The 141,662-nt window shown below is 36.4% G+C and overlaps 6 protein-coding genes and 26 non-coding genes across 34 annotated transcripts; 4 read left to right on the top strand and 28 right to left on the bottom strand.

Moving 5' to 3' along the window:
- Positions 1-11,866: 11,866 nt before the first annotated feature.
- LOC149083727 (leucine carboxyl methyltransferase 1) lies at positions 11,867-27,699 on the bottom strand. The gene has a single exon (XM_089234199.1). The coding sequence runs from the start codon at positions 27,393-27,395 to the stop codon at positions 26,460-26,462; it is 936 nt and encodes a 311-aa protein (XP_089090325.1). The 5' UTR covers positions 27,396-27,699; the 3' UTR covers positions 11,867-26,459.
- Positions 27,700-37,438: 9,739 nt separating this feature from the next.
- On the bottom strand, positions 37,439-37,520 carry TRNAS-CGA (transfer RNA serine (anticodon CGA)). Its single transcript has one exon. It is a non-coding gene; the product is annotated as a tRNA-Ser (tRNA).
- Positions 37,521-37,589: 69 nt separating this feature from the next.
- Positions 37,590-37,671, bottom strand: TRNAS-UGA (transfer RNA serine (anticodon UGA)). Its single transcript has one exon. It is a non-coding gene; the product is annotated as a tRNA-Ser (tRNA).
- Positions 37,672-37,736: 65 nt separating this feature from the next.
- TRNAS-UGA (transfer RNA serine (anticodon UGA)) lies at positions 37,737-37,818 on the bottom strand. Its single transcript has one exon. It is a non-coding gene; the product is annotated as a tRNA-Ser (tRNA).
- A 65-nt stretch (positions 37,819-37,883) lies between these two features.
- On the bottom strand, positions 37,884-37,965 carry TRNAS-UGA (transfer RNA serine (anticodon UGA)). Its single transcript has one exon. It is a non-coding gene; the product is annotated as a tRNA-Ser (tRNA).
- A 65-nt stretch (positions 37,966-38,030) lies between these two features.
- Positions 38,031-38,112, bottom strand: TRNAS-UGA (transfer RNA serine (anticodon UGA)). The gene has a single exon. It is a non-coding gene; the product is annotated as a tRNA-Ser (tRNA).
- Positions 38,113-38,177: 65 nt separating this feature from the next.
- On the bottom strand, positions 38,178-38,259 carry TRNAS-UGA (transfer RNA serine (anticodon UGA)). Its single transcript has one exon. It is a non-coding gene; the product is annotated as a tRNA-Ser (tRNA).
- A 65-nt stretch (positions 38,260-38,324) lies between these two features.
- TRNAS-UGA (transfer RNA serine (anticodon UGA)) lies at positions 38,325-38,406 on the bottom strand. The gene has a single exon. It is a non-coding gene; the product is annotated as a tRNA-Ser (tRNA).
- A 65-nt stretch (positions 38,407-38,471) lies between these two features.
- On the bottom strand, positions 38,472-38,553 carry TRNAS-CGA (transfer RNA serine (anticodon CGA)). The gene has a single exon. It is a non-coding gene; the product is annotated as a tRNA-Ser (tRNA).
- Positions 38,554-38,618: 65 nt separating this feature from the next.
- TRNAS-UGA (transfer RNA serine (anticodon UGA)) lies at positions 38,619-38,700 on the bottom strand. The gene has a single exon. It is a non-coding gene; the product is annotated as a tRNA-Ser (tRNA).
- A 65-nt stretch (positions 38,701-38,765) lies between these two features.
- TRNAL-UAA (transfer RNA leucine (anticodon UAA)) lies at positions 38,766-38,847 on the bottom strand. Its single transcript has one exon. It is a non-coding gene; the product is annotated as a tRNA-Leu (tRNA).
- Positions 38,848-38,912: 65 nt separating this feature from the next.
- Positions 38,913-38,994, bottom strand: TRNAS-CGA (transfer RNA serine (anticodon CGA)). The gene has a single exon. It is a non-coding gene; the product is annotated as a tRNA-Ser (tRNA).
- A 65-nt stretch (positions 38,995-39,059) lies between these two features.
- Positions 39,060-39,141, bottom strand: TRNAS-UGA (transfer RNA serine (anticodon UGA)). The gene has a single exon. It is a non-coding gene; the product is annotated as a tRNA-Ser (tRNA).
- Positions 39,142-39,206: 65 nt separating this feature from the next.
- TRNAS-UGA (transfer RNA serine (anticodon UGA)) lies at positions 39,207-39,288 on the bottom strand. Its single transcript has one exon. It is a non-coding gene; the product is annotated as a tRNA-Ser (tRNA).
- Positions 39,289-39,353: 65 nt separating this feature from the next.
- On the bottom strand, positions 39,354-39,435 carry TRNAS-CGA (transfer RNA serine (anticodon CGA)). Its single transcript has one exon. It is a non-coding gene; the product is annotated as a tRNA-Ser (tRNA).
- A 65-nt stretch (positions 39,436-39,500) lies between these two features.
- TRNAS-CGA (transfer RNA serine (anticodon CGA)) lies at positions 39,501-39,582 on the bottom strand. Its single transcript has one exon. It is a non-coding gene; the product is annotated as a tRNA-Ser (tRNA).
- A 69-nt stretch (positions 39,583-39,651) lies between these two features.
- Positions 39,652-39,733, bottom strand: TRNAS-CGA (transfer RNA serine (anticodon CGA)). The gene has a single exon. It is a non-coding gene; the product is annotated as a tRNA-Ser (tRNA).
- Positions 39,734-39,798: 65 nt separating this feature from the next.
- TRNAS-CGA (transfer RNA serine (anticodon CGA)) lies at positions 39,799-39,880 on the bottom strand. Its single transcript has one exon. It is a non-coding gene; the product is annotated as a tRNA-Ser (tRNA).
- Positions 39,881-39,944: 64 nt separating this feature from the next.
- TRNAS-UGA (transfer RNA serine (anticodon UGA)) lies at positions 39,945-40,026 on the bottom strand. The gene has a single exon. It is a non-coding gene; the product is annotated as a tRNA-Ser (tRNA).
- Positions 40,027-40,091: 65 nt separating this feature from the next.
- On the bottom strand, positions 40,092-40,173 carry TRNAS-UGA (transfer RNA serine (anticodon UGA)). Its single transcript has one exon. It is a non-coding gene; the product is annotated as a tRNA-Ser (tRNA).
- A 65-nt stretch (positions 40,174-40,238) lies between these two features.
- Positions 40,239-40,320, bottom strand: TRNAS-UGA (transfer RNA serine (anticodon UGA)). The gene has a single exon. It is a non-coding gene; the product is annotated as a tRNA-Ser (tRNA).
- A 65-nt stretch (positions 40,321-40,385) lies between these two features.
- TRNAS-CGA (transfer RNA serine (anticodon CGA)) lies at positions 40,386-40,467 on the bottom strand. The gene has a single exon. It is a non-coding gene; the product is annotated as a tRNA-Ser (tRNA).
- A 65-nt stretch (positions 40,468-40,532) lies between these two features.
- On the bottom strand, positions 40,533-40,614 carry TRNAS-UGA (transfer RNA serine (anticodon UGA)). Its single transcript has one exon. It is a non-coding gene; the product is annotated as a tRNA-Ser (tRNA).
- A 65-nt stretch (positions 40,615-40,679) lies between these two features.
- TRNAL-UAA (transfer RNA leucine (anticodon UAA)) lies at positions 40,680-40,761 on the bottom strand. Its single transcript has one exon. It is a non-coding gene; the product is annotated as a tRNA-Leu (tRNA).
- A 65-nt stretch (positions 40,762-40,826) lies between these two features.
- TRNAS-CGA (transfer RNA serine (anticodon CGA)) lies at positions 40,827-40,908 on the bottom strand. The gene has a single exon. It is a non-coding gene; the product is annotated as a tRNA-Ser (tRNA).
- Positions 40,909-40,973: 65 nt separating this feature from the next.
- TRNAS-UGA (transfer RNA serine (anticodon UGA)) lies at positions 40,974-41,055 on the bottom strand. The gene has a single exon. It is a non-coding gene; the product is annotated as a tRNA-Ser (tRNA).
- A 65-nt stretch (positions 41,056-41,120) lies between these two features.
- On the bottom strand, positions 41,121-41,202 carry TRNAS-UGA (transfer RNA serine (anticodon UGA)). The gene has a single exon. It is a non-coding gene; the product is annotated as a tRNA-Ser (tRNA).
- Positions 41,203-52,221: 11,019 nt separating this feature from the next.
- On the top strand, positions 52,222-58,449 carry Polr1H (RNA polymerase I subunit RpI12). The gene is made up of 4 exons (XM_089234198.1): positions 52,222-52,498; positions 54,320-54,423; positions 56,479-56,588; positions 58,316-58,449. The coding sequence occupies exons 1-4, from the start codon at positions 52,372-52,374 to the stop codon at positions 58,338-58,340; spliced, it is 366 nt and encodes a 121-aa protein (XP_089090324.1). The 5' UTR covers positions 52,222-52,371; the 3' UTR covers positions 58,341-58,449.
- Positions 58,439-60,774, top strand: LOC149083699 (protein regulator of cytokinesis 1-like). The gene has a single exon (XM_089234197.1). The coding sequence runs from the start codon at positions 58,439-58,441 to the stop codon at positions 60,416-60,418; it is 1,980 nt and encodes a 659-aa protein (XP_089090323.1). The 3' UTR covers positions 60,419-60,774.
- Positions 60,775-70,462: 9,688 nt separating this feature from the next.
- On the bottom strand, positions 70,463-89,782 carry Phyhd1 (Phytanoyl-CoA dioxygenase domain containing 1). Of its 2 annotated transcripts, none has more exons than XM_089234195.1 (11): positions 89,659-89,782; positions 85,682-85,822; positions 85,415-85,490; positions 81,621-81,668; positions 80,930-80,985; positions 80,298-80,360; positions 79,322-79,343; positions 77,575-77,700; positions 74,414-74,527; positions 72,607-72,730; positions 70,463-71,237 (listed from the first exon to the last, which is right to left on the bottom strand). In XM_089234195.1, the coding sequence occupies exons 1-11, from the start codon at positions 89,683-89,685 to the stop codon at positions 71,183-71,185; spliced, it is 852 nt and encodes a 283-aa protein (XP_089090321.1). In that variant the 5' UTR covers positions 89,686-89,782; the 3' UTR covers positions 70,463-71,182. The 2 variants fall into 2 exon arrangements, with proteins under 2 accessions (XP_089090321.1, XP_089090322.1); XM_089234196.1 differs by having other exon boundaries at positions 85,693-85,822.
- A 471-nt stretch (positions 89,783-90,253) lies between these two features.
- Positions 90,254-108,626, top strand: LOC149083697 (folylpolyglutamate synthase, mitochondrial-like). 2 transcript variants are annotated; one of them, XM_089234194.1, is made up of 12 exons: positions 90,254-90,635; positions 92,002-92,133; positions 93,568-93,686; positions 94,313-94,427; positions 96,825-96,899; positions 99,910-99,971; positions 101,330-101,510; positions 102,705-102,852; positions 103,284-103,379; positions 103,770-103,920; positions 104,039-104,181; positions 106,835-108,626. In XM_089234194.1, exons 1-12 carry the CDS (start codon positions 90,522-90,524, stop codon positions 107,239-107,241), a joined length of 1,743 nt encoding a protein of 580 aa, XP_089090320.1. In that variant the 5' UTR covers positions 90,254-90,521; the 3' UTR covers positions 107,242-108,626. The 2 variants fall into 2 exon arrangements, with proteins under 2 accessions (XP_089090320.1, XP_089090319.1); XM_089234193.1 differs by having other exon boundaries at positions 104,039-104,187; positions 106,835-107,377.
- A 4,596-nt stretch (positions 108,627-113,222) lies between these two features.
- LOC149083696 (histone-lysine N-methyltransferase SMYD3-like) lies at positions 113,223-131,955 on the top strand. The gene is made up of 12 exons (XM_089234191.1): positions 113,223-113,938; positions 115,698-115,761; positions 118,749-118,859; positions 119,669-119,738; positions 120,696-120,823; positions 122,904-122,971; positions 124,520-124,628; positions 125,195-125,305; positions 127,364-127,469; positions 129,247-129,424; positions 131,024-131,132; positions 131,780-131,955. The coding sequence occupies exons 1-12, from the start codon at positions 113,835-113,837 to the stop codon at positions 131,888-131,890; spliced, it is 1,269 nt and encodes a 422-aa protein (XP_089090317.1). The 5' UTR covers positions 113,223-113,834; the 3' UTR covers positions 131,891-131,955.
- Positions 131,956-141,662: the final 9,707 nt, after the last annotated feature.

Raw genomic sequence — 141,662 nt, 5'->3', positions numbered from 1 at the left:
AATGGGGATTTTTTGGCAGTACCTGTCATGGATGACACTAGCTGCCCTCATGTCAGCCCACGGGGGGCTTATCTATGCTATTATGCCTTATCTATGCTATTTTGAATGCCTATATAACGAACAACGGTTCCAGCAAAGTACGCCACAATAACGAATTTTTGACCGGTTTTCAAACACAAAATCGTCACGAATTCCTTTGTAATATCTCATCTAAATCTTCTTATCTGTAAATTTACCTTCATGCAACTGATAACACCTCCTTTCTTTCTTTGGAAGACATTTCAGGGCTGTTTTGGGTACCGTAAAGGGGCGTATACACTAGCGTGCGGATCATGCAATGAAAGCATTCGCAATTGGTTGTTCAGTAATTTGTACGGTGTTGCGAACGGTTCTTGAGCTGTTTTCAACTGGACCCACGTGGAATCGGTTTTTTCAACGAACACAAAGGAAGTTTGTGTACCCACGAGCGGATTAGAACAACACCCCCTATAAATAAGATCTACAGGGGGATTAGAACCGCTGCAGGGAGTTGTGCGTTGCAAGATCGGAGCGCTAGTGTATACTCGCCTTTAAATCCTATTTTGCAGCTTTTTTTCTGTTAAATCTAGTTTTTGTACAAAGGTTTTTAACAGCTGGCTAATGCCAAGATATATTTTGCAAAGAGGGAAAATTCATCTGTCCCCCCCCCCCCCCTGCGGGAATCGTACCCATGTCCTTTCACTTCCTGGGTGAACTAAGTAAGGCACTTGGGCAGTTACATACTATAGCCACTGGAATATGGCTATCAAGATAAGAATTATCACAAGTCGCCTTAGGCAGTACTATCTATCAGAGGCGCCGACATGAAAAAATGGTGAATATACGGATAGGGGGGAGGGGAATACACGCCCCTTCATCATCGGACGACAGCAATTTCTTCTCGCGATGGGCCAGGGGCCATTCAAGTATTACGTAAGTGGATTTTCAGCCATTTTTGACCCCCTCCCCCCCCCACCTTGTCAGCTAAAGTCAGCAAAACACTGACCCCCCCCCCCGCCCCTTGTCAGCAAAATTTCATCAGCAGCTTAGAATATTTCATATCTTCAAAAAAGGATGGTTGATGACGTAAGCAACTTTCAAACCTCCCTTGTCATCAAAAGTCAACAAACCCGAAACCCCCTCCCCCCCTCGATGTTGATGTAATACTTGAATGACCCCTTAACAGTATGATGAATTTACCTCTTCAGCAATGTAGAACGCAAAAAAAACCCATCAATGTTCGCTAAAAATACACGGAAATGAACGCCGATGAATTTTCGAGTATTTTTAGCAAACGTATAATTGTATTATCGATCATATCTCTCTCAAAGGATTATTTTAATCCTATTTTTTGCGTTTAATTAGTGTGGTTCCGTCTGAATTTTTTCTTTTAATGTTTGAGCTGTGAAAGTGTTGAAATTCATTGCAGTCTAACGAGATTTCAGATATAGGTTCATAAAATAATGGTAAATATCCAATGAGATTCATTCAGAATTATATGTAGAAGAAAAGAATCAATTGAAATGTCTGCCCCCCGCCCGATGCTTGCCAGTTTTAATCAAGAAAGAAGTTAGACACCTGCGTTTGTGTGTGTGAAATAATGTAAAATTACATTTTCTTAAAATATGGACCTATATATAATATCGCAGTAACACTGGCGATTTGAAAAATAAATGACAGTTAGCAGGGGCGTCGGAAATGTTTCGAACCTGTGGGTGCTCGTTTTGAGTTCCATGTAGGAAATTTCGATTTCTGAATCAATTCTGTGGGTGCTCGGACCTGTTTTACAAACTTCCGTGGGTGCTCGAGAACCCACAGCACCCCCCTCCAACGCCACTGACAGTTAGCCGGAGCTCGACTTAGACACGAAGAGGTCCTGGGCAAGGAGAGAATTAGGGCCTCTCTGACTTGAGTCCAAATATTTTGGTTATCCAGTGAATTATACCGCCGCTGTGATCGAGTGGTCATAGTGACGGACTCGCATCGCGAGGATCCGGGTTCGAACCCCACCATCACCACAGTGGTGGTCGGCTGAAGGTGGTTTCCTGTGGTTCTCAACTTCGAGGCGCAAGTGGGAGCTGATCTTCCCATTAAAAAGTCTCGCCGCAGAGAGTTCAATCATTGTACTTCACTCAGAGTTAGAAAAACTGGTGGCAGATGACAGCACCACACATAACAAACATTACACAGAAACAAACTTCACTACACGTACACGCACGTTTAAACATGTACCAATTCGTTAGAGGTTCCGCAAAGGAATATGGACGAGGTGCATGTGTGGTTTAGTAGTAGTGAATAATGCCGGGATAATGTTTTGTATATGAAATTATCTAAATAAAATATCAGATGTCTTTCTTTTTATTATTCGTTCATTATCGTGCTTGTGAAAGTTCACACCCGAAATAACATGACAGAAAATACGAGATGATGTAACAAGAAAATACCTGCTTTCGAATTCGCTTCAGAATTTACTTGGATAACACACTAAAAACACCAGCGAATGTCTCACGAGCGGCTTGACCGGTAATTTCAAAAACAAATTTATTTTAGCGGTTAAATTTTGAATTTTTTCACAAACTTTATTGTTGAACGTTTTGAGTTCAAATCATTTATTAGTGTTATTGCTAATCAAAATGAATAATTATGTATCACATTTTATTGAATGAGCAATTTTGCTTATATGAGCAAAGTAGGCCGTAGGCAGAATGGTCACGTGAAAGACATACTTGATTCTGACCACGACTTCTGACTTGAAGTGACGTATTTTTTTCGATGTGCTTAAAATTTGTTAATAATCCCAAGTGGGATTCCCCGGTCAACGTTGATAGTGGTTGTATTCATCCTTTGAAGACGGCACCCATAGCGTATCGAAATGCTTTGAGAATTCATGGCGTTTTCCTCCTTATTTGCCCCTTTACCGTTGGTTCTTTTTTGATTTAGGAGGGAAAGGATTATACAGTTCTAAATTGTAAACGTATTTAATTGCACACGTACAAGATTGGTAAAAATCCAATCGACAATCCGAAGACGAAACTAGAATAATTTTATGGCAGGTATTCTAGTGTTTATAAAATAAAAACAACTGAATAGCTGGGTCTCATGTCCCATCTCTGATCACTTGTAAGGGGGAAAAGTGATAAAGCAGCAGATTGCCTGGTAAATTTTGTTGCCGACCCATGCTTCAGAGAGTGTGAACACGTTGCTTACTTAGTGCGTTATAACAGCACTAATTCTAATTGGATAGCCGTGTGCGCATATCTCTAAGACGGTCACTATAAAATCGAAACCGCCGAGTAGTTTGCATCAATTCCAATAAAAAAAAATATATATTTGTATATACAGTCGAATCCCGTTATAACGAAATCCAAGAGACTGGAGGAATCACTTCGTTATAACGAAATCCAAGAGACTGGAGGAATCACTTCGTTATAACGAAATTTCGTTATAAAGAAATTCTAGGTTACCTAGCATTGTTCCTATGTAAACTTATCTGGGGGATTAGAAAAGTGTTCGTTAAAACGAGATTTTCGCTATAATGGTTTTCGTTAAAACGAGATTGGACTGTATATTTCTAATTAGGCCGGTTACGAGTGGCTTTGTTCGAACTTGAGTAATGAGGATTGGCTGAATTTTATCATTAGTGAAGGTTTATGTATTCACCGGAACTCATTTCATCAACACCTCATTTTATGCTGCATGTCAAAGTAGAGCACTAACTCCAACATGCGATGGTGGGAATAATTTTGCATAAAATAAAGTTTCCGGATACGCGATTTCATAGGAGTACGTAACACATGTTAAATCTAGTTGAAATTGTTTCAGGAATATGTAAGGTGCAGTTGACAATAGGGGGGGGGGCGTGGAGGGAGATTAAAATAATATATTTACTTTTTTACATAACGTGATCATCACGTATTCCCAAGAGATCCTTACAATCTGTAATGAAATAATCTGTACTCTGAATGAAAAACAATTTTCAATACTTTTTTTTTTCAATCTGCAACAATAACAATTATCACATTTACAAGAATAATTGACAGAAATGGCATTAAAAGAGGGCCTGGAGTTCAAATTTGAAGATGGCTATTAATTTTTCTGGCTGCAAAAGCAAATACAGTGGAACCTCCCATAACGTACACTCCCCGTTTTTAGCGGACACCTCCAGTCACACCAAACGCTTTTTGAATTACGTCAACGGGACTCCGGATATGCGACTGATTATTTTACTATCCATTAACGGACACTATTCGTTAGCGGAGAAAATTTTTGGTCCCGTGAGTCTGTGCCGTCTTAACGCATATGGGCTCACCCACGGGGCATCAAGGAAAGGGGGAGCTCAGTAAAACGAGAAGTAGTTGAATTTTTTGAGAATTTTCCAGGTAGGGCCTCAGAAAAATCACTTGGCCCAGAGGCCCATCATGCTCTTAAGACGACCCTACCGTGAGTGTCCGTTATTGAAAGGTTCTAATGTAGCTCAAAATTTTTCATGTGCGAGACGTTTCAATGCAGTCACAAATCTAATATTAATAGATATTTCTTGCGTGATGTGAATATTACTTAGACCACAATCAATGCAATTTTATATGCATATGTTTATAATTTTATAATTCACAAATTTAATTTTTTTATGTTTTGTAATGAAGTTCACTGTAATTTTTTTATTGTAATTATTTTCGAATTTTTAACTCTTTTTATACTACCCTGTTGCAGGAAAACAATGATGCAAAAAAAATCGAAAATTCCTCACTGCATCCTTCAACTTTTTACGTGGGTTTTTAACATCCCTTCCGGGGGGGGGGGGCGATGAGAAATTTTGTTTTTGAAAAGGGCGCGAGATATTCTGAATAAGTTTGGGAAACACTGATCTAGATCATAGTTTAACAAACTTTTTGTCCATCCACCCACTTCTTAAAATTTTTTCCAAAAACATAGGATCCTATACTAAATCCAAAACCTCTATCGCCCCCTTGGACCCTGGGGGCAATGGAAGGGATTGCCCACTTCGGGAAACACTGATCTAGATCGTGTCTCGAGTTAGATTCAGACGTTGCGTTGGCTGTGATGGTTCTATCGTGTGCTATAAGCACCGGATCCTAGGGACTGAGGACATTTGAGCCCCTCACCCCAATAATTTCTGAAAAAACAATGCATTGCACTCTCCCTGTCCTGCGTACGCGTTTGAATCCCGTATATACGGGACGACCAGCAACTTTCAGTTCTCCCCCCTCCCCCTCCTAATGGTTTCTTCATGTCGACGTCTCTGTCGTATGCAAATTAATTTTGAGAATGCCCACGTGCAAGACGCTACTCATCACTTCAAAAATTATGGCCGTACAGTTGGCTGAAAGCCAAAAATTGAAAAAAGAAAGTGAAGCATCGAAAAAAAGATAAAAAAAATATTTGAGATTATTTGACATTCGTTATTCTTTCCTTAAATGGTTCGATAAAATGAGACGAAAAACTTTTCCGGTGTTTGTGCTCTTACCAAAAGAAAAGGCGTAATATTTTGCCAGAGCCGTCTTAAAAGTATCATGGACCCACGGCCAATTCATTTTTCTGAGACCCTACCAAACAAATTCTCGAAAATTTCAACCAGATCTCATTTTTGCGAGGCTTCTCTTCGCTTGAGGCCCCCGTGGGCCCGTGCTTTAAGACACTGTACTTTGCATGCTTATTTGGCAAAAATGATTTAGTAAATGAAAAACTTTCGAAGTCCACAAAAATGGCAAGAAAATAAAAAGGCATTGATTGATGCATATTTTTGTTGATAAAACGTAAGATTTTGATTAAATTGTTAACTTTCATTAAAATATATTATTTTAATCTGTTCGTTTTTTAAGAATGATCAGGCTACTGAAAAATGCGTATTGTGCGGGTATAATGTTTTATTTTGCTTAAACGCACTATTTTTCAAGCCGGTACGGATGTAACGAAGTTCGCATATAATGGATCGGAAGAAACGGCGAAACTACAGTCGAATCCCGTTTTAACGAATGCCGACGTAGGGAAAATCCCGTTTTAACGAACACTTTTCTAATCCCCCCAGATAAGTTTGCATAGGTAGAATGAAAAAAAACCTGGAATTCCTTCATAACGAAATTTCGTTATGACGAAGGGATTTCTCTGGTCTCTTGGAGTTCGTTATAACGGGATTCGACTGTATAACGAAGTCGCGGGCCCGACTGTAATTTTTCTTTTCTTCGCGATTTATCCAAGACGTTCATTGCTAACATTAAACTGGATTTGTTTTTTTTTCTCCTCAGATAATACAATCTTTTCGCTTTTGTATTACTTGGGAATGCACGTAGGCCTACAGCATTTACTTTTTTTGACGCTCCTGGTTTTTTCTTCTTTTCTATTGTCTTTTTTAATGCTTTTGCGCTGTTTCTTTTCATTCCCGATTCGTTTCTGTGCAAATTAAGACAATTGACATCTCACGCAATTTTCTATTTTTTTTTTTTACTTTCTATTATCAATATTTATTTCTCCTTCATCAACCTTTTCTCGCGATTTTGTGTGGATTTTTGCAATTTAATGGGGGGTTTTTTTTTGGTTTTTGACTTTGCATTGTAAGTCTATACATACCATTCATAACCATTACAACTGTCATATTTGAGTGATGTAAGAATTTATATGAAGCAATACTTTAACCCTTTATATCCGACATCAGAAAAGTAGAATAAGAAGAAAATTATAATAAATTAAACGTATAAATGTAATAATAATAATAAATATTTATCATGTAAATTATTTGGTCGATCATTTCAGTCCCAATTACAGACAAAAAAAAACAACGTTCATAAACAATTAATTAATTTAAAACAAATTATTTAACCTGGTACTTTGAAGTACCGTCAGGATATAAAGGGTTAAATCACAGGATATAAAATATTGTGAAAAAATGCTGAGTATTGTAGTTTTCTTTCAAGTTTTTTTTTTTTATCTGAGGTGGATCAACCCCCCCCCCCCATAAATAAGATTACCTCAAGTGACCACGGAAAGATAGCCTTCGAGGTGCACTGCTCGTAAAATCTGTCAATCAAATCCGAGGTTCAATTGCAGGGAGAGCAAAGCCGCTTGAAAGATGCCTCTTAATGCAGCTTTGAGGGAGATAGACTTCCCTCTTATCAGATGGGTGAGTTGCACGGGAGAGGCTAGATAAGATTAACCGGATCTTATCTCATTATATTATTGATAGAAGTATGTACTAGACCAGTGGCTCTTAACCAGGGGTGTCCCCGGGAAAGCATTTTTGGGGGGGTGCGAGAGGCAGAATAAAAGTGTAACATGATGGCTGATTATGTTCCTGAGAATTGAAGTGATACAGAATATTGAATTTTTCATTTCAAAAATGCGAATTATACCCTATCGCTCTCAGAAATGTGCGGAGCGAAATATGAATGTCCCCAATATTTATATACAGTTTGTAATTTTTGACAAGGATTTAGAACCCACACTTATGCGCAGATGCGGATGAGGTCAGTTGAGGCTCCGGGAGCAGAAGAAAATACTGTATTAGACCCCCCCCATAAAGTTAGAAAAAGTGTTAAATTTAAGCTTTGCGGGGGGGGGGGGGGCCCTTCAGAAGTCGGGGTCCAATGTGCGGTCACCCGGTGCAACCACCGTTAAATACGCCTCTATTTATATGCAGTTTTGATACGATTTTCAAAGTTTCTTTTTCCGTTAGCAGAATCAGATCCATTTTTTTTTTTTAACGTGTAATGAATGATAGTAATTTGATAAAAATTTATTTTATTGAAATGCGAGTCTAAATGGAGTTTCAAAACTCCTTAGAACTATTTCCGTGTTTAGCTCAGTTGGAACCATTTCCAAAGCTAGGAAAGACAGCTCGTGTGTACCAGTCTCTACGCCTTTGCGAAATGGGGTTTTCATCACTTTCGCTTGTGAAAACAGTAACCACAAACAACTTGAATGTAGGAGATGATATGCAGATAGCCTTTTCGAAGAAAGAATCTCAGTTTAAAAACTTCATTTATTATTTAAAAGAAACAAGTTGATCACTAAAAGTCGACACGTAGAGCAATTTTCATTTTGCTGCGTTGATACCAGTGTGCATTTTTTCAATAAATTAATTTTGAAATATTTAGAGGATTAATATTTAAGTTTGAAAATTTTAAAATAATTAATTATTGGATAATTAATTTAGTTACACAAATATCTACATTTTCACGCCAGTGAGTATATACCCGCCGCTGTGGTGGTCGAGTGGTCATAATGACAGACTCGCATCGCGAGGATCCGGGTTCGAACCCCACCGTCGCCATAGTGGTGGTCGGCTGAAGTTGGTTTCCTGTGGTTCCCAACTTCGAGGCGCAAATGCGAGCCGATCTCCCCATTAAAATGTCTCGCCACAGAGAGCAACAGGCCTACAACGATTAATTATTCAATCATTACACTTCACTCGTATTTAGAAAAACTGGTGGCAGATGGCAGCACTACACATAACAAGCATTACACAGAAACAAACTTTACGTCAGGTTTCACTACACGTACACACACATTCCCGCATGTACCAATTCGTTAGAGATTCCGCAGAGGAATATGGACGAGGTACATGTGTGGTTTAGTAGTGAGTATATGCCCAGTACAATTCAGGCATAAATAAGAAGTTATCCATGTCAGAATTATCTAGCAGTGCAATTCGGTAGCCACGCCTTAGGGCCCTTTCACACGGAGCGGATGCGGGTCCGGAAGAAGTTTTAACAATTGGAATATACTGCGCCTTTCAGACGAGCCGAAAAATCTCCGCACCTAGGAAATGTTCATGGGGGTCCGGACGTCGTCCGCATGTGTCAAAACCTAAGGCCCCTTTCACACGGAGCGGATGCGGGTCCGCATACCCTTTCAAACGAGCACTGAAGATGCGGACGAATCGCCCGCATCTTTAGTTCGAAATTCGTGCATAAAAACTGTTTTTTCGCAATTTTTGTAATTATTTGTCTCCTTCACCCCTGATTCAGTGCCCATAGGCAGCCTAGAGGCATTCTTTGGTGGTTTTTATCATTGAGCCTAAAGATGCCTCCATTCCGATCCTCACAAGTAGTCGATGGGAGAAAATATCTTAAAATATTTTCAAAACATTTTGAAAAAAAATCTGTCTTTTCGGAAAAATATGAAAGAAAATTCCAAAAACACATCCAATGTTCGAAAAATCCAATCCAAAAACATCCAAAACATTCGATGTTCCAAAAAAAAAAAAAAAAAATTCAGCAAATATCAAAGAATTTGCAAGTATAAAAAAAGGGGAGGGGTTGGGACTTTCAAAATGTCTGTGCTTAGAAATATTCACATCACAATTCTGTCTCAGGCCGGGATTACACTATAAAAGTTTTGTAAAAGCTCTTTGATAAAACGTGAAAAATCCAACCATTAAGATCACCGGTTGCATTTGCTTGAATGCAAACGATGCGCCTATTGGTTGAATTTTTCAACTTTTATAAAAGATCTTTTACAAAACCTTATAGTATAATCCCGGCCTCAAGTATGGATTACACTATAAAAATTTTATAATAATTCTTTTAAAAGAGCAACTAATATATTTATCGGTTGCACTTGCAATTTATTAGTTGCTTTTTTCAAGTTTTATAAAATAACTTTCATAAACCTTTTAGAGTGAAATCCCATCCTTAGATTAGTCACTTCTGAAATATAAAATTTCATTTTTTTAAGTTTATAGACTAAATATTGAGTAAAATATACTTGTAGGTATTCGGGGGGAACCACCAAAAATATTCAAGCGCTAGGGTCTTCAAACGTCTTAATCCGGCCCTGAGTGAACACCGTACGTGGATAACATTGTTTAATAAAAGTATTTTTTTTAAGTTTAAAAAAATTAACAGATTAAAAATTAAAAAAAATAACAAATATTTAATAATTATATTAATAATATATAATAATTATATAATATATTTAATAATTATATAATATATAATATATTTAATAATTATATTAATGAGCAGGGACCATCATATGGTGTTTTTAAGGGGTATTTATGGCAAATAATAAAAAAAATTCCGTGAAAAATCACCTTCAAAAAGTAGCCAAAGATGCGGACGAATTCGCTCCGCATCCGCATCGTCTGAATAGCTCCGAATAAACCTATTGTCAAAACTTCTATGTGCGGATGCGGAGCCCGCACTTAGGGCCCTTTCACACTTTGAAGACCCTAGCGCTTGAATATTTTTGGTGGTTCCCCCCGAATACCTACAAGTATATTTTACTCAATATTTAGTCTATAAACTTAAAAAAATGAAATTTTATATTTCAGAAGTGACTAATCTAAGGATGGGATTTCACTCTAAAAGGTTTATGAAAGTTATTTTATAAAACTTGAAAAAAGCAACTAATAAATTGTAAGTGAAATTTTCATTTTTAAAAAAATATTTTTTGCATCAAAAAAATAAACTTTTGACTGTCTGGGAGAGGGGGGAGGGCATAAGAGGGATCATGCCCCTCCTTACGTCTCTGATCGATATATGCATTAGGAGGTAGGGCAGACGAAATTTTGTTGACAAGGGTGGGGGGGGGGGGTAGAAAATGGTTAAAAATCTGCTGACATAATACTTGAACGGCCCCCCAAGGAACTAAAACTATATCAGCAAAGACTGTTGAGGACAATATAATATGTGTAATGCAGGCACAGGTGGCGTATTTACGGGGGCGTAGCGGACCATAGCCCAGTGATTCACAGAGCAAGGGACCAGGTTAATGAGTGACCTGGAGAGTTTGAATGCATGTGAGTGACCAAAAGAATAAAAAGGGTATCCAGTCTGCGGCGATCACAAGAGTGACCTATAGCATGCGCAAGCGAGTGATTAAAAGAGTAACCTAGAGAACAAGGAACTAAGTCTGTGAGTGACCAAAAAGTGATCCATAGAGTTTGCTAGCACGTGAGTGATCCGAAAAAAACTAAGACAGCTATGTCAGTGAACGACCTAGAGAGTTTGAAAGCACGTGAGTGACCAAAAGAAAGGCCTAGAGACAGGAAATCAGGTCTGTGGGCAACCAAAAAGTTTTCTAGAGCATTTGCAAGCAAGTGAATGACAATAAAAGAGTGACCAAGGAAATGTGCAAGCATTTAAGTGACTTGAGACTGAAGCTAAGTGGCCCCTATATAGCCCAGGGCAGCAAATTTGAGAAATGAGTGGTTCAGAAAATTGGACTATGATGGGGGGGGGGGCAAAATGTGTGTGTGTGTGGCCCATAGGATTAATAACGACAAAACCATAAATTCACTTTTGATTGTAGATTGCAATGATCTAATATTTACAAATGGAAGAACATTGTAATAAGAACTACAGATGTTTTCGGGGAGCTTAGCACAGAGAAATCATAGTTTTGCCATTGAGTAAAGTAAAATAGCTGATTTGCCAACAGAGTGACTTTCATTGTTACAGCTATAAATTAGAACTTGATTTTATCAAAAAACATGACGAAATAAATACAGTATTATTTAATGAAAGTATTGTTCATGAATCAATTAAAACTTGGAATATGCTATTCGATTCTGAATGCATGTTAAGAAAAGCACGTTTTCCAGAGCATGAGAAGTGTCATTTTTTGTTAGTACATCCAATGAAATATTCAATATTGGTGTATATAAGTCACACTAGTTTTACACCATGCACTGGCAAATATAGGAATTCCTTACCCACTAAAGATATTCGAAAGACTAAATATTCTATAAATTGCTGTGTGTGTTAAAATGTACATGGGTAGGAGAATCTATTACTATGTAAAAGAGGGAGTTACATAGTCATATGGTTAATAGACGAACAAAAATAAATTAACGAAATGAATATATCAAACACATCAATAAGCAGAGAAAAACATTGAGAGGCATTTATTCAATGGTAGCCCTTTAGCACTTTTACTCACATTAAGATCTTGGCGTTGACCGCTGCGTAACACAGCAACCATATTTAATTAACACTCTACATCTACTTTTTTTTAACACATAATTTTTTTTTGTTGTAAATAGATCTGCATAGTTAACACCACTTTTTTTGGATTCAATTGAAATTCCATCGCAAATATCTTTAGGGCTGTTACAGCGAGAATAATTTCAAGATATCTACTGTAATGGATAGAAGATAGAAACGCACATATATTAAACCAGAAAAATCAAAAGAAAAACAATGTGCACATGTTAGTACAAAGAAATCGGTACAATTTACGAGTTAGGGGTACACTTCTCATAATTCAAAGAAAAAACTGTTAATGCAACACAAAAAAAAAACCCTTGTAAAACAATCCTGTGAAAACGACTGGATCAAGTATTGTTAAGGTATCAAAGCAGATTCATAAACACTGCAATATTTAAATATGAACATTTTATATAGCAATATATCAATTCAGATTTCTCTTTTTGAATGGAAAATAATTACATTGAATGAAAACCGAATTTTTTAACACCAGTATCCACTTGTGTGACTATGTAAGAGATATTTTCATGGGGAAAAATGTTTTTTGGACATCATGACCACATACCGGATCCTGCTGATATGAATTAAGTCTGATACAAATACCGCGTGATTCATAACTCGTGGGCAAAACATTAAAGAGTGTGTGCTGGACGTATAAAGTAAAACATCTATGGATAGAAATACATCTAAACAGTTTTCAAAATACAATGCATAATCGCAACCAGGGCCGTCTTAAGAGCTTCATGGGCCCCCGGACCAATTGATTTTTCTGAGGCCTTTCCTAGAAAATTTTCGAAAATTTCAATTAGTTCCCATTTTTGTGAGGCCCCCGGGTGTGCCCATGCGTTAAGACGGCGCTGGTCGCAACAGAAGCAGTGAATCACTAGATGGCGCTGTCATTGAACCCCCATTGAAGGGATGACTGGTTTCATTAACCAGGGTCAAGACACATATGCATTTCATGTATTGTGCAGTGGATGGGAATATCCTGGAAGAGCCTCAAAGACTGGACCTGGAGTATTTTCTAATAAGACGAGTGCACAGGATCAAAAAAATCTTTGTGACTGAACCAGTATCTGTGCAAAAAAGAGGCTTTTTGTGGCATCATCATACTCCTGGCATGCCTCCTCCTCTTCCCTATCCAGCATGGGCTGACAAGGAAACCTGTTTCGCACACAAACCAGTAGAATCACTAGTTCAAAAGATTTTTGAACTAGTATGTATCTTGTCTGATAATACTCCCGGTGCAGTCTTTAAGCTACCAGAGCATTCCAATCTGAGAAAAATAAAATGCATTTCCCCTTCATCCTATTTTCTGAAACTAGTCATCCCTTCTACACTCAATGATGAAAATTGCTTGTTCAGATGTGTTCTATTACTCCTTAAAACTTTGCTTATGAGTTCCAAAACACTCTGTTTAAAAATAACAATAGAGTAAAAGTCTCCTGACTTTTCAAAAAATATAAGCAAATATTATATATTGGGGGGGGGGGGGAGAACAGAAATTGCATGAATTTAAAAAACAATAACAATGTACAGCCAATCTGGCGCCTAAAAACAAAAAATTATGCAATCAATAAACAGAGAGCGGGATGATTTTTTTTCTCAATGCAAATATATCAAGGAAAGAGACCTTTTTCTGGACGTCATGCCGAGGTGAATTCAAAAAGAAAATCCTTTTGGTCTCAATTGCGAAAAGGACGTGTTCAATTCCTGGAGGATACAAGAAAAAAAAAAAAAACAAAGTTCAACTCAGCATAATGTCCATAAAAAAGTCTATCCTTAAAATTGAATGAATGTAAATCTTGCTCATCACCTGGGTTTCATGTTCATTTATGGCCATCACAAAGACATATCGGATGAAATAGTTTAACATTTGACACTCTTGTTGAATACAAAAACTTTTGAAAACAGCTACAGTCATTTTTCAATTGGCTTTACAGTAAAGAAAAAACTTATCGAAATTGCTGTAGCTTTAAAGGTAATATAAAAAGATGTAAGTATAAAAAATAAACTGACAAGGATCAGCATAATAAAAGAATGGTAAGTGAACTATGTGTATCATCAAATACAGTGCCCACTGCTAATAAAATCAGTCACTTTATAAAATGAAATCAATACTAGTCACATTATAAAAATTCTGTTTGATAAAACCAACGTCCAGCTTTAGAAAAATCAAAACTTTTTTCTTTATGAATTTTATCTACAGTCGGCCCTTGGTATTTGCAGTCGCTTTCCCAGTTTTCTGGAAAAAACTGTTGCGGGGATAATTCTCATATTGGAACAAAATATGAGTTGTACATGTTACAAACAAAAGTTTAAAAAATCCCTCCAATTGGTTTTTTCTTTTGGTGTTTTTGAAAATGTTTATACACAAGACGATTGTTTTTAGGTTCTTAAAGTGAAAAACTTGCAAGAAAAATTCGAAATATCGACAAAGGTTGGCTACATTGCTGCGATTTTTGAATCTACCACACAGTCAAATATATCCACAAATAAGAATTTTAAATTCGATCAGCCGTTGCTGCAGCTACACCTTCTATTTAGCCTTGGACATACATTTCTCTCATGTAGAAAGTTCTGTTTTTCTGTGTGCGCGATAAAAAAGGTATGCAAGTTATGTAATGCATAATTTACATATTATAATTGTCATTATTGAATCTGCAAATTTGTGAGCATGGAAGCAAGGAATAAGTGACATCTCCAAATATTTTTTATGAAAAATAGAAAAACTCGACTATGAAAAAACTTTTCTGGATTGTTAATGAAGGGTATACTGATGTAGGCATAGAAAAAATTAGAGAATTAATTTACAACAATTCAGAAATCCACATAGGAGGGGTTAATCAAGCTGACTGTTTCTGAAACCTAAGTGATACCCCATGGAAATGATCAAGATTGAGAATTACTGTAGACAGCAAGATTATTATTAGCAACATAGTAAAGGGTTCTGTAAGTTTAAATCGGCAATGGATTGTTTTGTTTAAATAGACCCATCTATGGTATATTATTCATGTATAGAAAAGTTGGTAGAGGAAGCCTTGCTACCACACCGTAACAAATTACCACAAATTTAGAAGAAATGGCTAACAGACATTATGTTGTTCATTCAGAAAACATCACTTAGAATCACTGGACTCCCCACTTCTACTTCTTCCACATAAAGCTGATACAAACGAGATGTATAAGAAGCAAAATTTAACGGTTTGGGTTATTCATGGACTTTCCGCATTTGTGGTCATCTCCAGAATTTAACCTCAGAGAATACCGAGGGACAACTGTATTGAGAAACTGAGTGGAACTTGAAAGGAAATTATAATTTGTGAATTAGTCTAATTTTTAGCATCTGGAATTGATTTACATATATTTTAAAATTTCAGCAAAAGAAAAAAAAAGAATGAGGGATCGCAAAAAGTTATATTAAAAAAAAAGTATTTCTACTTGCAACCCAAGTACAACCTTAGTCGACTACCACCACGACCAATTTACTGCAAATGTTGAAGAAAAAAATCAAAAAAGGTAACCGATAAGATAGAGATTTTTCAAAAATGTTGAATGATACTAAGAAACTAATGAGAGACTATGCCAAAAACAGATTAAGCATCCAAGTTATCAAGAAAATGTAAGGCATAATTTTCTCAAGAAAATTTTTATAAAAACCGAATGTAGTAGTTTAATTAATTAATAATAAACTATTTATTAATAAACGTCTAATTTCATTATAGGTTTCAATATAGGTTTTTAATTCACCAGTTATAAAAATCAGCCGACTACTAAAACCCAAAACTCAGGATAAAAGTGATTTTAATAAGCGGTGGGCACTGTATGTTTCGTGAACGATTTCAATTGAAAAGTATTCTTGCAAAGGAAAGAATCCTAATTCGATCTGGGGAAATAATATTTGCAGGAATGTATGTGTATTTCACTATCAAGAATTTTTTTTCGGATTCGCAGCTAAACTTCTTTACAAGTGCCAATTGCTATGAATAAGAGAGCCATGTTGTCATAAATATTTTAAAAACTGGTATTGGTGAAAAAAAAAAACACTTGGCACATAAAACAATTAGGCTGGTGACTTACACAGAAGTAGCATGAAAGACTCTCCCTTGTAGTGTGTGTTAATGCAAGCGGGATCTCAAAATTAATTCACTGCTATTTTATATCTTTCCAAAAAAAGCAAATGAAGCTTTGAATACAAGTAAAGCGTATCTAATCAGGACCGAAACTGGGGGAGGGGGGGGTCTGGTGCCCCACATGCTGGACCAGAGGGAGCGCAAATACCACCATTTAATCACTTCTTCAACATTAATAGAGGGCGCCAAAATGCTTGCTCACCACAGCTGACCAAGAATCCAGTAGGGTGCTGTTTCTGATTACAGAACAAATTATGCTCATATAAACTGAAGTTTTGCTATGCAAGTAAATGTATTTAAATCAAACAAGGCCAAACCTTTCTCAAAATCGACTTCTTTTTTGGAGAATATCCGTAGTACTTTAAATACCATCAGCGAATATTATGAATTAAATAGTCAGAGAATCAAGCAGCTTTTTTCATCAATGACAAGTTTCCATAAATATGATCATAAAGATACATAAAAATATGTATTAAGCAGCTAAACTCATACATCATAATTTATGTTTATACATATTTCAGTTCTGTTATAATATATATATATATTTACTTATTTACACGATAAAAATATGCGAAATTCTTTCAATTTATATGAGAAATGTGAAAATAAGTACATTCTGATATGTGTGTTGCATTTTTTTTCAAACTTTCGACTATTCTATGCATTTTACACTGTGCAAATATCCTACTGAATTACATAGGTTATAATCAGTATACCAGCTGCTAAAACAATGTCCTTCTATTAAACAGTGATTTCAAAACAGTAGGTGCAGCAAGGGGATGAATGTCACAAGATATTTTCAGGGTAGAATCATATTCAAAATTAATTAGGATTCCCAACCAATGATGTGGCCTTTTTAAAGATATCCATAGGTGTGAAGTCTTTTAAAATTCCAATCTCACTACAAAGGGTGAGGAAAAACATACTAAGTTTTGAACCTGCTCCTCTAAATCATTCGCTATGAAACCATGTTGATCTGATTGAGTTTGGGGCTCGCTTTTCAACTTGTGCAAAAAATATCTTCCAGTGGTTGAAAAATAAATTGAATTACAAATAACGAATTCAATACATTGAAATAAGGGGAAAATAATTCATAATGAATGAAAATCTTTAATCCACAAGCTCCTAAGGGCTTGTTGTCTACCCACAGTATAAGACTCCACCACTGCATTCAACCCTTTAAGCAGTTTTTAAAATTTTCCTGATCCGCATTTTATAACTGCCATATAGTAAAAATCCCAAAAATTTCTAGAAATTTCCACCGATTTTCAAGAATATTTTTTCCCTCATCTTATAAGCTGATAAATGCTTTTCCTTCCCTCCCCAACACAATATAATAATAATAAAACAAGGAAAGGAAAAACTATAGTTTTTCTGTTATTTTTGCTGTAAGCATAATTGTATACAACCTAGAAGGAAAAGGAAAAAACACATCCTTTCTTCTCTTCTGTCATCAGACTCCGCCAACTGGCAGTTGATTGACAGGATGGGACAGGGGGAGAAGATGTTATCAGGAGAAGAAACTTACAACGGTACCTGGGATCGCCGATACGAGAGAGTTTTAAGAACCCGAGATATTTCAGGGTTGCCGATACAAGAAAGTTTTAAGAACCTGAGACACCTCTGGATTGTTGCTGTAAAGGTTAACAACCAGCAAGAGTGAATAGAGCTCAGTGGCTATCTTACATACTAAATGAGAGAGTGAAAAAAAGCAAAAAGGCAGAGCTGTCGATGAAAGAATGCAGCTGGCCACTGCTTAGGATCCCTGGCGTTCATGAAGAACCCTATGATAACATTAAATAGCAATTAACATTGATTATGGCCAGATTCCCCATGATGGGCCTTAAAGCTGTTTGGAGTATACAGATGTTCAGATTAGCTATGTTCTAGAATATCAAAATCATAAAATAAACATTGTCCTATTAGCACGACACCATTACTCATAAGTGTTACTTGTTGAGAGATACAAATGTTGAAAATAATGACATGATCTTCAGCTTGTAAAGGGTTACATTATTTCAATTTTTCTTCTTTTTCATGGTTTTTTTTTTAAAAATTAACTAAGATAATAAATATCACAAATTTTATGTAATCAAAAAACACGGCCAAGAAGAATACATAGCACATCACTATGACATTAACATCATCTACACTGAAACAAAAGTAATTGTACCAAAGTCAGATATAATCTAGTTGAAATGGACATTGATTTTGCTACCAACTATTACATACACAAAAACAATTAAATTTCTCAATTGGATTACGAATGACAATGTAAAGACATCCTGAGTTATGACACTCATATTGCATCTAGACATTAATTCAAACATAAAAGATGGATATGATCAAACACCTTACACATTGCAAATAGCACACACACACACACATATACACTTAGAAGGTTGGAACAAACTCTTTCATAACCAAATGATTTCGTATTCAAATCCGAAAGATTTATGACCATCCCTGTACATATAGATTCTGCATGCTGCATCTTGAATACGGGAATGCAAAAGTTTGTAGATTCAAAAAATCTAAATACTTTACACATTTCTTTCAAAAGTTTTTGAAAATGTACTTTTTTAATGAATGCATTTGCCTCCTTCCCCTGAATTTGATTTTTGAAATCACCACACATAGACAAAGAAGCTGGTTTTTATATACTGTGTAGGCAAACTATTCAAATCTCAATAAGGGGTTTTCACAAGTTCCCAGATTAATTTGCCTCCGGATGCAAATGGGTAAATTTTTTGTAGATTAGAATTCATTTCCCACGAATACAACCAAAGCAAAAGCAGAGATACGACTTGAAAGTCTGGGGAGGGCATGATGATGTTAGTTCGTGTAAGCACATATGCATTAGATCTGTTGACTACACCTTAGACACGGAGAAGGGGGGGGGGAATTGCTGATTAAATGATTACATTGTAATTAAAAAATTGTATAATTCCTCAGTAATCAGATAAATATCAATGAATTACCATTTTATCAATCATTTAATACAGGCTGAAGGTAGCTTTGTATAGTCCTATAAGCACGAGATGAGACTGGGTTACGTCAAATGATTGTATTCTTTTCCTTTAGGTACAGTGATTGCACATTGAAAATCATTCATCTGACCTCTCAAATTTAGTTTCTCCTTCTTGAAAAGAGTCCTCCAATGTGACATGACATGAGTCTCATCTTGTAGGATTATATATAATAGATCAGCGTTGGACAAATCAAAGGAAAAGCTTAAAATTTGATTGTTAAATCAAAGCCTAATGACAACGTAATTTTTTTAAAAAATTTCATGACACTACATCTTTCAACATGCAAAGGGGTTATCAAGTCACAGAAGAGTAAAAACAAAACATTAGATTATTTAAGACAAATTTTCTTGAGGAAAAAACCAGAAACACACTGTTGTTAAAAAATTTGGCTGGTGCCTAAACTTTTTTTTTTTTTGTCAGGCTCTGTCCAAGTGTCCAAAATCTATTCCTCTATATCAGTGGTTCGTAATTGTGGGGGGGGGGGGGGTGGTCCATGGGCCCCATTGGGACCTTGGAGAGGTTTTAGGGAGGTCAATGAGCTCGGATAAGATTACAATTAATTTATTGTTTTAACATTATGTGCTGAATATTATTTCGTGAAAGGGTCCATGGCCAGCATCTTACCAGCACTGAGGGCTTTTGTCTTATTGACACAAAGGGTCCATGGAACGTAAACAGTGGAGAACCTGTGCTCTATATGTTTTCATGTCAATGTGATAACCTCTTTTTAAAATGCAAAATGAAAACATACCCTACCAAAAGCGGATTTAACGGCAGGCACACTGGGCGCACGCCCAGGGCCTCAACTTCTAAAGGGCCCCATGAAACAAAAACTTCACACTTTTTTCTAATTTAAGGGGCCCAATATTTTCTTTTGCACCCGGGGCCTCGACCAACTTTAATCCACCACTGACCCTACATATAACCTTTAAAACTTTACTGGAATTGAATTTAACAAAATGTTCATTCACATAAATTTACAAAACCGTCACAAACACATCCATACAATCAAAATCAAACATTTTTCGGGATGAAGTAAATCATTATCGAATACAAGACAGTTATATCAAAACTGTGACGACAACAAATGGTTTGAAAAAAATACACAGAAAATTAATTTCAGACTTCCACAAAGATAATAATTGGTTTCTACCGAGTTTAAGCTTGGATTTTGATTTTTTTAAATAATTGAAACACTTGCACTTTTCATCATTTCCAAGGATTTTTCACCTGTAAGAAGTTTATCTACATCAATAAAGATTTGGCACTGTCTTTTTCAATGAATTTCACAATTCATCGGAAAGAAGTATAAAATAGGTTTTAGAGTTTACAATTTGATCTTGCGGTTCAGAATTCTAAAATCTACTCTCTAGAAATTTGTGTTTGAAAGCATTGGTGAAAAACTAATCAAACTTAAATTAGCTAAAAAAAAAAAAATGTGTAGAATTGTTACAACTATGCAAAAAGCCACACGTGCAAGTATTTTCACACAAAAACTTTTCTCCATAAAAATATCAGCGTTGATAATACAAGTAGAAAAATCCATTTACATTTACACCGGGTTAATTACAGTGAATCAAATCTAATCCTGATATTATGAAACTTTTGAAAGTATTTTATGTACATAATTTTTACAAGGTGGAGAAAAGAATGATGTTCATGTGGTTTCGTTAATGTTTCTTGTCTCACGTCATCATTTCTTTTCATGCCAATCTTTCTGTTCATGAAGTTATACATGTACATGATACGATTGATCTGAAGTTTAGACGCTTAGCAATTGTTAGTAGCTGAAGTCTGAGCAAATTTGCAAAGTGACTGGAAACATCCAGTGTCCAGACTTGTAGTGACACATAGTCAAACCTGTATTTAAGGGACATCTCTATTCAACCCTTCAACTGACACAGCAATCACTAAACCCACTTCAAAATATCATATCTTTTTTTAAATACAAATTGGGGTTTTTTTTATTTTTCAGCATGCACACTAAGGGGGTATAATGAAAAGCGTCCAATTAAAAAACCAACTTTACAAAATATCTCAGCTTGTCAATGTTAAAATAAGAGGCGAGATATCCAGTCAATGTTGCTTAACTCTTTACGTGCCATTAACACAAGATATATCGCCAAGATAAAGGTTCCTTATTTTATCATGGACAAGGCCAGATATTTTGTATTGCTAATTTTCCAATGGAACACTTTTCCCTACACCCCTAACTTTACACCTGCTAAAAATTGGACGAAAGCCTACTTAATTAAAAATGACATAGCATTTTATAGAGGGTTTAGTGATTCCTGCTGTGCCCCTTAAAGAGTTAAAGTGGAAAGAGGCAGATGTCCTGATCCTGGTCCCTTTGAATAAGAACTCATTAACCTCTGAATACAGGACATTAAGGGAATTAATGTCTCTTAATTGATTAAGAGACAAAAAGTTTGTTCGCATGGATGTCCCTTATTGAGAGGTTTCACTATATACTTGGCTGAAAAAAGATTTGAAGTAGTCAGTCCTCATCTATAACAGATCTAACGGTGACTAGAGAGCATTAAATGAAATTTGATTTTGCAGAATATTGATACAGTCGACGCTCGTTATAACAACCATGTGTCATAGCAATCATTCTGTTACACCACCATAGCAGTAAAACAAAAGTCCCAAATGTTTTCATACAACTAGGCTAATGAATATTTTGGTCAATTTGCGGGAGGGAGGGAATTTAATAGAAATGCCATGAGCTATTAAAAGGCTGACTATTTTCTCCAAGAGTCAAAACATTTTGGTCAAACAGAATTGCCATGGGAAGAAATGAATGACTTCCATGGAAAGTGCTGGTGTATCAGGGTGAATCACAAATTCAATGACAGGATATATAAGGATTCTGTTAAATTAATTTTCCGATACTTCAGCCGTGACTATCAAAAACTGACGGTATATAGAGGGTTTTATTGTATCAGTAATCAATACAAATCACTTCAAAAATATTCTTGGGATATTAAAGACAATGAGAGAGAGCATTAAGTGGAAAAAACATTGAATGAAATAAATATTGTACAAAAAAAAAAGCTGAAATTAGAGTTTAACAGAAAGAGAAATTATTATGCATGCATCACCTTCCAAACACATCTCACTTGTTCATATCTCTATGGTAAATTGCGTGTGCATGAAATCATTAAAAAAAAGCGGACGCATCATCGAGTTCGTTATGCATTTCTTTTGAGATGTGTACTTTGAATTTTAGAATATTTTCCAGTTTTGTTAAGAGTTTTAAAAACAAAAGGAAATTCTTGTCGGTCCAAAATCTAACACATCATTGTCAGAAAAAAAATTTCCCATCCACCAATCACATAGGATTGGAAATTTGATTGCTCTCAGAGGCGACATCATCATTCTCATTTATTATTGTGTAAATGACATTAAATCAATAAGTACTCATTTCTATTGCTCTAGGGATAGAAACAAATGCATCAAATTCGCTATCTGTTTTCGTGATATTATCAGTATCCGCCGTCATTCAAGATTTTTTGTTTTTGATTGCCCTAAATACATTTCGTTCCATAGCTTTCCATTTAATTTTTTTTTTTGGGGAGAAAATTTAAGAACTGAAAGGCATAAAACGAAATAAAACTCGATCATTCATTATCTACTCCTTATTTATTATTTTAAAAGTTCAATATGGTAGTGACAGGAAAATTTGAGAAATCTACCCGCTAACTTGTTGCTATTTTATGGAATATATAAAAAAAAAATCAACTAAAAATCTGCACAATATCTATCAAGCTACAACTACTGCTTTAAAAAAAGCTTTCTGCAACTTAATATCTCTCCAGCACTAAACCTCATTGTATTCCCTGGCATTGGTTAGACTTGGATGTGAGCAGTTTTTCTTTTTTTCCAAATTGATAACCTTTCTACATTTAGTAATTGACTTGATATTTTAAAAGAAAAATGCAGCTATTATTTTCTACACTTTCAGCATGATGCAAATAACTATTCTAAGTCTTGAGTAAAATATATGCGTACCTAAACAGACACGTTTTCATTCACAATATTAACAATTTCTCTTGATTTTCTTTTTTTTGAGAGAAAAAATTACACATTTACAAAACCTGAACATAGGAAAAGAACATGTTCATGGCACATACTATAAATTTCACATTTTCAAACACTTATTACACATATTTATGATTGAAATGCAAAAGTTTACGCAGTTCCTAGATTTTGCAAACAATTTAAAGAATTCTTGAAAAAAGCTAACTATATTTCAAATAATGATACAAATTTAGAGATATGAACCCATAGAATTCAATAATATCAAAATAAAATGAGACAAATTGACGACAAATACTAAAAGAAAAAAGAAATTTGAAAGAGAAAAGTATAGATATGAAAAATTACTATAAAATACACAATGTTTAGATTGAAGTAGACTAGGGCTGCAATCACATGGACCTCAATTAACTGAAATAATTTCGCGACGTATAAAAAGCTCTGCAAAGTATAATATTGGTTACAGATTGTGCAGTAAGACCTGTATGTGCTGTGGAGGTAGGAAGTGATGTCTGTCTGTGCTTGGCAAATCATAAATAAAATTTGACTCTAGTGAAAAATTTTAGGAACCAAGCATACAAAGTTTGTTCAAAAAGTATCCGACCATAATTTTGTGTGTGCAAACCAATGAAGCTAGGGAGGCATGGTTTGGTGCATGTACATAGACAATCCTAGTGCGCATGCTTAAATTTTTACCTACCTGCAGAAGCAGCCAGTCGACGGTAGACAGCTAATGAGGAAGCACGAGTACTGTCGCATTTTCGTTTTTGACCAAACAGCAAGAAAAGTGTGAAGCTTGTGGTGATTCCCGAGTGGAAATAATCCACAAGATTCAACAGGCCTTTGAAGATAAAGGAAATTGGTACCACACAGATAAAGGAGTGATACAATTACTTCAAAGATGGAGATTGAAGCACGTCCTGGACGTCATTATTGAGGAAGTGAGGACTCTGATGATGCAGGATCCTCGAATCACGATCAGAGAATTTGTAGACGAGGAGAGCATTAGCATTGGAGCACATGCAATAGGATTGCCTACACATGTGCACCAAACCATGCTTCCCTAGCTTCATTGGTTCAAGAATGAAAAATTGTGGTCAAATAGTTTTTGAACAAACCTCGTATGTGTTCAGGGAAAAATTATCAACAATCATTTTTTTCCCTCAACTTTCTCTAGATCTAAGGGATTACTTTTTCATGTTGGTTGACACTAAAATTAAAATTTGTGCCGATTTATACTCAAATTTAATAATCAAACTTGTTTGATTTGGTAGTTTCTAACTGCCATTGTAAGCTGAGATTGGTCAAGCCCTGGTGTACGTTACTTTCGACAATATATTATTTAAAGTACGTACAGTACTTTAGTAGTCTGTACTTCAGTACATATAGTAATCTTTGAAAAGCTGCTAATTATGAACAGTATGAACATATGGATGGGTAAAAATATAGTGATGTACGTCAATAATTCCTATTTTCAGAAAATTAAGGTTGTACTAGAATTATTCTCATAGATTCCTATGTTAAAAATTTCATGATTTCACAATTTTGAGGTGAACTACTTAAGCTGACTTACACCATTGTGACTCTAACCTGTCCATATATACCATTTTTCCTTTCTGCACCCCCTTCAATAATGTTTTTTATGTTAGAAAATTCATTTTTCTGTAATTAGTTACATTATTTATCCACTGATTAAACAATAAGTAAAAGAATTCATTGGCTATGGCCAATATTTAATTTTGGCTTCATTTTATTTTTGAAAAAATTCAAAAATGAAACTAAAATAATGTACTATTTTTTTAAATGTTTTTTGAGATTTGGAAAAAGAGCTATCAAATATTTCTTCACTTACTAATTCCAGCAGCAATTGCAAAACTGCTAATAACATGAGGTACCAATGTAAACAAACCATGAAGCAGTGTTTCGGCAAATATTTTTTTTTTTAATGTTTTTTGAGATTTGGAAAAAGAGCTATCAAATATTTCTTCACTTACTAATTCCAGCAGCAATTGCAAAACTGCTAATAACATGAGGTACCAATGTAAACAAACCATGAAGCAGTGTTTCGGCAAATATTTTTTTTTACACCAAAATGGAAAACATGGAAAATAGAAAGATCACTACACGAAATAGAAACTTTTTTTTTTAAAGCAAAAAAATTTGTGACACATTTTTGTGAGTGAAAGTTAGAAGATGATACATCAAAATGTTGGTACAATTTATATATATATATATATTTTAATGAATTATTCAGCATGTTGTAATTTTTTTTCCATCTCACACCCCCAAAAATACTCTTCCGCACCCCTGGTTAGGAACCACTAATATATACATTATTTTTAAAAAAATGAAACTTGAAATAACTTTGTACATTTGATCTTTGCATTGCATTGCAAGTTATATCACCGATTATTATAAAAACAATGAGTCCTTACCAAGTACATGTGGGATGTGCGAATTAAATTTTCAAAGGTCCTCCTTAAAATTTTAGGTATTTGATGCGTTATACTGCATCGGTAATTGTACTGTGCACTGTACAGTAATGTAATTGAAATTATGTTTATACAAGTATTCTTCCAAGTGTTTTTCCTTAAATGTAAAATGTAATACAGTTCTCCACCCCCCCCCCCTTTTATTAGATACTCAAAGCCCAAATTAGCTTGGATAATTGCAGCCCTACTCTACATCATACACAAGCTGCCCATATATATATATCATAAATATACAAAATTTTTGTAAATACGCAAACAGATGCTACATTAACTTCAAATTAAGTATTAGCTTTGACTCTATGTATACAACATTAAGATATATAAAAGTTCCCAAATAATATCACAAAGATCTTTTTTTAAGATTTCATAGTAGTTACATTTTAACAGTATACATGCTGATCCTGGTAACAATGTATTTGTAAACTGACCGCAGATCAGAATAAGTTTTCTCGAGCAAATTTCAACTCAGTACAAACGAAATATCAAAACAAAACCATTCACACCGCTTATGTGAGTGTCCGACAAATAAAATTTCAATCCAGTGAAAAATATGCTACTCTAAATGCATAGCGATTAGCTTTTCAGTAGAAACTTTCCAACAAAAAATATATCAAACGGCAAACACATGATTTACAGCAATAAATTACCATAATTTTTTTTTCATGATATAAAAAGAAAAGAAATTGTTTTAGTAGAGTGTAATATAACGATAAATCTTCCTAAAACACACTATAAATATTTCACAAAATCCAGGAACCACATAAATTTAGACATCAATATCTTGTAGCAGGATCAGCTTCAATTAAAGCCAATGTCTTCGAAACTACCTTCACCTTTGAAAGCTACAGATATGCAATAATGTTGCAAGAGTTGCTGAAGCAGTTCTTGCTCATCCAAGAACTCGAGCTTCTCGATGCGGTCGACGTCTCGCTGTGGGAGGTGCTGGTAGACCTCGTTCATGTCCCACGACTTAGCACCCTCCCATCCCGCGGCCAGGAAGCGCTGCCTCTGCGTCTCCAGATCCGCGCACGCTGCGACGCCGGCGAGGTTACACCCTCTCTTCATAAGGTTCTCGATCATTACTTTCCCGAACGTGTCGCCCATGTTGACTTGTTCATAGTTAATGAAGAACGCCTTGTCGAACTTCTCTGCGACCCATTTGAGAAACGCAGAAGTGTGGACCTCCTCGTTATACACTAGCACGCACTCGCACATGAAGATCGTGGGTTGGGAGGGATCCAGCAAGCCGCTGAGGAGCTTGCCGTTCAGTTCGTGGAGGTTCCGCAGGTCGCAACCGACTAGATGGTACACCCCTGCGTGCAGCTCGCAGCTGGAGAACTGCACGTCGTCGTCCTCCGTCGCGACCATCGTGAGGAGGCTCTTCTTGCTGCGAATGATGAAGCACTTCTTCGAAGTGACCGGCGGTAAGTCCACCTCCACGAACTTCTTCACGGTCACGCCTTCGTTCTTCAGTCTCCAGAACAAAGTGTCGAAGCCTGCACCAACGTTCACGATTTGGCAGTTGTAATTCGTTATCCTCAGAAACTGGTGCAACAGCATCTTCATGCCCATGACGCGGGAATAGTAACCCCGGCTTATCTCGGGCGCCTTGCGATCGGAGGCCTTTATGAAATTCTCTATGAACGGGTCCACCCAGTACCCAGCGTGCACCGCGTACCGCTTGCACAACGCGGCCTCGTCGTTCGTGGCTATGATAGCATCGTCTTCGCACATTTTCGATTATTTCCCCCGATTCCGTCCTTCCTAGATTTCGGAATCGATCATTTTCAAGTAACGCCACTTGAATCTTGCCAGATACCGAAACCACAGGGTGATAATAGAAACTCGGAATCAACACCGTCAAAATGAATAATCGATTAAAAGCCTCGGTGATTAATCGAAAAAAACAAACACAGACACTTGAGATATATACTGATTCTGTTTCTTTTCCCCTCCTTTTACAACCACCAATATAAAATTGCCATATTGAAAAACATTTGCATCTCTTTGCAACAACCCAAAACACGCACAGGACCACTGCATCAGTTGTAGACTTGCCAGATCCAGTCAAGGACACCCACGCAATGCGGACAATTTACAATTTCTCAAATTTAAATGAATAAATAAATTATTAATTTAGAAAAAAAAAGAAAACATAATTTAAAATATTGATTTTGATCAGAAAAGATTTCACTTTTAAGCAATATAAATTAAAGTTACAATCTTTTAGAAAACAGGTGATTATCGACACTGTGACCACATTGTGTCGAAAAAAAATACGGGACTTCACTGATTGTCGCTATGGTGACCATATTTCCTCGACAGAAATACAGGAAATTGGGATTCCAAATACGGGACATCGCTAATTATCGCCGAAACCGAACCAAGACACCAAATATTGTTGAAATAACGGAAAAATCAAAATGGCGAGAAATGCAGCATTACTGCTAATTGCAGTGGATTAAAATGAATTCCACGAAAAAAAAAACCGTTCACCAAGACAAATGTGGGAGATTAATATTCTCATTTATTGTTGTAATTATCATAATATAATTTATAAGCTGAAAAATAATTTCTTATAATAATCTTTCACTTCAATAAAGAATAAAAATTCAAGTAGGCTTCGTGCAAAATACGGTAAAAACCGGGACACTTCTGCCAAAAAGTCGGAACGGCCAGAAAAACAGAAAATACCGGGACTGTCCAGGGAAATACGGGACGTATGGTCACCCTAATTGTCGTCGGCAAAGCTCCCAAGTTGTTGCGAAAATTGTTTTACACAATAAAAAGTGAAATATAATAAGTGAAAGCGATAACAATTACACACAAATGTCTTGACCAAGTCTAATAAATACAGTTAAAGATATTTACTGCATCATCTCCACTTACGTCATGAGTGTATGTATGAAACAATGCTCAAAACTATATACAGAGTGATTAAGAAGAGATGGGGAAAAACTTTAAGAGGTGATAGTACGCACCAATACAAACAATTGCCATCAAAAGAATGCATGGTATAACATGAAACGCAAACGCGCCAGCGCGTTTCGAAATGGCCGCTTCTGGCAGTTGTAACGTACGGGATAATGGCGCACTTCAGTAATACTGAAAAAGCAGACATGCATTTCAGTATGAAAATACTTAGCGTATTTCCCCAGGTTACATTTACATATGCATAGCGTTCTTTTTCTTCCGATAAATTTCAACAGGAATAGCGCTTTAACGTTTGCGGAGCAGCCGTTTCGAAACAGCCTGGCATGCATGGTGAAACATGAAACGCAAACGCACTAGCGCGTTTGCGTTTCATGCAGGGCCGGATTAACCATTAAGCAAAATAAGCACGTGCTTAGGGCATCAGTATAAAAGGGGCACCACAATAACGATCATCCGATAGAAGATCCTAAAATTTTAAGAACACTTGATTGTATAATTGAAGATCATTATCACACAAAGGATGGCACAAAACAATGAGAAACTAATAATATTGCAAACTAGACTTCACATTATTTTGTTGAGCTTTTAGCTTTTCACAATTTTCATAAAGTACGTCCAGGGCTGTCTTAACATTATCATGCGCCCACATACAAAGTGATTTTTCTGAGAGAGGCACTACTACCCAGCTGAAAATTCCTACCTTCCTATTTGCATATTTACTCTTAAAAATCGGAACCAGATTTAATTTGTCGCTTGACATCCCGGAGAAGTGCCCAAATGGGCCAATGCAGTGAATCAAGTTCTACAGAATAAAGACATGATTGTTGTGGGTCATTAGTGGATCAACTGTGTAGTTTGATCTATAGAAGTAACAGAAATGCTACCAGATGTAAACTACAAACTTGAGAATGTATCTAAAAGAAAAAATATACAATATAACGGTGATTCATCAGAAATAAGATACCTATTGGCAGGGCCGCAACTGGATACTTGCTTGGTTAGCCGGGGTAACCACTCATTTAGGCACTCCCACCCCCGTAATGCTGAAGGATAGCTTGAATGGTGAAATTTGCACCCCCTTTTGTGATGCGCCCGGGGCACCAGACCCGCCTGCTACCACCTCTACTTGTGGCCCTGGCTATTGGTAATATTATGGCCATTCTAATATTCAATGGCTTCTCCTTAGAGTGTTGTTACAGGCTTTATCTCATCAACCGTTCGTTATAGTGGTATGGTTCTAGTTTCAAAAATTCTCAAAATGCGACCAGAATTCACCCTGTACGAGTTTTGAGGATGAAAACACAGTGTACACAACATAAAAAAAATGTAAATTTTTATACGGTCCCCCGTCTTGTAACTTCCAATTAGACAATCTTTCTCTTCTGAGCCCAACAAACAAATTACATGTTTTTAACTGCATTATTCCCTGTGAATTATTTAAATTAAAAAATCGGAGATAGGTCCGAGCTTATGAGAATTTCGCGGCCCAATGCAAAAAAATTTGCGGCCCCCTCTAAAAATTGTTTATATAGTTGCTCCCCTCAAATATACGTTGCAATTCGATAACTTTGATAATTTTTCGAATTTTTTACTGTTGTTTTTATTTAATTAATGTAAATTAATAGAAGCAAAGGAATCAAGTACTGGAATTCCATGAACCCCCACGAGGGTGGGGCTGACAGGCAGGATCGTCGTAATAGCATCATGGGCCCCCGAGTCAAGGGATTTTTTGGAGGCCCTACCTGAAAAATTCAACTACGCCTCGTTTTTCTGAGGCACCTCTTATCTTGAGGCCCTTCGCGCACTGCCCGGGGTGGGGGCATGGGCAGATGTACGGGTGCGGGGCGGGAGCATCCCCCCCCCCCCAATGTCAAAGTGGAATCGATTGATCAAATGGATATAGGCCCTATGTATATATGAAATGATATCATCATCAACGTGCCCCCCAGATTTCCAAGTCTATATCTTGGGTGGGGGGCATGTGTTAAGACGGCACTGCCTAAGGTTCGCACCAGGCGTCCTCCTTTTTCAGTTTTGAATCTGGTAAGCCTATCCGATGACTACATAACCCGTATTTTCACTTATTTGTTTGATCATCCATATTGTCCGAATTTTTTTGTGGAAAGAAATAATTATTTTTTCTACATAAAAAAATCGATTGTTGCAAATGTACGAATTTTGTTAAAGAAATTTTCGTCTCATAAAAAAATTTTATGTTAAAAAAATAAACTCTCTCTCTCTTTTCATCATTACATGAGTTGCCTGAAATTTCGAGATTAGATGGCAGCACCAACAGTATATAAATCAAGTCTCCATCGAGCTTATATTATTGGAGAGCGGAGCTAAAGCCGGGTTTTGCTAGGAGCAGGTTTTCTGTGCCGCGTTTAACGTTAAAGCCGGGTTTTCCTACGAGCATGTTACCTGCACCGTGTGCAGCGTGAAAACGCTGATTGGTTAAAAAACGTGAATTTCAGGTTTTTAACCAATCAGCGATTTCACGCTGCACGCACCGTAGAAAACCTTTTCCTAGGAAAACCCGGCTTAACCGCCCAGCGCGACACGTCGTCCACTCACCAATAAGAAAAACAGCATGACTATTTTCCTACAACAGAGCGCAATACGCCTCACGACAGCGCTTTACGTCGGGCGTGATTGGCCGACTGCTTGCTTCTGGAGGAGTCAAATGCGTCGTGCGCCGCGGTTTTGCCGATATTCTCTTCACTCTCTTGCGTGTTTTCTTTCCCTTCCCTTCAAACCATAACATGCAGACGACAGAGTAGCTGACGCCAAGGCCATATACTATACATAATATAGCCGCCCTGATCTGATGCGCCATGCTAGGAAACACAAACGCGTAGCGTAATCATGTAACGCGTTTCTGCCGGCGCGAAATGGTCTAATTCGGTTCACGCGGCGCAAGAAACCTATTCCTAGGAAAACCCGGCTTAACGAGAAAGAGCGGCAGCCCCGACTGGAGAGAGTATGACGACAGCGGTCGCCGCCTTGGCAGTGCTGAGAACAGTGTCCCCCAACATATTTCAAATACAAATACAACGCCACAATAGGCAAAATGCCCATCGAGGTGGCTGAGAAAAGGCTGGAAAAGGTGGCTTTCGTCGGAACATCACGTGCAATTGATCACGTGACTCGGTGAAAACAAACACAATCCCCCGTTATTTTCTTATGGCATCCATAGTAATTTAAAACAAAAAAATGAAAGAAATAATTTCAGCATCGATGAGATAATTCCAGAATTAATGAAAGAGATAATTCCAGAATTAATGAAAGAGATAATTCCAGAATTAATGAAAAAGAGATGATTCCAAAATTAATGAGAGACAATTCCAAAATTAATGAGAGACAATTCCAAAATTAATGAGAGACAATTCCAAAATTAATGAGACAATTCCAGAATGGAAAATTTCAGAATCAATGAAGGAAAAGTCAAGAATTAATGAAGGAAAATTCAAGAATTGATGAAAGAAAATTCAAGAATTGAAAGAAAATTCCAGAATTAATGAAGGGAAATCCAGAATTGATGAACGAAAATTCCAGAATTAATGAAGGGAAATCCAGAATTGATGAAAGAAAATTCCAGAATTAATGGAGGAAAATTCCAGAATTAATGGAGGAAAATTCCAGAATTAATGGAGGAAAATTCCAGAATTAATGGAGGAAAATTCCAGAATTAATGAATTAAAATCCAGAATTGATGAAGGGAAATTCCAGAATTAATGAAGGAAAATCCAGAATTGATGGAGGAAAATTCCAGAATTAATGAATGAAAATTCCAGAATTAATGAAGGAAAATTTCAGAATTAATGAAGGAAAATCCAGAATTGATGAAGGAAAATTCAAGAATTGATGAAAGAAATGATTCCAGTATTAATGAAAAATAAATAATTTAATCTTTTTTCACCTTTAGATGAGTTCTCTTTTTTTTAATCTTTAAAACCCAATATTTTTAAAGACCGAACTGTACATTTCTATGGGCAAATTGCGAAGCGGGAACTTCGTTTTCACCGGGTCACGTGATTTCCTGGCATTTGATGTCGTTTGCCGTCGCGTCAGCTGGATGCTCCCTCCAGTTATAAGCTCAATGCAAGCCTCAGAATCTCTGTCGTCTGCTTCTCTCCAGGTTACTTGTTTTTAACGTCTCCTTGTGTCCTGAAAAAATGACTGAACTGGAAGTTCAAACTGCCAGTTCTGTTTGTGAGCTTAGCTTGTAGGGAACCGAACAAACCGTCTGTCGTCTGCTCCTTGAGAGGTTCTTTGTTTTGGACGTCTCCTTATGCTCGTATAAAATAACCGAACTTTCAGTTTAAATTTCCAGTTCAGTTTGTCGACTTTGTTTATAAGGAACTGAGCGGAATAAAGAATATAGCTTTTTTAATTGAAACTTCTTCATAACCTCATGAATCACTTTTAAATTTGAGATTAGATGGCAGCACCTACTATGACGTGGCGTGTGGAAATCACTGAGCTGAGATGTATCAAAAATTGTATTTTTTCTTGGGGCAGTAGTTTTGACGCCCTCCCCCTTTCTGTTTTCGTTTGCTCCCCATCTCTGCCCATGCGCCGAGGTAACATTTTATTTATTTTATTTTTTAATCTATTCATCTGGATTCGAGACTATATTATGTATGCATATTTCTTGCGTTTAAACCTTATGCATTTGTTTCTGTTTTGTGTGCGTATCTCCAATAATCTAATTACTAATATTTGTACTTGCCATTCACTGGTGTATTGATAGGTACGACTGTGCAAATCATTAAAGGTTCAGTTCAGATGTCAGGACCAGCTTATATCCTCTAGAGCAGTGTTTCTTAACATTTTTTTGCCCGTGGCCCCCTTTGAACCATATTTTTTTCTTCGTGGCTCCCCTGTCTTACCTAGAGTTTTCGACCCTCATCTAGAAGCAAGATTCTTTATACGTATTGAATTGATTTTTTCAGTGAATTTATACTGAACGGAAATTTTGCAAATAAGATTGGTCTCCAGACCACTGGCCTAGAATTTATTGAGCTCCCCACTAATCAGAGTTCTATTCAGGACCGTCTGAACATCAAGGGTGCCTCCTTAGGCAAAGTGATGCTATGGTAGTCACATAATTAGCTGGAAATAAACAGCGCGCATATTTCCTACGTATTTTCAAAATTTATTGTACTATACAAAATATAAGGTGGGGTCATTTACGGACATGAGACCCCCTGGCATGACCCCTCACAAGAGTGGGACTGACAGAGCTGCACCCCGGAGCCTGATATGGTTTTCATCATTTTTGTTTTTCACACTATAAATTTAATATAGAGGAGGGGGGGTCTGTGAAAAATCTAGCCGAGGGCCTGCGAAAAACCCCATCCTAGGGAACCTGCTGCAAAATGTAGGCGGTGAGGCCCGGGGGGGGGTCTATGCCCAAAGACTGCCCTGGTTTTATGGGTGGCTTTGTTGGATTCTATAAATAAGTTTATTGTCACTAAAAAAAAAATATAAAAGCTTTATTTGTACCCACCTTAATTTTTCTTCTCAACTCTCTACAGACCTCCAAACCACCTGTCATAGCACCTTTCTCTATTTTCTTCCGTGGCCCCCTTCGAAGTATCCCAGTACCACTAGGGGGGGCCATATGGCCCCCGGTTGAGAACCACTGCTCTAGAGTAGGGGTCTTCGAAACAGCTTGAGACTGTGATGGGCAAAGCATATCAACTGCAGACTGAAGGCATTCTTTAACGAATTCTCCATCAACAAAGGGCTTCCCACGTTTCGCAATTTTTTCTGCTATTATTTAACTAACACGAACACAGTTTTCAGACTGTTCATTTCTTCCGAAGAATAATGACTGTTGGCAGTTCAGCTTCGATTTCAGTTCATTGACTTTTTCACTTCAAAAAAATGCCCCTCCAATCCAGAATACTTCGCACTATGCTTGGTATCGTAATGTCTCTTAATAATGTATTCTTCATCATGGCTACGCTCTCATTGCAAATGAGACAAACTGCTTTAGCCTTGTGTTCGACGAAAAAAATAAAGGGATGATCACTTTTCTTGGAAAAATCCCTTTTTCCTCAACTTTCCTTTTTTTTTGCTATCACGCCATCGTGCACTCATTTAAAGACTAAAAGGCTTCTGATCAAAGGTTTCAAAGACAAAAAACACAAGTAAACTAACTGTACCAATATTGTACAAATCCTTCTTCCAACCAATCAAGATGCATAAATTCATCTGCTCCTTTCCCAACCATGCACCCGAGAAATACGATACCACGGAAGTTCCGTTCATTTCTGCTTTCTCCAACTCATGGAGAATGGGATGTACTTGAAGTTATTTATGGTGATGTGTATGGTGTGGTTTCTTTTGCGTTAAAGGCCTTATTAAAAAGCTAAATACTGTACACTGATCAGCCTGTCCTTGTTATAAGTCTATATGAAGCTGGGTGACTTTTTTTTTTTCGTCGAAATCTTCGTTTTACCCTATTTTTGAATGATATTGCGTCAATCGATCGAAATGCCACGGGTTGAAGACCCCCTACTCTAGAAGGACCAGAGCGGGGGGTCACGGTTGGTCTGGTGGTGGGAGAATCGAATTGTGTTAGTTCGTTGGATCGTTCCGTATTTTACGGGACAAGAAAATTTTCCAATATTATTCGGTCCTTACCTATCGCCCCCACCCCTGGATCCGTTCCTGAGCAAAGGCAGACATCTTTAGCCGGGTAAGGAGCTGAGACAGACATCTTAAACTGCGAAATGAGTGGAGGAAGAAATATTCAGCTCCGAATGGAGCGGAGGTACAGGCATATTCAGCTGCGAATAAAGCCAAGGCAGAGATCTTCAGCGGCGAATGCAGCCTAGGCAGAGATCTTCAGCTGCGAATGGAACGAAGGCAGGTATTTTCAGCTGCGAATAAAGCTGTGGCAGACATCTTCAGCTTCGAATGGAGTGAAGGCAGGCGAATCCAGGACGATGTGTCGGAGAAGCGACTTACTGTGTAGGTGCATTGGATCATCCGTATTTCACGGGACAGACAAATTTCTCCCATATTATTCGGCTCTTGGGAGGGGCGATCGTCCCGTCTGGATCCGAACGTGGGCACTGCTCTAAGAGGAGTGAGATATCAAGATGATGGCGGCATGGTCCCCACATCCTAGAGCGGGGACTCTAGGCCGGGATCTTTTGCAGGGATCCCCGGTCAGACTTTTCACGGGCCCCTTCTGTAGTTAATTTATAGTGTGTAAAAGTAAAAATGATGAGAAAGACTTTGAGCTAGAAAAAGGTAAGAGAAAGCTTTTAGATAAATAAAGTGAGTTCTCAGAAATATCCAGATCATATATTCAATCTTCGACACAGTCACGGATCCACAGCGAGGAGTCAGGAGGGGTGGCTAATTGTAAAGATTGTAGTAATTGTGTGAGATTGTAGTAATTGTGTGAGATTGTAGTAATTGTGTGAGATTGTAGTAATTGTGTGAGATTGTAGTAATTGTGTGAGATTGTAGTAATTGTGTGAGATTGTAGTAATTGTGTGAGATTGTAGTAATTGTGTGAGATTGTAGTAATTGTGTGAGATTGTAGTAATTGTGTGAGATTGTAGTAATTGTGTGAGATTGTAGTAATTGTGTGAGATTGTAGTAATTGTGTGAGATTGTAGGATTGTCCTGTATTTTACGGGACAGGCCAAGTTTTACCATATTATACGCATTTTGCGAGGGTGATTACTCCCTACCCTACTTCTGGATCCACTGCTCGTCTTAGATTAGTTACTTCTGAAATACGAAGTTTCATTCAATTTTTTTTGCATTGATAGATTCAACATTGTGTAAAATATACGTATGGGGGGGGGGGGGGCACCAAAATCATTTAAGTGCTTAGGGCCTTCAAACATCTTAATCCGGCCCTGGTTTCATGTTAGACCATGAATTCTTTGATGGCAATTGTTTGTATTGTTGTGTACTATCACCTCTTAAACTTTTTCTCATCTTTTCTGAATCAGCCTGTATTTAGAAGAACAAATACTAAGAAATGTCTTTCATTTTGAAATTTAAGAACTATATACAGGGCGTCCATAATTAAAAGACCTTATTTTAAAGTAGCCTATAGGCGAAACCAGTCATTGGAAAATTGTTAACTTTTGTGGAGGGCTTCATAAAGTGATGGGAAACTGTTTCGGGGGGAAGAACATTCTTAACACACACTGCAATGTGTGAAGATTGTGTCTGCAAGGCAGTGACGTGCTTGCAGAGCCGGAACAATTTCGTTTTGTAACAGCAATGTATATCGCTTCCTGGTGTGGTGATCGAACATGTCACTGGACCTCAGGGTCGGATTAATCATTCAGCAAAATAAGCACGTGCTTACAGTGGCGGATTAAAGTCGGTCGAGGCCCCGGGCGCAAAAGAAAATAATGGGCCCTTAAGTTAAAAAAAAGTGGGAAGTTTGGGAGCCCCGGCGCGCGCCCGCCGTTCAATCCGCCACTGTAACGGCATAGTATAATTTCACGCAGTTGGCGCAGGAGAGATTCGAACATCATAACAATATAATCCTTCTTAAACTCATTGACGCCAAAGTATAATTTTACGCAGAATTCGAACCTACGTGGGAAATTCAAATGTATTTCCAAGTCCATCGGGGCTTAACTACTCGACCGCGATCTCACAGCGATAAAATTTCTCTTTCCCCTCATTAACGGAAGAGTATAATCGCACGTTGCCGAGAGGGTTCGAACCAACGTGGGAAATTCCCAATGGATTTCAAGTCCATCGCCTTAACCACTCGACCACGACTGCTGCGAATTCAAGCCTCATAGCAATAGAATTTTTCTTAAATGTATTAAAGGCAAAGTAAAATTTCACGCAGTCGGCAGAATTCGAACCTACGCGGGAAATTCCCAACGGATTTCGAGTCCATCGCCTTAACCACTCGGCCACCACTGCTGCGAATTCAAGCCTCATAGCAATACAATTTTTCTTAAATGTACATATTAAAGGCGAAGTATAATTTCACGCAGTCGGCAGGATTCGAACCTACGCGGGAAATTCCCAATGGATTTCAAGTCCACCGCCTTAACCACTCGGCCACGACTGCTGCGAACTCAATCCTCATAGCAATAGAATTTTTCTTCAATGTATTAAAGGCAAAGTAAAATTTCACGCTGTCGGCAGGATTCGAACCTACGCGGGAAATTCCCAATGGATTTCAAGTCCATCGCCTTAACCACTCGGCCACGACTGCTGCGAATTCAATCCTCATAGCAATAGAATTTTTCTTCAATGTATTAAAGGCAAAGTAAAATTTCACGCAGTCGGCAGGATTCGAACCTACGCGGGAAATTCCCAATGGATTTCAAGTCCATCGCCTTAACCACTCGGCCACGACTGCTGCGAATTCAATCCTCATAGCAATAGAATTTTTCTTCAATGTATTAAAGGCAAAGTAAAATTTCACGCAGTCGGCAGGATTCGACCCTACGCGGGAAATTCCCAATGGATTTCAAGTCCATCGCCTTAACCACTCGGCCACGACTGCTGCGAACTCAATCCTCATAGCAATAGAATTTTTCTTCAATGTATTAAAGGCAAAGTAAAATTTCACGCAGTCGGCAGGATTCGAACCTACGCGGGAAATTCCCAATGGATTTCAAGTCCATCGCCTTAACCACTCGGCCACGACTGCTGCGAACGCAATCCTCATAGCAATAGAATTTTTCTTCAATGTATTAAAGGCAAAGTAAAATTTCACGCAGTCGGCAGGATTCGAACCTACGCGGGAAATTCCCAATGGATTTCAAGTCCATCGCCTTAACCACTCGGCCACGACTGCTGCGAACTCAATCCTCATAGCAATAGAATTTTTCTTCAATGTATTAAAGGCAAAGTAAAATTTCACGCAGTCGGCAGGATTCGAATCTACGTGGGAAATTCCCAATGGATTTCGAGTCCATCGCCTTAACCACTCGGCCACGACTGCTGCAAACTCAATCCTCATAGCAATACAATTTTTCTTAAATGTATTAAAGGCAAAGTAAAATTTCACGCTGTCGGCAGGATTCGAACCTACGCGGGAAATTCCCAATGGATTTCAAGTCCATCGCCTTAACCACTCGGCCACGACTGCTGCGAATTCAATCTTCATAGCAATAGAATTTTTCTTCAATGTATTAAAGGCAAAGTAAAATTTCACGCAGTCGGCAGGATTCGAACCTACGCGGGAAATTCCCAGTGGATTTTAAGTCCATCGCCTTAACCACTCTTCCACGACTGCTGCGAATTCAATCCTCATAGCAATAGAATTTTTCTTCAATGTATTAAAGGCAAAGTAAAATTTCACGCAGTCGGCAGGATTCGAACCTACGCGGGAAATTCCCAATGGATTTCGAGTCCATCGCCTTAACCACTCGGCCACGACTGCTGCGAATTCAATCCTCATAGCAATAGAATTTTTCTTCAATGTATTAAAGGCAAAGTAAAATTTCACGCAGTCGGCAGGATTCGAACCTACGCGGGAAATTCCCAATGGATTTCAAGTCCATCGCCTTAACCACTCGGCCACGACTGCTGCGAACTCAATCCTCATAGCAATAGAATTTTTCTTCAATGTATTAAAGGCAAAGTAAAATCTCACGCAGTCGGCAGGATTCGACCCTACGCGGGAAATTCCCAATGGATTTCAAGTCCATCGCCTTAACCACTCGGCCACGACTGCTGCGAACTCAATCCTCATAGCAATAGAATTTTTCTTCAATGTATTAAAGGCAAAGTAAAATTTCACGCAGTCGGCAGGATTCGAACCAACGCGGGAAATTTACAATGGATTTCGGGACCATCGCCTTAACCACTCGGCCACGACTGCTGCGAATTCAAGCCTCATAGCAATAGAATTTTTCTTAAATGTATTAAAGGCAAAGTAAAATTTCACGCAGTCGGCAGGATTCGAATCTACGTGGGAAATTCCCAATGGATTTCGAGTCCATCGCCTTAACCACTCGGCCACGACTGCTGCAAATTCAATCCTCATAGCAATACAATTTTTCTTAAATGTACATATTAAAGGCGAAGTATAATTTCACGCAGTGGGCAGGATTCGAACCTACGCGGGAAATTCCCAATGGATTTCGAGTCCATCGCCTTAACCACTCGGCCACGACTGCTGCGAATTCAAGCCTCATAGCAATAGAATTTTTCTTAAATGTATTAAAGGCAAAGTAAAATTTCACGCAGTCGGCAGAATTCGAACCTACGCGGTATATTCCCAATGGATTTCGAGTCCATCGCCTTAACCACTCGGCCACGACTGCTGCGAATTCAAGCCTCATAGCAATAGAATTTTTCTTAAATAATTAAAGGCGAAATATAATTTCACGCAGTCGGCAGGATTCGAACCTACGCGGGAAATTCCCAATGGATTTCAAGTCCATCGCCTTAACCACTCGGCCACGACTCCTGCGAATTCAATCCTCATAGCAATAGAATTTTTCTTCAATGTATTAAAGGCAAAGTAAAATTTCACGCAGTCGGCAGGATTCGAACCTACGCGGGAAATTCCCAATGGATTTCAAGTCCATCGCCTTAACCACTCGGCCACGACTGCTGCGAACGCAATCCTCATAGCAATAGAATTTTTCTTCAATGTATTAAAGGCAAAGTAAAATTTCACGCAGTCGGCAGGATTCGAACCTACGCGGGAAATTCCCAATGGATTTCAAGTCCATCGCCTTAACCACTCGGCCACGACTGCTGCGAACTCAATCCTCATAGCAATAGAATTTTTCTTCAATGTATTAAAGGCAAAGTAAAATTTCACGCAGTCGGCAGGATTCGAATCTACGTGGGAAATTCCCAATGGATTTCGAGTCCATCGCCTTAACCACTCGGCCACGACTGCTGCAAACTCAATCCTCATAGCAATACAATTTTTCTTAAATGTATTAAAGGCAAAGTAAAATTTCACGCTGTCGGCAGGATTCGAACCTACGCGGGAAATTCCCAATGGATTTCAAGTCCATCGCCTTAACCACTCGGCCACGACTGCTGCGAATTCAATCTTCATAGCAATAGAATTTTTCTTCAATGTATTAAAGGCAAAGTAAAATTTCACGCAGTCGGCAGGATTCGAACCTACGCGGGAAATTCCCAGTGGATTTTAAGTCCATCGCCTTAACCACTCTTCCACGACTGCTGCGAATTCAATCCTCATAGCAATAGAATTTTTCTTCAATGTATTAAAGGCAAAGTAAAATTTCACGCAGTCGGCAGGATTCGAACCTACGCGGGAAATTCCCAATGGATTTCGAGTCCATCGCCTTAACCACTCGGCCACGACTGCTGCGAATTCAATCCTCATAGCAATAGAATTTTTCTTCAATGTATTAAAGGCAAAGTAAAATTTCACGCAGTCGGCAGGATTCGAACCTACGCGGGAAATTCCCAATGGATTTCAAGTCCATCGCCTTAACCACTCGGCCACGACTGCTGCGAATTCAATCCTCATAGCAATAGAATTTTTCTTCAATGTATTAAAGGCAAAGTAAAATTTCACGCAGTCGGCAGGATTCGAACCTACGCGGGAAATTCCCAATGGATTTCAAGTCCATCGCCTTAACCACTCGGCCACCACTGCTGCGAATTCAAGCCTCATAGCAATAGAATTTTTCTTAAATGTATTAACGGCACTGGCGGATTAAAGTCGGTCGAGGCCCCGGGCGCAAAAGAAAATAATGGGCCCTTAAGTTGGAAAGAAGTGGGAAATTTTGGATATTCGAGGCCCCCCCTTTAGAAGTCAGGGCGCTCGGTGCGCCCGCCGTAAAATCCGCCACTGCGTGCTTAAGGCACCAAGAGAAAAGGGGCACCATTAAACTGTCGGCTTTTTTTTATCGTTTCTGTTGCTTAATGTCACAGTATATAAAGTTAAATCCAAGGATATTCACTCAAAATACAAAAATGGAAACACCAAACAGCTATTTAAAGGCAAACACAGCCCACTCAGTAGTTCGAGCGGTGACATAGAAAGGGCATTTAAATCGAAGCTGTGTCTGGTTAGCGATCTAATTAGTTACGCAAAGTGTTAGATAATGCAAAAAATTTTCAAGTGGTAAAATGATTTAAATTTATGATACAATATTTGACGTTTGAAATTAGTTCAGAATTAAAGAAAGACATCGGAATTTAAAAAAAAAAAAATTCCTTATGCAAAATGAAAGCAAATGAACAAATTTTACAAGCAGAAAAAAAATAATTAGTTTTGTCGATATTTTTTACTGTTATCAGTTAATACTGTTTTTACTGTTATGCATAGAAACTTATACGGTAGAGGACTAACCCAAGCCACCAAATTTAGAAGAAAAGACGTGGTCCAGGACCTGGCGCTTGGCCACAGAAGACGACAAAGGGCTCACTAGAGCTACAAAGCCATGGACGTAAATTTTGTGCAATAGGAATTTTTCATCATAATTTTTTAAAATCTGCTATGTACTTTTTGTTTCTTTTTTTTATATTATGTTTTATATCCATGTATTATCCATATATGCATAATAAAGCACCCGACACCGCCCAGCCCCAGTTATGTATTTACGAGGGGGGGGGGGGCTAAAAGCGGGTTATAGCCCAGGGCCGCAAATTCGGAGAGCCGGCAAATTTTGAGAAATTTTTTTTTTTAGTTCGTGTTTCGTAAACGTATGGAAGTGCCATGTGCCATTTCTATCGTAAACAAGATGTAATTATTAGAGCATATCGTTTATTTTTATTTGTTTGTGTTTTCTCCACACAGACTGCTGTTGAAGTAAAAAAGTACTGTATATGATTATATCTAACCTTCGTGTTTACAGTGATATTCGCCACCTTCCCAAATAGTATTGTCGCAAGTAGTGGTGGGCAGGGCCGTCTTAAGAGTATCATGGGCCCCCGGGCCAGTTGATTTTTCAGAGGCCCAAACAAACAAATTCTCGAAATTTCAACCAGATCTCATTTTTGTGAGGCCCCTCTTCGCTTGAAGCCCCCGGGCCGTGCCCGGGTGGGCCCATGCCTTAAGACGGCACTAGCGGTGGGTGGGTGAGTAGGTGTCCAGCGAAGCAAACAGCACTAATTTCAGATTAGACTACTGAAGGTGTTGGAAAAAAAAGACATAGTTCAGCCGACATCCCCTAAGAAGGGGGGGGGGTTTATCTTCATTGGGGGCTGGAGGGTGTTGGTGCAGTGGTCTGGAATGAAAAAAGAAAGGAGTGCTCTTTCAACATCCCTAGATTTTCTGAATACCAGGGGCAAAAAATACCCTCTTTTTCAGTCCTAAAAAATGTCTTCCTGCAGAAGGAATAGACAGGAAAATAAGAATCTTCTGCAAGAAAGATTCTTTTATTGGCGCCGGTCGGAGCTTTGGCGAAAGTCTTTGGGACATGTTTGGGAAACCAGGCAAGGTGTGAACACCAATAAAACAGTGTTAAGTAGCTATAAATCGAATGGATGAATTAGATTACAATACGATTTTTTTAAACTAGTTTGGGAACCGAAATGGGAAGAAGCTGGTCAGTCCAGAACAACATCCGTTTGCAGTCACTAATTAGAATATAAAGAAATCATGGTACAGAATGGTAGGCGGGGTCACGTGATTCCGTTTACTGGTCCTATAAGGATAAGGGGCAGCTCTGCTGTCGTTTAAAGTTTTCCTTAAAACAAATAAGGGGGGGGGGGACGAATGTGGAACGTAGCAGAACAAACATTTTTATGAATTGCACACAGTATTACAAAACACTACATTCGGTTTGTAAAAGAGAGAAGAATATTTCTTGTATTTTAGTTTCACTTTTTAGGTGCAAAGCCATATGAAATTGACTCACATCCTGGTCTTAATACGGTTAAATCGTGTTTTGTCTGCAATCTTTATATTGATCTTTTACTTGCTTTTCAGATGTGCAACAAACACAACAGGTGAATACTTTACATTTTACATTTGCAGCTCAAAATATTTCTGTATATCGGAGATAAAACCATGCGCCAAAAGGGAAATTTTATGAGAGCCGTTTGAAGTGTATTTAAAGTGGATATATCACTGTTATTTATTGAAACAGGATTTCATGTTCTATACATACAGAGTGTGGACCGACAAACTCAGAGGGTTGTTAGCAGACATCAAGAACAAAAACTGCAACGTAACATGGTATCGCAAACCACGTTGAGAGGGTAAAAATCGCGAAAAACGCATGCAGGCTCTGGTGCAATTGCAGCTGAACTCAGCTGTCGATGCATAGTTACACCCTGTATACATATATATACTGTTACTCTCGGGCCTAAAGCCCCCCCCCCCCAGCACGCACTGTAGGGCCATAGCAGCCGGCCTAAAGCCCCCCCCCCCCCAGAACAACACTTAGCCGGGTACCCGAAATGCTGTTGAAAGGATTCTGTCTGCAATGAAGTACAAAATGATTCAGAGGCGTGGAATATCCATAATATACAGGGTGATTCAGAAAAGATAAAAGGTGGGAAAGACTTTAAGAAGCGGTAGTACATACAAAAACAAACAATTTTCATCAGAGAATGCATGGTCTAACATGTAACGACGGCCGCTCCGCAAATGTTAAAACGGCATTTCTGTTGAAGTTTATCGGGAGCAAAATAACACCATGCATACAAATGTAACCTGGGGAAGAAGAAGAAGAAACCTTATGCAAACCTGCCGTCACAGTGAATAAAAGACGCGGACGCCAGCCCTGTGGAGTTATTCCAGCGTGCAACCGTTCTAACAGTTATGACGTACGGGATGATGGAGTACTTTAGTATGCAGGGTACGAATTTGGAAACCACCTGTGGGAAAAACGCTCACCGTACATTCGCGCTGCCTCTGTGGTATTTCCGTTTGCAGCTCCGTAAATGAAATGCATGTCTGCTTTTTCAGTACTACTAAAGTGCGCAATTATCCCGTACGTTGCAACTGTTAGAGCGGTTGCATGCTGGAATAATTCACGGGGCTGGCGTGCACGCCTTTTATTCACTGTGACGCAGTTTGCATATGGTTTGCTCTCAAAGTTACATTTGCACGCATGGTGTTCCCCCCCCCCCCAATAAATTTCAACAGGAATGCCGTTTTGACGTTAGCGGAGCGGCCGTTTAAAAACACGCTAGCACGTTTGCGTTTCATGTTAGGCCATGCATTCGTTGATGACAATTGTTTGCATTGGTGTGTACAATCACCTGTTTTCTGATGGGAAGTTTTTCCCATCTTTTCTGAATCACCTTGTGTGGGGCACTATAGCTGTTATCCGCGGCTTCGCTCGTGTCTACAGTATAAAGTAAAACTATTGACAGAATTTCATGTTTATACCTTCAGTGGTTTCGGCTTGACGATGATGAATCAGTCAGTCAGGACATATACGTAATTTTATATAAAGTACATTAGAGCTATATTTTATAATCTATCTTATCTTCTATATATATAAAATTGATTTTCTGTGTGTCTGTGTGTCTGTGTGTGTGTATGTTCTCTATACAAATCTACAATTTTAGATCGATCGTCGCCAAATTTTGCATATATACCAAATGGGACCCGACTTGAACGATAGGCTACTTTAAAATTTCGTCAGCCTAGGGCAAATGCCCCAAACGGGCAAAAAACTGTCCGGCAACAATGGTTTTTGGGCCTCAACAATCACTTTCCGAACGTTTACTTTGGTTACCGTGGTTCCCTAGCAATGCGTTTCAGACGTGTATATGGCTTTACAACGGTTTGTCACTTCTTTAATCCTGTTAGTATATGCATAATAGTTTATGCCTTTATAATGGATTGCCACATTTTCAATATACTCTCAGTAATGAGGCTTTTTGAATAGACGTCATAATCATCATCAGCATCGCTTTGAGAGTCAGGAAAAGGGTGATCCTCATAGAAATCAGTGCTAAAATTGTCGATTTTACTGTAGAAATGCGGAAATTAGTGGGATTTTCCGCCCCATCAATAATTTTAAAAATTGTATTGAATTTTCGATTTTTGAAATATTCAGTTCGCTTAGAGATATACGAAGACCAGGAGATTAAATATGAAGTAATTAGCCAAACCTATACTTTTTAGTTGGATATTCGAGCAATATCATTGATTTCATTTATATCTTCTAAAGTATGAAAATTAATGTCTCCATATTGTCTCTTTTGATATTTATTTGCATAAATTCATGTGGGTTAGGATATTTTAAAATTAGTTATCAGCCCGTGAAAAGTGCATCGAAAAAATTCCACAGCTTTAACTAAGGATTTTTGGAAGCTGGAACAGACAGATGGATAACTTGAAGTTCGGGGGGGGGGATCGAAATACCTAGCGCCCCTTAAAAATAGAAAAATATATATTCATTTCTACGTTTCTGTGTAAATCTATATTTGTTTATTTCATGAATCGCGCAGGTCACCATATTGGTTAACTTGGACACGGTTTGTATGTCCCTCAAAAAAAAAAGAGAGGGAGATATCACGTGATCCAAAAAAGCCTCATTCAAGAAAACCCGGGCAACGCCGGGTATTATAGCTAGTATATATATAAAATTGATTTTCTGTGTGTATGTTCTCTATACAAATCTACAATTTTAGATCGATCGTCGCCAAATTTAGCATATATACCAAATGGGACCCGACTTGAACGATAGGCTACTTTAAAATTTCGTCAGCCCAGGGCAAATGCCCCAAATGGGCAAAAAACTGTCCGGCAACAATGGTTTTTGGGTCTCAACAATCACTTTCCGAACGTTTACTTTGGTTACCGTGGTTCCCTAGCAATGCGTTTCAGACGTGCATATGCCTTTACAACGGTTTGTCACTTCTTTAATCCTGTTAGTATATGTATAATAGTTTATGCCTTTATAATGGTTTGCCACATTTTCAATATACTCTCAGTAATGAGGCTTTTTGAATAGACGTCATAATCATCATCAGCATCGCTTTGAGAGTCAGGAAAAGGGTGATCCTCATAGAAATCAGTGCTAAAATTGTCGATTTTACTGTAGAAATGCGGAAATTAGTGGGATTTTCCGCCCCATCAATAATTTTAAAAATTGTATTGAATTTTCGATTTTTGAAATATTCAGTTCGCTTAGAGATATACGAAGACCAGGAGATTAAATATGAAGTAATTAGCCAAACCTATACTTTTTAGTTGGATATTCGAGCAATATCATTGATTTCATTTATATCTTCTAAAGTATGAAAATTAATGTCTCCATATTGTCTCTTTTGATATTTATTTGCATAAATTCATGTGGGTTAGGATATTTTAAAATTAGTTATCAGCCCGTGAAAAGTGCATCGAAAAAATTCCACAGCTTTAACTAAGGATTTTTGGAAGCTGGAACAGACAGATGGATAACTTGAAGTTCGGGGGGGGGGGGATCGAAATACCTAGCGCCCCTTAAAAATAGAAAAATATATATTCATTTCTACGTTTCTGTGTAAATCTATATTTGTTTATTTCATGAATCGCGCAGGTCACCATATTGGTTAACTTGGACACGGTTTGTATGTCCCTCAAAAAAAAAAGAGAGGGAGATATCACGTGATCCAAAAAAGCCTCATTCAAGAAAACCCGGGCAACGCCGGGTATTATAGCTAGTATATATATAAAATTGATTTTCTGTGTGTATGTTCTCTATACAAATCTACAATTTTAGATCGATCGTCGCCAAATTTAGCATATATACCAAATGGGACCCGACTTGAACGATAGGCTACTTTAAAATTTCGTCAGCCCAGGGCAAATGCCCCAAATGGGCAAAAAACTGTCCGGCAACAATGGTTTTTGGGTCTCAACAATCACTTTCCGAACGTTTACTTTGGTTACCGTGGTTCCCTAGCAATGCGTTTCAGACGTGCATATGCCTTTACAACGGTTTGTCACTTCTTTAATCCTGTTAGTATATGTATAATAGTTTATGCCTTTATAATGGTTTGCCACATTTTCAATATACTCTCAGTAATGAGGCTTTTTGAATAGACGTCATAATCATCATCAGCATCGCTTTGAGAGTCAGGAAAAGGGTGATCCTCATAGAAATCAGTGCTAAAATTGTCGATTTTACTGTAGAAATGCGGAAATTAGTGGGATTTTCCGCCCCATCAATAATTTTAAAAATTGTATTGAATTCTCGATTTTTGAAATATTCAGTTCGCTTAGAGATAGATATACGAAACCCAGGAGATTAAATATGAAGTAATTAGCCAAACCTATACTTTTGAGTTGGATATTCGAGCAATATCATTGATTTCATTTATATCTTCTAAAGTATGAAAATTAATGTCTCCATATTGTCTCTTTTGATATTTATTTGCATAAATTCATGTGGGTTAGGATATTTTAAAATTAGTTATCAGCCCGTGAAAAGTGCATCGAAAAAATTCCACAGCTTTAACTAAGGATTTTTGGAAGCTGGAACAGACAGATGGATAACTTGAAGTTCGGGGGGGGGGGATCGAAATACCTAGCGCCCCTTAAAAATAGAAAAATATATATTCATTTCTACGTTTCTGTGTAAATCTATATTTGTTTATTTCATGAATCGCGCAGGTCACCATATTGGTTAACTTGGACACGGTTTGTATGTCCCTCAAAAAAAAAAGAGAGGGAGATATCACGTGATCCAAAAAAGCCTCATTCAAGAAAACCCGGGCAACGCCGGGTATTATAGCTAGTATATATATAAAATTGATTTTCTGTGTGTATGTTCTCTATACAAATCTACAATTTTAGATCGATCGTCGCCAAATTTAGCATATATACCAAATGGGACCCGACTTGAACGATAGGCTACTTTAAAATTTCGTCAGCCCAGGGCAAATGCCCCAAATGGGCAAAAAACTGTCCGGCAACAATGGTTTTTGGGTCTCAACAATCACTTTCCGAACGTTTACTTTGGTTACCGTGGTTCCCTAGCAATGCGTTTCAGACGTGCATATGCCTTTACAACGGTTTGTCACTTCTTTAATCCTGTTAGTATATGTATAATAGTTTATGCCTTTATAATGGTTTGCCACATTTTCAATATACTCTCAGTAATGAGGCTTTTTGAATAGACGTCATAATCATCATCAGCATCGCTTTGAGAGTCAGGAAAAGGGTGATCCTCATAGAAATCAGTGCTAAAATTGTCGATTTTACTGTAGAAATGCGGAAATTAGTGGGATTTTCCGCCCCATCAATAATTTTAAAAATTGTATTGAATTTTCGATTTTTGAAATATTCAGTTCGCTTAGAGATAGATATACGAAACCCAGGAGATTAAATATGAAGTAATTAGCCAAACCTATACTTTTGAGTTGGATATTCGAGCAATATCATTGATTTCATTTATATCTTCTCAAGTATGAAAATTAATGTCTCCGTATTGTCTCTTTTGATATTTATTTGCATAAATTCATATAGTTTAGGATGTTTTTAAAATTAGTTTTGGGCCCCGTAAAGTGCATCGAAAAAATTCCACAGCTTTAATTAAGCATTTTTGGAAGCTGAAACAGGCAGAAATAGATAACTTGAAGTTCAGGGGGAGGGAATTGAAGTAACCTTACACCCATAAAAAAAAGGGGGGGGGACTATTAATTTCTACGTTTCTTTAAATTTAGATTTATTTCTTTCATGAGTCGCGCAGGACGCCGCCATATTGGTTAACTTAGACACGGTTTGCATGTCCCTCAAAGAAAGAGGGAGATATCGCATGATCCAAAAAGGCTCATTGAAGAAAACCCGGGCAGCGCCGGGTATTGTAGCTAGTTTTATATATTAATCATATAGAGAGGTTAAAATATTTCTCTAACTTTAAATTGCATTGCAAAAAATCGTAAAAATTGTAAAGTAAGAGCTTCTTTATGATATGGTCTAACTTTGTGCAACATTACTTGACATTTAAAGCCTATTTGCGGAATTCGAAAGAGAAAGAATTTCGAAAAATTCTCATAGACAATCATAGGGAAGCGCAATGTTTGTGTGCCGAATATAAAAAGCGATAAATGTCAGGAAAAGGCTCCCAGGAGTCCTTTGATTTTTGGCAATTGAATGTTATAATTAAAATTATTCGTTTAATTAAATGTTAATATTAGTCAATATTAAAACTGTTATGATTAAAATGCTATGATTTAATTTTTTTTGTAGTGAAATCACATAAATTTCCAAAATTTTCATCACAATTTATAATCTTGGTATGGGCCTCCCAAAGCCCCTCGCTGCGAGAAACGGCAATTCCGACAGAAAGCGTGAAGTGCGGCTTATACGGCGAAAATTAAAATTTTGAAATTCATTTGATCGCAGTTTAGTATTTCGGTATGTGCTCCAACGCCTCTCGCTGCGAGAAATGCAAATATCGACAGAAAGCTCGAGAAGTGCTGCTTATACAATGAGACTAAAATTTTTAATTTGACTGTGTCGGGATTATGACCCAGATGGGATCCGGAAATTTCGCCGCCGACATTTCGCCCCTGGTACGTTTCGCCCGCGAAAATTTCGCACCTGACATTTCATCTGCCCTGAACGTATGAGTGACTGACAATATAAGAGGATGAGTGACCGTATGAGTGGGAAATCGACTGCAGGAGTATGTTAGTGACCGCACAAATGACTAAGTGAGTAACAGGATCAGTGAATACGTGAGCGACTGTATCTGTGAGTATGCAATTGACTGTATGAGTAAGTGACCGTATCTATGAGTGTGCAGTTGACTATATGAGTGTCCAAGTGAGTGATTGACCGTATGAGTGACCAGATGAGTGACCGAGTGAATACTTTTATGGGTTTCCAAGTGAGTGACCGAGTGAATACTTTTATGGGTTTCCAAGTGAGTGACCGAGTGAATGCTTTTATGGGTTTCCAAGTGAGTGACACACTGTGTGAGTGACCGATTGATTCACTGTATGAGTGACCGAGTGATTGACAATATGAGTGATCAAGTGAGTGATTGAGCGACCGACCGTATGGGTGGCCAAGCGAGTGATCGTATGAGTGACCGCATGAGTGTCTAAGTGAGTAACCACACGATTAACTTAGTGAGTGACCGAATGAATGACCAAATTAAGTGACCGTTTGAGTATGTGAATGTGAGCGAATGTATGGTTGAGTGAATGACTATGTGTATGACCAAGTGAGTGACTATGTGAATGACCAAGTGAGTGACTATGTGAATGACCAAGTGAGTGACTATGTGAATGACCAAGTGAGTGACTATGTGAATGACCAAGTGAGTGACTATGTGAATGACCAAGTGAGTGACAGAATGATCAACCAAGTGAGTGACAGAATGATTAACCAAGTGAGTTGCTTTGCTGCGAAATTTTTCAACATAAGCTGAAGTATAACAGTCCTGAAGAGAAACGTTGAAATCCCCCAAGGTACCTTCCCCACCACCACGCTTCCTACGTACGCCAATGCATTTGTGACAGCAACAGACATTATATGCTTTGCTCAAATTTTTGCTATTTACTCACTCACCTAACATTTACACAAGGGGCGAAATGTCGGGTGTGAAATAAAATATCAGGGACTGAATGCCCAACTCACGTAGTCGCTCACTTGATGACTCATATGAACACTTACTTGGTCACTCACTTTGTTACTCCTGCGGTAATTCCTGCTCTCACTCATATGCTCAGGGCAGGTGAAATGCAGTGGGTAAATGTCCAATCATTCATGCAGTCACTCATACCATCATTGATATGCTCACTCATACGGTCATTCACACCATCACTCATATGGTCAGGGCAGGCAAAATGTCACGGGTAAATGTCCAACTCACTTGATCACTCATATGGTCACTTACTTGGTCTCATACCATCATTCATATGCTCACTCATACAATCATTCATACGGTCAGGGCAGGTGAAATGCGAGGGAGTAAATTTCTCATTCACTTGATCACTCATAGGGTCACTCACACGGTCAAGGCAGGTTAAATGTCAGGGAGTAAATGGCCAACTTTCTTGATCATTCAAATGGTCACTCACTTGGTCACTCGTACCATCATTCATATGATCACTCACTTGGTCACTCGTACCATCATTCATATGATCACTCACTTGGTCCCTCGTACCATCATTCATATGATCACTCACTTGGTCACTCGTACCATCATTCATATGATCACTCATACGGTTGTCAGGGCAGGCAAAATGTCAGGGGATTAATTTCCAATTCACTTGATCACTGATAGGGTTACTCATTTGGTCACTCACTGGGTCACTCATATGGTCAGGGCAGAGGAAATGTCCGAGGCGAAATGTCAGGGGCAAAATTTGCGGGCGCCAAATGTAACGGGGACGAAATGCGCCGGGGCGAGATGTCGGGGAAGAAATTTCGGAGGTGAAATGTCGGGGGGGAAAATTTTCCGTAAACCGACCGAGAACCATCAGTAGGGTTTCGAGTGAAATTGGCTGAAAAATTAGCGGAAAAGATTTGGATGTCCCGTAAGACTCGGGTCATATGGCCAGGACTGATTCTGATAACTTTGATTTGTTGGTCAAATTCAATGATCATAAAAAAATATATCTTTTGTAAATAATTTCAGTAAAACTGAAAGATCGTAAGGAAAAAATTTCTTAAAGCAATTTTCGATTTCTTTATAAAAATTTTTTCTTTTTAAAAATTGATTTTTTTGTTGAAGGGATCTGGCAACACTCTTTCAAAAGGAGTTTCTTTGCAACGGAATGTTTGATTTGATAGCGGTAAGCGGGGAGTTGTTTCCGTACCTCGTGTGTGTTTTTTGTTAACATCTTACTTTTTTTTTTCAAACGAAATTCCCCGATTAAAATCGATTAATGATTAGTTTTTTAGTTAAAGTTTTGATTAATGTCATCGAAAAGTGCATTTGACGGCGAGACGGACTTTTGTAGCGAATGCGGCGCTATTTTACCGTTGCCCGGGAGAGCTGATTCCGTTACGTGCCGAGTTTGCGGATTCTCCATCGACGTGAGAAGTAATTATAAGAACTTATATTATTTTTATATTTATATAATAAATTAAGATAAGTATTTGAAACTAATTATAATAAATTACTCCGATTTGAATCACTTGAGAGACGTTCAAAAATGCTCGTATACAAATTTTTCAAAAAACGGGCGAGGGCAATGTTGTTGCTATGTTAAACGTAAATTAAATACACATTCGTTGCGGGGAGGATTTTTTTGAATTACGTTAGTTTCCAATGAGATGTTCCAGCTTAAATGATGGATACAACAATTGTTGAGCAAAGTGGCGATGAAGTGTCATCTCATTGGGCGGTCCTCATTTAATGCTCAAGTTTGTAAGTACAATCTCTGTCGAGTAAAGTAGCCCAGCAAGTGTCAATTACACGTGGCTAGTTAAATTGTTTTATTACCCGTATACTCAAGTGTATAATTTTTTCTTTTAGTTTTACTGTAGTGTTTCTCTTTTGTTGTGAGCCTAATTATGTCTATGAGAAGGCTAAAAACCAACGAGTAGAATGGAAATTGATCAAATTTTCTCTAGTATAGTGAGCGGCAAGTTTTCTAGACTGCTATACACCACACATGCTTCATGGATCAGGGGCCAAATGCAGCCTTTGATTCATCTGACTTGACCTCCCCCACCTCAAACCTGATTTTATTAAAATGAGCTAAGAGGTAAATAGCCAGAGCACTTATGTGACCCATGACACGTTTGCAGATGACTTACGGTGACTCAAGTCACAGTTCCGGATCACTCGGTGACCATACCACCTATTCAGATCAATTAAGTGGCTCATAGCACAATCCTAGATCACTCGTGTGACTCCTAGAGACTTGTGTCATATTTATAGATCTCTTGAATGATTTGTCGCACACTTTTCCAGAGCACTTGGTCGCTTGCAGGGCATTTACTGATCACCCAAGTGACCCGTGATACAATTTAGAATAACTTGAGCAATCTTCGGTATAGTTCCAGACCACTAAATTGGCCCACTGTTCAGTTTTAGATTGTTCAAGAATCTTGCGGCACATTTACATGTCACGTAGGCGTAAGGGATATCAGTGCTGGGATGCTTAAGGACCCACGGAAATTCTTCGAATGAGTCTGAAAATATCCCCCTTCCTGACTTAATTCAGAAATCAAAATTTCTTGCATGGAACCCAAGACGAGCACCCACAGGTTTGAAACACTTCTGACACCCTTGCGTAAGTGACCTGCAGCCATTGCAGTTCCAGGTCACTTTATTAAGCGGCCTAAGTTTTCTAATAAACTAAGTGGCCCTCACTCTCCCAAAGGTTGAGCACCCTTACTATACAAAGAAACTTTAGCTCTAGTGAGAAAAAAAACTTGGTTAAGTAGCTAGTCTCCCCAGCATTTTGGCTTTTAACTCTTAACTGTCGTTGTGGAGCCACTTCGTGATCCAGCAAATATTAATGCATTTAATAAATCAACAGTGTTTTCATAAAAGCGATGGGCTTTTACATAATTTCATTGATTAAGTCACTAAGTTTTACACTTTCATTTAATTATTTTCTCAATATATGAAATAAGTGGAGGGATACATTACTTTTGTAGCATCGTGTTGTGCCAGTCAGTCATTTTTGTTTCCTTATGTGAATTGAGGTGCTTTTCTATCAACATTAACGCTTACTGTCAAAAGTTATAACTGGATCTTAACTTGATGAGGTCCTATGGGCAGTGTGCAGATGGATCCATGTGTGTTAAGACAGCACTAACAGGAATGGTAGAGTAAAATTGGCAAATATCTTGAATTTTTGCAGATTTTTAATTAGAATTGTCATATGAAAAACCTTTTTTTTTTTTTTAGGATTTCATGGTATAACAACTCGTTCGTGCATTGTATTTAATGATCGAGAAGAAGTTCTGAGGAGAAAAAATAAGAAGCAAGAAGCTGCTCCAGCAGGACCATTGGTTAGTGTCTGCATTTTATTCAAGCTGTCATTAATCATTTAAGTTTCTTTTTTCTGCCATATTGTGTTCAAAAATAAGCACATTTTTGGAAAACAATTTTGTTCATATCGATCATCATCAATGGTACATCAGCCCTAGGTGTGGTTCGCCCCCATGTTGAGCGTCTCTGTTTTGGGCTTTGTTCTTTAGTTGGTTATAGCTAGTACATTCTGTGTTATTTAGTAGCATTGAGATCCAGGTAATCCTGGGCCTTGCCCCTTCTATCCTGCCTTCCATAAATCTCGTAGCAATCCGCTGTGACTGAGAACATGTCCCAACTAGTGTAGGCATCTGTATTCAATCCTTTACAGGATTTGGTGACTCTCCAACCTGTGTTAGTACTTGTGAATTTAACCTTTTCAGTGTTCAGCTTATGTGCTCCAGCACCACATTTCCAGTGCTTCCAATTGTTTTGCGTCTCTCTTGTTTATGATCCATGATTTTAATTTTAAAATCAGCAGTCAAAACAGTTACATTGAATTGACAAAACTATTGAATTTATTAATTCAAAATTAATGATAATTTTCAATTACAGCGAAAAAATTAGTTTTACTATTTCCAAAGAACTTACTGAACTGGAAAGTGTCAGAAATAATATTCTGTTATATACATGAGCCTCTCACTTCATTCATTTTTGAAAAATTGTAAAAAAAATAATATGCGCAACACGTGATGCACTGAATAAGTGCAAACAAAGCTTCTTTCTCACATAAACGAAGATCAGTAAAACCTGACTTGAAACTGGTGTATGCTTGTTGTGCAATCCAATCTTTGCTGGACTACTAGAGTCATCTATTAGAAACACTGCAAACTAAAAGGGTTAGAATGGTGGACAAACCAGTGGATTGGCGTGGGAAAATAAGCTGCCCAAGCAGCGTCCCTTTTCGCAGCACCCGAACAGTGTTCGGGCAAAACTGTTAAGTGGTTAAGTTCTGAAACAGTAATGTGCGGATATCATGTGTAATAACCAGTGCTGGGTGCCAACAATAGAAAATTTTTTCCATTTACATAACTTAGTTTGCTTCATAACTAAATGGATATTTTTTATTCAACCAAAAGGTTCCCAGCAGGGCTGACAGGGCGAATAATTGACATAATAAATTTACTATAGAGAGGCTCCCAGCAGGCCCCTGTTACAGGTTGTGGAAGGGCGAGCCCCCATGACAATTGATTCATTTTTAATGATTTCTATTTGGGGGTAAAGGGTCATGATGCATTTGCTAGGGTGGTGTATTAGTGAGCAAAAAGTATTCACCCCCTCCCAGACAAAATAAAAGTGATCATGTTAATTTTTATATAGGTGCAATAATTATTTTCAAAGTATATGGCAAGCTCGCGTGCATAAACAAAGCCTAGGACTTAATCAAATCTGCTGTACATCGAATAAATGTCTAGTGTCACATGTCTCTAAAAAATCAGGCAAGTAGCATGACGTTGCTAGAAGTCCTCTGCACACTGAATAGACGTCCAGCTCTGAATACATATCCTCTGCCAAAGAAAAAACTTAAGTTGATGGTTAACACAATGCTCAGTCCTTGAACCTACACAGACATAATATGCAATTAAAAACTAATTTGTGATCGACTAAATATCACCGTATTTGTCTCTTTAGACTAGTGTCTCGCTGTAAAAGGGGAAATGAATCTTTCTACAGGTGTTATATTCAGTAAGAGTCTGCTATAAAAAAGTATGACTTATAATGAGAATTTCTCTAACCAGCGATTTGTAAGTGAATGTTGAAGAGCTAATTTTGAAGTGGAAATTAGCTCTGAGTGGCGTGAATGAATCCTGCTTAAAACTTCGTTAGTAATTATGCAATGGGAAGAAATGTATAAATAGCATGTGTGCCAGTTCTTAGTTTCACGTGAGACAGCTTTCTGCTAGTCATATTTTTCTTCATATTGTGTTTAACTTACACTTTATGAACATGTGTGAATTTACAGCGATCATCTTCGGAGAATAATTGACGAATAGTGAGAGAACACTATTGATGAAGGTTTATTATTTTTTTTATAGGTCGATCGCAAATGTCCGAAGTGTGGGAATGAGCAAATGACCTACGCTACCTTACAGACTAGATCTGCGGATGAAGGACAGACAGTTTTTTACACTTGTCCTCAATGCCAGTAAGTATAATTCACTGTTAATGTTCTTTAGTTTATTGAAACTCAAATATTGGAAGTAAATGTAGCCTTTCGTGTCATAGAAACAATCTTACAACCACCTTGAACTTTCTAATAAAAAAAAACAGCAGATAGAAAGAATAGTTGTGTTTGTTAAAAATTTATAATTTTGCAACTACAGTTTTAGTTTGACCCTAATATAATGAATTTAAATTTGTTGAATTTTACAAAGTTTCTGTGCGTATACCATGAAAATTCCTACATATAGTCGAATCCCATTTTAAGGAATACTTTTATAGTGAAAGTCTTGTTTTAGCGAACACTTTTCTAATCCCAATAAGTTTACATAAGAACAATGCTAAAAGCCGAATTCCTTTATAACAATATTTCTTTATAAGGAAGTAATTTCTTCGGTCTCTTGGAGTTCATTATGATGGGATTCGACTGTTTTACACTTATAATTGTAACTCCTTCGTAACAATACATTTTTCTCTGTCCCTTGAGTATTGTTATACATTATATGCACACCAAAACAATGTTTTACATTGCTTTACATGCTTCTGCAACAAACCCTCGGGTGACGAAATGTTCTGCAGAAAAAATTCCTGTATAATAGTGTTTTCTACATTTCTCTTAAAATTCTTCCAGATTGTTCTGCGATGTACATCGCAAATTTTGGCATATTCTGCTTTGGGGTATGAGTTTTATTATCTTTGTGTCAATCTCAACCCTGTTAAGACAATTTTCCTTGATTATTTCTTTTAACAAATAAAAATTTAGGTTTTATGATTTGTTAAATCAGGGTTTGACTATACAATCGGCCTTCAGTATTTGCAAATATATATTTGCGGTCTCCGTCCCAGTTTTCCGCGGAAACACTAGTCATGGTGCTAATTCTTGTAATTGTATCATCGGAACAAAATATAAATTGCAAATGTTGAATGTTTTAAAAATCCCTCCCCTGAAGTTTTTGTTTGTAAGTTCTCATGCTTTTTAAATCCACATTACTTTCATCTGCTTGTTTGGATATTATGTAAACATTTATTACTATACACATTACTCAATGGTGATTGTGTAGACATTCAAAGAAGATGCAAATGCAAGAAACGCCTTAAAATCATGGATGAATTTCACTGATGCTATTAGCATCATTGTTAGAACTGTATAAACTATAAAAAGGGGAACTTCTACAGAGCCAGCCAAAAAGGTTATATGAAAGATATTATTACGTTAGCGGAGCAGGTGAATTGAGAAGGTTCAGTGAAGTGGATATAGAAGGAAATTTGAACAGCAATTCGGAAATAGATGGGGGGGGGGGTGGTTAATCGAACTGATTGTTCCTGATACCAAAGTGATATGGCATGATGATCATGTTCAGATACAATAAAAGATATTTGGCCCCTTCATTTTTTCTATGTGTGATTACTGAATCAATATAGAGCAATAGAGAGCAATACAGAATTTATGGGATTTGTCATTGTGTTCAACATGGAAAGGGCCGGGTTCAACAGTTTTAAAAAAAAAATTCAAAAATATTTTGGACAGTTTTTGTTTTCCATGGGAGGGGGTAAATTTTCTTTGCTCTTAAAAATTTTGACGAGCATCAAAAAGTTTTTTTGAAACATCTGTCAAACTTTGATTAGGTAGTGATATACATGATTGATGTGTTTGCATGCTTAGATTTTTTTTCTCTTGATCAAATTTGTAAAATTCTTGTTCCTCTTTTCCAGGTATCAAGAGAATGAGAATTCGTAACTTCATCTAACCAGTAGATTTATTATTGCTCAAGAGAAAAATATACTTGTTCACTTTATACCAAGTCTTTTGAGTGTTGTTTCGTTGAACTTTCCATCATGAGTTCCGATCATATTGAAAAGATATATGATCGTAAAGTGATTGAGGAGAAGATGAAAACGTCTTTCAGCTCTTCTTTGGATAGACTTGAGTTTTTCTGGAAAGCATTTGGCATTAGCACAGAGAAGACGGAAGAACGTGCTAATTTAGTGTTAGGTCACCTGACAGCCTTATTAAATGAATGCGAGAAGGAAGAAGAGAATCTTTACGAGAGTCTCAAATTGAGGATATCTGGGTATCTCGGAGAACTGAGGAAGATAGCTGCGGAGCTTGACGTCACACCGGTAGAACCAGATGAAAACCTGTCTTTGCTGGAAAAAGAAAAGCTACTCAGAACCCAGCTGGATGAATTGGAGCAGGACAAATACAACAGGATGAAAGATTACAAACAGCTCCTGAAGCGGGAGGGAAGACTTTGTGAGATGCTCGGGATGCCTAGGAGTGTTCAGCCGGCAACAGCTGTGCCGAAGAAACAAGATTTGACTGAACTGGAGCAGCATATTCATATGTTGACAGATGAGCGGGAGAGACGTTATCAGAAGTATTGCTCTGCTAGACGAGAGCTCACCACCATAATGGAGGTTACAGAATTCCAACCTGAGACATCCTTCGAGCGAGATGTGATCTGTTTTGATGACGAGGAGACTTTTGTCTTGTCCAAAGAAAATCTCGAGCAGATGACCCAGTTGGTGAAGAAATTCCAGCAAAAGATGGTCGAAATGAAACGCGAGAAAGATCATCTCTTAGATAAACTACAATCTCTTTGGAACCGATTGAACATCGATGAAACAGAGAGAAAGACTTTCCTGTCTAGTAACAGCACGCTCAGGCAAACTGTGCTGTCAGCGATGAAGCAAGAAATAGAGCGTTGCGAGGAGATAAAACGCGAGAATATCGGCCACTACATCGGTAAGCTGAGGGCAGAATTGATGGATTTATGGGGAAAATGTTACATCAACGACGTAGAGCGAGGGCATTTTGTAGCTTTCCACGATGATAACTTCACAGAGGAGCTTCTAGAGCTACATGAAGCCGAAGTTGATAGGATGAAAAAATATCACGAGGAAACTAAAACTATTTTCGAGAAGATTCAAAAAAGGCAAAAACTGTGGGATCTGATGCTCATGTTTGAACAAAAAGCTCGAGATCCTAACAGGTTCACCAATAGAGGTGGTAATCTATTGCAAGAGGAGCGGGAGAGACGTAAATTGTTGAAAGATCTCCCAAAACTAGAAGAAGAAATACTTCAAGCGATTGAAGAATATGAGGAGCGGAACGACAAGATATTTTTGATCAAAGGCGTGAATTTTGCTGAATTCATCAAAAGTCAGTGGGAAGATCATCTGAAGGAGAAAGAAAAAGAAAAGCAAGAGAGGCGACAAAGAACGATGCAGCAAGAATGCGTTACACCAGGGTCGAAGAGACCACCAGGTTTCGGCACTCCGGCTACTGCACCTAGCAAGTTGATGCGAACCAATACCGGTTTGTCTGTTCTCAGAAACACCAACATCAGCAGAGCAAGAACACCAACTATGTTCACTCCCATGAATCTTCGCAAAAGGAATAATGAGAACACTGTACAACAGCGAAGGTCTGCTCGTATGCGGCAAGTCAAAATGAGCTCGACTCCTATGAAAGGTGTCCTCGTCGAAAGGAACGCTGTGTGCGACAGCGCTAACAACACAACGTCATATTCCCAGTTTGCAACAGAGCTCAACAAGCAAGACAGGAGTCGTTGCCGGAGCTCAGTCTTGGCGGCCAGGAAGAAGGTTATTTGCACTAAAGCTAATCGAAGTGGTTCATCATACAGGAAGTCATCCAGCAGGTCGTCTAGAAAGTCTTCGAGCATACACAGCAGTTCTTCGAAATCTAAAACGCCCAAGTCTAAATCCTCTAACAAGTCATTGAGAGGCATTTCCAGAACGCCGACAAAGATTACCCCTGCCAGAGGGAAATTAGGATTGCCTTTTCTCTTGTAGAAAAATTAGTGATAACCCCCCGTTTTATATCTGGAAACTTTTTTCCTTTGGTGCAGGGGTAGATTATTTTAGATACCTTGTAACGGCAACTGGGATTTTTGGTTTTATTTTTGCTTGTACTATGGATTCCTGTTTCGATCCTGTTATTTTTTTGCCCCTACATTTTTTTTTTGCATAGAGTATATTACTTTCTTCCCCCTTTTCGTTTTTCATAGAAGACAAGGTTATGAATTTGATCTCCTTGTATATGAAGTATATAACCTATAGTGTACTTAATACTTTTTTCCTTAAGCTATTGATTTTTGATTGCCAGACGTGTGACCTCTGATTTAATAAAGGAAATAGTTTTCTTAGAAGCTGTGCGTCTGTAATTGCTGTACGAAATATTTATTTTGTGGTTGTTATATTTGTTGAGCTTACAAGGGTGGTTTTAAAAATAGTTTTGCCGATATGCAAGTCAAAAATTGATTAATGTGAATGGAAATTCGAGATAGAGGTTTTAGAGTTAAAGACACTTGAGAAGAGAAACGAGAGAACCTAGCTTTGTGTGTGTGTGTGATGGTTTATATCACAGCAATAAAATGGGGGGGGGGTGGGGGAAATTGAATACCAAAACTCATATTTATGAATTTCAAAGTGATTGGCACAGTAAAAAAAAAACTAATGCATGTGGCATTGAAATTGTACCTGTAGCATGATAAACATCAGCACACAGGATGCAGACAAAGAATCTCATCAAAGGGTTGGTGTGCGAACCCCTCAGAGGACGACTTCCTGTGCCAATAATGAAATAACTGAATGCTTATTAAAAATGTTAATCAAGAATGTATTTCCACATGTATCACCTGTTTTTTTTTACCAAATCTCTAATTCAGCATTAATGAATGAACATACAAGTGAACGATTAATTCAGAGACAAGAAATATGAACACTAAAACTTCATGTAGCATGAAAGGTTGTTGAGCCTGGATTAATTTGTAACGTGCTTTTTTATTCATGAGGGCTCCCTTTTTTTAAAGTATATGCCTGGTGGTAACTCGGTGTACAACCAAAGGGTCATCCAGCATCAATTAAATGAAAAGCATTCTATCGACAAGGATGTTTCTTGCACCGTTGATGTATTTAATGTGATCAAGGGTCTGTCTTGAAAAGGATCATTAATTTTATGAAAAATAAGAGTAATCTATCAAATGAAATTCCAAAATTATATGATTTCATTAATTTTTATTTTGCAAAAAGTCTGTTTCTTAGAGCCCAAATTTTTGCTGGATAGACACCTGGTGATGTGTTTCCAACTTGCATGATGTTGTGCTCGATAATTTAGTTTTATTCTTTCACACATTTAATGACTTTTGGTAAAAAAAAAACGAGCAAACTCAAAATTTTAATCCTAAAAGTCTAAAGCCCAACGATATTTATGATAGTACAACATGTAGTTATTTTGAATCAGCAATTGGGGCATAGAAGTCAATGCTTTATACAGGGTGGGCAAAAATTCTGTAGGAACTTTAAAAATAAAGAAATGGTTATAATCATTAGGTCACAGGAATTTTTTTGACAGGAAAAAAAAAAACAGCCGATAGGTTGCACTGGTAAGAATGACTTTGGTGGAAACATGCAAATGAGACTGTTATAAGAACTTGCACTTCTAAACCGTGTATCTGGACCTGCTGCACTCTGCCATAGATTTGTGACTTGCCTGCAATGTCATCCCTGTAGTGGTGGTCATGTGTAACACATACTGCTGTAATAAACAAAATTTGGAGGCATTCTGTTTTTTATTTGTGTATTTTTTCTTTGACTTGTATACATCAGTGCCACCTATCAGCTTTTTTTTGCCTGTATTAAAAAAATCCCCGTGACCCAGCGATGCTAACCTTGCAAACTTTTTATTTCGGTTATTTTTCTGGTTTTTATGAATCAAGTTTCTACGGACTTTTTGCCCACCCTGTGTAAAAAATTTGTTTTTTAATCAGTAGAACCCTAGTGCCACATTGAAAATACTTGTTGCAGTTTAGCTAAGTGTTAATTTTAACTCCCTATATTTTTGTGCAATTTTGCCACGCATAAAATCTATAAATAGAAAACTATCTGCACTGTACCTAAGGATTAAGTTCCAAGTCTATATTTACTCCAAAGAGAGATCTATACTACTTTTAATCGTGAACTTAACCACATATCAATAACGTGCATACCTTACCAGGGGTTACTTTTACTTCAATATCATTGAACTTATGTAAAGGAAGACCAAAATTTAAATTTTCGTATTGATTTTTAAAAAAAACTTGATTTTAATCTGTATACCCTGTCGGACAGGGTCACAAATTCGACCCTAGAGATTGATGAAAAAAATTTTCCACCCGAGGCATCTACACAAATTGCCACTGCTTCTAAATGCAAAAGTTGAGTGGAAATTCTAATGTAAGGTCTGTTATTTGCTCTGGGGGAAAGATTTTTTTATAGATTTTATGGAACTAAAATGCACTATCAAATCCAGAAGCCTAGGAAAACTGTGACCTGGAGTCATAACCAGGACCTGACAAATTCTAGGCATCAGGTCAACTAGAAAATCACACACAGTATTGCCAAAAATTCTCTGTATTTGATTAGTAAATTTTTGTAAAGGCAGTGTCACAATCGTGTCAAGTGTGATCTTGTAAGGCAAGTAGTGTGGCTACTCCACCATTGGCAATGATCACAAATGTTGAAGGCTGGTCAACAAGTACCTTCCAGCCTAGGTCAAAGAAGCTGCCTTCCTTCCCATCTGTCTGGCCACATATTGGTAGAAGAATGTCAGCAGTCATAACATAGTGTTCTGGAAGCAAATGTTTGTCTTTCTTTCAAACGAGCACAACTCTGGTCTATCGCCACAGACAATTTACTACCAATTGAGTTGTGCCAGGAGTGTACCTAAACAGTCCGAGCGCATATATAGTGTTGTACGTGAATTTTTAGTAGTGCCATTTATATTTTAAAAATTCTGAGTGATGTTTGAATAGTTACTGTTGTAAGCCTGTTGCTCTCTGTGACTGCTTTTTAATGGGGAGATCACCTCACATTCATGCCCCAAAGTTGGGAACTGCAGAAAACCAACTTCAGCCAACCACAACTATGTTGGCAGTGAAGTTTGAACCGGGATGCTCGTAATACCAGACCACCACAGTGGTAAATGTTCGCCAAGGAACATTGGGCCAGTCTATGCCGCTGCTGTTCCAGATTGATGGGGATTAGAAATTTTTTTCACTGGCTCCTAAAATTTACTGTGTTAGAGTCAGCATCAAACATGAAATTAGAGAGTGTGTGTCCAGGAATAAGGCATGCCCAGATGAAGCCTAAACAAAATCAGACCTGCCAACTCTCTGGATTTAGAATGGAGACTGGATATTTTGCCCTTCTTCCTGCTCTTCAGATTTGTTTAAAATTTCTCTGGATTTTAGCACAAAATCAGATTTGGAAGAAAATTTTTTTTTGAGTTCATTTAGATTGGAATGTTTTCAGATTTTCCCTGAGCTTTCAGGCTGCCATGACATCGATGACTTTGTATGCCCAAGATGATCATATTCTGCTCAGGGGCTATGCAGGACCTGCTTGGGGAAGCAATTTTTATCCCAGGGTGAATCTTTATTTCTGGATTCCAAAAGTTGGCACTTCTGATCATATTTAATGTAGTAGAGTGCTAGAATATTTTATATACCCATGAATATTTCAAACATGCAAAAGTGCATATTTTACTGCAATAAGTGTCACATTGGCATTTTGCTACTTTGAGAACAAAAAGTGCCCTGTAATCTACATGAATAAATTTTATTCCCCCTTAATAAAATCTTAAGAAATTTGAGGAAAGTGCGATTTTCAGAGAAACTGTTGCATCCGTGCAGTCTGTTACCTTAAAAATATACACATATTTTGCTAATTTTACATTTAATTCTTGTTTGTCTGGGTCCTACTAACTCTGCAGATTATACATGGGAAATTATGGTATGGTTGCAGGATTTTTGTGAGAAAATTACAGGACTTTTGCGTTTTCAAGGTTGGCAGGGCTGCAAAAAGTATGATTACAAAAGATTCTGATAAACACCAGCTCAAAAAATATCTGAATTTCCCCCCCCCCCCCACCACAAGACAAAAATATTTTAAAATAATTTGGCAAAAAATAGATGAAAATACCTTAGTGTGTTATGTTAATCCTTAAATGCAAGCTTTGCATATCTGCAAAGCATTTTTTTTAACTCGCATTAAGCATAATTTTGCACATATTTTTTTAAATTCTTCGAAAAATAATTTCACACATAACAGGTATTTAATTTATGTAACCCTTTGTGGTTCAAAGGTTTCTTTGGGTACTTCATTGGTATTTTTTCTACCATCATGACTGCAGGAAGGTCCCTAGATAATAATTTTTGTTTGTTTTATAAGCTATCTGAAAGAACACAAAAGCTAACATCTAGAGCTGGTATAACAATACTGTTTTTTCCCAGACGTCGATCCCACCTTGATATAGTACGACTTTATTATATGTGTTTGTGTAATCGTATTTCCCCCTTCCTATTTTGATTTTTTTTTCATAATTTTTTGTTTTCACTCTCAAAAATCACTACATAGTGACTTTTTATGTTACATTGTATGGTAATTGAAATGTTATTGAATTAACTTCATTGTAACACCCAGTATGGGACCTTGGTGGTTTTCATTAACCTAATGTATTGTTATCATTCACCTAACATATTAATAAATTGAAAAGGTTAATGTAGTACAAAAAAAACACAAGTTTCTCTTTTAACTGTTAAATTGAAAATAATCAACTTGAAATAAAATGATTTTTACGGGTTAATTGTAAATACTTTTTTGAAGGAAAAATGGTTAGTAATTCAAAATTTAAAGACTAGGATTACAAACCTGAAAAATACAACCAATAAGGTTATTGGTTACATTTGAGCAAATGCAACCGGTTACCTTATTGGTTGTTGCACTTTCAAGTTTTATAAATGAAACTTTTATAGTGTAATCCCACCCTAAGAGATGTTCTTTGTGTCGCCTTCCAAAGGTGGAATTGGTGCTGTCCACATCAAATGAAATATGAAATTAGGCGTGATTTTAACTCACAGTCCTAGGTTGGCCCACCATATTCTGTGAGAGGGATTCTCAAACTTTTTCACATGCGGTGTCCCTTTCCCTAATTAATGCTTATCCCTTGCTCCCAGCGCAGTTTATTTAACAAAGAATTTCTTTGGAAAACTTTTGTTGTGTGGGAACTCTGTAGCACCCCTGACAAAAGTTGGCGCTGCCAGTTTGAGAACCTCTGCCCTATGACATATAACCAGGGCTGCAACTAGGGGAGAGCAGGTGGGTCTGGCGTGCCAGATCAGAGAGGCATGAATTTCCTCATTTAACCTCCTTCAATATTAAAAAGGGGGTGCCAAAATGTGTGCTTGTGCCGGTTGACCAAGCATTTTAGCTGCGGCCTTGGTTCAAGATGAGAATCAGCTCTGAAGTGTTAGTTAAATACTATGGATCCTCTCAACAATGGACTCCCATGGAACCAAAACTTGTCCTTTTTGCAGGGAGTGTTCATTAATATAATAGTGAGATATATTGATACCCTGTTACACTGGCTCCTAAAGTGGCCATTATGAGAGATTCCACTGTAATGTTAGTCAAATAACCATTCAAAAAATATTTTTCTAAAACTTTTTTGAATAAATATGCATTTGTGTTTTGGCTTTTCATTATTAAGTAGCAATTATATTAACGTAATAATTAGTTAAGTGAATTGTGAGACTGTTTATGGACAATATTATTAACGATATGAAATCAAATGTGATTACATGGAATTGGAAATCCTGATTAAAGTTTGAGACAATGATCATTCTTCTATAAATTAGCAAACTCCATGCAATTGCCATCTATAACACTTTGTAACAAAAAACCCTGTGTCTTTGTTCCAGGGTAGAAGTTGAGATTTTTTTGTTTGCTTAGCTCGAATAATCATAAAAATGATTATTATTTCCCCCCCCCCAAACTTTGTTTTTGTGGTGAGGACATCGATATTTGTGAATTGGCCATTTACCATTAGCTGATTGGGTTATTAAAAATGATAAAGAAAAAAGAACGTTACGCACTAATTATAATTCTAAAAACTAAATAACTTTCATAATATAAATGACGTATCTAGAGACATTTAACAGAAAACAAAATTTGAGTTAAAATAAAATTTTAAAAATGGGACTTTTTATATTTATTTCCATGCGCGTTATAGTACCCAAAAATAATTGCCATGATATTTTCGATGGTGTTCACCCTTATATACATACTCCAAGTTGGGAATTCTTTGGTAAAGGGGCTCATTTAGGAAGCACTCATGCCTTCTTTGAACTTTAAGAGATGAGCATGAAGAATGTGATGTGCCATTTGGTGAAACATTGGATATTCTATTTTTTTTTTTCTCCAAGCTTAAGATAGTTTTTGGTCCAGCGGTTATCTAAAACCCCATTAAGCAGATACACTGAAGAGCCAAAAAAACTGGTACACCTGCCTAATATCGTGTAGGGCCCCCGTGAGCACGCAGAAGTGGCCGGCATGGACTCGACTAATGTATGAAGCAGTGCTGGAGGTAATTGACACCATGAATAATCCTGCAGGGCTGTCCATAAATCCGTAGGAGTAAGAGGGGGTGGAGATCTCTTCTGAACAGCACGTTGCAAGGCATCCTAGATATGTTCAATAATGTTCATGTCTGGGGATTTAGGTGGCCAGTGGAAGTGTCAAAAGTCAGAAGAGTGTTCCTGGAGCCTTTTTGTAGCAATTCTGGACGTGTGGGGTGTCGCATTGTCCTGCTGAAATTGTCCAAGTCCGTCGGAATGCACAATGGACATGAATGGGGGCAGGTGATCAGACAGGATGCTTACGTACCTGTCACCTGTCAGAGTCGTATCTAGACGTATCAGGGGTCCCATATCACGTTAACTGCACACGCCATACCATCACAGAGCCTCCACCAGCTTGAACAGTCCCCTGTTCACATGTAGGGTCCATGGATTCATTAGGTTGTCTCCATACCCGTACATCAACTCAAAGCAATTGGAACCGAGACTCGTCAGACCAGGCAACGTGTTTCCAGTCCTCAACAGTCCAATGTCGGTGTTGTCGGGCCCAGGCAAGGCGTAAAGCTTTGTGTTGTACAGTCATCAAGGGTACACGAGTGGGCCTTCAGCTCCGAAAGCCCATATCGATGATGTTTCGTTGAATGGTTCGCACGCTGACATTTGTTGATGGCCCAGCATTGAAATCTGCAGCTTTTGCGGAAGGGTTGCACGTCTGTCACGTTTAATGATCCTCGTCAGTCGTCGTTGGTCCCGTTCTTGCATGATCTTTTTCCGGCCGCAGGGATGTCGTAGATTTAATTTTTTACCGGATTCCCGATATTCACGGTACACTCGTGAAATGGTCGTACGTGAAAATCCAAATGTCATCGCTACCTCGGAGATGCTATGTCCCATCTCTCGTGCGCCGACTATAACACCACGTTCAAACTCACTTAAATCTCGATAACCTGCCATTGTAGCAGCAGTAACCCATCTAACAACTATGCCAGACACTTGTTGTGTTATATAGGCGTTGCCGACCGCAGCGCCATACTCTGATTGGTCCCATATCTCTTTATTTGCATACGCATGCCTGTACCAGTTTTTTTGGCTCTTCAGTTTATATCTCAAACTTCTTTATCTGTCTTTGATTTTTTTGGGAAGTTCTTTGTATTCCACATTCTTTACTGTAATTATAGTACATATGTGACACATCGCATCCTCCACGCTCATCTTGCAAAAATTCAAAGAAAACATGAATGCTTACCCAAAAGAACACCTTCACAAAAGAGTTCTCGACTTGGAGCATCTATATGAGAGAGTCCATTGAAAATTTCTCGGCAATTATTTTTGAGAACAAAAAAGGGGAAATATGAAGTGTATATATGTGTGGGAACAAGGATGAAAAAATAGTCCCATTATTTTTCAAATTTAAAATTTTATTCTACCTCAAATTTTATTTTCTGTTAAATGTCTAGATACGTGACTTATATTCCAAATTTATTTACAGTTTTTAAAATTATTATCAGTGCGAAAAGCTCTTTTTGACAATTTTCAATGTTCCAGTCACCCAATCAGTGAATGGTAAATGACCAATTCACAAAGACCCCATCACCACAAAATCAAAGGTTATTTGTTGGTTTTAGTTATAAACCATTGGGAAATGTGGTCTGCTAACCAAGAAAAAGATTGTGTAATGAATAACAGTTTCCCAATGAAAATTACACAATGACAACAACAGGTGTGTGACAAATACAATGATCTGTATAAAGACCGCTCGGTTGATAGCTATGAATCAGAGAACTTCATTTCTAATCAATTATATACTTAATCCAGAATTTGATAATACAATCGTCTCTCAGTGTTTGCAAGGGTTACCTTTTGGGGTTGACTGTGAATAAGGAAAATCCACGAATAACATGAACCATAAACTTTTATTTTTTAGGCATTTTGCTTATATTTGCTTTTGGCCGCTGAAGTAGAAAGGGGCATCCAGTGATTCTCTATGATATTTTCTGAAGGAACATTATGAACATTTAATGCCTGTCAGCTGTTTCTTCTACCGCTGTGGTAGTCGAGTGGTCATAATGACGGACCCTCACAGTGAGAACCCAGGTTCAAACCCCACCGTTGTCACAGTGGTGGTTGGCTTAAGTTGGTTTTCTGTGGTTCCCGACATCTCCTCATAAAAAGTCTTGCCACAGAGAGCAACTTGCCTACAATGATCCAGTTATTCAATCATTTCACTTCACTCATAGTTAAAAAAATTGATGGCAGCCTTACACATTACAAGCATTGCACAGTAACAAACCTAGCATTGGGTTCACAACACGTGCACACATGTTCAACATGTACCAATTCGTTAGAAATTCCACAGAGGAATGTGGACTAGGTGCATGTGTGGTTTAGTAGTAGTAGCTATTTCTCTTCATTCCAGTAAATTTGTTAGAGAATAATGACAAGGTTTCGTCTACCAATTTTTCTACATATTAAGAATAAGTCATTGATGAGTCTAGCCTCTGACTGTGTATCCAGGGCAGGGCCGTCTTAAGAGCATCATGGGCTCCAGGGCCGTCTTAAGAGCATCATGGGCTCCAGGGCCGTCTTAAGAGCATCATGGGCTCCAGGGCCGTCTTAAGAGCATCATGGGCTCCAGGGCCGTCTTAAGAGCATCATGGGCTCCAGGGCCGTCTTAAGAGCATCATGGGCTCCAGGGCAAAGTGATTTTTCTGATGCCCTACCTTGAAAATTCTCAAAAATTTCAACCAGTTCTCATTTTTGTGAGGTGCCCGGGTGGGCCCATGCGTTAAGACGGCCCTGATCCAGGGCTCTATAGTAGCAGGTGTAGCAACAGCTGATTGAATTCCAATTTTTTTTACATATATATCTGATTGTAGATTCATTGATGATGTATTAATAACGAATTGCAGTAATGAAGCTAAACATTGTCAATATTTTGAATTTTTCTTTCTAATTCTTAACTTTTTCAATGGAACATTTAAAAAAAAAGTCTTCTAGAAACATTTCCAGAAGAATCAGAAAAACCTTTAGAAGGGTTTTTTAAACCGTTTATTTGGTACTTGCAATTTATATCTTGTTTCAATACTAGAATTATCACTGAAAAGTGTTTTTCAGGAAACTGGGAAAAAGACTGCGAATACTGAGGGCCGATTGCACAAGATCTAAAATCCACCTTATTCAAAAAATTGAATCAATATATATTTCGCTAATCCTATGAGAGTTTGACAATATAGCTGATGATGAAATAACATGTTAAAGATAATAACATGTTAAAGATAATAACATGTATAATAACATAACATAATAATATAATAATATAAGCATAACATAATAATTGTTTAATTTTTACCACAGTTGATTCATGAGAAAATTTTCTGGTGACTGTTCTGTTTTGGTATTCATAGAAGTGTGTGCACATGTTGGAAAGAGTTTTTCAAACGGGTGACAAAATATAAAACTATGTTTATTGCCTTAATAATACACAAAATGTAAAACACTTATAATATGACAACTTTTATATACTTCTGCTTCTTAAAATTGTAGATAAATAGCCTAGGGCTGGATTATGCATTTTGCGTAAAATGATAAAATTATGTTTGCCTCTCCTGATTCCCAGTTCTGCCCTGCATAATCAAGTTTCTATTGCAGAATATCTGGTATCTTTGGGATCTGAGCTCTGAATTTCAAGATATTTGACTGATAGAGAAGTCTGTTAGTTTTGAGGCTGTCTGCAGAAGCATAGCAGGGAGGGGCACAGTGGGCCTGCATTCCCCCCCTCCAAAATGATCAAAAATATTTTTAGCATCTCTGTAAAATAATTAAAATATCAAAGAAAATATTTATTCCTTATATGCTACCATTTAATCAATTTCTGATAATTTAAAATACTTTTCAAAGGTTAGTGACCGAAAATTCTCTGGAAGACATTTATTGTGCCACTCCCAAACGCATGGTAACCTGTTCAAAGGTTGATCCTGTGTGGGCCCCTGGGCAGAGGGGAGGGGGTTTAAATTCCAGTAGGAGGTGTCTGTAAATTATCAATTGGTTATGGATATTTTAAATGGGAAGTTACACTGAACTTGACTCAAGAAATTTTGTTTTCAGTCTTTGGATTGTGCGTAGATGGAATGACATTATAATTTTCAATATAAATTTTGTAGCTTCAGATACTTGTTGAATAAATCGATGGAAAAGGCAGTATCTCAGATGGCTGTAACCTAGAAGGATAAAGTTTCATTTTATTTTATTATATAATAATTATTCCATACAAATCAGTTTCTAACAATACACAGTAGACTCTCGATAATCCGGCCGTGAGCTACTCCGGCCTGCCCAGTAATCCTGCATTTTTTCTTCAAGCCTATAGAAGAGGAAAACATGTCTTTGCATGGCTAGACACAGAAGTTTATCAATGCAAGCTGCTTAATGTGATCTCATCGTAACTGACTGACATGTTTCTGATCACAGTAACAGACTAATAACTGTATCCAAAAGAAATCAAAGAGCAAATACAATAACCATACCTCCAGTTTAATCGAACGAGACAACTTAGAACAAAACTTTCTTTTCCACACAGCTGGTTGTAAAATGTTCGATCTGTCATTTTCTTTTTCATAATGTTATAAAAACAGGATATTTTTACTGTAAGCTAAAATCCTTCCTTTATTATTATTCAGCCATTATAAGGAGTTGGAATGGGAACTGTCTGATTGATTTTACAAATTTTATGATAATTTTTTTAATTTACGGAACATTCCATGGATCCCCTGACAAAGACTTTCGGCCGAGTAACTGTGAATCTGGCCTACTGAAAGAAACTGACCAAGAACTGAAGAAAGGGGCTTTTGTTTTTACATTACAAAAGTGAACTGAGAATGGAAGCTACTGTCGATAAGGAAAGAGTACACCTTCTGACCTTCTCATAGACATGAGATTAAATGTTATATTATATCTATGGACCTTCTACATAGTCTTGCAGGTTGATAACGATAATTGGTCTGGCACAAAAGTCTGGTCCAACCTCAGCACCCAAATGCACAATAAAACTTGCCAGGAAAAAAAAATTGTAACAAACAAATCCTGATAACTATAAACAATTTTTTCCCATGGTGTGATGCTGCTTCGTTCTGAGCTTTGCAAAAATCATAGCAATATCCAAATGATAAAGTATCCATTGATAGCATTATCCATGATTCTAATATGCAGCATCTACTTTATTATTCAAATAGGCTTATTCAACTAACTTCCGGTAATCTGATGATTTTAATAAACAGGCACATCCTGTTCTGATATGTGCCGGATAGCAAGAGTCTACTGTAATCAATATTTCATGGCTGAAAAGAAGGAAAAAATATAGAATTTCAGAACTATGAGAAGTTCCTTCATCAATAGCAAAAGTAAACTCTTACATAGGAAGTTATTTTGTCCTCTTGGTTTGATTTTTACGTTTTTCTTGTTACTGAGAAAGGAAAATTACAAAAGTGGGAAAGACTACATAGAGCAATTGGTCTAGAAAAAAACATTTTGAGTCTGATTTCTGACTTCACAAAGCAAAAAAAAAAAAGCATTATTTAAAATGATACAAACCAATTACTCTCACTATATCTGGCTTCTTTTTCCACCACATGAAATGTGTAGACTGGCCTAGATTGCAAAGATTCATTTCTGCCGCTCTTATGGATCACAGAACCATGAATAATAACACAATCACCTGTGCACACAAAACAAGTGCATTACTGATGATACAGCTTGTGCCATTAAAATAGTAAAACAATCAGGAAACACTGAATTTAAGATTCAGGCCATGTACAAACATTTTTTTTTTTCATGAGATACGGAGATGATTAGATCTATGGCTTCCATGTACCTAAAATTTTGGGTTATCAAAAGTTTCTAAAAAAAGTATAAATAATTTGAAATTAACCAACAAAGCCTCTGTAAAATAGCTAGCTAAAACAAAAGAGGAAATGAGGAAAGTTAATTTTTCAACTTCATCAGCTGTTCTACAGGAATTTTCTGCTTATCTGTGAAACATGCAGCCGCTACATGATTGAGGTGGCACACTGTAAGTAAGTGAAGTAAGAAGAAGCTATTGAAATTTCTTATTTGTGTGAAAAGACTTGTTCAACCATGTCAGTAATAAAAACAAAACAGAGAAATAAAATAGAAGTTAATACAGTGTGCTTTGTACTTTGTATCCACCCTGGACTGGTGTATGCTGTAAGGTTTTGGAGACCATACCTACAGAAGGATATAGACTTGGTTGACGGAGATGCAGAGAAGAGCTACGCATGCTCTTGCTGGCACACAAGGCTTGAGCTATGAAGAAAGAGTTCATTTATTCAATATGTTCACATTGGAAGATTGCAGGTATCAGGGGATAGGATCGAAGTGTTTAAATTTTTCAACGGGATGGATAGGATGGACCAGTTATTAATACACTGTCAATCAACTGCTTCGGCAAGGGGCCACCAGCATCATTTAGTAAAGGACAATTCCAGGTTGTGGTGTCACACAGGTAGTTTTTCTCTAATAGGGGGTTGTCAATAAATGAAATAGCTTACCTTGGGGGGGGGGGGGGGTTGTGAATTCTAGCATAACTGACACATTAAAAAAGAAGATAAAAATAGTGGGATAAATTGTGAAGCTATCCATACTTAGACAACCATAATCTTTCTATGTGTAGTATATTGTATTATTTTTTATTTAATAAGACCATACAAGAGAATGCGATGATGGAAATTGACATGGGAAACGACTGATACTACATAAAAAAAATCGAAATTGAAGTACAATCTATAGTATTTGATGGAAGGTTGTTCCAATCTATATTTCGAGGGGAAAAAACTAAATTTGAAGCACTCTGTGGATGCAAGGAAAGGTTATTAATTAATTATTCGTTTTTCGTTCGTGATATGCTTTTATATTGGGTTGCTGTATTTTGGTTACATTTGACATCCATATTTTTTATGGGCATCTTTTTTCAGCCACCTCGTTCGATATTTGCCTGTTGTGGCCTTCGTATTTGTATAAAAACAATGCTGCAGCCACGCATATAAAACTTTCACAGAAGCAGCAGCTGTCAAAATACTTGACAATCTTGAGAGATTTGATTTTTTTTTTAATTTTAGGGACTTACAAATAAAATACTGTATTTCTTTTTGATATCTGTCTTGGCCAACAGCATTGGCCAACAGCAGGTATACAAATTATTTTTTGTGTATATATATACATTTTTCATTGGTCCACAAATTATGATTTCCGTTTCCACTCATTTGTGAAGTTGTTCACCTGATTTCACCTGTTGGAAAAATATCGAAGAATACTGATCCAGACATTATAACTCTCATTTAGTTTTAAACTAAAAATTATTTTTGTTCAAAATTATATTCACCTGCTTTGACCTCGACTGGAATATATTTTTCCTCTGGCTGCAGTGGCAGTTCACCAGTTAGAATGAGTAGAGGAGATTTAGATGGATTTCTTATGAATCTCTGATGAATAGGACCTAGGTAAAAATTTAAAAAAAATTATGAAACTACTCATGAAGCACCAATTCCATTAACTCATAACATTGATTCTCAGTGAAATACAAATTTTATTGGTGTGATTAAAATCAAGCTCTTAAGAATAGCATAAGGTTCTCTACTGTAATAAGTATAAGAATAGACAGAGCAAGTCTTTGAGGTATAGGATGATAGGAAATAGACATTTTCTGGATATTATGCCCGAGGTGAACTCTGAAAGATCTGATCTTCACCGGGAATTGACTAATACTAAACCAGATATGCACCTCGTCCATATTCCTCTGCGGAACTTCTAATGAATTGGTACATGTTGGAGTGTGCGTGTAGGGCAGTGGTTCTCAATCTTTGAAAGCCTGCGATCCGGTAAATCTCTATTGCACAATTGAAAGTCCCGATCATACACACAACTAATGAGAAATTAATGGAAAAAATTAAGCAGCGAATCACTCACGGCCCAGTTTGACTAGTGTTAGGGTCTGGTACTGGGCCATCATTTTCCGGGGGGGGGGGGGGCAAAGCACATGTACTCAATGTATGTATATATATATATATACACGATTTTTAGTGTATTTTTGAAAGCCAGGGGGGGGCAATAGCCCCCCTGCCCCCCCCCCTAAATGACGGGCCTGGCCGTGGCCCGGTGGTTGAGAAACACTGGTGTAGAGAACCTGAAGTTAAGTTTGTTTCTGTGTAATGCTTGTTATGTATAGTGCAGCCATCAACTTTTCTAACCATGAGTGAAGTGTAGTGATTGAAGATTTTATCATTGTAGGCCTTTGTGATGAGACTTTTTAATGGGGGGAATTAGCATCTATTCTCGTCTTATTCTCACATTAGCGTCTCGAAGTTGGAAACTACAGAAAAACCACTTTAGCGGATCACCACTATGGCGATATTGGGGTTTTAATCCAGCCGGGATCAACTACTACTAAACCACACATGCACCTCGCTCATATTTATCTATGGAACTTCTAACGAATTGGTACATGTTGGAGTGTGCGTGTAGGGGAACCTGAAGTTAAGTTTGTTTCTGTGTAACGCCTGTTATGTATAGTGCTGCAATCAGTTTTTCTAAGCGTGAGTGAAGTGTTATCATTGTAGGCCTGTTGGTCTCTGTGGCGAGACTCTCTAACGGGAAATCGGCCCATATTTGCGCCTCGAAGTTGGGAACCACAGAAAACCACCTTCAGTCAATAACCACTGTGGCAACGGTGGGGGTTCGAGCCCAGGTCTTCACAATGCGAGTTCATCACTATGACCAATCGATTGCAGGTCCTCTTTCAAACCAGGCAAGAAAACTTTGGTTCGATTCTCTGCAAAGACCACATGACTTTACTTTCTGAGTTCACCTAGGCATAATATCCAGAAAAGGTCTATTTTCTTGATATATTAGGCTTAGAAAAAAAAGAGTCACACTCTCTCAGCAGGTGCTAAATTTTTGATGGGCACAGCACACTAACTATAAAATGAGTTGAATAAAAATATATATATTGCACTTTGCCTAATGCCAGGGCTGACTATTTTCCAGGAAATGTCTGCACCAGCTTCAGGGTCACCAGGTGGACAGCCAAATTCAAACTATCAAATTAAATGATTGGGACTATGGTTAACTCTGACGTAATACTAGGAAAGTAATAGACGTTTTGTTGTTTTAGAAGTTTGAGATTTTGCTGCTGGGGTGGTTGAGTGGTCATAGTGATGGACTTGCATCACACAAGTTCAAACACTACTGGCATCACAATGGTGGGTGGCTGAAGTTGGTTTTTTGTGGTTCCCAACTTCAAGGTGAGAATGTGGGCCAAGCTTCCCATTAAAAAGTCTAGTCACATAGGGTAACAGACCTAAAATGGTACAAATATTCAATAATTACACTTTGAAATATAGATTGCAGCACTAAAAATTCACACGCAACACTACATACGCACTCAGACTTTTAGGTACTCACACACACTTCTGGCACAACTCAATCGGTAGTAAATGGAAGTACAGAGCTGTGCTCAGTTTTAAAGAAAGACGTTTGAGAGAGTCAATTATGTTACCTTAGTTATACCTTTGATAACGGCTGCTAGGAAAGCTGAAATGCACCTGGTTAATAATTTTCTTTGCATATTTGTCTTTAAACATTTTTTAAAATCAAAAACTTACTAATATAAAATTAGTTCCAAGGACAAGCATATCTAATAACTGTAATAACTGTTATTAGGCATATTAACTACCACTTAGAACAAAAATTAATGTCGCCATCACAAACTCTTTAAATTTATGCTAATTCTTTTCAGACTAAGTGTAGTAGGTTCCTAGAAGCTAGCTTATGACCAAAAATTTGTTATATTTCAGTTGAACTCTGATAGCAAATCCGATCATAATGAATGGAATTTTCAGTTCCATCTAATAGGATGTTCTTTTATTAGATCAGATACAGCAAATTGGTGCAGCATGATCTTGCAGCCACATCCTTGGATATAAGAAGAAATTTTTTCTATCCCTTGAACTTTATTTAAAGAAAGTTTGACTGTGCATATCATAAGCTCTCTTTTGTTCTGTAATGGAAAGTTAGATGGACTATTAAAATTATGGTTTCAAATAAAATCCAGAAATTTAAAGAATTTTTATTATCTCCTTCAAAGAAGGATAGGCGCAGTAGCCCAAGTCAATAAGAAACTCGCCTAAAGTACCAAAGGATGTTAAGAGGTGTCGCGAGTTTGATACCCGGTATGTTCTTGTCAAAAAACTTTCCTGACACAGGGGTACAACAGAAACGGTGACATGACCACAGAAAAAATGCTACCACAGGAAGTCCCCCAGCGAGGGGTTAGCGCACTCTCGATGAGTATAGAAAACAAGTCTGCTGTTCAGAATCTGCAATAAATTGTAGGTCCTGGTCTAATTAGTCCTCGTGTGCAGAAAATGACCATGGTGCGACAAAAATGATCAAAGAAGGATAGGCTTTCAATAACTAGAGCATCATATTTCAATAAGTATCAAAATCATACAATGAATCGGACATATAGCAAAAAATTATCCAAACCATTATGTGATCCTGGAATGAACCATAAACAGCCATTTTCTTTTGTTACATCAACCAGAGGAAACCAAAGTCCTATGGCACTTGGAGGATCAGTATATAAGAAGGTGGAATCTTGATGAGGAACAACTTGAAAAAAAATGATACTTATTATAGATCATAGGTTTTTAACCAAGAATCTGCAAGAGTTTTCACAGTGCAATTTTTCATCAAGGTGCAACAGAAATGCATATGTCATAAAAAAAATCATGTTAACTTTTGTTCTGTGGAATAGTTCTATCATCATCAAGGGTTTCATGCAAACTATAAAGGTGGGTGCACAATACAAATCATTGGGTTACTCGGGAAATAATAAACAAATCCATCTGGCTTTTGTTTTTCTTATATTCTATCCTATGACATGATAGCCAGGACTAAATCTTCACAGTTTTGCACCATACAAGATTTGAAAGGTATGGCTTAAGTCTGTTTACTTTTGAGATAGCAACTGGATCTCTGCGACTCTTCCTTTTTGTCTTGTATACATTTAAAACACATTGTGATGTCCTGTCCAAATTACACGGATTATTGTGAATTGAAACATAAAAAAAGCAGTCTTGAATAACTTTTTTTAAATCACACATTACTTTGTGATGCATTTATTTGAACTACCTGGATCTACTGAAAATATCAGAGAGCTTGCTGAATTTTTCATTCAAACTTTGAAGTTGAATTCATTATAATTAAAATTGAACATCTTAGAAATGGTTTTTTATGATTAAATTTATATGCAGGAAGTCATCCTAAACCACTCAACCCGGGGGGGGGGGGTGATATTTAGTCTTCATCTATCTATCATTAAACTAATAAAATACTTTTACAATGAAAAATTTATTGATCATTATCAAGCTCATTTGTATTAAAAAAAACCAATTTAACAATAAATAAAATATTTTCTTAGATGTAGCAATTCCACAGATATGTGATAGGTTTTGATAAGTATGCATATAACCCTTTTCTTTATTCATAAATCTAGACTTCTGAAATTATCAACCAGGGCATCTCAAGCTTTCCCATCTCCCAGGTGCAAAGCATTTTATGCTGCCCGTAAAGACGACCCTGGCAAGAGGCTTACAGAGCTTTAGCCTAGGGGACTCTGTTTTTGAGAAAAATCAATCAATCAATTGCAATCTGTGCCCATACAGCCTGCTTTTTGGTCTAGCATTACTGTATTTAATGTTATCAATTATGCCACATAATAAAATTCATAAAACACTTCTTAATGAGCTATCATTCCTTATGCTTATCACATAAAGAGGAAGTATAATGAGGCCATTTTTAAGATAAGAAATTTATTTCAAAATGTATTTGTGGTGCTCCAGGGACACTAGATAAGTGAAAATCTGAATTCTTCCTTTGCCTTTATTTGACCATTTTGAAAGAGTTACTGGGTGAGGCATCAAAAATACATACTTCCCCCCTTTTGATAGAATACATTTTTGTTTCTGGTATGTCTGTCTGGTTTTTGCCTTCTAGGTCCTGTCTGTTTGCCCCAAATTTCTCGACATCTTTGGCATCAACATATGGCCCAAAAGTGCGATATCACGTCCATTTTTATTATTAAGTATTTTTTGAATACTTTGGTACCTAAGCTGCCATCCCTTTCAATCTGCTTCCAGGGTACAGTGCACCACCTGCACCCTTACTTAAGCCGCCCCTGTTATCGACCTTATAACAGTTTGAAAAAAAGAATATCTGTATCAACAATTACCTTCTCCGCCGATGTTTGGATGCTGAAAAATAAATGAAAAAAGAATGAAAAACTTGTATGCAAACAACTAAAGTGAGTAGAAAAAAAATAATTTAAAACACTTATAATGCTCTTTCGACACATCAATGATTCATTAAGAAAAAAATAAATCCATGCATAAATAGAGACACTTGATTGAGGTAGATTTTTTAGGGCACTGACCTATTAGTAAATGCAAACCTTTTGATACTAACATAACAAAGAAGAAATCAATGTTAGAGGCAAATGACAAAGATAAATAACCCATGTAATGATAACATGTTTCAACACTCTATGGGTGCCATCTTAAGGACATTTATGGACACAACTACAATTAGCACCCAGTTGCTCAGCAGAGGAAAAAAGAAGTGAATTCAAACAAATCACTATCTTTAATTATTTCAAGTTACATAAACCAATTAAAGGGGGTCAAAGAGATCCAAACTTTGGAGCAGCAAACACAAAAAAGATATATGTCTGATGGAATTTGGCATAGCACAGAAAAGGATCAAACTGGTCCTGATATCTGAATCCACATATCTTATTTTTTATATTTTTGTAATCTTGCAACAGTATTCATTAGACACAGGTCCATCTTAAGAGCATCGAGGTCCCCCCCCCCCAAATTTGACTGTAAATGATTGCTTACCAATTTAATGCTTAATATAAAAAGTCTTAATGAGATCTCATTATTATGAGGGCCTCCCCCACTATGCACTTGAAGGGCCCTGTGCTATGCCAGGTCAGGTGGGAAGTCTATGTGCCATGCATTAAGATGGTGCATATTCGACTTCAAGAAATATAACAAACATTTTTCAAGAAGAATAAAATTTTTCCTCTTATAAATAATGTTGAGACACAGTGTAATTTTATAATACGGAATACCTCTCAACATATTCAGTATTATAAATTACGCTGTGTCAAGATTTTTTTCTTCCAAAGAACAAAAAGTGCTTACCTTAAAAATGTACATGCTTTGGGTAACAACAGGATTTTTGAGTCCAAGCTCCATAAAAATATCCTGAATTTGGACAGTTTTCAATATTTTAAAAAAAATTGATAACTGGCAAAAAAAATTACACATAACTAATTAGAAGAAAACTCTTCTACTATAAACCCGGTTGTTGAGTGAATTTACCTATGTGACTTGTTTTATTCTGGATTGTTTTTAAACCCAATAAATGCACTTATTCAAGAAATTTTTAATATCTCTCACAAAGTTATCAACCAAATTTAATATAAGCTTTCACTGATATGAAAGGAAAATTTTATTTTTTATTCAGTTGTGTAATAAAATACTATGAAAATATCCACAGCTAATATGTGCAATCAAAAAAAATTTCAAATATGATCATATTTGTCGAAACATGGCTCAACACAGAGCCAACACTACAAAAACCTGCAGATATATAAACCATAATTTTAAACCATCAATATTAAGCTCACAAAAGAAATAAAATCCCAGATGTGTCCTCAACCGACTTTCGATTTATACTCTCTAGATTTTAGTACCATATTTTCAATTAATTTTATAAAAAGAAATTTCATTTCTCCCATGTACGATGCAAAAATGAAAATTTTGAGTCATACCTTCACTTTTTGACTGAAGGTGATCTTTCTAAAAACAGGGTTAAGCCAATGTAAAGCTGGAGAAAAGATAGAAAAAAAAAAAAATCAAAGCATGAGTATTGATGCAAAATTACACACATAAAAACCACATGATTTACAAATTTCAAGGTCTGTTCATAACTTTGGGCTTTTTTGCAAATGCAAATTTTAGGGGCCCTTTGAGGCAGAGGCATGGGGCTGTTACCTATAATACAAAAGGCAGCCAATTTCGAGGCCCTGGGAACATGCTCTGTTTGCCGATGTGAGAAACAGGTCCTCTAACAAATTTAACTATTTTTTTAAGGCCTTTCACATGTTTTTCTGTGTCACTTTTTCCTTGACAATTCTTAATGTAATTTTTTGTTCTTTTCTACACTGTAAATTCACTATAGATGGTACCCATGAAAACTATTGTTTTGGGGGGCCCGTTGCAGGAACTTGGTGACCTGAAGGCTTAATGGGAAGTTGGAAGTATTGCAATGTCTAAAAGGTCAAAGACTCCATCACTAGGCACTTTCAAACAAGACAAAAGCATTGAACGCATATAACGGAATTATATTATTTGTTACCAATGAAACATGGTATATAACTTACTTGATCTATGGAATATAGATGCTATAACTTAATTAAAAACAAAAAGTAAGAAAAACTATAATTCATACTCAAAACTCACCATGTCCAATTTTATTCAATGCCGTTGATTTATCAACAACCAGTTTTCCTGTTTATATTGTAAAAAATATTGGGAAATATAATTATTTGGACAAATTAAAGCATGAAAATTAAAAAATTCACAGCTGAATTAATTTTTTCATCACATAATTGAAGGAGATATAAAATAACATAAATGTCTGAATGTACGTGTTTATGTAAGTATTGTGGGTTGCCTGCTCTGTGGAGACACATTTTATGTGAACATTTGGTTCGTACTCAAGACTAAAAGTTTAAAATCTATGGATGTGTGTACTGAAAACCAGCGGCTCAAAAATACTTGACAAATTACAAACAAAAAGTTACAAAAAAAAATTTAATGGATTATAGACCACAGCACATTATCTGCAGCTTTTTTACTTTGATAAGTTGAAATAAAAATAAGTATTTTAAGGAATAGCTTAAAAAAAGAGTTTTTCAAAGAAAACAGATGACATGAGGGGTTGAAAATCAAAGTGGTTTAAGTCACTGAAGTGCAACTTTTCCTAACAAAGTGTTCTTTCCTTGAAAGCGCCCAAAAAATAAATCAGTTTTCCTTGAAATGCTGTTTTGCTTGTAAAGCAATTTAGAGTAAGAACCAATGTAACTTATTGCATTGGTACACAAGAGTTGTATCTATGGTAATAGGAGAAAATTTTCAGGAATAAGTAACTTAGAACACTTGGATATTAAACAAAACTGATGAATTGTTGAGTAAAAAACAATAACATGTTTGCAAAATGTTACAAAACTAAGTTCTTTGTCGATTTATTACAGTAAAAAATAGTTATTGTTCTTCAGGAATAAAAATTATCTTATTTCATTCATCTGCAATAAATTCCTCTTCTTCATCTTGAAGGGAAGGGAATTAACATCTTCTGCAGTGTTGGAACTTTTTACGTTCTTAAAATATTGATAGTAGATAGAAGAGGAATGTACTTTAACAAAAAAGCATGTCTCATTTCTTCAGTGCATTTATGATGTGTGGCTCTTTGTAAAGTAGTTCTGGCTCAAGAAGTCACATTATAGGGTGACCTTTGGTCATACATCCAAGGTTTCTAAATGTCTGTCTGCTTAGTCTTGTACATGATCTGAAATGGCTTATCCTTTTCATATAGAATCCAACGAATAGCTTCTTTATCTATATTTTTGGATCTTTTGACAATAGTTTTTTCCGGTGGTTCTGTCGAAAAAAATCCCTCAGCTTCCATCTTAACTACAATAAATTTATTCTTCTTCCTTGCAGACGCCATAGCATTATACCAGCATTTCTCAACCTCTCCGAGCTTAAGGACCACTAAAATAATCCGAAAAAATTTGACATACCACTAATTTTGTTATGCTGACCCATTTTTCTTATTTAAACCTATGTGAAATGTCATCCGCGGCACATAGGTTGAGAAGCACTGCATTATAGCAATCATCAGATGATAGATGACGCGACTCGTTTTTAAAGGATCTTTCAAGAAAAATATCACAATGTTCTGTTGGCAACAGCAGTGAATACCGGTTTCAGTTTATCGGAAAAAGATGCGATTGGTGAGAACATTCCAGAAGGTTACGCCCATCCAGACAGTGGCGCCACAAACCTGGTACTATAGAATTTTGTGGAATATTCTTTTTCTCGAATTTTCTACCAGGGCTATAAATAAGACTAGCCTCGAATAGAGAGGGATTTAGATGAAAAGTCAGTTGTGATTGAACTTTGCGGAAAGTTGTTAGCTCTCTGATTAGCTTGTAAATTGCTGTTCTGTAAATAAATCTGTGTTTGTCCGTCAAACCGCTTTTTGTTTTGCAATCTCGAAGTCTTGTGGAAATTGTTCCGGAACAATATGGATATCCAGGAAACCATGAACTTTTTCTCCAAAACATCTGCACAAGTGCTGGTTTGTACTAGTTTTATTAAAGGTTACACAACTTTTATATTCTTATTTTGTCCCGTACATGCATCACTCTGTATATTACAATGTGATTATGAGTAGTCGCATGCAAGGTAATGTGTTTGGCAATACAAGAGGCAATTTCCCGGCAACCTCTTGATGTCATACATTCATCCCAAATGTACATAACAGCTTGGCCAGTGGCAAGGTCATGCACACCTAAATTGTAATAGTACATGTTACGACAATAATAAAAATCGGAAACAAAGTTTTGAAAATGAGAGTGCTTTTTGGAGAACAATACTGATTGCTAATACCTGATCTTTAAGATTATGTGCTACGTCTTTTGAGCCTAATGATAATATCAAGTGATGTGACTTTATGCACGTGAGGGCAGAGCCCAAGAATAGAGTTTGTAGCTGTTTAGAGATGCGTGGGTCAAAGGGGGTCCAAGATCAATCAGCCCCCCCCCCTCCAAGTTACTGAAGATTTCCATCAATTCAGAATTTTCATTTACTGTAAAACTACTTCATTTTACCCTACTATATTATTATTGCATAAACTACTACATTAAATATGAATTTTCATCTACTCTGAAATGATTTCTTTCACAAATTTTTTTAATTATTTCTGCATCAGTTTTTAAAGCAGATCTAGCTTTGGCTAGGTGAACTTTATGTTCAATTTCTAACTCTAACAGCTTGTTTGTACTTGTTCTAATTTTGCAAATGTCTTGAAGCCTTGTATAATTCATCATCAGTCAGATACCTTTTCTCTGGCATGGTTGGATTTTTATAACAATCCTTAGTATCAACTTTGCCTAAATCTGACTTGGACCACATTAACTTTAAAGATTTCTAGGTTTCATTAAGTAAACAAATTAAGAGGTACTACCTGTTGAAATCAAATGGAACTAGAATTGTGACCACTTTTGAACCTAATAGAAATATGATCACCTGACTGTACGTGGTGTTAAGTCATTTTTTGGAAAAGAGTGAGAGACCAATTTGATTCTCAACCCTTCACAAGTAGAATAATTACATGTTTTCTACAAAAATGTGACCAACAACTGCTTTCTTCATCTAGATTTCATTAATGATGACATTAAGAAATTTGCATATGCAGATTACATGCTGTCATAGGTTAAAGGCAGAAAAATACTGTATTTTTCGGTAGCTGGAAAAGAAAAAAATCTGTAATGGAATTCGCTGAACACCATGATTTCATTTTGAATTGAAATACAAATTAATTAAGAATCATATAATTATTACTGACAATTATTCTCATTCCTCACTCAAATTAAACTGTAAATTAAATCTACTTTGATGACAGACCACAATTTTATTTTTAACCACGAGCATTTTGTGAGTCGATTTCTCAGTTTAAACACTTCCATTTCATGTCTTGTATGCTTCACACTTGTATGGTGGGTGAATTTTTTGCAAATATTTCTAGCTTGTAACTAGGATTACAAAAAAATCAAGACACTTGTAGTTCGAGGTATCAGTTGATACATACGAGAGAAACCAAGTTAATACACATCACAAGGACCAATACGTTATAAAAAGAGAAATAAACATGTTATGTTTGATCCTTCCCTCCCCACTTTTTCCAATATGATAGCAACATAAAATGTCTAGCTTGGTCATTGGCAATGCACATGAAAACAAGCACCTGTCTTCAGTTATACAACAACACAAATAGTTCAATTTCAAACTATAATCATAATATTGTGGCATCAAACATGAAGCTGATAGCAAGCACAAAAGCAAGTGTACTTGAATGATTGCAATTAATGAAAATAAATGGCATTATAAAACTAGCATTATAATATGGCTATCAATTAAACGTATAGGAATATAAACTCTGATAATATGTTTTAACTTCTTCTACTAACCTTCGCTGTTCATCGCATCCTTTTCGAAAAAAAAAGATATTTTATCCCCAGACTTCAAGAAATATTCATCTCCAATCTAAACATAAAAACAAATATTATTATCAAGATTGATGAGAAATGAAATATTACTCCAAAATATATGTGTTATAATGAGGGGCTATTCTATTAATAATCAAATTGGAGATGGAATTAAAAGCTTTATTTCATCTCTGATTTCAAGTACATATCTGAATCAAATTCCTGAACAAATCAGTCAAGAAATCATACCTGGTTTTTACCTGTTTGAAATACCGAACAATTCTCTGAAACATCCATGTCATTAATAATATTTACACATTCTTCTGTAAGCTCTTTGATATCTATGTCTGACAGGAAATTCTTAACTATCACAAAACCATCTCTTTCAAACTAAAAGAAAATGCACCAAAATTAAAATAGATGTATTTTTTACTTATTTTGTCATTGATAACTTAAGAATGGTAATCATTGTGCCCTTTCACCTTAAAAAAAAACCAAGTTTGATCATTGTTTATAAATGAAAGTCATTAGAAGAACAAAGCATACTTTTTATAACTCTGTAACATAAGTTAATACAGAGTAAGCAGACTGTTACATTCAAGGCACCTGGATAGCTTTCAAAAATAAAGGAGCTGGCATAAAGGGGACCAGAAAGTACCACTACTGGTACACTGTCTAACAGTGCTTTTGGACACCTGGAGTTTTTTTAAATAAAGTAGCTGACATATGGGGGGGGGGGGGAACAGCTACCACAGTTGGTACAATGTCTGGCGGTACTTCTTGATACCTGAAACTCGTTGGATGTCCAGCGTTGGTTAATCATCAAAAAACAATAAATCAACACAATCAGCCATAAAAACGTAACACAGCAAAATCATAATAGAAAAAAAACAATGAAAGCTTAGCAAAGAAAACAAAATGAAAAGGATTATCTGGTATGGAAAAGTACCTGCAGAAGCACCAGGGAGGGTGATATATTGGTATAGTCAAAAACCTAATGAAAAGGTGAACATTATACAGTGACACCTCGGCTAGTGAACATTTTGATTAATGAATATGGATTTGGCTAACAAACATTTTCATTGATATGGATGCACGAGCTAACATAAAATAGACACGTCATGAGCTGATTTTGGCACCAATCATGACATCAAAATTACCTTTTATTTGAGTCGATTAACTCCACCCTCATAATAATTTTCAAACTGTATATATACCTACATTTTTCTTTCTGAAAATTTTTGAATCTTTTCATGTAAAATTAACGATTCAGCCAATAAAAAATGCATTCGAAAAAGGAGCCTGTGTTTTCTTTCAGCGCAGACTCTGAGCATCAAACTGAACGGTCTGGACATTCTAGGAGTTGTTTTTTCTATCTGCATGCATCACATTCAAAAATGAGTTGACCAAATCACAAGTGGATGGGACACCATCAAACTCGATTGAGTTGTGTCAACACAAGCTTTATTGCAAACCAAAGTTGGTGTTGTTTATGTAAATAGTGTAATGGAAAATAAAAAGACCTTTTGCATCTCTAATCTTCTGTAGATTCTCTAATCTTCATCTCTAATCTCTAATTGCATCTCTAATCTTCTGTAGAATTTTGAAGCTGTTCATTTTACCCTTCAGCCAGCTTTTGTTGTTTTTTATATCGTTATTTGGTGTTTTAAAAATTGTATTTAAATTTTGGGTAAAACCTGGAACGAATCAAACGATTTTCTATACAAACCCATGGGAAATAACGTTTTGGCATACAAAAATTTCAGCTAATGAACATGATTCTGCAATGAATCTTGTTTAGCTGTATCGGGTTGAGGTATCGCTGTATCGGGAATCACAGTAGGGGTAATGAGAGTGCCTTAAAACTTGAACTCAACAAGGCTTAATGACACAAATGCCTGCATAACACCCTATTCAATTTGGGCCTGCGGTAGCCACTTCTTTGAAAAGACTATTTTAATAGGTGTAAACTTTTATTAGGCCCAGTCCCCCTCCTTCCATCATTTTACATAATCTTCATATCTATTGAAACACTAGTCTTAAGCCCTCTAAATCCGGCACGGATCCAGGGTAGAGGGTTAGCAGGGGCAGTTTATTGTGTAGGTTTGTCACATATTTTATGGGACAGGCAAAGTTTTCTTATTTACAGAAAAAAATTGACACGTTTTTAAGACAAATAAAATTTTAATTGGTCGACGCGTTTCTGCTCTACAATGGAGAGCTGTCATCAGGACCTCTTGGTCAGAAATCCCACAAATGAGTCATGGAAGGGTGATGTTTATGTGTGGTCATCCTGGCTTTATTAACCTCAGTCGAGACCGAATTTTTAATACTTTGCAACAGATGGCGCCCCAATTTTCATCTAAAGACCACTCGGCCTCAGCAAATACAAAGGCGAACTTTTTCGCCTTTGTCTGGTCGTCCCAGACGACCAGACATAAACATCACCCCTCCACAACTCATTTGTGTGATTTCTGACCACGAGGTCCTGATGATGGCTCGCCATTGTAGAGCTGAAACACGTCCACCAGTAGAACAATTAAAATTTTGTCTTAAAAACATGCCAATTTTTTTTTGTATAAATTAAAACCAGACAAAGTTCTAGTTTTTGTGATAAAATTTTTCTTATATTATTTGTGGATCTTGAGAGGGACCAGGGCCGCAACTAGGGGGAGCAGGCGTGTCTCGTGCCCTGGGCACAAATTTCATTCTAAAACCTCTCCAACATTACAAGGGGGCTCAAAATCCGTGCTTGCCCCGGATGATCAAGCATCTAGTTGTGGCCCTGAGAGGGACGATGTCCCAAACTCTAAATTCGCGACTGCTCTCAATATTTTTAATAACTTTATGGCTACGCTTTATAAAACTACCTACTTATAATATAGGTAGGTAGTTTTATTGTTTCAATTCATACAACAAAGTCAGTCCAATCATCAGACTTGGGGGCCGTTCAAGTATTACATCATCATGGATGGGGGGGGGGGTCCGATTTGCTGACTTTTGATGACAAGGGGGGAGGCAGGGTTTGGATAATGATTAAGTCATCAACCACCCTTTATGAAAATATAAAATATTTTTAATGGCATCTTACTCGGAGCGTCAAAAACGAGAAAAACCTTTTGATAGTTTGTGAGCACTTGAAGTAACATTCCCCCCCTACACAGAGCCACTTTAGTGATCTCTAAATATTTCACGGATCCAAGTGATCTGGAAATGTGTCCGGGCTGCTTAAGTGCTCTGGAACTGTGCCACACATCACTTAAATAATCTGAGAATGTGCCGCGGGTAATTTGAGTGATGTAGAACCGCACTGGGGGAGCCAATTAAGTGCTCTAAAACTATGTCACATGTCACTCAAAGGATCTTTAAATGTGTCACGGATCGCTTAAGTGTTCTGGAACCGTGTCCTGGGTCATTTAAATGATCTGATGATCTGAAAATACACGGGCTGCTTAAATGTTCTGGAATTGTACCACGGGACACTTAAGAGATTCGTAAATGTGCCGCTTAGTTCATTTTTATAAAATTAGGTTTGAAGTGGGCAGGTGGCATCAGATAACCCCCAGGACCATATTTGGTCTGCAAGCCAAAGACCTTCATGTGATTTATCATTAAATGGCTTATAGAGGGTGGGTCGCTATGAATTTATAAAAGATAAATTTTGCGTTCATTGCCTTAAAATAACATTGAAATTAACAGAAATTGATTATAATAACATTTAAAAGTATTTTCTTCCGAAATTTCAATTAAAAAAAAATTTTTTTTTGCATTAAAAAAATAAATTGTGTGTCTCTTATCACACCAATATGCGTCAGGATTCAGAGAGGCAGTACTGATGACGAAATTTTACTGACAAGGGGGGGGGGAGTGAAAAATAGCTAAAAATTTGCTTACGTAATACTTCAACGGCCCCTTATATATCAATAAAGCATCATTTATGTTGAAAGAAATTGATGACATTTCAATTATTTATTCAATTAAGAAAATGAATTACTGAAATGAATAAGCAATGCATGCAATTTAATAAAACACTGGAAAATAAACGTTCACCAACATGTATATGTGATCAATCTCTATTTTATCAACCTCCAAATGGTAATTAACTACATATTTTTTAAATAAAAATGCATATAACAATGTGAATATGTAGGAATGAAATAAAGAATTTTCAATTAAGCAACAATAAAACAAAAACTATCAATAAAATGCTTCGCACTGAAACATACATCACTAAAAGTTTGGGAATTTTCCATGTTGTTGGGATTTTGAGGTAGATAAAATGTGAGATGGCTTTTAGAAATGGGTCAAAGATCACAATAAAATTTGTAAACAAAAGCACGTGATAAATTCATAAAGGAGGGGTAAATGCCTTTTCAACAGCTGCCCTTCAAATTAAAAAAACAAAAACAAAGAGGTTGTTGATTTCATTTATGTTTTAATGATAAATATTTATTATTTTTGAAAAAAAAATTGATTTTTTTGAATAGAAAATATATTGCAAGTGGATAAATATGAAGAAAATGAAAAAAAAAAAATTGTTATTACTACCGACTTCATAACCAAGATTACAGTACTGTTAAATTCAGTAAATCTGCAAATCCGTTTCGCGTGATTTATAATATTACCTAGGGTGATAAAAAGAATAAATAAATCAAATTTTTTTTTTATATTTCAAAATATCTTGTAAAAAATTTAAAATTAAAGAAGATAGCTTTTCCCAAAGTGCGGACAAAAACGAAACTTGTCCCATTTTTACTATCGGATCCAATGGAAAGAGGTAAATTGAAAAATCGGATAAAGTCCGTAGAACCACTAAACCCTAGCAATTCACATGTGAAGGCGGGAAACTTGTTTACAAACAAAAATGGGTGAAGCATTTTTTTTACGTTTAATTCATAGTCACTTCAATTGAGTCACTCATCACAAACAAGTTTTTTTCTCCCCACGTACCTTAGATTGTAGTTAAACAATGAAAAACAATCTTTTTTTTTGACCTAATAACCAGTTGAAATGAGGAAAAATTATGTGAGTGTAGCACGTGGTTAGCCTGATAAAGTTTCTTTTCCCCCCCACTGTTGCTCTTTGCGCCATGCTTTTCCAATTGTTTTCAAATTCGACGAGGGTGTGTTTGTTCACTGAAAGCAGCTGCTTCGTATTTAGAAGTTTTTCGGTAATGGAGGCGAGAAGTAAAAGGTCTTACGAGGTATTCGTTTTACAGTGATTTCAATGAAATAGGATAAGATATCACTATTATTCATGTTTTATTTCTATATTGTATGATTCTTTTTTTTTTTTTGAAACTCCATTTAGTACAAGAATGAAGGGTTGAAAACCCATTGCCGACTATAAACAAGCTTAATGGGGTGGGGGGGGGGGGAAGGGTTGTAATTTCATCTCATTATTTGATTTACTTATTAACATTGTGAATTTTTTTATCAAAGAATTTTCAATTCTTTTATATATATGAAGCACATATTGAGGAAATGTGAGAATTATTCATAATGTCAAAAAGAGGTATCAGGAACAAAGCAAAGCTACTGGCAACTCATATTTCATGCTTTGTCAAAGTATCCAGGTAAGTATATTGACAAACTTGATTAATATGAGTGGTAAAATAGAAAACACAGAATAACGGGTGGCTTGAGTGAGGGTGCAAGGGCGGTGCGCGCCCGGGTTACAGGTCGTAAGGGGCGGCAGCCTAAGCTTTTGTCTATAAAGAACCGAAAAGACAGCGAAAATTTTGAAAACAGGCAGGGCCTGGAGGCCAAAATACTAGTAACAAGAATGGACTCTTACCACATGGGGCAGGCAAGCATGCAGTTTGGTTCCCCCAGCGGCGGATTTATGGTTTTGCTGCCTGTGGGCTGTACGAATTTAGCCGCTCTTCTAGTCTACCTCTCAGGGCTGTCTTTAGAGGTGGCACATGAGGTTTTGCTCCCGGGCAACAGATGAGGTACAGCCGCCCCTGATAACGACACCACTTTGGGATTTGACAATACAGTGGAACTTACAAGTGTAATTGCTTCCTTGAATGTACTTGTAATTTGAATCAGTCTTATACCAAAATATGTTTCGGTGGGAAATAATGGAAACTGAAATGATTCTTTTCACAACTGTCTCGGCTCATGTCAGCGAAAGGGGGGGGGGTTAGAGAGTTTGTCTCCCTCCCAAAATGTGAGAAAATGGCTGATATACAATGTATCCCACTTGCAAGACATTGCTCATTAATTGAGTTAAATTAAAATTAAAAAAATATTGCTTGTCTTGCAAAACACTCGTAAATAGAGCTACTTGTAATCGGTCCTTTTAATAGAAGGAAGTTTTAATAATCGGAAGTTAAGTAAATCATATGACTGAGAAAAATGTTTCTATTATGTTGGTATCTTTCTCTATTACCAAAGCATCGAGTTACTGTGTTGAAGAGCTTCAACTCTTCTTGAATGACAATTTATCGTAATCATATTTTTCATTTATGAAAATGTTGAGAATTTTCATTCTAAGCCAAAAGCTTGACTATTAGTTGAATTTAAAAAAAATTACATATTTCATCTTGTTATTTCTATTTTCAGGAGGCTGTTTATGCCCTCAATGGACTCCAAAGCAATTCTGCGTACATACAGAAAGCTCGTGAAAAAAGAGGATTAGATCCGCAGAAAAATATCGATGATACCAGGCGACATTTGAATTTGCTCGGCATGAAAGTAATACTGATTTACTTTTTGAAGATGAATTTTAATTACCTATTATATAAAATGCTTCTAAGAATTATAATTGAAAGCTGCTTTCATAAATCTCAATGATTCAGAATAGCATATCATCACCTTATAATGAAAACATTTTGACTGACTTTGAACGACTTTTTGACAATTTTAGATTGGGAACATATCTCACCTATTAAAGCTTTTGGGGGGAAAAAATTGGCAATGATCTGCTCTTTAGAAAAGAATGAACCCTTTTTGTGCGTTATTCAATGGGACGTCCCCCTTCTTTTTGCTCTTCATGTAAAGTTAGGAATTTTTGATGTACATTGTACTTATTATAAGATGACAATGTGTGCCAATACTTCAGATTTATCTGGAGGCCTTCCGATTTTGTAGCCGCATTAAAATCCTTTTATAAACCAGATTCTTTTGACTTTTTTATATCTTTATTGAAAAATCCTCAAATTGTGCTTTGTAAAAATGAAAAAGCCCTTAGTCCTTGCAATCCTAGGCTGGCCATATTTCTTAGAGAAAAATGCAGGAAATTGGGATTTCAAATATAGTAAATCGTCAAATATGATGCTAAAGGTGAGAAGAGTTGGTAGTTATTGCAGATTTGCTGATGGTGGGAATCGAAGCTGTACTGCGAATCAGTAAACTGTAGATTACAATGATTTCTGCAGAAAATATGTTAAACATGACAAATATACAAGATATAAAATATGAATATTTTGTATCATCAATAATCATGTAATAAACTACAGATTTTCAAGTCTGGGAATTGGCACCTCTAAAATTGACTTGAGAAATGTAAAAATTCCACTTATACAGAGTACCAACAATTCAATAATCACCGTGACCAATCAGAACAAGCAGCATTTGACAGCTGAAAAGCACAAGCACTCACCACTATCATTGGTCGGTGCAATGTTTATGGAAACATTGAGAAAAATGAACTCGTATTGAGATGATAGGCTTTTTTGAATGAGAATTTCTCGTTCGAGAAATTGTTATGGAATTGTTCCTATTCTCTCTTTACTTTTAAACAGATTTTTATAGTTTGGATTGAAGCCTAAAAGTGATAAATATTGTAAGTGCTGAAAGTGGAAATGTTTAGGAATTGCAAAAAAATTTTTTTGCAGCCTGTAAGTTCACACTTGCTACTTCTTTACACTCTCTTTTGAACTACTTAGAGGACTCTACCAGGCACTTTTCACGTTAATGACATTATAAAGCATTGCTCATTTGACACTTGAAAAATGTGAAAAATAGTTTGAATTTTTTTTTGGCACTTACATTGTTTACCACATTTACTCTTCAATTCTAAATAAAACAGCCCAGATATTTTTTATGATGATATATTTTATGTGTAAAATCCAATCAGATGACCATGAAAGGTTTTTATTTTTTTTCTCAATTCGAATGATTAAATAGCTTGAAGATCTGAATTCTTTGAATGTTATTCATGTATCTGGGACGAAAGGCAAGGGTTCGACTTGTGCTTTTACTGAGTCAATATTACGACACCATGGTTTCAAAACTGGTTTTTACAGGTTTGTACCCATCTAGCTACTATTGAATCACTTAAGCACTGTGAATATTTCTCTGGAGAATTTTTAATAAATTGACGCATGTTAGGAACTTCTTGAAATTTACAGACGCAAGGTGTAGCAGAGTTGGTAACAGAGTTTGCAAATACGGAGTGGTTCATACTTAATTATTATTTTAATTAATAGTAAAGTGAAACAAAAATGTTACATGGCACTTAGCACATACACAATATATAACCCAGTCTCCGCGAGTATAGATATTGACTAACAACGAACAAACTGATTTGGAGGTAATACATATTTTGGACGCCAAGTCACTGCCAAAATTAGTGAGATATTGCAATTCAACAATCTAACTACTATTAAATCACTTATGCACTATGAATATTTCTCTGGGGAATTTTCAATAAATTGTCACATGTTAGGAATTGTTGTTTGTTTGAATGTGTGTTCCCGAATTTATGATTTTTGTGTGTGTTATGTATTTTGAAGTGATACCATCTGTCTTCGAATTGGACATGAAAGTGGAAACTGTATGAATATTAATGTTTGTGTGTCTGCCTTATAGTCCTCATTCTATTTCGTTATTGCCTTCTCGTGTAAAAAAAGTTCTTTTCTTTGTTTTTCAGCTCTCCGCATTTGATTAGTGTTAGTGAGAGGATAAGAATAAATGGGAAACCGCTTGAAAGGGATAAGTTTGCATCATATTTCTGGCATGTTTTTGACATCCTCGAGAACGGTTTGGTAAGTGATTTTTTTTTTTTAAATATACTATATTGTTTTATGTAACATAAATGTTTGATTTTCAAAAAAAAAGTTTCTCGGAACTGAAAAATATACTATGATACAAATTTTTTTTAAAGTTTGGTGTTTCAATCAGCGTTAAAAAAAAGCTTTAATTGAAAAATCCATAATACCAATTTACTTATTCCATTTTGAATAGAATATTTTTGCTAAAATAATGTTCAAATTTCACAAAAAATACACAAATATCACTGAAGATTTTTTTTACGTGAAATATTTAACATGAACGCAACCATAGATATGTAGAATCTGTAAAACCTTATCTGAGCATTGATTGCTGAAAGCTAAATTCAGTTTTGGGTGTCTTCAGATGGAAAACCATATTAGTAATTTGCTACCACTTTTAATTTGAAGCATATGCAGACAAACATATTAGATTAATTCATTCCTGATAGTTACGCTACTCACACCATGAAAATGGTTTATTTTGTATCAAATTTTCTTCTGAATCAGTGTTCTGCAACTTTTTTTTACAACTTTGGACCAGTGAAAGTAGTTCTCCAGCATGGCCCAACCCTTTGGGGGTAATTCGCTTATATCCCCATGGGACAGAACCTAGGCCATGAAAGTAGTTGAAAAATTTTGTGGACAGACAACAATAGGAAAATTAATTTTCAAACTGGAGGAAATTTAATACATGAAGAAATAAAAGTGGAGGGGGGGGGGGGGGAACACAAAAGATAAATAAATGGGAGAAATGTTTTAATAAGTGAATTGGAGATATAATTCATGGATGGGGGAAAATATATAAATGAACAGAAGAAATAATTTAATGACAGACAAAAAATGAACAAGTACGAGATAAATAATAATAACAATGTGAATAAGATAGATAATAATAAAAGATAGTAATAGATAGTAATTGACCGGAAAAAATAAATTGGAGAAATAATTTGCACTCTCACCAATGGCTAAGACAGAAATAAAAACAAATTTAGAGTAGCATAATATTTAATTAAATTTAAAATTATTTAATCACCATGAATGTTCTATGAGTAGATTAGGGGTCATTCAAGTATTATGTCAGCATCGATGTGGGGGGGGGGGGGGTTCTGATTTGCTGACTTTTGAGGCCAGGGGTGGGGAGGGGGGGGGGTTTGGATGATGCTTACATCATCAACCACCCTTTATGAAGGTATGGAATATTTTAAATGGCATCTTATTCGGTGCGTCAAAAACGGAAAAACCTTTGGATAGCTATTGGGCACCTGAACATTCTCCTTATTGATGTCACCTACAGAGCCATTTTAGTGATCTCTAAATGTTTCGCGGATCCTTTAAGTGGTCTGGAAATGTGTCAGGGCCGCTTAAGTGCTCTAAAAATGTGTCCAGACCACTTAAGTGTTCTGGAACTGTGTCATGTATCACTCAAGTGATCCGTAATTATGTCATGGATCAATTAAGTAATCTGGGAATGTTCTGTGGGTAACTTGAGTGATGTAGAACCGTACTGGGGGCTGCTTAAGTGCTCTGAAACTGTGCTATCGATCGTTTAAGTGTTCTGGAACTGGATTACTTGAGTGATCTTTGAATGTAAAAGTGATCTTTGAGGCCTACTTCAGTGATCTGAAAATGTGCCCGGGCCACTTAAATGCTCTGGAATTGTGACACGGGTCATTTAAGTGATTTGTAAATGTGCTGCTTAGTTCATTTTTACAAAATTAGATTTGAGGGGGCAAGCCACATCAGATAACCTTCCGGATCACATTTGGTCTGTGGGTTTACCATGTATATGGCTGAAAGGGTGGGTCGCAATGAATTTCTTAGAGAAATTTTGAGTTCTTAAAATAGTATTAAAATTAACAGAAATTGATTATAAAAAAATATAAGGTATTTTCTTTTGAAATTTTAATTTTTTAAAAAACATTTTTGCATTAAAAAAATATTTTTTTTGTCTGGGGGGGAGGTGCACGAGCCCCTTATGCCCCCTCCCGCTTACGTTTCTAATCCCACCATATATGTGTTAGGAGGTATGGGGCAGTGCTGATGAAATTTTGCTGACAAGAGGGGTCAAAAATGACTAAAAATTTGCTGATGTAATACTTGAACGCCCCATTACTGCAGGGATTCTCAAACTTTTTCCACCCGCAGCGCCCTTTTTTCTAATCAATACTTATCCATGCCCCCCCCCCAAGCAGTTTAACAAAGAAGCTCTTCAAAAAAGCCTTTTTCAGTGCTACTGCTTCGAGGTGGCCCTGAAAAAGGTTGGAAGTACACAGTTTGAGAACCTCTGGATTACCAGAAATTTGAATTAAATTTAGCTATGTTTAGATGTGATACAATAATAATATATCATAATGTGCATTATTCCGAATATAATTTCTGAATTTATTTTAGACACCAGAACAGAAAATGCCAGCATATTTTATGTTCTTGACTGTGATGGCATACTACACCTTCTTGAAAGAAAAGGTATAATTCAATAACTTTATTTTTATGCTAGTTTTCCTTACAGTACCATTTGTTAAGTTATTTGAAGTACAGTCGGCCCCCCCCCCCCGTATTCGCGGGGGTTACGTTCCGAGGGTGACCGCGAATACGGGAAATCCGCGAATAACCGAAACCATGGTTTTCTTCTTGTATGTCTCGTTTATTGAACATCATGGGAAAGAGCAGGGTGACGCAGAGGATAGAACGAAATGTAAAAGAGGGTGCAGCGATTGTTGGCTATGTTTTCTGAAAGAACATTGTGATTTCTGTTTGTCGTGTCTTCTTCATATCATCAAGTATGTTGTAATATGATGACAAGGCTTCCTCTACCAATTTTTCTAAATGTGAAGAGCGTACCATATGGGGGATCTATGCCATGAAAACAATCCATTGCTGATTTGAACGTGCGAAGCCTTTCCGCTATGTTACTCATGGTGAACCTGTGTGTGTGTCTTCTACTACTTTATCTTGATCTTCATCTGGTACCGCTTCAGTTTCAGGAGCATGCAACCTGCATTAATTCCTCCTCTGTCAACACCTCTGAATTGCTATTAATTTAGCTGTTCGACTTCCTCTATATCCATATCATTGAACCCTTCTCCACCCACCTGTTTCACTAACGTAACAATGTCTTTTATAGTCTCTTCAGTTGGCTCTGTAGAAGGGGTTGTATCCTTTAGTGCACATTGTGGCAAAAGGTTAATCCAACCCAAGAGGACTGTTTCTCTCTTGGGAGCTGCCACGGCTCTGGTGATGACAGTAATGTCATTAGCGAGCCATTCTAAATATGCACAACTCAAATTTTGTAAACAAAACACATGAATGACGACTTCTGAGAGTTGAAAAAAAAAAATTCCAATAAAGGAAACAAAACCGCGAATACGGGGGGGGGGGGGCAACTGTACTTTTAATAAATTAATTTCAGTACTTATGTGAAGTAGGATAACATGTAAAATGCCTTTCATCACAACAAGCTGGTTCAAGAATGCCTATAGTAGTGCTTAAGAAAGCAGGTGATATCATCCTTTGTTGGGCCTGCACTTGCAGGGAGAAGGGGGTGGTAGAAGATACTGATACGACATGGGATCCTATGGGGGTGTCTTAGTGAAGGAGGCTAGGACTTTTCCTTTTGGAGGAAAGGGAACGATGAGCCAAAAGAAGTTTGTAAGACTGGAATAGACAAACTCCTTGGTGCTCTCTGAAGTATTTAAGGTGGGGTGCTCATTGAAGTGATATAGTGATATGATAAGTAATATGATCAATAGACCAGTATCAATTTCAGTTTTTTAACCAATCCATGTCAATGCTGCAGTCATATCGCTTTCATCATACAGCACTTGTATCGCTTCAGTGTGCATTTTGCCTAAGAGTGTTTGATGAAAGAAGACATAGCAAAAACTTCTTTCAAAGTACTTTAAGCATATGTAAAGTAGTTTTTAAAATTTTGTAACTAGTAAAGGCAATGAAATACTTCATGTTACTTTATCCTATTCATTTGATGTTGATTTATTTGATCTTCTCTTTATTTAAGCCTGAAACTCTAAAACACCCATATATTCTAAATTAGGGTCTCTGAGGTAGGTCAGGTCCACATTTACTCGGATAATTTGGGGGTCCTACTGTAATAATTAAAAATATATTTCATGATGCATTGTTAAATGTAATACGCATGTTTTATTATTCATGGCAACAGTTAAAAATGTTCAAATTAATTTTATCAGCTTTTCATCATTGATATTAAGCCTAAGAAAAGTAATTTAGTTCATATATTGCTAAAAGAAGTGCTGAAATTATAGTCAAACTTGGTTAATTCAAACTCCGAAGTCACTGGAAAAAAGTTCAAATTATCAGATTTATATATCCTAGATTGTAAAATGACCACAAATTGCAACTTAATCATCATCATTTACAGAGGATAATAATTATCAATTATTAAAATTTTATTATCAGCTAAGTGTTTCCTAAATTTAATAATTAATTAATTATAATAATTCACCTTGGCTGCTACATTATTCCACTGTTCTGGAATCAGCATCACTGCCAAATGTCCTGACCCATGTTCAAAGCAAAATTTACAGAAATAGTTCATGATGTATGAGATGATAGTTAGAGTTTTATGATCAATAGTTATGAAATGGTTTCTCAAATTTTGCTTATAATTTTTATGCTATCAAATGAATATACTTTCATTAATGCATTGTGCAAGCTGAACTTTCAGATACTTTCCATACTCTTAACGATGATAAAAGGATTCAAATTTTGAATGCTACACCTTGATCCTATAGGTTGAAAAGTATAATTGGTATCAAGTAATACACAGTCTTGATGTACTCCAGCTGAACAATATTAAAATGGGGATTAAATTATCAAAATAATAATAGTAGAGAAAAATGAAATTTTAAAACATTCATTAGTCTTTAAAAATTTGTTGTTTAACAACTTCATCGAGAAAAGTAAAGTCTGGCTTCTTGTAGGAATTTTCTGAAATAAATTTTCTAATACAAAAATCATGATTTTTTAACTTCCAACTTTGAATTAAACAAGAAATTTTAACATTAAGAAAGATGGAAAACTCAAGGGGTTGTTCGTAAAAGTTTGAATTATCCACATTTCGAACTAAGCAAGTTCTATTGTACATGATTCATGATGAAAATTCCTGACAGTTTTACTCATATCACTGATTGGGTACCTCTACTTCGTGTCATTACTTGTGATTAAGTTAGGAATTTATGCTATGAAATGTACAGAAAATCTGTAATATATTTTGACATACTGTCCAAGTAAAAAAAAAATCTGCACACAAAAGAAGAAAATCAGACTTTTGACCAGTCAATAATTTTTTCTGTGGGAATTCAATATTTGTATCATGTTTTATGTTTTTGAGGTGGAAATTATTTTTTATTTGATCTTTATCTTGAATTTTTTAAATCTGTCAATGTTGGATTAAAATAAATTACATTAAATAGCATACAACTTTTCAATATTTTACCAGGTTGATGTGGCAGTGATGGAAGTTGGTATTGGTGGCCTCTATGATTGTACCAATGTGATACAGTAAGTTCTTTTAATTCTCATTTAATTCTGTATGATGCTGTACAGAAAATATTGTTGAAGGGTTTTTTCTTCAATTATTCTGATGTAATGATATGAAACTCATTTTTCAGTATAATGATAAATGTTGTTTAAATTAAAATGCAATGTCCCATTTATTAGGTTGTTAAGCAAATGTAGGTTTGTTAGTGAAACTTCAAACAGCACAAAACTGTGTGAAAATGGACTTTATTAATTCAAAATAGATGACATTCGATTCAATCATCTCTCAAGATACAGATGAATTTATGCTAGTTGTACTGAAATGATATCTTATAGGTGTCTTTGATGGCTGCCTCATTGGTGATATTCTTTTCCTATACAAAAGTAAACCAAATGCTAAAAAAAATAGTCATTTGCGATATGTATTGATAATAAGTCGGGTGAGAAAGGAAGTGCTAGTTATGAATTTTTGCACTATTGTTCTTGACAAGTGTTCAAGATGAAGTTTTACTTCTCTTTTGACTGATCTAGGCCACTTAACTCATAACTTTTTATGCTTTGCATCCATCTCTGGGCACAATATTCTTCTACATCAATGGTTCTACCAAATTCTATGAATGATATCAACTGTTCACCATCAACAGTCACCATTACATTTGGTATATGAAGGACTAGTTGGGACTTCTGTAGTGTCTCGTTGTTTCGCAGATGATGGTGATTATCCTACATGATCTATTTTTTGTTATATCACCACTCTGTTTGAGCAGAACTTCTAGTCAACAATATGTTTTATTTATTTACTGCATGGAAAGCCAACTAATCAAGCTTCTTTGCTCTACTAAGTACTTGCAAACGTCAGGAAACCATTGGATATTGGGCGCCTAATGTCTCTGCCATGTCTCTTAAAGTTTGGCGAGTTATCATTGTTAATAGCTGGTGCTGTGTCCACATAGTTCATTTTTACGGTTCATATCGTCAAATCAGAATTTTTGCAACCATTGTTGAATGGTTCATTTATTTGTTATAATTTTCAAATACTTAGTTGATGTTTCTGGCTATCTCTGCTGCATTGCTTTAAAATTTGAACTCATTTAAGAAAAATTTCCCTATTTGGCTTACTCCTGTATTGTGTCTCACAATATATGATCACAATATGAGCGTGAATTCAAATTATTCCCAATTATTATGCATGGATATTCAGTCTTTGCTATTAAAAATACTAGCACCACCTGATGGTGATGTTTATAAAACAAATTACACATAATTCCTAACTGAAGTGGTTCACATGCAATACCTAATATATTTGATATACCATTCAAGCAGATTATGTACATAATAGCACATAAAGTAGAAATGTAATGTTTGTCCTTTTTTTTCAGAAAACCTGTTGTAGTTGGTGTCACCACATTAGGTTTGGACCATGTTAGTATTCTCGGCAATACTATCACAAAGATTGCTGAACAAAAGGCTGGCATATTCAAACCGAATGTTCCTGCCTTCACTGTTCCTCAAGTTGATGGTGCTATGGAAGTGTTGCTTAAACAAGCTCAAATCACTCAGGTAAATTCACTTTTATCGCACATGACTCCAAAACCGACTTGCACTGTAATTTTAAATAGGAAATTTCTGCTGATCTTACACAATTTTTAAAGTTTTGGTTTTTGGATATTGTAGTTTGCATGAAAGAGCGGCGTTTATGTATCACAAGTTTCATTTGCCATTGTTTCTTCTGATTTCTTATATAGAATATTAGAATTATCTTCTTCATTCATAAAAATTGATTATTTTGGGTATTGTTATTAAGACTTAAAATATTATTTGTGATTGTTAATAGATTCTGACAGTACCACTCACAATAATCTTGTGTATATGGTATGTGATCGCCCTTGACTGTTTTATTGGGGAATCTGGGAATAATATAAATTAGTGGTTTCTGACCAAAAAATATCAGCAATGATGGAAGAAACAAGTATAATTACCAAAACAAACCATACAAAATTAGTTGATGCAATTTGCTACAGAATACGTAAGATTCTCATGCACATTTCTAAGGGTTCTAGCATACAAATTACTGAGGGATATGCAAGCCTCCCAGTTCAAGGAGCTACTTGAAGCATGAAAGGTTGGGTACACCCACTATCATAGATAATAAAAAAAATCGGACACAATATTTGCACGTGTGAATGAATGAACACCAGAACTCTGTTGCCAGACTTATCCCATTGCCGAGATCTCTTCCAGCCCAGCTTACATTACACGTACAAGATTATATTTGTCTTAGACAATTTAACAAGATTTATGATGGTTATTGAAATGACTGAGAGTAAGGAAGGAAAAGCCCAAGGAAAGAGACTTGAACAAAAAAAAATTGTCTTTCTAAGTAATATAAAAAAAATTCTCTTTAAAATTTTTAAATGTTTTGTTTCAATTAAGTTATTCACACTTTATCTGTGAACCAAACATTTTTTTTCCTTCAAATTTCACAGTCTATAATGTAGTCTGATGCTTCCATGTTAAGTGCAATGCATAAAACTTTCAGTCTGGTCTACCATGTTCTGATAAAAGTAATTCTCTCAATTTCGTTATTTGAAAATTTTCCTAGCAATGGTCAGGCTGCTTGGAAGTTTTATATGCTGCATAAATGTTGTACGTTGAATGCGTGAAATTTATCCAATTCAAGTTATCACATAGTTTGTCTTTCTGTTTTCCTTTACTTCTTTTACAACAATTTTATTCTTGTTCTTTCAATTTTAGTGCCCGCTAGCTATTGTTCCATGCCTCGATGCATATTGCCAAGTATCCCATCCTTTGAATTTTGGTGCACCAGGTGTTGTTCAGAAATTAAATGCATCACTGGCATTGCAGCTATGTAAAACATGGTTGGAATATGTAAAATCTGATGGTAAAATTCTAATTTTACCTGCCAAATAATCTATCATTAATTAGTTATAATTATTGATTCTATATTTGAACCTGCATACTCGTAGTGTTTGTTGTTATGGATGAATATTCAATTTTTACCCATTTTGCCTTTGGAAAGTAATATAGGAAATACCTGTTTCTATTTCTATATATAATTAGTGAAACCTCTTGATAATGAACACCCTTAGGACAGAAATTTTTTTCTGCTAACGGGGTGTTCATTGTGGGGAGGTTCTACAGTTGTGTGTTAAAAACTTCAAGAAATTCTAGCATTGTCATTCAGGAATTGTTTCATTTAGCTCTCCCTCCATAAACTAACTTATTAATTTCAAAATTATTTTAATGAAATATTTTTTTAACCTTTCCTTAAGAAGGGAATTGGTGTGATTTAAAGATATCTTATCTTGTCAGGTTTCAATGCAGAAGCAAGTACTATGCAAAGTGATGTTTTTTCAATATCTGTGCCTATGGCGAATGCATTTCCCCTTGGTCCTGATTTCTGTCGAGGTAAATCTATGTGTGTGTATATGTATTCTTTAAATACAGTAAAATATTACATATTAGATTTTCATGGCCATAATTAATATCATGGTGGAAGTATTTTGTTCTGTTTGACCGTAAGTAAATAAACTTATGAGCAGGGCTGGATTTAGGTTTGATTAGCCCAAGGCTATTGGAGGGAATGGAACTCGTTATATGTCTAACTGCAGCTGTTTTTTGTCAAAAAATAAGAGTTTGAGATTTTGGAGGCTCTTTGCAAACCTCTGAACTCTAGGCTGCAGCCTGTCTAGTCTATAGGGAAATTAAGCACAGCTTATGAGTACAGAATATATTATGAAATATCATTTATAAGCTGAAGGATACATGTAAGTCAATGTAGTCTGAATGATTTCACAGGACTCCAGTCTTGCGTTTGGCCTGGGCGATTCCAGACAGTCAGGAAAGGCAAGTTCACATTCTATCTGGATGGGGCTCATACAATGCAAAGCATTAGATATTGTTCCAGATGGTTTCAGGAACTTAGTAAGAAGGAAGAGGATGCTTTAGGGTATGAATATCATAGTTTATTGACATTTTCATCAATTATTTTTTTTGTTTAGTGCTACAGTTGTGATGATTTTGTTTACCATTTTATTCATTGAATTCTTTGTAACTATTGTTTCCAGTGAACCGGTGTGCCGTGTGTTGCTGTTCAACTGCACAGGCGAAAGAAAAGCAGAAAGTTTGTTGGATCCCTTGTCTGAGTTACACTTTGATTTGGTATTGTTCAGTCCAAATCGTCTGTTTGTGATGAAGGATTCATCTTCAGGTTTGTGTATGTTTACTTTATATAATTTAGAATCACCACAGGGGTTTGTTGTTTTTCTTCATTTTAATCATGAGATTCATATTTCATTCAGTAGAAATCGCAGCATAGTGAAACCTAATTGGTATGAAGCCAAGTGTTGGAAAATTTACACCAATTTGAAAATAGATATGAGTTTTCCCTATGTAGATTGTTCAGTTGTGGATAAAATATCACAGCATTCTGTTTATTCATAAATACAGGTGCAATCATACTCATTTTTCATTAACAAGGTTACAATTCAGCATGCAAGTAAATATAAATATTGGTTAATTGTGGCCAAAATTTAAGAAAGTCTTTGTTTTTCAGTGTGGTGGACAGGGTAGCCCAGGTCAATGATATACTTGCCTAAAGTACCAAAGTATGTTCAGAGGTGTCGCGAGTTCCCTATTATTCCCTTGTCAGAAACTTTCCTGACACAGGGGTACAGCACAAACGGCGACATGACCACAGAAAAAAATTGCTACAGCAGGGAGTCCTCCATTGAGGGGTTAGCGCACCCACTTTTTTGTGTGTATAAAAAAAAAGGCTGCCATTTGGAACTGGCAATAAACTCTAGGTCCTGGTCTAATTAGCCCTCGTGTGCACAAAAATCACAAAATGACAGTGGAGCGACTAAAATGGTCAAATGATTAAGGTTTCATTACATTGTTTTCCTAGCTGTAGAAGAAGAAATATTTGTTGTGAGTTTTTCCTGTAATCTCAAGAGTTTATTGTTTCTAGTTTATACTTCTGACAATATACAGTCAACACTTGTTTTCATGAACCCGTACAGATGTGAAAAACTAGTTCACGTAAAATTGAAAGTTTATAAATGGGAAAGATATATTTTTTTAAATAGTATATTGTTTGGAATCAAATGATTAGTTTTTAAAGACATGCAGTACCTAAATTAGAGGTTAAAAAAAATCAAGCATCGACTGCAGTTACAAACATAGAATGTAAGGTAAAACAAGTAATGATAAATTCACGCCAGAAATATGATTTATAGTGGAACCTCTCATAACTTACTTTTTTTTATCCCATGGAATTGTACTTCAATGTATTCACCTTCACCACTTATCAATTGACGGTCCCTGTAAGTTGACGAAATTTCCAGTCCTGCGGGTGCCTGTTATCAAGAGGTTTCACTGTAATATTATTTTTAACTTGATCGCTGTATGTCTCTCTTACACACATTTTGTGTCAATTTGCTCTACAGGGCTTGACAAGAGGAACCAGGTCACCGTGGCAACTGAACAATTGGCATGGACTCCTAAAATTTTCCATGTTTAGTTACTAAATTTGATTTTTGAGGACAATACAGAATTTTTGGAAATTTTGTTAATGTCTCTACCAACATGGAAAGTGTTTTTTTCTATTTTGAAGTGGGTGCTAAGCTCTCCAATGCCTCTCCCCCTTTAAAAATAAGTAAATAAAAAAATTATTTTAAATATGCTTAGCTTTTAATTTTGCTGACATCTAAATTATTTTTCAATTTGTCAAGCCCTGACTTACAATGTAGAACATTAAACACATCCTTAGCTGTTAATTTTTTCATTATTATGTTTTGTGATATTCTGGCACAATTTTAAACAGTAATTAACTAGACATTGACCAATACTGTGAAGCTACTATATTGCCTCTTTGGTGGAGATCATTGATCTTTAATTGTGGGAAAACTCGTGAAATCATGTTGATCAATTTATATGTTGCATTTAAATTATGTACTTAAGTTGTAATGCATATGCTGGATATGTTATGTTACAAGTATGGAAAATGAGGACTATATAGCATCACACAAGTTACGCATATTATTTCTGTGGTCCCCAACTTCAGGGCATTAATGTGAGCTGATCTCCCTGTCAAAAAAAGTCTTCTCCAATGGGAGCACCAGACCTACTACGGTACAAATATTTAATTATTAAACTTCACTCACAATTTGAAATATAAATTACAGCACTTAAAATTCACACTCTGCACTAGGTACACACACACACTTCTAGCAAATTTCATTCAGTAGTGAATTGCCCATGATGATGGACCAGAGTTTTCTCAATTTAGAAGACGTTCCACATATTGAAAAGAATCACCTCAGATTTAGACCGGTCATCCAGTAAAGCGACAACATATGGCAAGCTACATGAGCGGCAACAGGCGACATTGAGTCAGATGACAAAGGTCATCTGAGGTCATCCACTGAAAACGACCTTTACATGCTACTCAGTCCATGACTGTACTCCATGAAGATGAGCGTGTTTGTTAGATAATAATCTTGAGGAAATATTGAAAAACTAAAATTTTTGAGAAAATTTATAAATTAAATTTATCAAGTCCGCATACTCAATGGGACATCTGACACAAGCTAGGAGAAGGCATTCTTTACTGTGAATAAATGAATAATTATATTTAATCAATTACTACTTACCATGAATCAAAATGGTAATTATCAAATTTCCAGCTTCCATGTTCAAGCTGTAAAGGAGGGAGAGAGACAGAGGAGAGGAGGAAAAAAAAAAACAGCAAGTGGCACATCAACCTGTTGGAATTGGAAATTTTTCTACACATAGTCATTCAATGGTTCATTTTGTGATTTTGATTATGAAAACTATTGTAACATTTTGTCCTATAATTTCAGATCAGAGTAATTTCAATGTGGATCCTGCTGTGGAGATGGATCAGTGCAAAATAAACAATGAAGTATGGTGTCATCTCATGAGAAGTTATCACGAGAATGCAATGAGTGTCTCTTCAGTGCCTTCCCTCGCATCGCTCATCTCAGTCCACAGAAGTAAATATTGCGATCCTGAGAACACTATGATATTCACATGTCTTTCAGGTGCCATTAACTGGTTAGATGGTGATTTATCGAAAGATATGTTGTTCAGCTGCCATGATCAGGAGGAAACTTGTTTAAGATTACATTCAACCATAGCAAAAGCAAAAAATGTACAGGTTCTCATCACAGGAAGTTTACATCTTGTTGGTAATGTCTTGGGCATAATTGATCCTAATTTGGACTCTGAGCCTTTTATCCTGATGTAGTGAGGCAGTATTACAGTTGAATCCCGTTTTAATGAACACTTTTCTAATCCCCCAGATAAGTTTACGTGGGAATAATGCAAAAACAAGGAATTCCTTTATAACAAAATTTCGTTATAACGAAGTGAATTCTCTGATCTCTTGGAGTTCGTTACAACGGCATTCAACTGTATATAGATGCAATTTTATTGTGCATATTTTTATAAGAACAAAAATATAAGTATTTATTTGAAAAAGTATTTTATATCATTTTTTGCCATGTTATGTTCATATAATGTAAATTTTATGATGCCACCATTTTATGAGTATATACAGTAGACTTCCAATTATCTGTGGGGTTTCAGTAAACTTCAGGAAGATCTTATTGAAGGAATGGAGAGAATTTTGAAAGTGCTCTTCATGGAATAAAAACCTCTGCATATTATTTATTTATTATTTTTTTTTTTGTGTGGAATCACTGTGTTCGTAAATTTGTTTTCTCCAACAAAGATAGTTTTTTTTTAATGCCATACTCTTTAGCAGAAAAAATGAGAATGGAAATAGTTCTGCTGAGGGTTTTTAAATACCATGTCATTCGAGATGAGACAATATTATGCAGTAATAAGTGTGTTCATCTTGCATACAGGCTCAAGACATTTATGGAAGTGCACAGAAGTAACACATAACAGAGGTTTAATTAACATTTATTTTGCAACAAGACTATTACATTAATTAAGGTTATGCTACACAACACTCCAGGTGACGGGCAAATGGGTAGTTGGTTTACATCTGATAAGGGAGAAATAGAGTGCTTTTATACACAACAGACAATCTGAGAATATGTAAATGCAGTCAGTCCACCTAGGTTAGCATATCACACCATAAAGCTGGAGTAGCATGCACACCACAATTTATATCCAGAAAACAACCTCTGGTGGTGAATATCAGAATTAATTTTTTTGTTTGTTCTTAATTTCTTCCCATCCCTTTATTAGGACGTTCCCAAACTTTTATGGCTTTCTAAAGAGCAGACAGAAAGCTTCAGACAGCTCAAAACATGGCAAATTTAATTATAGATACCTCGGTTAAAGGGTTAACTTATTCTTATGACAAAGTTAACACATTATTTATTGTTTACCACCTTTTAAACCAATTTGTGGATTATCCAAAATCCTTGTCAACTGCTTAGATAATCTGGAGTCTATTGTATAAGTTATGCATCTATTGTTATTTTTAAATCAAGCTCGGATGTGCCATATTTAGAATATGGCTTACTTGTATTTAACACTGTTTTTCCCATCTTTCCTTAGTTTTTCAAATTCAAACATCTCTGTGAATATTGAACTTAAAAATGTGGAATTTATTTTGTATCAGGAGAGACTGAGCAACAACTTTCTAATTGGGTTTTTGAGCACACAAGGATGGTATAAAGAGGATGGTATTTTGTTATTTTAATATCTATACAACCTCTTGCAGCATGAATGACATATCTGAGTACTACACATGATTTGGATCTTTTGCTATTGGAAGTATACATCTAGGATCCATGGTATGCCAGCAAAATGCCATATGCCCTATTACCCATGCACCCTGCACATGTAATGCAGACCTGCCAGCTCTACTGATTCAGACGGGAGACTCCTGATTCTTTTACCCTTCCCCCCTTCTGTCCAGAATTAATTAAAAATTAATCAATTAATTAATTTAAGTTTCTCTTGATTTTAGTGGAAAATCAGATCCCTGAGATTTTTTGACAGAAATTTATGCCAATGATCGTTGGTGCCATAGGTTAAGGTGTCTATAGAAAAGGACTTCAGTTATCTCTAGGTGCTCCGCAGCAGTTCTCCAGAACTTCAGCCATCACAAGTCTTTATGCTTTGGCATGTTGAAGCTACTGGAAACTGATAATTTTATTTACTTGCTTGATGAACCAATGACTATTGTTTGCATGTTGATTTTGTTGTATGACAACCACATGATATGGTTTTACTAGAAATAAACATTCCAGATAGCATAGAAACGAAAAAAAAGGCAGTGGTTTTTATCAGAAGATTGAGGAATTCTAAGGGTTGTTTTATATTAAATTATTGTTTGATAAATTAACTATATGTCATGGTATTGCAAAGTGTGAGAGAGTTTTCAATTTGTTCATTTTAATTGTTATTTACCAAGATAGCTCCATCATATACTGTATTTTGAAAGCCCCAAATTAATATGTCTTAGTAATTAAAAAATAATAATTGAAAATTTTTAAATTGGTCTTGAGGGGCAGTGGCTTTCTCCCCCCCCCCCCCTCCATAAACCTCTGAGAGAATCTTCTGATTTTTAGATCCTAAAAGTTGCCACGTCTGTGTAATGTTTTGGAACTGTGATTTATCAATTTTTAACCTCTTTACGATCACGGGCATAATATTATGTCCAAACACCAGCGAAATAAATTCAAGTTCTCTGTGCTTTCTTTTCTCTCTCTTCACCATCGCAAAGCTTTATAGCAATCCTATTATCGATGGAAGTTGCTTTTTCTCTCCCCTCCTTTATCTATAATGTATCTTTCTGTTATATACATGTAAGAGCGAAAGAGAACAGAACACGTAGGGTGAGGGTGAAAACAGGTCTCTGAAAAAACTCTTATCTATCATACTTTTTCCTTTTATATATTTTTTCTCCCTCCTTTTCCTTTTTTCTAACATGCAGTTAGGTTAGGACAAGGTTACCAGATTATTTAAATCGATATAATCTGAATTCCTTGTCAAAACCTTGTACATAAAGTGGTTAATATGATCCAGTGATAGTTGGATGTGTTTTCTAGAGTCAATTCTTTATTTGATAAACCTCCAATTTATGAACTAGTCTTCTGGGTCCCAAACAATATACCCCCCATTTCTTTATACATCATTTCTATTTATATATGAACAAGTCCATACAGGTTTTAAAAACAAGTGTCGACTGTATTGTGCTCCTGATATTCCCTTTTTTACTTTGACTTAACTTCCAACAGAATTTTTCGTGCAATTTAATCATTGGTTGAGCATAAAATGAGAATAAATTCCACTAAAATGAAAAATAAATGTTATGAACATTAAATGTGAAGTGGAGAATTTAAGAAATTTAATTTTTAAGTGATGGGGAGATGGAAAGATGTGTGCAGTGATAAAAACAATGAATAATTAAAGAAAAAGAGCAGTGCTAGAGAGCGAGCTCACTGTTAGAGAAAATGTCAGTATTTGTTGGTTTGACCAAGGCTGCAATGACCCTATTTTCCCCCAGGAAAGAGGGAGATATTCTTACAAGATGTCGCTGCAATTTTCTGCCATTGACAAAAATTATTTTTGGCCATCTCTCACATGGGCAAAATGATAATTTTTTTTTCCAGTAGAATAGGTATATTGTTTGGAACTTGATTCAGAAAAGATGGAAAAAGAGGTAAGAGGTGACAGAAAAGAGGTGATAGTACACACTGATACAAACAATTGTCATCAAAGAATGCATGGTTTAACACAGTTTCACAAACTTTTTATTCTATCGCCCCCTTCTTCAGAAATCTTTTTCTCTCATTGCCCTCCCCCCATCTCAAGTGAATCCATAGAATCGTATATTAAATTCGTAGCTTCTATTGCCAGTGCTGTTTTAATGCATGGGCCCCACCTGGGCCTCAAGAGAAGAGAAGCCTCAGAAAAATGTGAAGCAGTTGAATTTTTTGACATTTTGCTATGTAGGGCCTCAGAAAAATCACTTGGCCTGGGGGCCCATGATGCTCTTAAGACAGCCCTGTCTATCGCCCCCCCCCCCCGCAAAGAACCATTCCATCACCCACCAAGGGGCGATATTGCCCACTTTGGGAAACACTGGTCTAACATGAAACGCAAATGCACTAGTGGAAGAAAAGATATAAAAAACAAATGAAACAAAAATAGTATACAGGTGAGACAAAAGATAGAGCAAAGAGAGTAAGTATATGAAATAGATTTCACTTTTCGCCCTCACCCTGCCCATTCTCTTTCATTCTTATACATGTATGTTACTGCCAAATCCCAAAGTTAGCCACTACAGTCGATCCGACCAGCTACTGTCCAAATTTCGGGCTTTCACTGGGCTTTGGCCGGCTCCTATATGTCGAACCCTGTATATAGATCACTAAGATATCGATATTCAGATACTTTTGATTGTTATGGTTGCCAGTTAGCTATATCACAAAAAATATGTCAGCGTGGCGAAGATCCAAACCATAGGGATCAGTGTCAAGGGATATATATATATAGGAAAAAGCCAAAGCCCAGCGAATGCCAGAATTTCGACATTGGCTGGGCCAATTGGGCTGGCAGTTTGCGAGGGGGGCCAACTTCAGGCTTTACCAGTAACATTTATAGTAGAATGATACATCATATGTTGGAAAAAACCACTAATGGAAGTATAGAAATAAACAGAAGGTAAAATGAACAACTTCGTAGGGTTGCAACAAAGCCTTGCGAAAGGAAGAAAACAGCACTTGTTTGAATTTATTCCACTGACGTTAGGATGCAATATTACGTTCTTGATCGCGTTAAGTGGTTAATTTGAGCCCGACTCCTATTGAGTTCCATGTAAAGTGAATCTTTAAAATGTGGGTATCTCGAAATGGAATTTCGAGTTGTTGCTTTTCTGAACTGGGACGTCAATATAATACGTGATGTATAATATTTTTTTATTTTTCGACATGAGCCATATCTATTGTTTTGTACATGAATCTGATCTGTAATAAGCAAAATGTGTACACAGTATGTAATATTTTCAGTATTCTTCATTTCTTATTTGAATGTAATATTTTTTCATTTTTAATTTCCATGATATTAATTTTAAATTTTTTGTAATTTTGTTTGGTAATGTACAAAACTGTTGTGATTTGTATGAATAAAATGTACATTGTGATTTCAATCATGTGTTTCCATGATCTGTTTCAAATCGCTCAATAGTAGTTTAAACACTTCTCTTCGGCTATCACGAGATATCTTGAGCCCTTATAAACCTCTTATTTCGACAATGTCCAGTCCAGAGGATTTTGTAAATCAGCTTCCTCACCCGAACATGTTTTCCATTCCTCTCTAACCTCAGGTCAACTGCCGATGGGCAGAGCCAGCTTTTGTTTACATTTCTATAACAGGAGACATGGGCGTACCCACTGAGGGGCAGAGCACACCCGCAGAAAAGAAATTGAAGTATAGTAATTGGCACTCAGCACAGACGTATCAAATTAGTATCTGTGAGTTGCCCCCTCTTGTTCAGATCCTAGGTATGCCCTTGGAAGGAGAGATATTGTGTTCGAAATATACCTTTTTATACATGTATAATCACGAGATAATACATTATAATATATATTTTGTAATATAAGTTATAATTATAAAATATAATCTTATTTTAATGAAGCCCCCAGGCTGTGGCCTGGTTTTGGGCGCATGTATTAAGACGTCACTGCCCCCATACCAGTGTTTCCCAACCTTTTTGATGATGTGGACCCACCCTTTAGTGAAATTTAATGCATTGCTGACCCCTACAGTGAAAGTAAATTCTTCGTGGACCCCCAGCAGCAAAGGTCAATTTGAAACCTCCCATAAAATCCAAAAATGTATTTTAGGACCCTCGAATCCGCGTACGAAACACCTCAACCGAAATTTTGGGACTCGAACCTACAGCCTTTGCTTAAGCCGGGTTTTCCTAGGAATACGTTTGTTGCGCAGCGTGAACTGAATTACACCATTTCGTGCCCGCAGAAACACGTTACATAATCACGCTAAGCGTTTGTGTTTTCCTAGCATGGCGCATCAGATCAGGGAGGCTGTATTATAGCCTTGGCATCAGCTACTCTGTCGTCTGCATGCTCCGGTTTATAGGGAGGGGAAAGAAAACACACAAGAGTGAAGAGAATATCGACAAAATCGCGGCGCACGACGCATTTGACTCCTGCAGAAGCAGTCGGCCAATCACGCCCGACGTAAAGGGCTGTCGTGAGGCGTATTGCGCTCTACAGGAAAACAGTCGTGCTGTTTTTCTTATTGGTGAGTGGACGGCATGTCGCATTAGGTGATTTACGTTGCACAGAAAACCTGCTTCTAGGAAAACCCGGCTTTATTTAATGTCCGTTTTGTCAACCACTGAGCTGTCCTTATAACTCAGTGTTGTCAACATGCAGGCTGCAATGTTTGTTGATATAAAATCTCGGACGGCTTTGACTAGCAGTAAGAACACGTCTTTTATGTTAGTGATTCGTTAATGAAGTTCTAAAATTTGTAGATAGATAGCAGCAATAGCTACTGTCTTCTAATTAAACTGACTGACCATATTTTTCCTGGGTAACATACGAGAATTTGAGAGTTCATCCACATGCGCAATTGCCAAAAATGATGCCAAAGGTTAGCAAAACCGCTAATTACTACAGAAATTACCGAAAAATCACGATATGGTGGGAAACGAAGATCGTACAGAGAGAGAAACTGTTGATTGGAAAGTGTTGAAGAAGAATCACCTGGAAAAGAGCCCCTTGTCTGTGGTTGCCAGTATAATATTTTGAATCGGTAAAATAAAATTTTCATGAGTTTTGATTTTTCTTTTTGTTGACAAAAACGCGAAACAAACTTTCTAATGTAATGCCTGGTTTCAAACGCGGACAACTCATTATCGAATCGAAACCATACGCTTATATTCTCAACTCCAATGAGAGGCAAAGAAGATGCAGTTATTGCTTCGAGATGTGAGTTGTGTTTATTGTATTGTTGTTATTATTGTGTTATCATATTGCTCTGTTTGAATGTCGTGTACCCTTGACTGTTTCGAAAATTCGGTATTTCATCAAATGGATATTAAATAAAAAATGTGCTCTGCTCATTGTACATAGTAAGAATTTCAAGTCTTCAAATTTAATGTATAGTTTAAATAAAATTATTTATATGGGTCTCGTGACCCAAACTTGGGTCGCAGGGGGCTTCTGAGATGGGTCGTTCAAATCCAATTACAACCAGGGAGTTCTTGAGCATTGATTCTTTTGGTCTCTACTCAAACTTGATTCGCAGAGGCTTCCGAGATGGGATGTACAAATATACTTACAGCTCTTCTATAAATACACTTATTGCACCACAAGTTTCACTTATTTTGAAAAACACAGTTGGTGAAACTGTTTATTAGTTACTCTTATTGGGTGCCAAGACCAACCCGACGCATAATGGAAGAGGGCATTGGTTCTCAACCAGTGCTCTGTGTGCGCCCTTTCCAGTGTCTCCATGGCTGCTTGAGGAAAATAAAATATATCAGTAAATTTGATGAATTAACTAAAAAAAGAAGAAGCCTGTGGGGCTCCGCCATAGAAATTATGAGCTAAAAAAAGGGCTCATCGTAGGTCAAAAAAGGGAAACAGCTTTGGTGTAAGGTCCAGCTTGGTGATTTTTTGGTGACTTTCTCAGCGGCAAACACGTCCGATGAAAAGTCGCCAAGGCCATCGGATGTCAAAAAAAAAAAAAAAAAAAAAATCATCACCAGCATGGAAAACATAACAATAGCGTAAAATAACTAAGTATCCAGACTCTTTTAAATAAACAACAGTCCTTCCCGTTGTATTATAGAAAAATGAAACCTTGGCTCTCTTTTAAATAATAAATTGATCAGGGTATGCAAAAAAAAAATAATAAATAAATAAATATTAAAGGTACAACCTGATAGAATGATATCCAATCCACGTACTCGTTGTATGTGTGTACCATAACGCACAACACACAGAAGGGAATTGGAAAGGAAGAAAAAAAAGCATCAACAATATATTTTTCAAGTTCAAATGCCCACGGAAAATCAAAAGCTATGGAGTCATGTCATTTGGAAAAAAAGAACAGAGGAAGGCTGTTATATAGAAAGCAGCAGGACCATCATTTCAGCTTTTTCCCACAGGGGGCAAAGAACATATACTCAATGTATGTATATATATACCATTTCTAGTGTATTTTCTAAAGCCGACTGACCTGACCTCCTGAAATGGCAGGCTTGGAAAGCAGAAACTAGTGCCACTTGGATGAGAAAGATCTCGAACAGATATGGCAACCCAGCATTATGTTGGCCTTGGTGACTTATCGTAGAAAAAAAGTCGCCAACTTGGTGTGGACCTTATACCAAAGCTGTTCCTTATTTTCTCAGCTGCAGTAATAATCCAGTTTATATGCTGGAATAATCCAACAAGCATCCACCCCATAGAACAAGGAGAGTTGTGGCTCTACTCTCCATTGTAGAACCGGAATGCGTCGACCATTCAACCAATTAAATTTTATTTGTCTTAAAAAGTGTCAATTTTTGTATGAATTTAAGCCAGGCAAAGTTCTAATTTTTGTGATAATATTTCAGCCCAACGTGTGACCATTCGACCAATTAAATTTTATTTGCTTTAAAAACGTGTCAATTTTTGTATGAAAATGAAATTTAATCGAAATTATTAATTATTAAATTCATTTTTACTTTTACATACAATGTAGAAAAGAAAATTTGAAGCGTTGCAGCCAATGTAAATTTTCTTATTATTGCGATAAAGAATGTCAGGTAAGTGAACATTTTCCCTCATTACATTAGTAAGATATGAGTGAATATTTTTCTGATGTGCCGGCAAAAATGGGAGTTGGCGAAATAAAAATTGGAATTTATATTACGCAAATAACCCATGAGATTTAACATGGTTTGTATTAAGGCACCCCAGACATGGCCCCCACAGCATGCAGCAAGGCCCCTAGGCTGGATCTTTTCCGGGGGGGGGGGGCGGTAAGACTTTTCACGGGCCCTTCCATAGTAAATTTATAGCATAAAAAAAGCAAAAAAATGATAAGAATTGTCTCGGGCTTCAGAACTAGAGCCCTACTACTGCTGCCCTTGTGGGGGGGGGGGGGGGGCCATGACCCCAGATATCAAAGGTGGGAAAAAGCACCACTATACAGGGTTTCATAAAAATGCTAGGATGAGGTATGACGCAAAAGCAGGCATCTTCAACCTGTTGCTCGCGAGCTCTACTGTGCCTCATGCTGGTACATATGTTACTGCCAAAGCCCGAAATCGGTCAATTCATGGCAGGGCCAGCCACTTCGTGAATCAACCAATTTTGCTAAATGTTGGGCAGTTCACAAAGTAGTGGGTATTCCCTTGTCAAAGTCTGATAACAAAAGACACGATTCGGGTTCATCGTCAAGTTTGTATATTTTTTTTGCAATAATTTTGTCCACGTTAGTTATGGCAACTCATCAAACCACAGTTGCAGGGCGGTAATAATTTTTTTCCTCTAAAATTTGACAGGAAAAACTATGTTTATGAAATTATTTTTATAGTTTTTTTTCTCTTAAATTAAATTTTTTTTTCTCTGATCACATAAAGCTAATGCATGTGACATGTATCATATTGTAGTGATTAAAAAAATGGATTTGGATTCTACCGGGCCATCTCACATCAGCACATTGAGCTTTGGCCAGGGATCTCTGGCCACTCTGAGAAATGGCCAGCCAAAGTTTGAATCATTTCTGCAATTCAGACTTTGGCCAAAACTCTTGGCCAATTCATAAAGTGGCCAGCCCCATCGTGAATTGGCCACACTTCAGGCTTCAGCAGTAACATATATACAGTTTGAAGAACTCTAATTCACCAAATTCTTCCATTTAACGATTTTTTTCTGAGAAATTCTGGCAAAAATAGAGGTCAAACCCCTATTTAACGAATACAAAACTTCGATGTAATGAATATTTTTTTGAACTATCTAAACATTTTTTTTATTTCTTGTCTTCCAAAATCACAATCGGAAGATTTGACTTCCCAGGCATTGATTTTCAGCCTTTCTTTAGAGACAAGCAAAAAAAAATGGAACACAAATCTGTTCTTCTTTGAATAAAGCAGACAATAATGACACAGCCAATTAGAATGTATGTGGGAAGGCTTCAGTGTCCAATAGGTGTACGGCAATACCATGAAACATTGTTCTGTGAACGTGTTTAGATGTCAGTTTATACTCTGTCTTGCCAAAAAAAAAAAAGAAAAAAAAATGGTGTGGGCCTTATGAAGAGAAAAGTTTTCCGATTAGTGGAAAAATTACAATTTCGTCAGAAATATTTTGATACAAATGTTGGACATATCACACAAACTTGTATCAAGCAATTTTTTCATTAATCCTGACTTTAAGGTCTTTTTTTGCGATTGCTATCAAAAATAAGTTGTAACAGCAGCCCCCATAGTATGTTTCATTCATATCAATTTGACCCTGATTTAACAATTCCCTCTATTTAATGAATAAAATTGTTGATTTCTTCCAAGTTGTTAAACCAGTGTTCTACTGTAGTTCTCCAATGACCAGATTGGACTTTGGAACATCCGTCAGAAATTGATTGAGTAGTGTTGATATGAAACTTTGTCACTATCGGAAGAATATTTAGCTGAACCATTGCTTGTAAATCTTGACAACTTCTATTTGAAAATTATATGCGACAACCCAGCATAACCACCCAGGATTCTGATCTGGCGAAATCGGTGCAATCGATACACAGTAAGAGAGAGACAAATGATTTCAAGAGAATTTCTAGATTTTAACATAAGTAAATTTATTAATACCTTTAACAATTAAGTAGGTTACAATTAACAGAATTATCACAAAATTATTTCTCAAATTCATATCAATCCCCATGCAAGTCCGTTGACTCATCAAAGTTTGGCGATCTTGAATTACACTACCCGTGACGTCATTGACCTTGATGGGAGCGAGCGCAGGTCATGGGCCGAGACTCTACGTGGCGGCGAGAATTGCAGGCTCAACAGCTAGAGCCGAGGGGACGACCAGGCGGTCGGAAGGGATGGTCGACGCCAAGCCAAATGACGGACCAGCGATGACAGGAACCGGGACGACGGCAGTGGCAACGGATGACTAGAGAGGAGGCATGATAAGATCCGGAACCAGCCGGCGATGTGCCGAGCACCAGTGAGACAAGTTATTTCATACTATGGACGATTCATTAAAAGGCGGCCGTCTTCACCTTAAGTGATGTATACTGAGTTGAAAGCGAGATTGAATGAGAGGGAATTCGAAGTGACTCCGAGTATTTATTTATACCTAAAAAGGAAGTGCAGAACGATCCAACTCCTGGGACCGATCATCTAAAAAAAATTCACATCAGAGCACGACCAATAGGAAAATACAACATCCAATTTGCATAAAGAAATGACAATAGATTTTTCATAGGAACTTTCACAAAATAAAAATGGCAACAATTTAAAATGGCAATGTGATCAGGATCGCACATTTTCCCGGACTATGAGCAATGAAAATATCACAGACTAATTTAATCAGTCGTGCACGGTTATAAAAGGTAAGAAAACATAACAAATTCTATTAAAAATTATACAATTACAACTATATAAACATGTTTCAAAAATAAGAGATAGAGGCAGGTTTGGCAAACTCCCCAAAGGTTCCCAACTATTGTTACAATCAGCAATTTGACTCCTTGTTTGTTCAAGTGATTGAGGAGTTTATTTAATTCATATAATTTTTTTTTCAACAGATCAAAGCGTGGGAGTATCATAGCGATGAGTGCAAGTGTATAAAGAAGATACATCCACATGAACCTACTTCCACCATACTTCTACTTGCGCAGATACTCCATAAGATTAAGGTGAAATATTACTTTACGCTTCTCTGGAATTACTGTTGTACAGTTATACTATTCAGTTGAGCAAATGCTTTAACTTTTAAAAGATGGCTTCAAACTTAAACTCATTATCACCTCAATCTGCTGGACACCCTAGTTGTTGGCAAAACCGTTTCAGTTTTCACAGGTCTGGGTTTGAGTCCTGGGAACATTAGTCAGAAGAGTAAGAAAGTTAGCTGGGACAAAAAGAATGACATATCACACAAAATTAGTGTTGGTATATCAGGGTACTGAAAAAATTGTTTTATTCTTCAGCTGGGACCATCAAAGACCGATGTAATACAGCAGGGGAGCACAACCTCTGACCCATGGGTCGAATGAAGCCTGCCAAAGAGTTCCATTTAGTCCGCAAAATACATTGCTAAAATGTGTCAATTTACATAACACTATGTCTTGGTTGAAAAACTAGTTTTTTGTGCGTGAGCGGTAGCTGTCTCACATATCTGGCCCACAGACTGAAAAGTTTGTGCACCCCTGGTGTAGGGTAATTTATAGAAAGAGGAGTGATAGCTGTTTTATAGAGGATGACTGTATAGAGAGGTTCTACTTTTATATTGACTCACGTTTTTTGTACCTCATGTCAATATTTCGTACACACTACAGATATGGAATATTGTCATGTAGTGACCCCATTCCCATTCATTGGAATCTTGTCTCAACTAGACAAATATCTTTCATTTGTCATTGATTTTTCCATTCTGCTTCCCACTAAAATCTCAAAATAATTTTTAAGATATTTTATTCTTATCGAATGATCTGATTTGATATTTTAGAAACATGGCTACAGCGAACCAGCTGAAGAGGTTGTAAATGAAAAACGAGCATTAAAAGATCTCGAATCTCGTAAGTGGCTTTTATTTTGACAAAATATTTTTACAGCAAACTTAAGTACTGAAATTTTACCGGTACTTGGCACAACGGACCACCAAAAACTTTTTTTTTTCAATGCTAGTTATCATAGATTAGGGCTTGATTTTTGGAAGCTTTTGTTCCGATTATTTGTAATGAATGCACAGAATTACACATAAGAATGTTCCAAATTATTTATAATGAATGCACAGAATAATGTATCACATTTGCCAGCTGCAGCCATGTGTTGGCTTTTTCTGGGAAGCATCAGCAACAAAAACTTAAGAGGAATGAAGGATAATTAGTTCAAAATAGGTTAATCAGATTTCAGTGTGACAAAATTGGGTCATCTTGTTAGTTCAGGATAAATATCGCTAATTCCCTCCTTAGGTGGAGAAGAATGGAAAATTGAAAATTTTTTTAATCCTTTCTTATTTATTTGTATTTTTGATGTGACTATCACTGGTGAACATTCCCACTTTAAGAATGTGATGTTGAAAGACTTTAAGATTTGCTCTGATTAGAAAAAAAATTTAGAACGAGACAGATGAGAGACAAAAATGTGGAGTAATGTGGGTCAGGGTATAGTCGATTCCTGTTTTAATGAACACCCTTATAGCGAAAATCTCATTTTAATGAAAAATTTTCTAATTCCCCAGTAAGTTAACCTATGAACATTATAAAAAATCTGGAATTCTTTTATAGCAAAATTTTGTTATAACAAAGTGATATATCTCTGGTTTCTTGGTGCTCATAATTTAAACAGAAACTTGAATTGTTTTCACTCTTCCCTCCCAGATCTGATATTATACAAGTAATGTATAATTCTTTCTAGGGTAATTTTGTAGATATTTTTTTCTTGCGTGTAATCGTGCATTTAAAATAAATATTTTACATGCACAAATTTCATTCCTTTTGTCTGTTTTCATGAATATACTTCTATTTTTCCAGATGTTCATGAAATAAAGAGCAATCCAAAAAGAATGGACAAGGTCCGTTTTTTAGAAGAAGGGCTCCGATATTTCATGTGTCCAGATGATGTTCCTGAATTAGATGAATTAACAGAAGTGTATGGGAAAGTGGGTTTTGTTATTATTATTTTTTGACAATTCCTTAATATGTTATAGCAATAGTTCCCAACCTTTCAAGTTTCAAATAAGACTACTCAGATGTGTGGGGAAGCTTGCATACCTCTAGGTATATATGTAGTAGATATCCCCCCCCCTCCCCGGAAATGTGAGTAAATGGAACCCTAGGAGGCTTGCATACTCTTAGAAATGTATACTCAATGAAATGTGTAGGCGTTTTAAGTGTTTTCCCAGAAATAGATGGGAGCCTTATGTACAACTTTAAATGTGTAGGAGGGGCATGTATATTCCTAGAAATAAGGGAGGCTTGCTCATTCTTAGAAATGCGCAAGAAAGTTAATCACCCCCTTAGACATAAGTACAAGACTTGCACATTTACCAGAAGTGTGTAAGAAGCTTCTAATGCTGTTCCAAAATTAATTTTTTATACTTTTTATAACTTTGATTGTTTTTTTGCCATTGCTAGCTATTTTTTGTGTGTACATATATCACAGGGGTGGGAACTCTGCTCCAATTGTGCCGCACTGCGGCAAAACTAATATCTTGTGCCATCCTGCTCCAATAGTGTACTTTCGTATTTTTCTGCGCCAAATAGCGAATTTTGCTTCAGTATGCCCGGAATTTCGGAAAGGACGCCAAAAAATGTTTGTTCCTGCTAGCCACGAAACGATTCTTTCCGAGAAGAATGTGTTTTATTCCACTATACGTAAACTATCGTCCCCTCACACACACACACACACACATCGGGCTTTCCATCGCGAAACTTATATTGTCCGTGATCGTGGAACTGAAGATGTTTTGCAATATCTTTCAGCTTTAAAGTGCAAATGCAAGCCAGTTTCCGTTAAAAAAAAAAAGTCGCCACTGGAAGCAGCAGAAATTACTGTAGTCGATCGTCATTGTGTTAAATCCCGATGTTTCGTGAAAAAATTTTCATTCCCGGAGTAAAACGCGCATGTCAGCCGAATTGTGAATGTTAATTTAGAAACTTTGCCGAATAACGAGCGTAAAATCGGCAGTGTTGCCAAATAAGGAGCGTAAAATTGCCAATGTTGCCAAATAACGAGCGTTAAATCGTCAATATCGCTAAATAACGAGTGTCAGATCACCAATCTCGCAAAATAATGAGTGTTAGATCGCCAATCTCGCCAAATAATGAGTGCTGAGTCGCCAAACATCGTGTTGATTCTTCCGACATTCTCTCCCATTTTGCAACAATTTCTTTCCAAGTATAAAAAAATTGAAAAAGAATTTTTTAGCTCATTTGAAGTGCTGCTGTTCAAGGCAGCAAATAGTGTCCTCAATAAGCAAAAATCATCTCGAATAGATGGGTGCAAAAAATTTTATGACAGCTGCTCTTTCAAACAAGGTGTCAAAAGCCTAAAACACCAAAAACGAAAAACAAGCTGATGAAAAGTTGTTTGATAACAAAAGACAGTGCAGTTGTTTTATTTTGAAAAGGGTTGAGGGTTAACGAAAATATTCGTGTTAATTTCGCTGCTCCAATTTATAAATATCTGCTCTGAATCCCATATTTTGCTGCTCCAAAATTGCTCTGAATCCTGAATTTGCTTCTCCAAAATTGCTCAGAATCCTGAATTTGCTGCTCCAAAACTGCTCCGAATCCTAAATTTTGCTGCTCCAAAATGGACTTTCTCACTTCCCACCCCTGATATCAGTGGTTGGGAAGCACTGTGTTTCAAAATTGTTATTTAGAGACACCAAATTAAATAAAAGCATTTTTGGTTCACTAAATAGGGTAGAAAAATTGAGAGTTTTATGTAGAGTAAAACTAAAAAGAGTAAGAATTATTTGGAACTTTTTGTGTTAAAACTACAGCATAACAAATGTGTCAATCTAAAACCTCAAAAAAATTTTCAGTATAAACATAGTTAATTTGAGATCTTGGGCTAATAGGCGGATTCCAAAACCCACCTTCAGTTTGCTGTTTAATTCCATCGCAAATATAATGCTTTTTATATACCACCAATTTCTATTCATGTGTGTCACAAAAAAAGTAAACGATTTTAACATGACTGTACTATTTTTTGTTTTCCATTTATTTTCACAGATGGTTGTTAATACTTTTAGCATTTTAAACTCTGAAAACCAGAGCATAGGGGCAGGCTTTTATATAGGGTGAGTAAAACTTCAAGTATTGTATATAAAATTGCATTTACACCCTTCAAATCAGTGGTCCCAACCTCTATGAATATAGAAATACACATGCAATTTTTTTCTGAGGGTACAGGCACTGCTTTTCTAGATCAGGGATTCTTAACCTTTTGTGTTCCACTGGCCCTTTGTGCCAATAAAACAAAGGCCGGGGAACCCCCTTCCAATAAGATAAAAGTCACGAGTCACTTTACAGAATAATAATAATATTCAACACTTGCTTGGAAAAACAATAATTTTTTTTTCTTCGTCCAAACTCAGTCACTTGAAACCTCCCAAAGTCACCTGGGGTCGCTGTGGTCCATTGGTTAAGGTCCACTGGGCTGCAGTGTATTTACCATTCACAACTCCTACAATATACTGTATTCCTTGCATTAGCTGGCATGCTGGTCTCCCTCACTGTTTCTCAGCATGCTGGGAATACCTGTATTTTTTGGCGTGTTCAAGATTTGAATAAACAGAATAAAAAATTAAATAATCCCACTGCAAAATATGGTATTGTAATAAAGTGACAGCATCTTACTTCAATCTCAGAAGATGAAAAAAAAACTGCAAAACATAGTATCTGTAAGGTATCTTATTTGGTATTAGGTTGACGATAATCAAATTGAAGCAATAAGTTAATGCTCTGTTTTCATTGCCGTTATCAAATTCCTGGGCAAAACATGTTTGCTACAGTGAAAACTAATATTTTATTGCAATTCTCGCATATTTATTTAATATAGATTGATATCAGTCTTTGGGATGTATCATGTGATCCTTATTGAACCTTGCCTTTTTCTGGCGTGCCGGCTAATGCAATGAATTAAGGTATTCATTTTTATGCATTTGATAGTAAACGTCAAGAGAGAGAAATAGAACGCTGAAACTATTAGTTCTATAGCAATTAAAGTCTATTAGTACTAGAGTAATTAATTGATTGTAATGAATAAGTTTAATGTATAAATAATTTCTCATTTTATTTAAATTATGAATTAAATTTTAAATTCTAAAATTTTTACTATGCCCATTTTTTTCCATTCGAGAGAGATAAATGGATAGATATTAGTAAAAAAGAAATTGAAGAGCCATTCACAAATTTTTTAAGCTTGAGATTTATAGATTTCTCATGAATTATACTTAGTTCTCTAGACTATATCTCGGTAACATTTGCAATTAAAGAGCGCATTATGAAAATTCAGGGTTAGCAGTTATTACAATCTTTACTTTTACGTATGGTGTGAAAAAAAAAACCCATTTCTCAGAACTAATACTATTGATATTGGTGAATATAGCAGTTCTCAAACTTTGTCTGGTATGCCGTGGAATGGTGGCTCTAACAAAGTGGGGAGCCACAGATAACTGTTGATTAGGGAAAAGGGCATTGCGAGAGAAAAAAGTTTGAGAACCTCTGGGTTAGTAAGTAGTAAGGCTAACATTTTTACTTTTTGAAGACATTGAAGTCAGTAAATTGATTCTTTGCATCACATATTTTTTTTAAAATAAAATTTAATTTTCTTAATAATTTGTTAGGGCATCTATATTTGATCACTCCTGTGAACCGAACGCAGAAGTTGTGTTTGAAAAAACTACTATATGTATTAGAGCTGTACAGGATATTCCAGATTATGATCCAAGGAAAGTAAGAGACATTGTTTTTTCCAAACAAGTAATGGTGTCACATTATGAGATTCTCATGAATATTTTCACAATTTGCTTGCTTACTATTTCTAAAAAAATGATGACTTCTCATTTTTCCCGTGCAAGAGGTATTGTTTCCTTAAATTTACTAAGCATAGCAGCCCCATGTACATCCAAATACAGATTTGGATAATTCATATACGAAAGCTATAAAAAATATCACACGTCATTGGACAGGAAATTGTGTTTTCAGTTGAGATTTGATGTAGAAGAGGAAAGAGTTAATATTAATTTTTTACACATTCATATGCAGTGAAATACAAGCATTTTATATTAATGTGCGTGCGATTAATTTGTCTTTCTCTAAAATAAATTTTATTGAAATTTTTTTCCTAGCAAATTTTTGAACAGCGTAATTGTTTTATTTCAGAACAATTCCTATATTCGGAAAGATAACTTTGCTGAATAATTTTTGTGTTCCTATTGATTTTGTTTTCTTATTGATGTATGTGTTGTATTATTTCTTATATTTTAAGAGGAAGATAACATAACAATTTTCTCATTCAGGTTTACATAAGTTACATAGACTCTGCGCAATTAACTGAAGAAAGGCAGAAACATTTAGAGGAGCAGTATTTCTTCAGGTGTCAGTGTGTTCGATGTACAAGTCCAGAGATTGTAAGTTTGAAATTATTATTTTCACGAATGTTGTTTGTCACGTAGGCCTCATGCAGTTAAAGAGAATGTCTACATGAAACCTCTAGTTCATGGAGTCAAAATACAGGGTGTTTCAAAAATAATCATCTGATTTAAAAAAATAACTATTCAGCTTTTAATCCATTTTGATCGAATAATGTATAGGTAGAAAGAGGGAAATCTTGAGTTTCATGCAGTTGCCGACTGGTAGCAATAACGTTCTTCGGCTGCCACTTCAGTGTTTGTCAAGATGGCGACTGCACAATAGAAATCGTTTTGTGTTCTAAGCTTTGCAAAGTGTGAGTCCATAATAACTGCTCATTGCAACATCCCTTATGGGAGTTGCTTGCCCGGTTCGAAATATCCAGTAATAAGGTGGCAAACGACAAGTGGAAAATGATTACAAGTAAACTTTCGCATGAAATATTATTTATTAAATTCAATATAAAGTTCGTCAATTTTAACAGTAGATTAGTACAACATGGAGCCATCTATTTGACATTAACAGAAAGATACTGGCTCACCAATTGATGATCATCAACAGTCAAACTTTTATGCTGATCGGACATCCGATGTTGTTAGTCACTTCAAAGTAGTTTTTCCCGCAAGTATCAGTGAAGGTTTCTCGGTTGAGAGCCGGATCATTTTGATCGGCACCAGGAGGCCTCTCGGTTGAGGGCCGGACCACTTTGGTGTCACTTACTATATGTAGCCTTGACAAGGCCAGCTGCTAAGTCTATCATCAGCAATGAAGAATTTTGACTATGAAGATTAATTTATGCTTTCGATTCCGGACCTGCCAGGAAACAAATTCAAATACTGTAAACTATTTCATTTTAACTAATTATCAGCTTATTTTCCCAGCCTAAGGCCAATGGATACGGTAGCATGACAGTGAACCGTCCTACTAGAGGGCTTCAGTTGAAAAGAACAAACAAAGGATGAACGCAGAGTGAAAGAGAGAGTTGTTACAACGTATGGCCGGTATTTAAAGGAAAAACTTCCGACCGCACGTGTCTAAAATCAAGCCAATCGGCTTCGAGGTCACCTCATTTGCATGAGATCGTAGGCGGACATCATCACGATCGGCTTGATTGTCGCCATACGATCACCGCTGCCGATGAATAGTAACAATATTTATGACAACAGTAATGGCGTTGTACGTAATGGCGGTTTACGTAATGGCGACTACAGACTTTTACGCCGGGGGGACCATCGGCACGTTACATCATCGTCTCCACATGTCAGACGAAAATATGAAGTGCATCTGATAGTTTCACACGTAGCCCACAGAAATCCACTCGCAGTGAATGCGAACATGCTCGCAAAAGTTTAGGACGAATTTGATTACCGTATAGACATATGCCGTGCATCCCTAGGTGAACATATTGAGCACCTTTAATTTGGTTTGTAAAAAAATTTTGATTAGCCATGTAATAAGTGTCTATGCTGACATAATTGAGTGTCTGTGTTCAATATTTTTCATAATATACGCATTTGAAATCGAGTGATTCTTTTTGAAACACCCTGTGGATTAAAACTTTTAAAATTTTTGCTCGTATTATAAAACATTGTTAAAAAGTCAAAATTTGCTAAAACTTTTTCGTTCGTCTTGCAAAACACTAGTAAACCCAAGTGTTGACAATTAAACATTTTACAGTATTGGGTATTGTTATAAAGGGTGCTGTCATACAGGATTTTGGGATAGTAAGATAACCCTTTGCCTGATATAATCACAAACTAAGAAACAATGAAAAAAGCAAATACATGGAAAATATGAAATAAATGCCTAATGAATATGGGTATCCTCTTCAGAGGATAAAATATCACATTGACCGAAAACTTCACTTGGGTTGAGATTTGTTAACCAATCCAAGTGGGATCCTTAGTCAGCATGATATTTTATCCTCTGAACACGACATCCATAGCGTTTTGGAATGCATTAGGTATTTTGTATTTTCTGCGTATTTGCCTTTTTCGTTGTTTATATGTTATTGAATACTGGATTTTCACTGTATATCATATTTTTCTTACTGGTAGGAGCAACTTATGATGAATTCTGTAGCTAGTCCATCTAAAGTAGAAGCTGTTATGAAAAAATCCAAAGCAAATCTTGATATAATTAATGATATCAAGAAAAAAGGAAGTAAGAAATTATTCTTTTCCTTCTCACATTGTCAAAAGTAAAAAATATTTTCACGTTACCTCATTTTTATCATGTTATTTTTATTTCAAGTTCATTCACAAATGAATTATCTCAAAATAAATTCCAACTTAGAACTTCTGCTTCGAGTTTTATCAGAGCTTTTATTTTTCATCATGGGTTAATGTTGTGTGGGTACTTGTGAAAAGTAAAAAGAATCAACTTTTGTTTTGCATCTCAGAGTTATTTAGTGTGAGCCAAAAATAGCCTAGGGGAAAATGTTTATGATTAATATTGTTTTTATAAAATACTGCAGTTACCATCAACTTAGTTCAGCGTTTCTGCCATTTGTGTCTGGTTTTTCAGGTTTCAGGACCAAAATTGGCAGCACAAATTTCATCCTTCAAACTGATCTTCAACATTACGGGGGAGGGGGGGGGGGTGTCAAAATTTGTGCTAGCCCGGCTGGCCAAGCATCTAATTGCGTCTCTGCCCACCAATAAATTTGGTGAGGGGTTTGAGTTCCCCCAATAATTAATGAATATGCAATGCACCACTCTCCCTCCTGAAGAAGGGCAACTTTGAATGACTGGCAACTTTCAGCTCTCTCAATGTTTTCTTCATGCTTGTGCTTCTGACGGTGGTGATCTGTGGTAGAAAAACTTTGATATTGCAGAAAACAAATTGTCCAGGGAAAATATTAGTGATTGTTATTTTTCCCTTGCAACCATTCTTTTATAAAAGAGGATTTTGAAAGAACTTGTGTGAATTTATTAACATGAAATGAATTTTTACTATTCTTAATTAGTTCTTCAAATAAAATCTCTGATTGAGATATATGGCTTTTTTCTCAGCCCGAGATATCAAGGAAACAGTTATTTTCCGGATATGATGCTGAGGCGAACTCAGAAAGAAAAGTCATCTCGTCTCTACTAGACTCGAACCCAGGCCCTCTTGCATACCGGGCAAGCATGCTACCATCTACACCACTAGAGGCATGGCCCTGCCTTCCTTATTTCACGCCCTGTGGCGTGAGGCGCTGAAGTAGAGGCATTAGTAGCCTCTCTCAACTTCAGGAAATGGCCCCGGGTGGGACGGTTTAGAGTGAGATATATGGCTTTTTTCTCAGCCCGAGATATCAAGAAAACAGTTATTTTCCAGATATGATGCTGAAAAATCAAACAATTTCAAGTCAATTATTTTTCTTTCTTGTCTCCTAAAAGCAGTGATAGCAAAAACCTGCAACATAGCCACCAGCTACCACTGGACCCTATGCCACTGTATTACTTTATTTATTTTTTGTGAACACTCTTCAATCCTTGTTTGCATCTGCTTTGCTGCATGCAGTATATACAGGATGTCCCATAAAGACCACCCAAACTCTGCACAGCTAGATTCCTCACTTGGAATACATAAAAAATGCCCATAGTTTTTAGAAAAATGCGGAAGAAAAGTATGAAGTCATACCCAGTGCTATATCGAACGATGGCTTGACGTCCATGCGTGCATGCCTTGATATGCGCTGTGGACATTTTGAACATCTTCTTATGTAAACATATGCAAATACTGATGTTCATGTTTTCAATAACGTTTTTTTTTCCTGCACTGGTTATGACGTCATACTTTTCTTTCACATTTTTCTCAAAAACTATGGGTCGTACAGGTACAGTTCTTTTTGGCATTTTTTATGTAGTCCAAGCAAGGAATTTGGCTGTGCAGAGTTTGGCCAGTCTTGATGGGACATCCTCTATATGCGGTTAAAAATAATTTGTCTTCGTAGGAAATCTCAATCAGATTTATGACATTGCCATGGACGATCTTGCTTCTCAGGACAGGGTTTTAGGAAATACTCACATATATCGAATCAAAATGTTAGAACATGTCCTTGATACCTGTATTACTCTCGGTCGTTGGGGTGAAGCTCTGGCAGTTGGATATGAGCTTGTCGAGCCTTATAGGTAATTAATAGATTAATTCATAGTTTATATCCATGATAAAATTTGGTTACTTATTATAAAAAATTCATAATTCCAAAAAATTTCACATTATGCAATTTTTTTTTTTTTAAATACTGTAGAGGAATTGGAATCTTGATATTTTTAAAATTTTTATTAAAAAAAACAAAAAAAAGAGTATTTTTTGATGCTTGCAGTAACGGAAAATTATTTGCAGTTCTTTCATAATTTTAATAGTGTTATTTTCATTAAAAACAAAAATAAAAATTATATTTTAGATATTGTATTTCGTCTATGTTAGCTAGGATGCTACAAAATTCTAGTGATTTTTGAATGTAGGGAAAAAGCAAGACATTGAGAATCACAGAATAAATTCAAAGGAAAGATTAATTATATATTATAATATATTATGTAAAATAAATAAAAACAAAAATGTTTTCTTCTTCTTTTTAATGGCCTTGGCCTCAGAAATTTGATGAAAATGACAAAAATTTAGCATACACTTATTGCACTGGCTCAGTAATTGTGCTAATATGAAATATGTATAACAATTTTTACTGTATCGCATATGTGATTCGCTGTATTCATCAGTAATTTATACTAACATCCACTTTTTTACTGTTTTGATTTTCATGAGCTTTTTTTTACAAGATTGTTGAAAAACTTTCTCCAAAGAAGTCTTTTAGTTATTGAGCTTATCATTAGGCATGGAGCAGAAGAATGTTCTCAAAATTTTTAGAAATCTATCTTGTTTGCAATATATGTGTTCAAAATGATGGATTTGAAAGACATTTGAAGCAAACAATATTTCTCAGGCATGACAAGAGAGACCAAGGCTGTGCACGTAGTGTGGAGACCAAGAGGTACGGGAGTATATAATAGAGATTAGCAACGGAAAAAATTGTATTGTTTTGTTCTACACTGTGTGTGCACATATTTGAAAAGCAGGGCAAAAGATAGAAAGAGAGAGGCCACTCAATAAGGTGCAAGACTTGAACAAACCTGTTTGTTTTCACCTCAATCTGCTGATACTAGCTATCTGCTGGTTGGCCCATTTCTCACTTTTTTTCTTCTTTCCCTCTTCAGCAGAGGAATCATCATCACACACTCCTCCAGTTACATTTTCTCTATCCTCCTCCTTCACTATGTGCGGACATCTCTTCCTCCACCCTTACACATTTTTTTTCCTTCCTGGTCGCAATTCTTGTAACTTGTACCTCTTTGCTCCACTATGAGTGCAGCTTAAGAAAACTTCAATACATAATGTTTTCATGTCTCTATTCATAGGATATCCCATCCTTGCACAGTTATTTTTTATGTACCCCCAAAATGGCATTCTTTATGACATCCGTTGCTCTTGCAACTTCACTTACAATTTTCCCTGCATCAAGACAGTCGACTATTTGTCTCTGATCTTATACTCACATAAATGATTCTGAAGCTATATATCACTTTTTTACTTCATCATAAAATTTAGACAGAATTCCCTTTCTCAGTTTCATCTATCTAGTATGAATTCATAGTGATTTCTGGGGAAAAACCTGTATTTTTTTCAAAATTTTCATTGCGTACAGTTCTGATTTTATTTTTTCTGACATTCAGGATATATTACAGCGAGCATTATCCAGATTATTGCATTTTGTTGACGAAGATGGGAAAAATAGAGCTTCTACTTCATCATAATGACAAAGCTTTAAAACAGTTGATAAAGGTATGCTTGGAAAGTTGTAAAACTTCAAGTCTTTTTCATTTATTTGAGGATATTGTTTTTTTTTGGTTTTTTTTCATGATTCCTTTAGATTTTGAATAAACCATTGAAAATATTTCCAGTTTTGTTTTGTTGTGCTGGACATTTTACAGACCTGAAATACAGGATGATTAAAGTGTACTAAACAACATTTTGAAAATAATTACTTAATCAACATCTTTTATCATTTTTGTTGTGTCAGTCATTTTCTGCAGTCGAGGACTCTAGTTAAGAGTGGGAGCTACAGTTTATAGCTGATTCAAAACATCTTTCATCCTTCATGAAGAGGTTGGTTGTGGGCTTTCTTTCTTGCTACGAGGATAGAACAACTTTTTTAATATTCAGTTACATTTGGGGAAAAAAAACAGTTTAATTTTTCTCTGATGAATTTTGATATTTTTAATGTTTAAGAAAACAAAAAACTTAAAGTAACTTATCGTTAGAGTTTTGTCCTGTTCAACATGAAGTGTCGTTGAAAGTCACACCTTTCCATTCATACGTGCTGAGTGATCGGAAATTAGAAATATATGAGTAGATTTAAATTTTCTTTGCTAATGTATGTGTGTATATATATATATTTATTAATTAATTTATTTATTTGAAATTTGCAGGCAGAAGCAGCCACAAGAATCAGCCATGGAACCAAACACCCTCTGTATCTGGAAGTCCAAAACCTTTTGTATCAGTGCCATGAAGAAATGCCTCTTGAATCAGCTTTGTAAATATGAATTGGTGTATGGAATTTGCTCAATCATTAAAAATGCTTCATCCCATATTTTCTACAGAAGCTTGTTCTGCATTGCTTGATAGCTGAGCTGTGTCATGAATCATGATTTACGTAGTATGATCATACCGTACCAGTCTTTGTGTGTATATTAAATTCCAGAGTGAGAGATGTATAAATTTGTTGCTAACTAATCAATATTTTACCCTAGGTGTGAAGGGTTCCCTAATGTTTTACCCATGACTCTCTCTTCAAGTCATAGCCTGGACTAGACCAGTGGTTCTCAACCTTTTTTTCCCCATGGCCCCCTTTCAACCATTTCTCATTCCCGTGGCCCCCTTGCGACCATGATTAATTTCCTACTCCCCCTCCCCCCCCCCCGTTTTCCCGTTAAAAAACAATTATTCAAATATTGTTTGAAGTATAAATATATGTTTGAATTTAACTTTTAATTTATGAAAATAACAAAAAAGCAAAATAAGCATAATACAACACATTAATAAAAATACATAATAAATTGTTTCCAATCAATGTAGTAAACTTTGCGCTTGAAGACGGCATAATGTCATCAGGTTACTGTACAGAGAGGATGAAGTTTTATTTATTTACCAATTAGTCTTTCTTTGGTAAATTTGAATTTGGGTAAATCAGAATTTCAAACTAATTAGAAATTATAAATAATCATATTTTGAATAAGAAAATTATTGGTTTATTGATTATAATTTCGATACGGTGAGATTTACATTCATCGTGAAAATCGGATGTCTCGTTGGATGACAAGCAATCTCCAAATGGCTTTTTGGTTCATAATGTGGCCTCTGTTTTTCAGGCAAACGGAGCAACGTGTGAGTTTTTGGCTTACACTATGTTTCCCATAACAGACACTACTACATGTAATGTACAGGGTGCATAGGTAACAAGACGTATGGTATTTTACTGGCAAACCACGTTCACCCTACAGGAATATTTTCAATTAGAAAAATTATCCAAATAGTGTATAGTACTCAGACATACAAACATTCATGTTGCGAGGGGGTTGTGTAGTTATGAAAATAAAAATGTTGAATTTTTATACGTACACCCATATACTCAAAAACCCAATTAGAAAGTTGTTGTCCTGTCTCTCCTGATACCAACAAAATCGTTTTATCTGCATTTAACGTTGTTTTTTTGGTTGGTTGTCTTCAAATAAATGTTACTGTCTATAACGTGGCACTGTATATATAAATACGTCCATCTCCAAACCTTATAATTATTGATAACACAAGCTTATGACTAAGACTGATTTTTATGACCTAAAGAAGAACCTTAGCACGTCTTCAAACTGGGTTTAGTGAGACTTCAAGTGTATTTGGAATATTGGAAACTACTGATTTCCGTAAGTGTTCAGGAGAAGTAGCGAGGTTGATGATTCCGGGATTCGAATCGTTGCTAATAACTTATTAGCAACGATGTTTTATCTTTAGGCCATAAAAATCAGAGCCCTACTTATGAGAAATTGAATGAACACACACAAAAAAAATCATTGTGCTTGTTTTCGTGAAACTCTTAAAATTTTTGATAATTCAAGTGCTAAATTTCATTTTTCAACTACTCAGATCCTTAGCTTGGTGTTGAAATATCCTGCCAACCAATCAATGCTTCCCTGAGGAGGCGTGAGAACTTCCTTGAAATTTTCAGTCATAGATACTGCCATCCAAGGCCGTAGCGAGGGGAGGGGATCCCCCCAAAATGGGAGAAAATGTCTGAAAAAAGGGGAAAAGATGGCTAAATTCTGATGGCCAGTGGTTTTACCACTTTGTTCCCCCTCCAAACAAAATATGTGGCTACGGGCCTGCCGTCATCTATGCCTAAGTCCTAAGGTCGATCGTTGTATCCTTAATCAAGACTCAACTTGTAGCAGATCTTGGTAAGTACAAGCTCATTAACAATTTCTCTAATCTTGGGGCATTTCGCGAGTACATGAAAGGATTATACAGATATTCTTGAGGCCAAAATCATTTAATACGACAAACATTGTTTGGAACAAGAATTGTTATCATAATCCAAAGTACAGTAGAACCTCGATTATCCACGGGTGGATTATCCGGAATTCAAAAATTACAAAACTACGGAAGGTGTGAAAGAGAGCCGAGCATGAAATTATTGCTTAGACTACTCAAGGAGTTGAGGTAATATTATTCGGTGATGGTGATTTAGAAGAATGTGAACAGAGTATTATTATTGAAGTTATTGTTATGATTATTATATCAGAGAGGGATAGTGTTTCCCAAAGTGGGCGATGGAAAGGTTGCGGGCCGATGAGAGAAAAAATTTGGGAAACTGGAGAAACACCACCTTCTCATGTTTAAAGGCCCACTGCAGTGAAATAGGAAATTATTTTTGTCATCCTGTGATTTTCCAATCTAGCACACACAATCACATGCAGAGAATGTTTGCTGCCAATACCGATTTTCTAGTCGCCATGATGGCGTGGAGCCTGAGATTTGTCAAGCTCTGGCATATAGGGAAAGAGTTCGTATCCTCCTTGAAAATCCTTAGGAAAAGTACATTTTCAGGTCTTTAAAAGTCTTTAAAAAATCATTGCAGTCCTTGAAAAACATTATAATAATTTTCAAGTGCTTCAAGGTTTTTCTTTACGTGAATTTCTTCCATCAATTTTTGTCTCAACCCGCCCCCCCCCATTCTAAACTACGTTCTGCTGAGATGAAAACGAGTGGAACAACTATGAGTTACGGCAGTGTTTCTCAAAGTGTGCGTCGTGGCTCGTAGGGGCGTAGCTGTTTTGTCAGGGGCAAGGCCGTAACTAGGATTTTTGCCACCCCAACCATTTTAAAATTCGATAATGTTTAAATGGTGTTCTTTGTTTCCACCTGAAATTTGCTGCCCCTTAAATTTTTCCGCCCGGAGCAGTTGCTCCCTCTAGTTCCGGTCCTTGTCGGGGGCGTCGCGACGAGCTAGAGATATCGATTTGTATGCTTATTTATTTTTTGAAGTGGTTCTTTTATAAGTAAAAATATGTACCAAATTATCATGACAAACATAAACAGAAATTTATTAATAAAACAATTAGAATAGGAACGTAAACATGAGACGTCGATCCTACTCATGGAGGAAAGAATAACAGGAGGTGACATTAGGCACGAAAATTGACTAGCGGCTAAAAATCCGACATTCCCTGGTGAACTTGGCTAATCACAGAGGAGCGGGAGTGAGTTACTCTCGAACCGGTCGTTACTTCGTGTAAATACTTCGGAAACTGTTCGGAACTTACAATGCGCAAGCGCGTTCTCCGTAATTTTGTAATATTCTGCGCTCTTTTCTCATTTTTTTCTGCCTCTCATCTTTATTTTTTTCCATCAATATTTTCTACATAGTTATCTTTTTTTCATCAATTTCTTGCATTAAATACATTTTCCTGTTATTATTTTTTCTACATTACTTATATTTTTTTATTTTTCCTGCATTACGTATATTTTAATTATTTTCCCTACATTAAAAGTACATTTTCCTGTAATTTTTCCTACATTGTGTATTTTCCTGTAATTTTTCCTACATTGTGTATTTTCCTGTAATTTTTCCTACATTGTGTATTTTCCTGTAATTACTTTTTCTACATTACATGTACCTTTCTGTTCTTATTTCTCCTACATATTAAGTACATTTTCTTGTAATTATATTTTCTACAGTAAGTATACTTTCCTGCAAAGAAGGATAAAAAATCTGAAAATCCTCTCCTTGAGAAAATTCTACGTACACCTATGCTTTCCTGTAATTAACTATATGTTTAATTGCCATCAACCCCCCTTTAAATATGAATCAATAAAATTAAAGAAATCTTTGGGATGAAATAAAATAGAATTTACAATGTCTAAGTCTCTTCGCGCATGTCGTTTCCATGATTTATTCAATGTGGAAAGGTGCAAATCTAAGCCAAACTCCCATTTAACCCTTTAAGTGGTTTTTGAAATTTTCCTGATCAGCATTTGAAATTACCACATTTGGAATTGCAAAACCTTGCCATTATGTGTGTGGCTTTCTATGAAGAGAACCCTTTTTGTATTATTTATATATTGAGCATATATCTCTTTTTTTTCTCGCTTCTTCTTCTTATCTAACCTAGAACAATAGCGAACTCTGCCCACTAACAGTTGATTGGTTGGAGGGGAATGGAAAACATTTTATTGTAAAAACAGTTTCACTGCATTTTAATAGAAGACAAAATATTTCGGGGTGACAGAAATAAAGCAGATCAGGTTTGACAGGATATCTCAGGATTGCCCCTGAAAGGGTAAAAAAAGTCTCTTTGGGCAGAGCAACACGGTCTATGATATTAAAAATTTAATTCATGATCATGTTTATTTTTAATATTGTAGAATCGTGTCTGCAATGTCTTATTGATGGCCTTATCCGCTCGGCTGTTAGAATAATTGTTTATTCTACAGTTTATATCTGTTTATCTTCAATGTTATAGAATGTCTGATCTCATATTGATTTTGATGGTCTGATCCTCTCTACTATATCAGGAAATTGCTTATTCTATAATTTATAAAAATTCAAAACACCACGTACATCTGCACAGTATTACAGAATACTATGAAAAATAGCATTTTCAATCTATGGAAATACAAGCAGCAATTAAAAAAAAAATTTTAATTTCAAAATATATAAAATCATGTTTATTTCTAATTGCCTTTGGGACTATGACATAGTGTGTGCAACTTTGTTTATTTATGTTAAACGTCATTCAATAACATATGGCTTAATAAAAAATTTCGTGTTCAAAAATTTTTTCCCTCTCACTGTGTATAATTATTTGTGCATTTCTATTATTCTCACAACCTTTCAAATATTACGTAAGCACCAATAGGGAAAAATAGGGTTTTATATTTGCTTTTAATAGCAAGGAAGGAAGGGATCGGAATGAAGATTATCTAAGCATTTGGATGAGAACATATTGGCGTGGCTTTCTTCAAATCGGGTTTGAAGAAAATTGAATATATCAGTTTATCGAGGATATATAACTACAGTATCTTGGCTAACAATTTTTTTTTTTTCCATAGTTTTTCTGCCTTGGCTAACGGATGTGATTAATGAACATTTTCTTTGATATAAATGCAAGCAATGACATAAATCAGCTGCATCATGAGATGAATTTAAGCTAATCATTGTCAGAATGTCACTTGAGCATTGGTTTACTCACATCCCCTTTTGTGTAATCTGTTCTCCAGATGTATCAAAACACAAATGGATGGGGGACACCTACACACTCGACTGTGTTAACACTGGCTTAAGCAGAATAAAGCTGGTGTTTGTGTGCATAGTTTAAAATAAAAAGATCTGTATCTTATACTCCTATAAATTCTTATTTATAGCTCTCAAAGCTATTCATTTTAGCGTTTTTATCGGTTGGTCAGTTTTTATCGGTTAGTCAGTTTTTATCGTCTTTATAACATTCCTTGGTATTTTAAAAAACAAACTTGGTATTTTAAATTTTGAGCCATACCTGGAATAAATCAAACAATATTCCATAGAAACTTATGGGAAATTGTGTTTCAACAAACAAAAGTGATTCTGGAGCGAATTTCTTCATACAGTACTGTATCCTCATTCAGAGCTGCAACTAGATCCTTTGTCACCCAGGGCAAGCTGGAATTTTGGCGCCCCTTGCATGTAGAAGAAGCAGTTAAAGAGTGAATTTGGCGCCCCTTCTGGTTCAGCACCCAGGGCACCAGACCCGCCTGTCTTCCCCCCAGTTGCAGCCCTGTCCTCATTTCCAACCAAATCTAATACAGTATCTCATACTACTAAAGACATAATTATCAAAAATTTCCTGTTAATTGAGCATTCATCGCACTGATATAGATTTTTAATAGAATCATTTTTCATCCTTTAAATCAAAGCATTGATATGTGATTTGGAAAATGATGCATCAGTACTTAAGACCAGATTTTGACCACATTTGACATTTTAATGAAATGAAACTCACAGGGCACTTAGATATGCTACACATATTAGTAAACAGCTCAACAAACCATGCATTGAAGATTATTGTTTAGATCAGTGGTTCTCAACCTGGGATCCTATGGCCCCCCTTGCAGTCCTGGGATATTCTGGGGGGGGGGGGGGGGGCAAGGGAGAAAATCAAAAGAAAGGTGATACATGACAGGTGGTGAAGGAAGTCATAGAGAGCTGTGAAGAGAAAAGCTTTAAAAGTGAAACATAGTTGAAAAATATTACTACTTTCAGAATCCATCAGATTCGTCCATAGAAGGGGGCGTCTTAACCCTTGGGTCTATGTGGGCATGACCCGGATCTTCATGTCTATAATGGAGGGAGGGGGACTGCACTATATGGGATCTGCTACTATGATTTTCATATGTAAGATGTTACTTAAAGCTAAGTATGGAGGACCGCCAGAACAACGGTTGATGTGTTGGTAGGGTCGATTTATCATGCATGTTCGTTGAATCGTCCTGTATTTCACACAGACCGTTTTTTACAATATAATTTGACGCCTGGGAGAGATGATAATCCACCATTTGAATCCATGCCTAGCCAGGATTCCAGAGATTGATCTGATTTATTAAAATTTCATTCATAATCAAAAATAGAGAGTATCTCACTCTTGGATGAGGGTAGAGGGGGGCCCTGGATAGGACAGGGGGCCACGAGAAAAAAGTGTGATCCAATGGGGGGGGGGGCCATGAGCTGAAAAAGGTTAAGAAACACTGGTTTAGATGAAAGGGGTTTTGAAACCAACTTGATCGATGCTCTTCTGGGCATTCAAAATGTACATGCACTATTAAGGAATCAAAAAGATATATTTTTAATTTGCTGGCAAAGATGTTAGTAAAATATTATAAAGCACAATGGAAATTGATGGTTGTTTTGTTGATTGGTAGAGGTGCTCACCTCAGCAGTGCAATGTCCTGAAATCCCGATCTATTGTACTAGGTTGCTTTAGATCAACAAGAGAAGTAAAGAGGGCCCGGGGGGGGGGCTTACACAGGACCTACCTTTAAAGGGGGGGGTACAGGGTAAAATATTTCCTCTCATCACAAGCTTTCAAAAAACATTTTAAATTTACAGAAGTTAATGAAAACAGTACAGATATTTTTATACGGTATTTCATTAAAATTATTAGAATTTAAATTTTTAAATTCAATTTTTGTCACTTGTGGTCACCCATTATACAATATATTATTATATCCCCCACCCGCATCTCTCTCGAGAATGGGGAGGGCAGCCGAAGCCCCCTTGGTTAATAACGGTACTAATCTAGAAGGTTTTGGTCCAGTTTACTTGATTTTGCTGACAAGTGGGGTTGGGGAGGGGTAAAAACCCATAAAATTTTGCTTAAGTAATACTTGAACGATCTATAGTTACGGCCCAACCACTTCCTTCTGGAACTATTTAAACTTTTCTCCGGCTCGGAAGGTTTCAATCTGTTGTTTACACTTCTCTTACAGTGTTTACGCCGCTAAATTTACGGTTCGAGAGTAACTCATTCCCGCTCCTCTGTGATTGGTCGAGTTCACTAGGGAATGTCGGATTTTTAGCCGCTAGTGTCGACACAAACAGAAGACAGGTAAGATCGTAAAAAGTGAATTTTCCCACACTCCACTTTATAGTAATGTGCTGCCATCTAATGTCAAATTTAAAAGTGACACATGTGGTGATGATGAAGTTTAAATTAAAAAAACTATATTCTTTATTCCGCTCAGTTCCTTATAAACAAACTCGTAAACTGAACTGGAAATTGAAACTAAAAGTTCGGTTATTTTATTTGAGCATAAGGAGGCGTCCAAAACAAAGAACCTCTGAATGAGCAGACGACAGACAACAAGTCGGTTTGTTCGGTTCCTTACAAGCTTAGCTCACAAACAGAACTGGAAGTTTGTACTGCCAGTTCGGTTATTTTTTCCAGACACAAGGAGACGCCCGAAACAAGTAACCTGGAGAGAAGCAGACGACATTACTGGTGGGACTTATTACTGGAGGGAGAATCCAGCCACCGCGACTGCAGCGACATCAAATGCAAGGAAATCGCGTGACTCGGTCAAAACAAACTTCTCGTCTGGCAATTTTTCCAAAGAAATGTACAGTTCGGTCTCTAAATATTGGGTTTTAAAGATTTAAAAGAAGGATAGGGAGAAGAACTCATCTAAAAAGAGGTGAAAAAAGATTAAATTATTTTTATTTAATACTGGAATCATTTCTTTCATAATTTCTTGGATTTTCCTTCATTATTTTTTTAATTTTCCTTCATTATTTTTTTAATTTTCCTTCATTATTTTTTTAATTTTCCTTCATTATTTTTTTAATTTTCCTTCATTATTTTTTTAATTTTCCTTCATTATTTTTTGAATGTTCTTTCATTAATTCTAGAATTTTATTTCCTTCATTAATTATTATTTCTTTCATTACTTCTGAAATAATTGCTTTCATCAATTCTGGATTTGTTTCTTTCATTAATGCTGGAATTATTTCTTTCATTGATTTTCTGATTCTGATATCTCATGAATTCTGGAATTGTCTCCTTCATTAATTTTGGAATTATCTCTTTTTCATTAATTTTGGGATTATCTCTTTCATTAATTTTGGGATTATCTCTTTCATTAATTTTATTATTATCTTTCATTAATTTTATTATTATCTTTCATTAATTTTATTGTTATCTCTTTCATTAATTTTATTATTATCTCTTTCATTAATTCTTTCACTAATTTTCGAATTATCGCTTTTATCAATGCTGTAATTCTCTCTTACATTAATTCTACAATATTTTCTTCCATTAATGATTATAACTTTCATTAATTTTGAAACTATAACTTGAAATTATAACTTTCATTAATTTTGGAATCATCTCGTCCATGCTGTGAAATTATTTTTTCATTTATTGTTTTAAACTTCTATTTATGCCATAAGAAAATAACGGGGGTGGGGGGGGGGGTCGTGTTTGTTTTCACCGAGTCACGTGATGTTCCGACGGAAGATATTGGGGGACACAGTTCTCAGCACTGCCAAGGCGGAGACCGCCTACTCTCTCCAAAGGCTTGATTTATATACTGTTGGTGCTGCCATTTAATCTCGAAATTTCAGGCAACTCATGAGATGATGAAAGAGAGATAGAGAGAGTTCTCTGTCATTTTTTGGCATGAAATTTTTTTATGAGACGAAAATTTCGGTAACAAAATTCGTACATTTGCAATAATTGATTTAATGTAGAAAAAATAATTATTTCTTTGTACAAAATCATTCGGAAAATATGGGTGATCGAACAAATAAGTGAAAAAACGGATTATGTGGTCTTCGGATAGCGTTACCAAGTTCAAAACTGAAAGAGGGGAACGCCTGGTGCGAACCTTAGGCAGTGCCGTCTTAACACATGCTTCCCCCCCCCCCGGGCCGTGCCCGAAGTGCCTCAAGAGAAGAGGTGCCTCAGAAAAACGAGACGTAGTTGAATTTTTCGAGAATTTTCCAGGTAGGGCCTCCAAAAAATCAATTGGCTCGGGGGGGGGGGGGGCTATGATGCTATTACGACGATCCTGCCCGTCAGTCCTACTCTTGTGGAAGTCATGGAATTCCAATAATTGATTCCTTTACTTCTATTAATTTACATTAATTACACAAAAATAGCAATAAAAAATTCGAAAAATGATCAAAGTTATCGAATTGCAACGTATATTTGATAAAGAGATGATGAAGCGCTTTAAAAATACGACAAAATGTTATGACTGTTCAATATGATTCAAGCCACGATGAAG

This window comes from Pholcus phalangioides, unplaced genomic scaffold, assembly GCF_987345545.1.
Source record: "Pholcus phalangioides strain wild (caught in Gottingen) unplaced genomic scaffold, Ppha-v1.0 ptg000008l_1, whole genome shotgun sequence".
Classification (NCBI taxonomy): Eukaryota; Metazoa; Arthropoda; class Arachnida; order Araneae; family Pholcidae; genus Pholcus; species Pholcus phalangioides.
Note: the sequence above shows the minus strand (reverse complement) of the source record. Positions and strands in the feature narration are given on the sequence as shown.

Coding starts and splice junctions, on each gene's coding strand:
- LOC149083727 (XM_089234199.1), bottom strand. CDS start 27,395: ATGTGCGAAGACGATGCTATCATAGCCACGAACGACGAGGCCGCGTTG.
- Polr1H (XM_089234198.1), top strand. CDS start 52,372: ATGTCATCGAAAAGTGCATTTGACGGCGAGACGGACTTTTGTAGCGAA. Junction 54,424..56,478: donor CTGCTCCAGCAGGACCATTG/GTTAGTGTCTGC, acceptor TTTTTTTTATAG/GTCGATCGCAAATGTCCGAA. Junction 56,589..58,315: donor TACACTTGTCCTCAATGCCA/GTAAGTATAATT, acceptor CCTCTTTTCCAG/GTATCAAGAGAATGAGAATT.
- LOC149083699 (XM_089234197.1), top strand. CDS start 58,439: ATGAGTTCCGATCATATTGAAAAGATATATGATCGTAAAGTGATTGAG.
- Phyhd1 (XM_089234195.1), bottom strand. CDS start 89,685: ATGGAAAATTCCCAAACTTTTAGTGAT. Junction 81,669..85,414: donor GGATGCGATGAACAGCGAAG/GTTAGTAGAAGA, acceptor CAATATAAACAG/GAAAACTGGTTGTTGATAAA. Junction 79,344..80,297: donor AAAGCATGTACATTTTTAAG/GTAAGCACTTTT, acceptor TTTATTTTTCAG/CATCCAAACATCGGCGGAGA.
- LOC149083697 (XM_089234193.1), top strand. CDS start 90,522: ATGCTTTTCCAATTGTTTTCAAATTCGACGAGGGTGTGTTTGTTCACT. Junction 90,636..92,001: donor GAAGTAAAAGGTCTTACGAG/GTATTCGTTTTA, acceptor TTCTATTTTCAG/GAGGCTGTTTATGCCCTCAA. Junction 101,511..102,704: donor AACAAGCTCAAATCACTCAG/GTAAATTCACTT, acceptor TTTCAATTTTAG/TGCCCGCTAGCTATTGTTCC.
- LOC149083696 (XM_089234191.1), top strand. CDS start 113,835: ATGCCTGGTTTCAAACGCGGACAACTCATTATCGAATCGAAACCATAC. Junction 115,762..118,748: donor ATTGCGATAAAGAATGTCAG/GTAAGTGAACAT, acceptor TTTTTTCAACAG/ATCAAAGCGTGGGAGTATCA. Junction 120,824..122,903: donor TAACAGAAGTGTATGGGAAA/GTGGGTTTTGTT, acceptor TTATTTTCACAG/ATGGTTGTTAATACTTTTAG.